This window comes from Eutrigla gurnardus (assembly GCF_963514095.1).
Source record: "Eutrigla gurnardus genome assembly, chromosome: 9".
Lineage (NCBI taxonomy): Eukaryota > Metazoa > Chordata > Actinopteri > Perciformes > Triglidae > Eutrigla > Eutrigla gurnardus.
This window is the reverse complement of record NC_139923.1, coordinates 20812117-20953754: the sequence shown is the minus strand read 5'-3', so window position 1 is coordinate 20953754 and position 141638 is coordinate 20812117. Positions and strand designations below refer to the sequence as shown.

Here is a 141638-nt window from a genome sequence, read left to right as displayed (position 1 = left end):
AGATTCCATGTATTGAGATATATAATGAGGATTTTGTCACTTTGCTCCAATCAGGCTCAACCTTTAAGGAATAATATGACAGTTTGGCAAATACACTTCTTTGCTTCTTTGCAGAGACCATAAGATCGATACCACTATCACGACGCTACGGTATGAAGCTGTGAAGGCAGCGGCCAGTTAGCTTAGCATAGCATGAAGACTGAAAACAAGAGGAAACAGCCAGCCTGGCTCAGTCCGGAGGTAAATCCACCTTCCAACACCTCACAAGCTCCATTTAATTAACACTATCACTGTTGTTTTATCATTCAGAATGCGAAGAGTATAAATAGTGAGAATATTTACTGGCCAAGGAAGAACCCCATAAAATGGGGAATTGTCTTCTTTTACTCTGGTTTATATACACATCTTAAAAAGTAGATAAAAGTGTTTCTCAGTGAGCCAGTGAGTTGCTGGTAGGTATTTTTGGATGCAGCAAGACCAGCTGTTTCCCCGTTTCCAGTCTTTATACTACACGGAACTAACTGGCTACTGGCTCAAGCTACATTACTGCAGAGACATTAGAGCAGTCACAGGCTCTTATTCTGAAAAGGAATAACATGTCCATAAATATCACACTATTCCTTTTTCATATTAAAAAAAAATATTAAGGCACAACAGATTTAAAGGGACATTCTTATTGTTGTAACTCTCCAATAGATTGAAGCAGAAATAAATGACACACACACACACACACACACACACACACACACACACACACACACACACACACACACACACACACACACACATGACCCTCACTGAGTGTAAAAGCACAGAGTTGTTTACAGCTAACAATGTGAGAAGCCTCATTGGACACTTGGTGATTAAATGAGCAGGTCAGGGCAACAGCACATTCCCCTGTCACTCAACTGATGGCAGATTAGTCGTTTGAGTGGCACCCATCAACTGCCATTTTTTTTGCAGGTGCACACACACACACACACACACACACACACACACACACACACACACACACACACACACACACACACAGATGTCAGCAGGTCTATGCTTGTTGACAGGTCTGGCCACAGGTCTGCCTGTCCGGTCCCGTACCTCCATCCATCTGTCTCCGTGTCCTATGTCAACCGCGTCACACACCAAATCCTGAATCCTGGTGGCCTGTGTTGCTATGGCTGCCGTGTACACACATCGGTTCTCCTCTTGCCTCAGACAGACAGATGGACAGACTGAATGACATTTGGACGGATCCATGCGAGTCCCCAAGGGCAGTTGTAGTCAGTCTGATTAGGCACACTCATAGCCCCATGCAGCCACACACACATTTACACATACGATCCTAAACACACACACACACACACACACACACACACACACACACACACACACACACACACACACACACACACACACACACACACACGCCTCTGTGCATTTCAGTGTCATATCTAAACATTGTTGACATTCAAGCCACATTTCATGCTAGTATTTATGATGAATACATTGAACGTATGTAAATAAATGTTCATAGAGTGACAATAGGATTAACTAAAGAACTATTATTTGGTGTCTTTTGTCTCTTCGTTTCATATTGTAAAAGCTTAAATGAGCAATTACCAGACAGTTAAGGTTACAAATTGCATATTTAATGTATAGTATTCAAGCCATGTGGATTAGAACAGATTAGGACATTAATACTTAATGCATTAGTATAGCCAGATCACAGTTTGTAGTCCAAGATCGTGTGTGTGAGCAAGTTCATACAGCGCAGCATCTTAACAATTATTTTGTTCTTATATCATCCATTCATAAATTGACCTGACATCATTTTACCCAGCAACCACTTACTACAGGAAAGCAAATAAATGAATAAAAAATCCACACATCCGACACGCTGTGACCTCAAACATGCAGTCTCCATTTTGTTAAAGCGGACTTCTCCATTATTAGAACATTTCAGGAGAAGGACCATTAGTGAGAATTGGCCTAGGAACAGTCTGGTGCCAGCCGTCACGTTATCTGTGTAAAATCACCCGATATTAGTTCAATGGGAGCTGTTACAGCCATCAAACTGTGCTTTTTTTGTTCTTGAATGTCCCCTTGTGCAGTTGATCTATGGTGAATGATATGAAGTTATATGAGGCAAAGGGATGGATTGGTCTTTATGTCTGGAGATGAGTCTTGTGAATGTTTATTGATTGACAGTTAACCCACGTTAGGGTTACTTCCTGCTCAAATCACTCATCTGATTGGCTCGATAACACGAGACAACAGAATGTGTGAGTGAGTTCAAAGATCCGTCTCAGTCAGTGGATTACTCCACCGGATGTGTTTTTACAAAGGTCACCATCAGGTAAGCAAAGTATACCAATTACCTTAATGAATACGTCTATTTTTAATCATTTGGGAGATGGCTTTAAAACGATGCATTCATGAGATTAGCCGATAGTGACGGACTGATTTTGATATGTAGTAATCAAGCCGTGTCTAGAAATGGATATGTGCACAGAAAAACTGCAACGGAGGCAAAAATGAGCATGAAAAAAAATGAAGAAACTGTCAGATGGCAGAAGACAGATTCATTCGGTTTGTAAACCTTAAATTGCAACTGCAAAGTGTCAGATATGTCATGAATGTGCAGCAGCAGTATGATACAGAACGTGACGTTTCACATCGCTTTGTTTTATGCTTGTACAGTAAAGTTGCAGTTTTTTAAAGCTATTTAACAATTTTTCACAACATTTTACAAATTTTAACATTCTTTAAATAAAAAATTATAGAACAGACCTATTATAGTTGTTTATGCAACAAAGGTGGAGTATCTGTGATGTGTGGTCAGGGAGTCGGGGTCAAATGTCAAGGTCTTTTATACATTTTGTTTGCTCATACACCTTTATGGACATCCGTATGCGTGTGTAAGCAGCAATATTGTTCCGATAATAAACATAGGCCTACTTTCTAGCTAAAAAAAAATCCCTCCTAGCTTGTTTCTAAATAAAAATGAAAAAACACACACATGGCAACCAGCAGAGAAACTTTCTCTGTGGTTGCATTCCCATGGTAGCGAGCACAACCCCACCCCCGGCGCAGCTTTATCCCCGAGCTAACATGCTGGAAAGCCTCTGAGTACCCCGATGATCAAAGTCGCCCATTTGTTTGAACACACGGAGACAGAGTCATTAGAAATGCATATTACACGACAGCTATTGCATATTAACACAGTCAGGCAGCCAATTAATCATTAGCTCATCAATATCTCATTTGCATGAAATTATTCTCTTTTAAGAGCCTGTGTCTGAGGTGACGGGGTGAGCTCATCGATAATGCTAATGTCCCTGTGGGCCTGGGAGAGGCGAGGAGGGAGAGATGGAGGAGACCTTGTTCAAGTGTTTGACTCCCACTTTAAATACCATATGAAGAGAATTAGCATGTACATCAGCGAGAAGAGTTTTATATCAATGAGTGCAGGAGAGTTTCTGCGGATATGCTTAAGTGAAATGAACATATGCAGACACACCCACACACACACACACACACACACACACACACACACACACACACACTTATGCTATTGGCAAGGCCAGAGTGAGTGGAGAGTCTCAAGGTCACCCGAGGCTCGGGGCTCTTATAGATTGCACCTATGGTACGTATGTGCCCTGGCCACACCTTTGTGTGTGTGGGTGTGTGCGCTGCCGGGCCGGTGGATCTAAACGGCAGCGCTGGGAGTGATTCTGTCACCCTTCCCTAAAGAGGAAGGTGAGGTGTGCCATGCCTGTTATCCGTCAAGACATCGATTCCTCAGATAGAATACAGGAATAGGGAGAGAGGTGGAAATGCAACAAGAGAAGACATCAAAATGACTGGTTAGCCGGTTTGTGTAACGATGAGGCATCTTCTTCACCATCGAGTCCGTCCTTGTAGTTGTGTGTTGTATTTTATTTGAAATATTTTGTGGCCGATGTATACCAGTGATTAAATTCCTCTTTCAAATAGGCATAAAAGTTCATTCATGTCCTTGGAAATGGTGGTAAGGTCACTTACTATCCACTGATAAAGGCCATATGATAAGTGCTTTTAGTTGGCTTCTTTTTTTTTTTTTTTGTCAAATTACAATTTCCAAGGTCAAGAATGAACTTTCATGCTTATCTTTTAAGCTGCGGATTAATAATAATAACATCTACTGAGTGTTCAATGACAACTTAGTCAAATCCATCTGCTGATGAAAACAGCTCCAGGAAAAGGAACTTTTTAAAAATGGGGGTACAATCAAAGCGTCAACAAGACCACACTTTTTGGGGCAATGAATCGAGTCAATTTGAGCAAATATTTAGACTTAATTTCTTTTAAATGTGACATGATTGTTCTGTGAAGTTAAAATGTTTCTTCATGTAAATCTCACCTCTTGTCCTCTTTAAGAGTCTCCACTTTTTTCGTCCTGGTTTCTCCTTTCCACCCCCTCGCTAGCCCGGCGAGGTGATGCAGGTACTTTCAGCTGATTACCAAACATGAAAAGCTTTTCCTAAGTTCAAGACTTTTCATTGATTGCCGACCCCCATCTCCTTCTGCTCACTCTCTGCCTCTCCTCTCCTCCTCATTGTCAATCCTCCCACCTCTCCCCGCCCTCTTCTCCTCTTCACCAGCACCAGGACCAGCCCACGTCACCATGATGAGTGTGTGTGTGTGTGTGTGTGTGTGTGTGTGTGAATAGACAGACAATCTCTCTGTTTGTCTATTCAAGTGTTTGTGTTTGAGGATACACTCGAGGCCTAATTAGATCCGTTATAGCAGCAAAGGGAGTGGTATAATGGCACATAATGAAAAATGACAAATTTCCTCTCCAATAAAACGCAAAATTGATTAATGAAAAGCACTTTGAGATAGAAGAGGTAAAGCGTTGTTGGATATAAAAGATGATGTATTAATCCTCTGCCGTTACAGATGGTTCAACCCTCCTGACAACTGCTATTCTGTCGAGACACTGTTAGCATGCATAATTATGCTAATTAAGACCTAATTAAGTGCTAATTCTTCAGAGAGTCTCTTTCTTTGGTTGTAATTTAACGCGACTCAGCATTTAACACTTCTTAAAGAATTTCACACCCCCTGTGATCCATTTGTAGTCTTCGTTCCGTTTGTTATGTCTTGTAGACACACGTAGGTGGTCAAACAATGATGTAAAAAAAGGCCACGGTTGAGAGAGAGAGAGAGAGAGAGAGAGAGAGAGAGAGGGAGAGAGAGGGAGAGAGAGATGGGCCTGGAGCGAGGAAGAACGAGGGTAAGAATTCAGCACACCGGCATGGACACACAGATCATGGAAAGATGATATATAATAGTTAGAAACAGATATATTAGGGTTGCAGAATGTTGACCATTATCACAGTCCATGTGATAAGTTGCGTCACACAGTATTTGTTTTCCAGATTGGGAAACGACAGGAGACGTCTGTTAACTGAGAGGTGTTTTCACTCCCCATCAGCGATCAGAGTGCGCGGCGGCCCCAAACTTGGTGTTTTCACTCGTTCGTGCAGGAACCGGCTCTCCAGCAGGCCGACGGGACATTGTTACGTTGAGTGACGGACGGATCACAAGTTGTTACAGTATATTGCGTCAGAGGAGAAGGAAAATTGCGTGACAGTGATCCAGTATATGTTCAACAGTGACCCTGTGTACGGGCGGTGACTCACTGTCATTAAAACAAACCCATTACAAAGCTGACATGACATCTGTCAGCCCAGTCATCATCACAGGTCAGGACTCTTGACCTCCCTGTCGTGGTGCGTGTAGCGATCAGACGTAACACAGCCCGCTGATTGGCTGCGGAGTCCAGGAGCGAAAGCTGTTTCGTAATGCTGCTGTTGTATCAGACAGGAGCGGCCTTTTCACTTTCGGCAAATTGCCGTGTGTGTTTTCCTTCAAGAAGAAACCTCAAGTCATGTTTTTGGAGCCCCGGTCTGCAATTTCAGCATGTCTCCTCTTGCTGAGAGTCACAAAAGAAAACTACGATATATTTCATCAGATGTAGTATCATATGTTTTTGACTTTATTCTCAAGTTAATATCAGATAAATCCCAGATTATATCTTCATGTTCAAACTCACTGAAACCAAACGTCATATACATTTCAGAAGTGTAGAAACAGATGCGATGCAGTGTGGAAATGTTCTACATTACCTTAAATCAACAATGAGCCTGTAGCTTTGGAGCAGGAGTGTGTGCAGATAATGAAGTGTGGCACTAAGTAACTGCAGAGTCCCTGCCAAAGCTTAATTAGAGATTCATCCACTGATATATATCACTGTTAGTGTGTGTCAACAGGGTGCCGTGCATCAGCCACTGGCAGAAAAGGGTTTATGGCTCAAACTGAGAGTGTGTGTGTGTGTGTGAGTGTGTGTGTGTGTGTGTGTGTGTGTGTGTGTGTGTGTGTGTGTGTGTGTGTGTGTGTGTGTGTGTGTGTGTGTGTGGCCACGTAGGCCTGTGAAATTAAAGGCCAATAATTAATGGAAGGTGGGAAGTTTAGCACCTGTTTCGGTCTATTGTTAATGGAGATGTCGCAGGAAATCCACGGCGTTGGGCCGGTGGGTGACTTTAAGATAAACAAGGGAACATTAACCTCTGTTGTTCTCTCTCTTTTTTTGTTTTTTTTGTTTATCGGTATTGTGTGGTCCTGCGTTGTCTGATTATTTCCACTGTGATCCCCTGTGAGAGAATACAAGTGAAATAAAACAATGTCAGTCGCTCAATTCAGCAGAATAAATTCCATTTGAAAAACTAAAACAAGGAATAGTAAATATACCTAATCAAGTCAGTATTTTATTTAATTAAATAAACCTTCCGAATGAAGACTGCAGATTTATTGATTTGAATTTAAACATATATTTCTTTGCACATTGAATGAGCACCATTTAGAGTTTGAGGCTGGCCAATTAGCATTTCCCTCTTCATTAATGACCAATCAATTTGACCTGTGAAGTTATATTGTGTTCGATTAAAAAACATGCATCCATTTATTATCACACTTCACATTTCCCCCTTATGATTTAAATTAAAACTCTGTTTGGAACAATTTTCAATGAGAGGTAAATGTGTGTGTGTGTGTGTGTGTGTGTGTGTGTGTGTGTGTGTGTGTGTGTGTGTGTGTGTGTGTGTGTGTGTGTGTGTGTGTACATGAGGAGAGGGCCCCTGAGGTTTGATTATGAGCCGGTGACAAAGGTAGCCAGAATATTTGGTGGAGAAGCACAGAGACGCCGGGCCGGTGACACAGTAACACAGCCCCTGGGACTCGAGCTTATACAGGCTCTGTGATGTTGCTGGCTGAGGCTGGGACACACACACACACACACACACACACACACACACTGGATAACGAAGGGGTCCCACTACAGACAGCGTGTGTGTGTGTGTGTGTGTGTGTGTGTGTGTGTGTGTGTGTGTCACTGTGCAGTGTGTGGCATTAAAGAGAGAACTTCCTATCTGTAGAGTGTAGAGGGCCTATGAGATGATTGACCTGCAATGCTCCTACCTTCTAAAATGTCCTGTTTTTGGTGGCACAGAAAGCAGGATGGAGGCAGGGAGGCGGAGACAGTTTATGAACTTTCAACTCTTCGTATTAGCAGCATGTTTCGGGGCCGTGTCATTTAATCTGGCTAATTGAAAGCTCTAATAATTCTAGAGAGATTATTGTCCGACAAAGTGTCACACCCGGGTCAGAGGTGTAGCAGGCCAATGATCTATTTGTGAAATACATCGGGCTCTCCTCTAATTTCCTTTGATTGAAATTGATCATTTTCTAAATGCACCGGCCAGATGGCTACGATTTATCCCCTTTGTGTTGGGGGAGGTTGAGCTAATATTATGTAGAGGAAGTGTGGATAACTCTGGATTAACTAAAGATCCACGTGAATAAAGCTGGTTTGAAAGCTCTATCTGACACAAGCTGGCGATTCCACGTAAAGCTATCGTGGTTTTATTTAAGCCTGTTCTGAACCTCTGTCTTTACTTTGTATTATCTAATTAGGGATCTTTCTTTGAATAATTCATATATTGCCTTGCCAAAAAAAACCATAATAATCATAAACCACCTGATAGCACAGAGCTGGTTCTGGTTACACACACACACACACACACACACACACACACACACACACACACACACAGGGAAAACAACGTTTCACTGATCCGGGGAGACAGAGATGGAGAGAAAGAGGAAGAGAGATGGCATTTTTTAACCACAGAAATTGTGAGATTGACCTGTCATTTCGGATGGTTTGTATACGACTCTATAGGGCAACTGAACTGCTGAGGTGCATTTCCTCTTCTGACATTCCACAAAATGAGGAGGAGGGTCCAGATTATTCCAAAGTCATTCCAAGTTTACCAAAGCAGTTTGTTTCTCCACTAAAAAGTCACAGTCTATGTTACTCAACGTGATCCCAACTCAGCATTTCGGAGAGTTTTCTGTCAGCCTTGCAAAATAAACAGCTCTCTATAATGCCCCCCCCCTCCCCAACCCCTTCTTTCGCCCCCTCCCCTCTTCCCTTTCTGTCTCCCTCTGTCTCTCTCTCTCCCTGTCACAGTTGCTCATTCGCAGGTTGACGGCAGGCATCAGAAGGGATGAGTGGGAGGCATTTGAGACAAGTGTGTGACACAGCGTGATATCGGTGGAGAGGGACGTCTCTCGCTGAGCTTGTCCGCGGTCATATCCACAAACCGGGAGACAACAGATGATGCAGAAGAAAGGATAACCCGGGCAATCAGCCAGGGGCAGGATGGCAACGTGGAGCGGTCTGCCGTGGAGTGAGGGGAGCCAGAGAAAGCAGAGGGGTCACCGGGCCGAGAGTGAGCTGGCTCTACCGCTCACGTCCCATCATTTGAGCTGTGTTTTTGTCTGCCTGATGCCGCCCCACCCCTCCACTCGCCATTCTCCTCCTCCCCAATCCTTCTCTACATGTAGAGCCTCGCCAACTATATCTGCACTGACAGGCCCTGGCTGCATGCTTACGCTCCCTGACCGACTGCTCTTTTTGACTTTGCTGTTTGTGTGCGCCTGCATGTGCAAAGAGAGGTGGGGGAGTAAGTCTCTCTTCCCGGCGTCTGAAGGGTCTGATTTTTGTGGCAGGGCTGTCAGATCTTTCTTCCCTCCACGCCAGATCAATGCCAGCACCAGGCAAGTGGCAGCGCCTGATGAGAGTCACCCGCCCTTCTGACGGGTGCCCACCACGACAGGGAATATGTTCTTCCAAACAGCACGCTGGTAGCAACTGAGTGACGCACACACAGAGTGGCAGTACAGAGGCAAACATTGGCTCCTTCACCGCACAGGAGCGCTTTTTGTTGAAAGTGGTGTCACACTAAAGACAACACGCATGGAGGCCTTGACGTCAGTATGTCGCCATGTCGACACAAATACACTTTTTTTCATCTTGTGTGTGCTTTTGGGGACGTGAATTATTAAAAAAAATTAAGTGATTTGATTCCTTAATCTGTATTAATTAAACTTACAAGGCTATTTATCATCTGTGTATCATTAGTAAGAAACAATTTCCTTCCAATCCATCAAATAAAATGTGCAGATAAACTTAACATTTGATCAAAGAAGCTTAATCACTTAAAATAAGTATCATCTAGCAGTATTTGCTTGGATTTATTGCTGCACTTCAGTTACAATTAATATCTTGCTTCCCAATATGTTAGTTGTGACTAAAATTATACAGTGTATTATTTCTTAATTCATAAAGTTCTCATTCATTGCAGCAATAAAACACTTTTCACATGTGAGGAACGTGATGAAGAGGAGGAAACTTTTGTTCAATGCACGCCTCACACATGAGCAGCACGTGAGATGCATTCGGTTTACTTTTCCATCGTTGTGATTAACACGAGAACATCTTCACGCCATCAACATAACAACATGTTGTCCTGAGAAGTATTTCGGCCTGCTGGAATGAACTCGATTCATTTCACTGAGCGCATTCTTCACCAAAAGCCAGATGCAGAAGACAGGGTAAAGGGCAGCAACAGAGCGAGGCATTAAATGCACGACACCGAAGCCATAATACTAAGTAGATGCTGCCCACTTAAATCTTTACATTCTTCATTCACTTTAGCTCACCAAACACGACAGTCCCCATAGGCGAGTAATGAATAATCATTAGCAAAAGGTCCACAAATTATTGATGTAAAATAAGCAATGATTCTTTTTTTTGTTTCGCAATTTATTGCCATTAACAAGTAACTTGCAATCCAATAAATGTCAGCATGGCTTTCAGTTAATTAAAGGGAAAGATATTATACAGTAATGCAGGGTGGCGTTTATATCTCGATTTCCACAGACTGCAATTTACTGCTGAGCCTTTATTTGAAGGGACCCACAAATAATGGCTATTAAGCCGTCAGAGGATGGACAGGGGATCACATTAATGAAATTAGATAAGGTGGAATGGTGATCTACGCAGCCTGGACTCAGGAGACACACACACGCAGACATGTATGCACACTGCACACACGCCTGGGACTGGGTGCTGTTTAGTGTCCTCTTTATATTCCCCTGACCTGCGAGGCTTGTGTTTCCATTTCCGTCTTTCTTGCCATCACCTCTTCTGCACTTTGTCCGAGAGCCAACCGGAGCCCAGTTAGGTGTTCAACATGAGGGCCTGTCAGCTCATCAGGGAAAGTTTCCCTGTTTGTCCCGAGCACTGTAGGCAGCCAGTCAGTCCATCAAACCCGCCATCAGCACTGCCAACACACACACACACACACACACACACACACACACACACACACACACACACACTGGCACACGTGTCCACATCTCCCCCACTAACAGGGAGGTGTCACTTGGGGAGGCAGCTGCAGTCGCTGGTGTGACTGCTCTCCTCAAATCAGAGACCCTCGTCCCTGTCAACAGCAACCTGGCCCTGAGGCTACCACTGTCACACAGCGTGCACCCTCCCGAACACACACACACACACACACACACACACACACACACACGGGGGAGGAAGAAGAGGAAATGGAGGAGGAGGCAGCTGTGTTCTATCTGGAGAGCTGATTTCCAGTGTATTCGGGATGATGGAGATGGGGAGAAGAGAGGGAAGGAGGAGAGGGAAGAATAAAGGGAGGGGTGAGAGACATGTGTGTTTTACTTAGAACAACGGGCCTGATTTCCTTCCTGACAGAGAGGCCCAATTATTAGCTGTGACAGTTTAGGGAAATTGGGGCGTGAGTGTGATGGGACAGATTGGAGCCGAACAGATAGGGGAACTGATGATTGTTCCACGGACGCCCAAGTTTGGAAGAAATCCAACTGCAGGATTCACCTCGCTCTCTTTCATTTTGACAGAAGCAAAAAAAAAAAAAAAAAAAAGAATTCACCGATAAGACATAATTTTACCTAGATATCTAACGCCGTAAAAAAGAAGTCTTTCTTTTTTCTGGCTTTGTTCTCATGCTCTTACTCTTTGTGTGCATGTGTGTTTATGAATGACTTGGCCTGTATTTGTGCTGGCAGCATACAGAAGAGGCCCTCTGTGCAATCGGACAAGGTGCCGATATCTCAGTCATGTGACAGTGACTTCCTGTCTGTATGTCACACAGCAGCTGAAGGCTTGTCAATACAAGCTCGTGCTCACATCCTTTCCCATCTCCTCAAACTCACGCGGCCAGTAGGGAACCGTGAAAAACACTTCCTTTCTTTTACTGTATGTCAGGCATTCCCAAGAAGGGAAATGTACACTGTGACAATTGTTATTTTATTCATGCAAAACTAGAAATGTTCAGGTGATACTATTTGAAAATCTCACAAAATTATTATTATTATTATTATTATTATTATTATTATTATTATTATTATTATTATTATTATTATTATTATTGTTATGCATCAGACTGGTTGCATTCAGTGTGACAAATTAGCCTACATTTGCTTTTCTCAACAACAAAAAAACATTTATCATGTGGATGTTTAAGAGAACAGGGCAGCTGTTCCCCTCAGTTCCTCTTCCACTTTTACCTTTTGACTGGCACGCTCTTAAACTCAGAGGCAGCCTGCAGGCTATTTCAAAGTGCAACACTGCCCTCCTATGGCGAGATGATGCTATTAAAGTAAGTCATTCAGTTTTTGGTTTTATTATTAACTGATTGAAACTGTGTTTCAATTTGGCAAAACTGAAGTAATCTAAAAAAGACATGCAATGTACCTCTTGATCAGTAGTATACACGCTAATATTCTTTACAAGTGGCTTATGGATTCATGTAGATTCTAATGCCACACACACACACACACACACACACACACAGAGGCTGATTAGTAATCCAGCTAAATCTCCGCCCATGCCTGTAGGATCAAATATTCCAGGGTAGACTTGTAGATGCCCATTGCTGTTACTACAACCCATTCACTCCCTGCTTAACATTTGTCATTGATCGCAGCCAGGCCCCCATTGGCAGGTCTAATTCATTTACGAACTTGTCATTCCACATCATTGATTAAGTTGTCCTTCAACCCGGCTTTAATTATATGCAAAGATAAAAGATTTTCTCATTATTGTGTTTAATCTAATGAAAGGCCTTGTGCTACAGCGGGAGCCGGTTCAGAGGTCCAGACTATTGACCTTGGAGGGCACAGCCAGCGGATGAATGTTTTTAATTAGACAGAAGCTGTCTGCTAGGCTAGAGAATGGGATCGGTTTGCTCAGAGGAAAAGATCGCAGCAGCAGGTCACCATCACTCACCTATGTGCAAGGCAAAAATATTTTTTAAAAACCATGTTCAATTTAGAATTCAATCTTTTTAAACCTTGATACGCAGCCAGTGATCTGTTTTCTGTGGTAGATACAATTGAGATACACTTCAGTAGAATGATTCAATTCCATTAGGTTTAATTTATTTACTTCCAGACGTTGGAAAATTAGTTTTCATTTAGGAGTTATGTGCCTGTCCTAGTTTGGGACTTTAAAAATTGGACGCGCATTTGAAAAATGAAGCTGGTTCAGTCACTCGGGTGACATTAATGACACCATTAATTAGCCATTTGGCAAGGCACTGGAGCTCAGAAGAATGCAGTGCGTGTGCGTATTTGCTGGGATAGAAAGTCCAAGTCCCCATCCCAAAATACTATCTGTAATCTTGACGAAATGTTCCTCTCTGAATTCTCACAGATCCATATGATACAACTGGTCAGTAACAAAAACATTCCCTATGTTGTTAAATGTCATATTTAAAGACAATTCTGTTGGTTTTTGAGAATGTGAATCCCTGATATAATCTCAGGGGACAGGTCATGGAGTAAAGTAGCCATTTTCTGCGTGTACTAAAGCAGAGGGTCATAGAGAACCCTAACCCCAACCCCATCACTAAACTCAACCCCAAACCTTACCCTAACCCCAACTCCCTTACCCTGTAGAACCAGTTGTCATGTTGAGTGGGTGTCTGCTGGCAGTTTTAAATGCTGGTCCGAGGCCTGTAGAACCATCAGGCATGGTGAGTGGGTGTCTGCTGGGTGTGTTAAACGCTGGTCCCAGGCCTGCAGAACCAGTTGGTACTGTGAGTGGGTGTCGGCTGGGTGTTTTAAACGCTGGTCCGAGGCCTGTAGAACCAGCGGGCACAGTGAGTGGGTGTCTGCTGGCAGTTTTCAACACTGGTCCAAGACCTAACCCTAATCCCAACCCTAGCCCCAACCCTAGCCCCAACCCCAAACCTAACCCCAACCCCAACCTCAACCCAAGCCCCAACCCCAACCCTTACCCTAACCCCAACTTTCACATTTCTGTTTATATCTCGTGAACGGAGGGTCGTAGAGACTCTGGAGTGCGTAGTGTCTGACCTAATTCGACCCTTCTGAACACACCAGTCTTCAGCACGTGCCTCAATGACTCACCATTCCGGAGATACAGCCAATCCAAAAAAAGGAAGTAACCCCAACCCATCCATCCATCCATCCATCCAGTTCCGCTTTATCCTGTAAAGCGGTAGAACCCTGTTCAGGGTCGCGGGTGGCTGGAGCCGATCCCAGCTGTCATTGGGGAAGGCAGGGTACACCCTGGACAGGACGCCAGTCTATCACAGGGCTAACATAGAGAGACAAACAACCCTTCACGCTCACATTCACACCTACGGGTAATTTAGAGTCATCAATTAACCTATTCCCATCCTGCATGTCTTTGGACTGTGGGAGGAAGCCGGAGAACCCGGAGAGAACCCACGCTTACCAGGGGAGAACATGCAAACTCCACACAGAAGGAACCCGAACTCGACCCAGGAATTGAACCCGGGACCCTCTTGCTGTGAGGCGACTGTGCTACCCACTACACCACCGTGCAGCCCCCCAACCCTAACCCCAACCCTGAAAACGTTAGTCAAATACAAATTATTATATTGAAATTGTATCTTTTTTTAAAAAACACTACACAAATCATCAATTATTATTAATTAACAGTATTATGTGAAGTGAAGTTTGAGGCTGAGAAGAGGCAACAACAGGCTTTACCACTAGATGGCAGTACTGGCTCATATCAGCCATTAATGGAAAATATGTAATACTGAACTGTCTGGATGCGGTTTTTACACAGCAGCTTGTAAAACTGTTACAAAAAAGAAAATTAAAAATGATAGAACAAAACAGATAAGTCTGTTTATGAGTCTATCATTATTTTTAATGTTAATTTACACAGACAATTTGATAAAGCCCTGAGTAGCATCATTTTTGTTGCTTTAATCTTTTTTAAATTGCATTGAATCTCTAATTAAACAAATGGTAGGGTCTCATGTAAAGACCATCAGCATCACTTTAGCCAAAACACAATCTTTATTGGCACTTCAACAGCAGCAGGACATTCTTATCAGCATGCTCCCCTTCATCTGAAATAACAGACTTCCAGGGGTGACGCTTGAGTCCTTTAAGATTACCTGGAGCAAAATATAAATAGGAAATTGAAAATGTGACGCCAGCAAAAAATGAATTTGTGATATTGAAATGTGGTTGCAGTACCCTTTTGATTTACACACAAACAAATGTTAATTTACAAGGCAGCACATTAAAAAAAGGCCACTGTATACGTCATCACCACAATTATCACCACATTGTCAAATAAAGAAAACGGTTTGATGAGAACACTTTGGGCTTCATCTGATTCTACACGGGTGTCCCTTTGTTTAAATCACAGACAATAACAGCTCTATACATTATTCAGTAAGCTGATGATGCCACGGCACAGTCCAACACATCATCCATGTCCAGAGAGCCAATCGGCTGGATTTTGACAAATCAGGTAAATTATTTTCCTAATAAAAGGAGACACTCTTTATCTCTTAATGCTGGAAAAACCTTCCTCTACATTCTCACACTTTATGGAACAACCAAATCCAAAGTGCAGTGCATAAATGTATATTGTTTCATTGCATCAGTAAAAGACTCAAAATCAGGACGGCTTCAAATGTTTTGTGCCAAATGTGGCCTTGACAGCTCTCACTCACGTTCATTATGAATAGATGCACTCCCAGTATGTCACAGAGACTTATGGTCACATATTTACATCTATCACCCATCAATCACTGCTCATGTGCTTCAGTATGTCACCATTAGTGGTCCATTTCAGCGTCAGATTCACGATTCATTGTTCACATTCATTGTAACACCCTCCACAAAAAAGATCCACCACCACTCTCCACTAGGTGGCACCAGCTGGTCGCCCCCGTGTCTCATTCATACATGGATTGAGGCAGGACTGTCTGCTTGAAGCTCTGGGCCACCTGTCTGGAGTGCTGCATCTTAGCCGACAGTGCCTCTAGGACATCGTTCTGGTCCACAGCGGTGGCTGTCCGGTAAATGAATGTCCCCATTGACTCCAGACCCCGCATGCCTAGATTCACGCCACAACCTGGAGGATAAGGAGAATAATGAAGTGGATGGGGGGGAGAAAATGGACAAAAATTAATCACAGACATCATACATGCATCACATAAAACCTAAAACACACATATCCCTGACAAGAAGCATACTGTTCCTCATTTTGCAGACAAATTCCAAACTGTATAGCCTTGACAGCGTAGTTATGGCTACAATGAAAAGAAAACATGAATAAAAAGAAGAGAGCCGATATGCATCAGCTGAAAGGCCACTGAGTGCGGGAATGAGTCACACACATACCGCACACATAAAAATAATTTATGCTGTCCTTGCATCTCTCTTTATTTCCGTCTTGTTCGTTCTCACTCACTCATTTATTTAAAGGACTCTGTGTTCGGCTTGATGTCATGTCTTCAGCAGGACATCGAGGAGAGAAAGGATGGCACATATTGGACTAGTGTGATTTAAGGTGAAGATCCCCTCCCACTCTCAAAGACATGTGTACCTGTGTCGAAGTTGAGGACGCGTGCCGCCTCCCCCTCCACAGTGACCGCCACGTTGTCCCCCTCGATGTAGGCGACGCTGATGCGTCTGTGTGACAGCTGGATCTCAAACAGGCGGCGGCTGCACTGCATGTGGTGGAGCGTCACGTCGTTGAGACGAGGCTCGATGTCCGTCTTGTAGACGTTGAAGGACTGGTGGAAAATGTTCTTCATGATCTGGGCAGCAAAGAGAGGCGGATCATCACATTTACACATGCATGAAGGTTATATGTAATATATCCTACTCTTCATCAAGCTGCCACAGTGGACCTACATGTGTTATTTGAAAAAAACTTCCATGGGATTAAGGAAATAACTGTAAGTGTAATCATTTAATGGTATAAGTCAGATGTCTTCAACGTCTTCAACCCGTTTATTTATATCTGCTTATTAAAGGTTGTATTCATGATAATGTGTATTTCTGAACATATTTTAATTTAGAAGAAGAAAAAAGGTTTGGTATCAAATCATTTCGGGGACCCCCTGCAGTAACTCTGAGGACCTCCTGTTGAAGATCTCTGGTATAAGTTATAAGATTTAATGTTATATTACTAATGCATGAGGTTACAAAGATAATTATGATTTTATGACACTGGATGCATGCTGATTATTGAGCCTTGATATCAATGAGTTTGTCACTTTGCAGATAAAATGTTGTAATCAATTTGATGATCGGCAAAACAATTCATCTGCAGATACTGTGATCATCAAATTAATTATATCCGTCATTTAACAACCAATGTGTGGTATTAAATAGCTTATCTTTTTATTTTTAACTGATTTTTTTTTAAATAACCAATCTGAAGACATAATTTTTAGTCTTTAAACTTTTTAAGTCAAGAGTATTGGTCAACACCAAGTCACATTTCTAAAGTAAGAGGTTGCATCGATTCTTCTATCCGTGACTCATACAAGCACTTCATCGGTTTTGCATGAAAAGAAGAAGAAAGCTTCGTGTGGCGACAGTCATTGTGGCTATTGAGCGACAAGCCCCTCCCTCTCTCTGTCTCTCTCTCTCCCTGCTAAACTCTGCTCTTCTTCGACCCATACTTGCACAGTCATCTGTTACCAAGTAACAGTGCATCTGAATGGCCACCCACATAGCAACAAGCGCACCAAGGATGGTCCTGTGACGTACCTGGTCTACTCCACGCTGCGGCTGCAGGCTATACGCAAAACCTACGTGGTTTAAATGAAACACTGACGGCCATCGGTTTAAATGGACCCAAACGCTGCTGTTTAGTACAGGAAGAAAAAATCCTGCCCTCTATTTATTCACTAATGTGTGACAGCAGCGCACAGATGGCCTCTAAACACACACACACACACACACACACACACACACACACACACACACACACACACACACACACACACACACACACACACACACACACACACACACACACACACACACACAAACACACACACACACACACGAGGTCTACTTTCTCTTCCCCATCTTTCCCCATTTCTTCATCTCATGCTCTCTTTTGCTCAGACACACACAGGCAAATAACACTCACACACAAACATCCACACACACACGCTAATGGACTACCACAATAGTGCAATCAAAGGCCATTTGCAGGATGAAAGGTGAGGATTAAGTAGCTCGTGCCCAGTTATTATGATCTGTTTTCCTTTGCATTACAATGGAAATTCAGCTGCGTATTCTAGTCTAGTCTTCATCGACAACAACATGTAGGAAACACAGCTCAGAAAAAGGTTTGATCCAAAGGGGAGAAGAGTCTTACAGAGGCGTTGGCCGTGTGCCTGAGGAAGCGGACCATCTTGGTGTCAGAGGCGGGGCAGACGAGGGCCATGTAGCGGTTTCTGAAGGTGCCGTAGATCTTCAGGTGGAAGCCCGGTTTGGCGGTGGGATTTCGGTGCTCTCGGAGGGCCTCCACTCCGTACGCAGACAGGTCGAAGTAGAGGCTGTGGGCACGGATCTCAGGAGTGGGTACCTAATGTCAAGAGACAGAGAAAGAATGAGGGCATTGAACATATACCGTGTCTGCCTGTGGGGCTGTTATTAAAAAAATAGCTTGATTTTTGTTCAGTGGTTCAATATGGCTGCAAAACCCATTTTCCCTCAAGGCAGAATTGATCAATTTTCTTTTCAATGACATAAACAAGCCAAGTGGGATGAAACAGCGTTCAGCGCAACCGAGGGAGATAGCAAGAGAGCAGAGACTGAGAGGAGGTGGAAGGGATGTGGGGAGGACCAGGTCATGTCCTGGGAGGTAAATTCAATCACTACAGGAAACAGCCCTGGAGAAAAGGGGCTAATAAAAAGGCAGCCACAGAGCCACTAAAGACAACGTGAGAGGAATGGTTATGGCGGCATAAAATTGCAAGGGAGACTATGATTGTGTTTGGATATTAGATAATATTGGCCTGGAAGCTTTTCACATCAACCAGTGCATTTGTTCCTGCAGAATAATCATCAACACATGTCGATCTCTATGACCGAAACGATTATCTAAAATGGCTAATGTCTGGTGATCTGCACAGCAAACTACTGCTGTAAATACCATTTTTTCCAGACATTTGCCCCATTGTCTCCACCTTTGGATGAGCAGGAATGTGACATTTGTTTATCTGTCTGACCGAGCAACACAAAGCTGCGTGTTTATTTCTTTATTTCTTTACAGTTAATTATTACATGTTCAAAGAAAGAAAGCACTTAATCAAGTCTACTCTGTGGGACTGGTTCCATGTGTTTCCTGGGCCGATTCAAGGAGCCATCTGCTTATATAATGTCAAGTGACCTTTGGCACCCTATACAAAAAAAACATGGCAGCTGATGCTTTGATATCTTGATTCACCTGACAGGGAACAGATGATGAGTCTGACCAGCGGTTATAATAAACCCATGCTTTATCATCGCTGATCTTATCAAATTCAATGAAGTGAATAAAAACAAAAGGGCCAGTGTTGATGCTGACAAGATCCAATGGTCTGCTGTAATCTGGCTGTTTATATGAGTCACATATTGGGTACAGCTGCTAGTGGCAGGTCCACGTCGCTGTTTGCTCAACTGAGCTTTATGAGGACAAATAAAGTCACCTTCACTATGTAATAACCTGCAATATCCTGTTTCTACTGTCTTCATCTTTTACACAAACAGCAACCTGTTGGTTATTGCCTCCGTGTGTCTACATGAGGGAATCCATTAGTGCAGTGGTTCTCTGACATACCCCCCCATTGGAGGAAGGCACTTTTTTTTTAAGAGGCCTGTCTCCTTCACATTAAGTCGTTATGGAAACAAACAGGAGCTGCATTAGCATGGGATGTTCGCCCCACAGAGCGTGGCAGGTCAAACTATAATATCTCTCTGCTGGCACCTTGCCAAAAATGAGAGGCGTTTTTGTACTTGGATTTCTCTGTATTGAGTGGATTGCAAAACTATAAAAATGTTTCTGCAAATTGTGTGATAAAAGTCCACTTCTGCACTGCTTTCTCCTTGTAATTTCCAGCCATTTGGGTCCAAAATGTGAATTTGCAATCGAGACGGCGAGAGAACGTGAGCCTCCCTGCTGCGGTGACCCCTGCTGAGTGTTCCCTGGTGGTGACACTGTCAAAACTGTTGCCATTGAAAAACAGCTCCCATGACTCATGAATATTTATGTTCTGTCTTATGTTCACCGTGTGTCCTCCTCCTCTCCCCAACGCCCATTCTGGACGCCACAGCCTTGAGGAGAGCAACACTACCTGCATACAATCAGACCATGCACATGCTGTACACACACACACACGTAGCCATGATGGATGGCCTTCCCCTCTCAGTAATGCACAAAAGCATTATCCGTCAACCAACAGTCCAGAGGAAAGAGATGCTCTTTTAAGATTGACACTCGCAAGGCAAGTCAGGCATGTCAGCCCGGCTGCAGAGGCAGGAAGGTAGACTCCTCCTTCTCCTCCTACTCCTCCTACTCCTCCTCCTAATCGTTCTTGGCTCGAGGATCATAGCCAGTTCATTTAATACTTCTCCCTTCATCCTCCATTATTCAAAGTTGTTAAGGATAAAGCACACCAGCGTGTGGTAACGATATGTGCATGTTGAGAATACTGTAAGTGTTGATGATGTGAATGTGCGTTACATGCTGGACTATAGGCAACATTACCCTGGATTGAGTCATTTTGGGTTATTTACATTATTATATTCCTTATCATATATCACACATCTTTATATTCACTGTTTTTGTCCACTTTATGCTCTTGCACATGCTGCATATTTTGCAACTTTACAATGCTTTTATGCATTTAATTGATGTTAAATCCTCTGTGTGCTCTTTTTTTACAATCTAATTAACAAATCCAATCAGTGTCACCTGGCAACGCTATGAAATGCTCCTCCTGTCTCCCTGCAGAAGAAATAGGAATAAACTGTCTAAAATTCAAGTGTTAAAAGAATATTTTTCTTGGCCCCTCAGAGAAAATCTATTTGTCGAGTGTGCCTGAACTGGAAAGCTGTAGGTGGTCCATTCACTCAAGTACCACAATGATTAAACCAGTTGAAAAGTGTGACTCTGGGCCAGATGTCTGAACCAAGAACTTGGCACACATTTTTATTTCCCGGGAAAGTCTGCATGTGATTTCAACCGTGGATTAACTCAGATAAGCACAGACATGCATAATGTAGGAGTGAGGGGGAAGCTGTGGCATGATTACTGATGTTAGACTGAATGTCACATAGCATCATACTCTCAAATGTCATCAAATAGCATTAGTGTATGTTGATGTGTGCATACAAATCATGTGTGTGTGTGTGTGTGTGTGTGTGTGTGTGTGTGTGTGTGTGTGTGTGTGTGTCCTGACCTGTCTCTGGTCTAGTCTCTCTATAGTTGCATTAGCTCCATAGGCATGGCAGGACTCCACAGTGTAGTCAGAGCTGATCCCGAGCACCGAACAGGAGTCGCCACACGACCCATCAGCCACCACAATCACACGGGGCCACTCATGCCGTGGGATCCGCCGCAGGTAGTCCTCTGTGAACTGTAACACACACACACACACACACACACACACACACACACACACACACACACACACAAAGTGTATTATTAGAATTGTATTTACAGTTTAATCACCATTATCATAGGTTCATATTCACCAACCTTCATTAAAAGATGAGAAAAGTAACACAGGAAGAATTACAATTAATACATTTATTAATTATTTCAGGGCACAGCTTCAATATTTTAACTTTTAATCTAATTTTAAATATATATGTAATGCTGATACCTCAAAAGTTTCAATTAGTCACAATTGAAATTATTAGAACTTGTACTTAACCAAATGATTTGATTCCCCCATCTTCCACAGTCTATATATTGAGTTGAGTTATATTGTGATATAACCGTACGAGCCATTGAAACGGGCTCCAGAGGTTGTGCTCGTCTTGGCAACAGTGCATCTCTCAGAGATATTTATTCGTATGCCCGTGAATGCATCGCTGCCCATCAGTAAACAGCAGACACTTGCCTTCGCAGAGGAGACAGAGCTGGACAAAGCGAGTTGGGGAAAGACTGAAAGCGAGAACAAAGGGGCCTCACAGGGTCTGTAATGGCTCAGAGCCGAAGAGACGCATGTTGAATCCATTCACACTGCAAATAAACAGGTCATTTAACAGACCCTTTCTGCCTGACCAGACAATTGAACCCCTGATAGGCTAGGAGGGTGAAAAAAGCATGAATCAAGAATATGTCTTGTCTAATCAAGAGGATATGGCAAACTTGGAAGTGACTCTAAACGATTATTCTAAATGTGATCAAAGACCCCGTTGACCTTGTCTAGCATCTTCCAAAGGTTGGTGAGTCACTGGCTAGCAGCAGTTATTAGGCAACTGAGCAATACAAAAGTAGTTGCACCGCTGTGTTGTGTGTTGTGTGTTGTGTACTGTCACAACATCCACAGTGTTGCATCGACACACTATCCCATCCTTAATGGAGCAATAAAGTCTTGTCTTTGGGTTCCAGCCATGACACAAATATTCACTGAACATTTCAGAATTGTTTGGCCACTCTGAAGTCTAATTCTAGGTTATTGTTCTCAGTGAATGTGTTATGAGACCCACAGTTCAAACATAACCTTTAAAAAAATGTATTTGTATCATAATGCATTAATACCAATTTGTGGCATGTTTTAGAAATCTGTCATTAAATCCGTTGCAATCCAAATAGGATTACATTTTAAAATCCATTTGGTTCTGATGATATAATATGCTTGGATTGGAATTTGTTTACTATATTCAGCGTGTTCCTCCCCACTGGCCTAAAAACTGAGACGAGGATTCTCCTCAGGTTTGAGGTCAGCTTACATAACAGGTTATTTCCACTGATGAGCCTACTTTCATTTGGCATTACACAATGTGTTATGATTCACTTTGGGAGAACTGTACAACAGCATATGGGCTACTGTATATGTCTGGAGTGAATGTACAGAAATGATGACGATGTCTGCTGCAACGTAAACCAACAATGATAAACATATAAACTGATGTTTGGTAAGAAAAATACAGGTCATTTTCAGGATGCTTTAAGGGCGAGCTGCCTTGTTCAGGGGCGTCTGACTGGACTCATCACACATCTGTATTCTGCTCTGCTGCCTGCTGCTGAAGTGAGGCACAAACCTGCCTCTTTTCTCTGCCTGCCACTGAGGGAAGATCAGGTTTTAACAGAATATGAAAGTCATTACAAAAATGGGGTAGTAGTCTCCTCTTATATAAAGTCACATTATTTCCAGATCAGTGTATTAGTGATTAAATGCATGAGAGAGGAAGTAATTACAATAAGTTGTATAACTGGTTGCCAGGGAGTATGGAGGTATAGCCGTCGGTGAGGAGGCTCTACCTTGGTTCCCAGCTGCACCTTGACGTCCACCGTCTGTTTCTTCTGCTCCAGGATGCTCAGCAGGTACTCCTGAAACACGCCGATCCTGGTGAAGAAATGCTCCTCGTGCCAACAGCCCTCCATGTTGTCAAAGTCCACTCCGAGTCCCAGCAGGAACTTCACGCTCCGCGGGTCCAGGGCGATCTGCTGGGGCCGGCAGAGCAACGCGGTCCGGTACCTCTCATCCAGCACGGTCAGTTTCAGCACCTTCCCGGAGTGGACAGCGACCAGCGCGGCCGTCAGCCCGACGGGACCCGAACCCACGACGAGCACCGAGATCCTGGCCCGCCACTGTCTGATGCCGTCCAGACTCACTTTGACCGCCACGTACACGGTCACCGCCACGAACGTGCTCAGAGCCGTGTCGTAGGCGAGGGCGCGATACCTGTCCTCCGCGGAGCCCCCGATGCCGCCGCCGCCGGCGTCCTCCGCACTCAAGCCGTCCATACCGCGTGCAGGAATGGGACTGTGACGTTGTTTTCCCTCCTTATCGGTTCTCCGAACAACGTCCCGTCAACATCCGTGCGTTCGCTCAAAGAGAGAGAAGCAGGTTTTACATCCACGCACGAACCGAAGACTTCAGCCTCTCCGCTGCAAGTTCAGCTGTGGCAGCACGCTGGATTTCAAGCCTCTCTCTCTCTCTCTCTCTCTCTCTCTCTCTCTCTCTCTCTCTCTCTCTCTCTCTCTCTCTCTCTCTGTGCGTGTCTGGAGAGCGTCGACACAGAATGAGCTGTTTAATGTTTCAGCAGCTACACGCAAGGGTTTAAGTCACATCTCTGAAAGTACCAGGACTTTATAGAGTCAAATGGAAAATCAGCTACAGGCATGTTCATCTCAAATCCGATAGATGCCAACAGGCGCTGGTTTGCTTTTATTCTGAGAAACTATTGATTTGCTGTCGCTAGAACAAGAGGAATTGGTTGATTCTCCCCCCCCCCCCTCTCTCTCTCTCTCTGACACACACACACACACACAAAGAGAAGCGCTGTAAAAAGAAGCCGAAGGTGACAAATCTGATTGGATGATGAGAGTCAACAGGCTTCATGTCCTCTCTGATCTAACCTTGTACCAATGTCATTCCACTATATCTCTTTCAGTGGCCCTGAGCACACTTCACCATATGGCTTCTCAGAGGACAAGGCCAAAATATATATATATATATATATATATATATATATATATATATATATATATATATATATAAAAATTTAAAAACTGCCTTGAACCCTTGACACATCTCTCAAAGCTGAAACTAATGAAGTTGAATGAATGAAGTGAATGACTCCAATGCGTCACATTTAGCAGACGGTTTAACATTTGAAATAAGGCTCCGACCTTTAAGCCCCACTGCTGCCCTGCTCATAAAACGAACACTTTGAAGGTGGTAATGACTCCTGATGTAAACCAAAGCCCTCACAGGAGACTGCCGGAGAGTTTCACGTTTGTCTGGAAAGTGAGAAAATGCATAAATCAAATCACCAGAGAGAAACTGAGGGGAGAAAGACAAACACACGCATACAGAGACAAAGGCACATTGGTGTGTGATACACCATGCCTCCAGTGATTGCTTTCCACCTCCGCAGGTGCCTGGCAACGATCATACTCTCCAGCCTGTCCAGATGAAGAGACCTGAAGCTCTGTTTAAGACCTGCAAACTGGCTCACATCCATAGACAAGACATCTCCCTGGAAATGGTCATATTCCATCACGGTGCGCCAACGTTACTTTCTAGAACTTAACTGCTGTTGATCTCAATGCAAAATGAGTTGAAACGCTTATTAAAGGCACAAGGTTCTAATAACTGTGCATGAAATATTTATAACCTGAGTAAATAAAACTTTAATAAACTACTTTTTTTGTGGATACATGTTTTTATCCAACCTAAACTGAGAATATTTTTGACGGGTCTCTCACCTACATCACCAGTACTCCTTCACGTGATGTAGCATGAAACGACACACTACAAAGCAATTAATCAGCAGCACATTTGCTTTGATTTCCATATTGCCATGCTAATGTATGCAGCTGCTCAGGGGCCATGGAGATAATCCTTCCACGAATCTCGGGGATTTGAATGTGATAATGAAGCTGAGTGGATCGCTCACACATCCTGCTCTGACACAATGATGCGCCTGAACAAAAGGAGCACAGAGAGCAGGTTTTTATCAGCTTGCACGTCTTACAGCCAATAATGGGGCCATGCATACATTTGAGGTCATTAGATGGGGGAAAAAAAACCTGTTAGGCCCCCCGACATAATGAATACATTTTTGTCAGGGAGTTCAGGCCGTATTAAATCAGCATATTCACATACAGGGTCACTGGTGAGAGAATGGGAAGAGGCCACCTATTAGTTTGCAGTCTTTATAAGCTATTTGAACAGTGTGGACAAGTTGATGACAGAGAATAAACACAAATTAGAGCATCATCTTTCAAATTCAAAACACCCAAAGCACCCAAAGCACAAAGTCAGTGAGCAGAAACACATCAGCTGCAACCACAAACATCCAAAAACTGCAGTGTGACCAAAATGCAATGCCTTTTTTAGTCCTGTTTACTTCTCAGGGAGTCGTTTCTCTAAACCAGACACATCCTTATCAGTCTGACATCTGCCTGAGAACCACAATGGGTTTCTCACGGCCCGCTTCACCAGACTTATAAGGATCGCAGAGTGAATCTCGGAGGTTTATTATGTTTAGAAAATCAATTTAGCTCCTTTTAAATCACCTGAAATGAAGTGTTTCCTTTCTGCATAGCACTGGTCTGGAAGATAACAGCGCTCACACAAACACCCAGGTATGATAACACACAGAGGTTTCGTGTTAATTTATAGTGAAGTGCAAATATTTTCCACTGGACCGTCGTTTCAAGGCCATGGCGAAGCAAACGTCACGGCTGACAGTGACACAACACATTTGAGTGGACTGAAGCCAAAATATTTAGCTTAGTTTATCTCAAGGACGGGCAGATAATCACCCCATGGGCAGACAAATAGTTACTAATTGCTGCAATTAGTTTAGACCGGGTTAGGTCATACATGTTGCTGCGCTGTAACTGTCAACATTATTTTCCTTTGCTGTGGTTTAGATGTGGATGCTTTCAGAGGAAATCACAGCACTAATTCACAGCACTTCCAACTGTCAACCTGTCCAGCTGGACCTCAAGCGCTGACGCTTCCAAAGACGACTGACTGAAACTGTGACGTGCTTCGGCAGCCAAGCACACGCTATGACCACAAGGAAAAGATCACATCGCCATGGTTACTCAGAGTGATAAGGTCAGTGTGTGACGCTGGATGCTACCATCTCAGCAAACTACTGGAAGGTTTCCATCAGCAATCAGTTGTTGCAAATCCAGGGTTTTTGTTGTTTTGGTTTCGTGCCTATTTTCATCTAACTATATATTCTTAATGAATCCTTAAGTCAGGCAGAGGCGATTCAGGATTTCACTTAAGTATGTGATGGTACGTTTAAAGAGTTCTTTATTCAAAATGGTTTACTTGTGGACACATTATCTAATGGCCAAAAATAAAACCCTACAGTGGCTAAAAATAGTCCCATTCAGCAGTCCAGCTGCAGAAGACAAGAGAGAGCAAATATGAGAGCAAAATCTAGAAGAAGGAAAATTTACTTCTCAAACTGCAGAAAACAAACAAACCAACAACTGGTAACAAACCAACAATTTATTTTCTTAATGATGGTACAGGGACACACTGATGGCTGTAAATGTTTGCTGAAAACTCAAACATGCACATAGAATTGAATCTGCATTGATTTCAGCATGTTAATAAAGAATAAACAACCGTCACCGCAGGTGTAATACAACTTACACCACTGGATCTGCCTGGGAAGCTTTGTTTACCAAATCATGAAAATACATTTTTGAAAATTCATTCCTGTTTATATGCTTTCAAAAGTTAAACCTTGCTCGTGTTTTACAATTCCTGCAGCAATAGTTTGGAACTCATCATAGCATTCATACACATGTTCTCAGGTAGGGCCAAAGACTTGTGACTATTAATGGTGCATTGGTTTCCCAAGTAGTTCAAGTCTAATAACACTCAAGGCTAGTTGAGTGTCCTCCACCGATATTTTAATTTTCACTTAAATGTTTGAACACAATTCTGACTGCATATAAGAGGATGCATTTTTCTCAGACACCCCACAAAATGAAGATGTACTTGAAGGCTCTCGATATACAACATTTAGAGAAAATGTCTGCCACAACACTTGAGTCATGCCAGAACCCATAATTGAGGTGCTGCCAAAATTCCCATTTTGGATTTTAGCAAAACTGACCTGACCGCCTCGGCACAAATAAAGCTGAAGTTAGAAATTAAAGAGCGTTGTACTCCACACACTTCGATGGAACAGTCGTGAAGTGTTTCTGACAGATAGTCATTAGCCTCTTCAGTCCCTGCAGAATGAAAAGAGGAGAGGGGGAAAACAAAGGTAATTAAGTTGGCAGTTAAAAGGATAAACATGGTTCAACTATATCCCACCTAGTTAATTCATTTCTCAAATTGCCTGGCAAAACGTGCATACACTACATGCAAATCAGTCAGTGTGCAGGTTTCAGCATAGTGCCCCTCATGAATACCAGTCAAACAATTATGTTATTGGATGTTGACATGAAAAGTGAATATGCATCTGATTTTAGTAATAGAACACTGGAGCACTTCTAAATGAAGAGCTTATTTCAGTTCTGGGTGATTTAGAGTTTCTATTTGAGTGAAAACAATAGAATTGTCCTTTGAGTTCAACACTCTGGAGTCTTTTGTCAATATATAAGCTCAACTTTTCAGAATTCTGTGTCCCGGGAAAGTCGCCTTAGACTTTGTAAAACTGCAAATATAAACATATTACAATTACTTCATCAGTGGATCAAAGGTTCAATCACCATTGTATTACCTCCTTTGGCGATAGCGACGAAATAGACATTTATTTAAGTCTAAATCTTTGAGACTGCCACTTAAAGTAATCAAAGTATCGATGTGAATGAAAATAATTATAATGTTTAGTGCAAAATAAGGTCTAAATATGGAATTACAGTTATCTGGGAAATGTTGTAATCAGACACTGTTTAACCTAGAAGAACCTCTACTGTGAGGGCAAAGCTCTTTATCATTAGATCATTATTAGCTTTTATATAATCTTGAGGGTCATGGCCTGAAATAAATACCAAACTGATAGATTTAGATTGTAGGGCATAATCTCTGGGTCTCACCTGGATGTATTTTCTCTGTGTCTCGTCGTTGAGAACGTGGGCCACATGCTTGGAGAAGATCTTTTCTCGGCCAGTACGAGCATGGATACCCACCATGGTCACACCGATAGGCCAGGGAGCATTTCCAATGGCCATCTGCAGGTAGGCATCATTTGCCTGGACAAAACGTTGAATGAAGTTAGTAAAGTAATAAAAGGGCCTTACATGGTCAGAACCACTGTCATACAGATAACAAACCTTGACATATTCTCTCTCCAACATAAATTTAATGATGTCTGTGATTGACTCTTTGATGTCAGCTGGTAAATTCTGAAAGAGATAATAGAGAAAAGTGATTAAATCCACAGCTAATAAACAACATCCTTGCAGTGCGTTTTCCTCTCTCTACGGATGTTACCTTCTTTCTGAGCTTCCTGAAGAGAGGTTTGAGGTAAGACTCGGTCTGTGAGTGCGTTGCACTTGCCAGCTTGCCCTGAACGCTTCGCTTCACGTGGTCCTCTCGGCTGTTCAGATCTTTGGCCCAAACACCAAGAAGAAACTAGAATACAACACAGAGGGGAGGAACGCACACCGGTGTTTGAGGTGCTGACCACGTTGAAAAATAATTCACCAATGTTTTGAAATGCAAGTCTTCAGGGTATGGGGACAAAACAGCTCCATAAACATTAAATAGTGGATAAGACATGGAGAGGAGTGACCTTGATTATATTAACATATTGTGGGAGGAGCCAAGTACATGACAACATGAACAGCAGCGACAGTAGTGTAAGAACATTGTTAATCCAACAGCTCCCTCTAGATCAAACGGTAGAGCATGATTTTCTTCCCTTACCCTCAAAAACTTGTCGATAAGATCCTGATCTCCGTAATCATCTCCTGTGCCGAGGCTGTCACCAAGAGCCTGAAAGAGAGTTTCAGTATCAGACACAAACTGAAACATAATCATACCTTACATAAGAACACGATTCATAAAAATGTGTTACTGGTAAAAATGTTGCAATTCCCAGTAGCCCATAGCTTGATCCAACAGAAATATCACGTAACCATGTCAACCACACAATGTCCACCATGCAACGTACCTCTAATTCTTCTATAGTGGTGTTTTCTTCATGCACTTTCAGGTCGTGCTGTTTGTCCACTTCTCCTGCCTCCGTCCCTCCAACAATCTCATTCAGGTACTGCTGGTCAATCTTGTCCATGGCTGCTTTAAGGTCATTCCTCAAGCCCTAGATGCAGAAGCAGTGTTAAAGATAGATAAAATGTAAAACACAACACAGATTCACTGCTTTATAGAACTTCGTTTCTTTCAGCTTTGTTGAAAGAAACAGTCAAATTTGCTTTCGTTGATGAAAAGTGATGGTTATGGTGCATGTGTATTTTGAAGGCTCGACATCAAAATATTAGAGACATGTAATTTTACAATGTAAAGGTTACTGTGAGTTTTTTTTCCTAGATAAGATGGACGTGAAACTGGATGATGTCCCACTCCAAAACACACCCAGTCCTACCTTGTTTACTTCCGGGGTCAGAATCTCAATCTTCCTGAGTCTCTGGAAGGCATCATAATCGGACTCTGCAAACAGTCGGACCGGCTCGCCTCGTTCTCTGAGCCGTCGAACTGCCTATACGAACACAGCGATGCAAAAAGAAGCATTAAGTTGATATAAAAGGAATAGTACATTGAAGGAAGTTATTATTTTATATTCACTCACTTCCTGTCGTGACAGTGTCATTGGTAGTTTCTCTTCTGTTAGTTCCATTTCTAACACTGGATTAGCTGAAGTGGATGGCTCCTCTTCTTCTTTGTTATCAATCTTATGGACAACATGGAGGGAACAGAAATATACTTATTAAAAGGGATTATAGAAGGTCTAATATTTGATCATATCAAAAAAGTGCTCTTTCTGTGCCAATGCAAATGAAACAAATATAACTTTTATGACATGAAAAAACAACAGCAATATCTTTATGAGATGGAAGGAAGAAGATGATATGTATCACAACGATTCTGGTTTGCACACTTTCACATCCCTATTTTACCTGCTGCTTCTCTATAGAGACAAGTCACCTAATAATTGACCAGTAAAAGCAAGCATTTTGAATATTACATGAATCTAATTTAATTGTGTGGCATTTGAATGCTGGTTGCACCAGCTAAAAGCCAAATCATAAGGCAAAAAAAAGGAAACTCAAAGTATGCTACCAGATCATGCTTTCAGGCACATGCATCACAGCACTCTTAGATTGTGGTATAATGAGCACAATCTAAAAGAACAAACAGAAACTGATTACAACCAGTAATGGCCATTGGTCAAATAAAAAAAAACAGTGTATTGCATGTGTGCAAAGAGCATAGCTTTGAAGCCTTGCACAAAGTAGAGCAGAAATGCACCAAAGAGCAACTGTTACAAGGCAATGCAAACTAGTGACAAAAAACCAGGGGAAACTTACAGTTGGTCAAATTATCAAAGCTGCTGTCACAGATTATGTGCAAAATAACAAGTGCAGCTTGGTAACAGAATTATCCTTTATTCTAGTTCAGTATCTCATGCTGAAATCCACACAGTGCCTGTGTCCCACTTTGTCTTTGTGGATTCCATTCCTTGTTCCCTTACTTTCTGACAAGCGATTGTTGCCGAGTTTGTAAGTAGTCTGTAAAACATAACTTGTCCAGCAGTCTAGTTGTCACGGTGGTTGCTGCATATAAAATAAATAGTTAAAAGCATCAATATCGACAATAGTACAATAGGATTGGAAGCACACGGTGGTGCAGCAAAGTCATCTAATGCAGGTGAATTTGAATGAATTCATATTTTCAAATGCTTTTCTGCAATAGGCTAAACTTCTGATTTATCATTCAGAAAAAGATGAAGGTTTACATTTTCTATTTCCTATGCCCGATATCAAATTAGTATACGTTTACTGATTGATTGAGTTTTCTGAGTTAATCTCATTATCTTGCACCGACACAACCAGCTCACATGTGGTTATTTCTAACAACACGCACTGAAAAATAATCTCCACCATTTCTGCTTTTTTATCCTCACTGGCTAGAGAATGAACTTTCAGGGTGCCAAGGAAGTGGAATCCATCGGGATACAGTGTGTTTGATCCTTTTATCATGCATCCTGTCAGATACTTCCACTGTGCAATCCCATACCTGGCTCTCGGGAGTCTCTCTCTGAACCTACAGATGCAGGCAGCAGAGGCAGGTTGGGGAAAAACAGCAAACACAAACACTCATGTACACCTGAGCATCAATGACTGACCTTATTTTGTTTCCTGGCAAAAAAAGTTTAACTTCAGTGTTAAGAAAGTAAGAAGAGAGGTAAGGCGGTGATATATGCATGTGTGTGTTTAAGACAGCAAGAAAAAGAGAGTGATGTTGAAATCAACCTTATATCCACATCTTCTGAAGTAATCTTCTTGTTCCTTGCGTGCAAGATCGGCCCTTTTGAAGAATTTTTTCGAGCCCTGGAAGCAGAAAGATATTTGGCTTGTTTTACAGTCCCAATCAAACTTAATGCGCGACGCAAAACATGGGCTCACAACAAAGATGCCTAAGGCTGACCCTTTCCTTCTCAAGACGAGGGGAAACGAGGCTTGTGACTGTGCGAGATGTTCACATTAAAGACGGATTTCAGCTGTAATGTTAGCTAACTCGGTGGAGTTAGGTGAGCTAGCAGTAGGGGAGAACTCTGGGCAACTAATCGAATTGTTTCTATCAGTTTGCCATGTCTATTATCAGTCAAGTGTCGGTCTTATCGTGTTTAACGTTAACTATATCTTGTTCTGTACATGGAGTTCAGCTTAGGTTCAACGCATCAATCGATACATGTAAATAATATCGATGATTCTGGAAAGGCAGCGTTGACTGAGCTAAGTTAACTAGCTAGTTTAGCAACAGGGCTATGCTACCAAGCTAACGAAAACAAGCAATTTCATCCGCTACTCACGTCAATAAGCTGTTGGTCTTCGACTAGTTTCCTTTTCCTAGCGATCTCAGCTTTCAGTATATCCATTTCAAGTAACTAAAGGCGGTCGCTTTTCGTTTATGTAAAAAAAAACAATAACACATGTAGAGGACGTTCGCAAATACGCTAGCGTCGCCGACGCTTCAACCGGAAGTTGACTTTAAAACCGACCTGAATTTCAGCATAAGAGTCCATTTACTTTGTATTGTTGATTGTGTTTCAAAATAAAGTAAAACATAAAATGTAGGTGAGTCCAGTACTGACCATTTAAGTAAGCATCTTAAATATTTAGAGTTTTCTAAGAGACTTTAACTAATAATAAAAAAACAAAAAGAGTGCTTTATGTGTTTAAGCACTGTTTGAATACATAACTAATATACTCAGATCATTTTAAGTTTGTCTGACTCACCTCATCAGGACTAAATGACATTACAACCAGACTGGTGATAACCCACTTCTTTCAGTGCATTGCAAGCTGGTACAAAATCGATTTTTGGAAATCATTTCAGGATGAGCATGGAGAATTGGGGAAGTTGTAGAAAAAGTAGGACCAACTTAGTCTGCCTGCACTTGTAAAATACTCACTCCTCTCCTCTGTCAGTTACTCAGAATTTATACAGTTGCCTGAAGCAAGGTCAAGACTGGAGAGAGGGAAAATCCATCCATTGATTTACAATTATACGCTTCAGTTGGAAATAGATAGCAAGTGTGCCAAAAAAAGAAGATTTATATAATATAAGTTATGGCTGCCATAAGGGATCAATGTAATTAACTAAACAACCACCTCACCAAAGTTTCAGTAATCTGCTACTCGGTTAAACCGTTGGTTGAATTATTATTATTTATTTTGTGTAATAATGACTCGCCCTAACACAAATAATATACTAATAAGACCGTTATTTTATTTTTTTAAATCATTTGAGAATCCAGAAAAAAAAGTTTATGATTCAGTGTGGTCTCATTGCCTATTGCTTTTGTTCAAATGTCAGTCAGCATTGTTTGGACATCACAGTGGCAAATGTGTGACTCGACCTTTTAGATGAGAACATACCATCAGGTGGCGCAAAGGGATATGTGACGAATTTTTAATATTAAAGTCATTAATTTATTTACATGGCGAAAGGGAAGAACCAGCATCCCTTTCGGGAACGGGAATAGACAGCATTTATCAGGTCTATTAAAGCTTAACGCGATGGAAACGTACCGATAAAAAAAGGATCTATAGAGCAGCCCGAGGAGAAATGTAACTGATTAATAAGGCAGACGGACATTGATTCCGCTGAATGTCTCATAGTGATTTCGGTTCTCTGAGGAGCGATTTTCGACAGCACGTCTTGCTGTAGATTAACGTTATATCCCCCCTGAAGATGGAGTTAGGGGAAAGGAAGAGGAGAAGGAAGTCACAGAGCTTTAAACTGGTCACGGATGAAGGTAGGCTGCTGAATGAATGCAAGACCTTGCAAGACGCGCGTCTGTGTCTGGGTGTTTGTCTGGCGCCGTGTGCCAGCTGAGGCGACTCTGTAAACAAAAGGAACGGCCACGACAATGCCCAGCCTGTGCCTGGGTTTTAACCAACAGCTAGCCCTACTCATTTAAGTCTCACATGTGAACCGGACACCAGTCGCATGGATTCAAGAATGAATGAATTGTCCAAAATGTATTTAAAAAAAAAAAACAAGTTGCGCATTCTGAACATACAACATGCAGATTGTTCACTTTCCGCTGAAGACGAGGCCACCTCTCTCGGCAACACTTCTTCATGCCACCTACAGGTGGTGGTTTCTGCATGGGATGGGAGGGGGATGGGATGGGATGGGGGTACTGCGTTGGTTGACATCACAGTCCCTGTCAGCGTTGCAATGCAAAAAGGCTGCAACATCATCCTGTAGGTCTCATCGTGACATTTTATTTTAAATTCATTTCAGAATTATTATTATTTAAAAAAAAAAAAAAAAGAATATTGCTTTTTTTTTCTTGCAGATTTGGCCCCCTCATATATGATGAATTCCTCCTGCAAAGATATCGATGGAGAGCCAAAAGATGCTGCTGTGCCTGACGGTATATGTGCTATTGAAGTTTCTACGACATGTCATGGCAGATCGCACTCATTAGAATGACCCCCTTCTTTCTCCACGTAGATTGGCTGGAGGACGAAGGCGTGGAGATCAAGAGGCAAATCACAGGAATGATGAGGCTTCTGAGTGATAAGAGCGGCAGGGTATATCAGCGTGTGGTGATGGAGCAGGACAGCTCAACGAAGGAGCCCCAGGATAGACATGTGACCTGGGTCCATCAGCCTGCACTTCCATCTCTGGAGGACCCCCAGACCAACAACTGGAGCTCTACAGGGGACCCAGGGCCTTCCCCTTCATCCATATCTCCCCCCATCCCCAACAGCCCGGGCTGTGGCCAGTACAGCACCCGCTCCAAAGCCCTGAGGCTCCTCAACAATACCAAGGGTGCGATCAAAGTGAACGAAGGTAATGGTAGGGTACCAAAGCAGGTTTAAAGACGAGAAATCCAGCTATAATTGAAAATAAAGTGTTTTAGAAGGTTTTTGTTGTAGAGGTATTTGAACAGAGGTACTTTTATGACAGTCGAACACTAATGCACTTTGTGACATTACAAGAAATGCATTGTGCCCCTATGAGTTTGCATGTTTAAGTATCACCTACACACTGCTGTCTTCCCAGCAGATGTTGTCCCTCCTGCTACGCCAGAAGCCCCCTGCTGTATGTGTAACTGTAAGGGCACCTTGCAGGCGATCTTGCAGGAACTGCGTGCCATGAGGAGGCTGATGCAGACTCAAAAAGGTCAGTAGATTAACACAAACATATCACATGCTGTGAAAAAACTAGGAAAGAGAAATTATAAGGTGTTACCATCTTTTTCTAGCATCCTTGGAAAGACAGGAAGAGGCTGCATCACCATGTCCAACCCGTCTCGGTCCGGGCCCCGCTCCTCGCTGTAGGCCCCGCAAGAGAAGGCCAATCTACAAAGTGGCACCGCTGACTGCGTCTAGTACTAGAAGGGCTTCTCTTGGCCCTCTGGAGGCATCGCCATTAATAGCTGCGCCTGCAGAATCTGGAACGAGGGAGGAATGTGACAAAGAGCAAGGCTCATCTACACCCAACAGTTATTCCGTCTCCTCTGAGCTTTCTGTGCTGCCACCTCAGACAAATCCAGGAGCTGTCAACAACAGACACAATCCTCTTCTGAGCCAGCTGAGGGAACCTCGGTCATTAGAGGTAATCTGCATGCTCAAATTCATGAATTTATTCCAAAGAATTTATTTTCAGAATGTTTATAAATATGTTTACTGTATTTACATTGAGAAAAAAATCCTAATGTGCATCTGAAAAATCCGATTGTAGAATTGTCAGGCGAAAAATACACGTTGAATTCATCCACCTATGAAGTTGCCTTTATTTTCTTCCAGATTTTTAATGGAAAAATGCAGAACTAAGGCAATTGATTTTTTTCTATGATAAAAAAAAAGTCTCTCTTCAGCATCTCTCTTAACAAGATTTTTTTAAATACATTTTATTTTAAAACCATTAACTTATGTGTATATATTTAAATCTCTTGTCAGTGACATGCTTTGTTGCTAAGGAGGACCTTTGTGTCCACTGACCTCTTTGGGTGTCGAATCATAAGAAGATATGAGATATTTCGTTTAATATGATAATCATCATGCTTTGTTTGACAGTTCACAGTATGTGTTATTTGATCTTTTTCAGTCTGAGGTGCGTCTGGCAGAGGATCATGATGTGTTTATCTCAAAGGCTCAGCTAGACTCCATCCTGGTCAACTATACGCGCTCCGGCAGCCTGCTGTTCCGCAAACTGGTGCGCATCAATAAGTTGTTGTTAATTCATTGGCCCTTTGATTACAGTTGACTTTACAGTCTCATGGCACCACTGGTTAAATACCTTTTATTAACAACACACGCTTCACATATAGACCGAAGGTCACAACAGACTCAACAGTGTTTTAACTATGTGTTAAGGTGTGTGCCTTCTTTGACGATACGACGCTGGCTAACTCCCTGCCGAATGGTAAAAGGAAGCGAGGGCTCAATGATAACCGTAAGGGCTTGGACCAGAACATTGTTGGCGCCATTAAAGGTGAGATGCAAACCAGTCAATCAGTCTGTTTGTACCTGAGTATAATAATAATGACACATGAATTAAGTTATTAATGAAGAATGACTATAGTCACATGAACTGTGTCCAGTTTTTACAGAGAAATACTGCACTGAACACCGGATAGAGAAGCTGCCCGGGCCACGAGACTGGGTTCAGATCCTCCAAGACCAGATCAAACTTGCCAGGAGGAGGCTGAAAAGAGGTACCACTGTAGAGTCTGCTGCTAAATGACCGCCTTTTATTGAAGAAGTATATGTTTACCCGCATCCTGTTTTAACCACTGAATCATGTTTTATTATGCAAGTCATATGCAGTTATAGTCAATTACAAAGTGACCAGTGTAAGAGGAGGACTTCTTTGAACCCGTCAGGTTAACATTGTTCTTCCTTTGACTCCTCAGATGCAGCAGAAGCAGAAGAGGTCTTAAATGGACCTTCCACAAGTATGAAACCTCTTATTTAAATGGCAACGTGCCATGACATTTGACATACTCACACAGCCTCCCAAAATGTCAGCTAATTATCTTCACACTATGCTCCTTATCCCCATCTTTCACCTCTCTTTCATGCCAAGATAGCATTTCTCTTTCTGCAGTCTCAGATTTGCTTTTGGTTATTTTATCAAGGAAGGCTATTTGACCCGTAAAACATCCATCAAATGTCTGAGCCTAGTGGTTTGTACATAAACACAGGGTTGCACCAAGGCTTTTATGGTGGTGATATTTTATGTTTGAAAATGATTTTCTTTCTCCATTTATAGGTTGTGACTACAAAAAGCCTGCAGGTGTGAGGGGGGCAGTGGTGAACATGACTGGTTGATTCAAGGGGCTGCCACACGGGACTTACACTAGATTTGTTGATTGTCCTAATTAGTTCTCTAACTTGGTGCATTTTGACACTTGAAGTAATTCCTTTGCAGCTGTAATCTGCTCTGTGTTATGTTATAGATGTAAAGGGAAAAAAACTCTCTCTCTCTCTCTCTCTCTCTCTCTCTCTCTCTCTCTCTCTCTCTCTCTCTCTCTCTCTCTCTCTCTCGCTCTCTCTCACACATGCAAAACATTGTTTTTTCTTCAGGCAGATATTGGGACCTGGGATTTTATGCCAACAGACACTGACCTATACACAGTGGTAAAGAAATGGCAGATCATCGTGTTCAAAAGTGACTTAGTTTACATTATAGGCTGCTTGCCTAGTTATCATGTCATTACTAGTCTAAAGTCTAAAACAAGACGATGTAGGATACTGTAACAGTAAAGCATTCATATATTTTGCACAAATTACTTTTTACAGGAAGATTGTGCCTTTTAAGTGACCAGTAAGTCAGTTCTTCAATGGGTGTAATGTGTTGTGCAACGTTGACCTTAATTACAAACATAACATCTCCATGTAAATAGCTGATGTATTTTTTGGACAATTTTGCAAATTAAAAAATATGTTGATAGCCTACAACTGGTTGCAAATATAAGATGTACAGTATTCTATGAAACATTTTTCTTGTCATTATTTAAATCTCTAGGCTGTGCATATCTATTGTACTATTGTTAATATTGTGATGGAATTACATTTTTCTTTCATTTTTCACTCACAGTGCATATGACATCAACAGTTGTTTCCTTGATTAAATATGGTTTCCTGTCCATTTTGTCTCTGTGTATATTTTTTATATGCTAGACAGTAAAATTGACAACAAAGGAAATGATCAAACAACTTCATATTGCTGGATTTCTTTCTGAAATATATTTAGGACTAAATAAACATGAGCATAGCTTTGATCTAATTTGTTAAAAACTATCTGATGCAACATTAACATAAGTCTATCAAAAGATAAGTTCACAAATGTAAGTTTATAAACCTGAGCCTAGGTTAGGTGCCTTTGCAAAGCTATCTTATGTTGTTGTGGGTGCAATTGGAGGGAAAACGGTAAATTAAAGGTACACTCCATTGTAGAGATTTTGTTGCCAGACTTCACAGCTCATTAAAGGGGATGTTAAAGCCGCCACTGTACAGGCAGAGGACCCTTTGAGATCTCGTCAGTTTCCTCTTTGTATTGTAAACCATATGTTGTTTAATGAAGACGACGCGTGGTCGGATACTTATGTTCGTTAAATTGTATTAGATTATACGCGACGGCTCTATTTTTGCGTCGTCTTGTTTCGAGTTAGACGACAACTATGTTTCACTTTTCGTCAGGCGTTCTCGGAGGACGCCCGATTCTGGCCCCAATGCATTCTGGTGCCGTCCCCGCTCTTCTGTCGGGATCCACCGCTAACGTGAAGCTGGTAAGGATAAACTGGACAGAGCAATTAAAGGGGAAATGTTGCAAGAATATAACTCCGCTTTGGTCCTAAAATCGCATTTAGGGCAATTGTTAACACTTCTATTGCACCATATCATTACAAACTTTGCACAAGTAGCATGTTGAGTGCTCTTTTATTGATACGTACTCTGATGTTGCACACATCGCATGGCGACGGACAGGAAAGGGTTAATTTTTTCCGCCGCCGACATTTTTATTCGGCGCTCTACGGCAACTTTTTTTTTTTTTTTTTTTTAACTTACATGTGCAACGAGCTGGCTCTGTATTCCCCAACTAACGTCACGTATCACATTAAGGCTGTGGCCTGTACAGTGTGTGTTTTTAAACGTAGTACAGCCAACACATTCGGGTTCTTTGTTGCACAGAGCTGCTCACGCTCATCAGCTCATGCATTGATCGGCGTTTTCAAGCGAGAGCTAGCGTACAAACGGAAACCGCATTTTCAGCTAAACAAACACGGAAAATGCAGCTGTCACTATGGGCACCGTTGATCACAGTAGTTTTTAACGTGGCGTACAGTACAGCGCATAGTTCATCTCTGGGCAGGGCTGGTGTAGTTAGCAGCGCCTCAGGGTTGAATGAACTTCGCAGCGTTGTGTCTCTTGAACACTCCCACTGTGTACGAACCGAGGCCCCTTCAGCAACTTGCATCAGTTTAAACAACAAACGGGAGGGTTGCGAGTAAATAAAAAAAGTCTGGCTTCTCTGTCAGTTGGCCAAGTCTTTCACATGTCCGATGTGTTGCATTTGATTTCAAATATATGACAATCGATCAGCACGCACCAGCTGATTGTAAAGTTTGTGGTGTGCGCGCGCGTGTGTGTGTGTTGCACGTACGTTATTGAGTCTTGGATGTTTGTCATGTGTAATAGTGTATGAGTGATCACTTTAGAATCCTACTGATCCTAACGTGCGTTTTCTGACATAACCAACAGAATTTAATACATTTTATGCACTTGCAATAATTAATTTGAATAATGTCGATGTAATTTTACCCCCTCACATGTCTGTATAATCAAATTCAGTCCAGTACAACGAAGCTACAAATATCCTACATGTATGAATTGTTAAGATTTAATGTTAAGATGCGTTAATGTTGTTTTTTATGTAACTGTAAACTGGTCAAATGATGAATATTTGTTTTGGTTTTGGACCATTTTTCAGACAAAACAAGCATTAAAGACATTAGCTTTCTGACATTGTATAGCCTCATATAAATCAAGAATATAATTGGCAGATACATTGATGATTTGTTGATTGTTCCTCCATGCTTATTGTTTAGAAGCCCTGAAGATGAGTGCAGAATTAAATCAACAGCTCTCTCTAAAATATACACAATCACAAGTACTTTGTTTCAGCCCATTGGGATATTGAAATGCTGTTTATAATCACCATTTTTTTATGGTCCTGTCCTGATGTGCTTCCAGTGGTGAAGACCCAGAGTTTGTTCAGACATGTCCGTGCGGGAGTCCTTTAACCCCGAAAGCTATGAGCTGGACAAGAACTTCAGGCTCACACGCTTTGCGGAGCTCAAGGGCACCGGATGCAAGGTTAGCTCTCATGAAAATCTGCCTCGGATGCATAATTTTCTTTGTATAGCTATACATATTAACTAATTCTCCAGATCATAAAACAGTTTTAATGGTGGTTATTGTCTTTGGACACAGGTGCCCCAAGATGTGTTACAGAAACTGTTAGAAACCCTACAGGAGAACCACTATCAGGAGGATGAACAGTTCCTGGGGGCGGTTATGCCCCGATTAGGTAATTATGATATTCATATAGCACTGTAATAACAAATAACTTAACCTCGTCAAAATATCACATACAGAGCTCTTTTATTTTTGAAGGCATAGGAATGGACACTTGTGTGATCCCCCTCAGACACGGAGGCCTTTCTCTGGTCCAGACAACAGATTACATCTACCCCATTGTGGATGACCCCTACATGATGGTATGGATCTCCTCTGTTATGGGTATTCCTTTTTTCTCTGTTGTGGTCTTATTAATTATACATGCATGTGACAAATGGAAGGAGGCCACTGTTTTAAATCTTTGTCTGTAGTATTATACTTTTTGCACCGACCAACCCTTGAAGCGCTTCATTATCAGTACCTCTATTTTCTAGGGAAGAATTGCTTGTGCCAATGTTCTAAGTGACCTGTACGCCATGGGAGTGACAGAGTGTGACAACATGTTGATGCTTCTGGGAGTCAGCAACAAGATGTCAGAGAAGGTAAGAGGCACGCCAGTTGATGCGCAAAGTTTTAGATCTGGTTTAAGGCATTAACTGTGAAGAATCAATTGTGTTAATTGCACAACAAATCAAATACCACACATATTATTGTTTAGCTTTTCTGTTGTGCTGCCGGTCTCTGCTCTGAATCTTCTGGGTCTTTACAGGAGAGAGACAAAGTCATGCCACTGGTCATCCAGGGATTTAAGGATGCATCAGAGGAGGCGGGTACATCGGTAACAGGAGGACAGACGGTGCTCAACCCCTGGGTGGTGATGGGAGGAGTGGCTACAACAGTCTGCCAACCCAACGAATTTATCATGTACGAGTGAATTCCATATATTCTTACTAATGTATAATTTATATATTTTCTTGTTATTCAAACAACCTTGATGATGCCACGTTTGATATGTCACAGGCCAGACAATGCAGTGCCAGGAGACGTGTTGGTGTTGACCAAACCGCTGGGAACACAAGTTGCCGTTGCAGTACACCAGTGGCTGGATATTGTAAGTCTGCCTGCGCACTCATTTCACACTCGTTATTTTGTATGCACTTCTTCTTCTTTTTTAGGATACGCACTAACACCATTGTTTTTGTGTTGTTTTGTTTTAGCCTGAGAAGTGGAACAAGATCAAGCTGGTAGTAACCCAGGAGGATGTAGAGCTTGCCTACCATGAAGCCATGATGAACATGGCTCGGCTCAACAGGACAGGTAAAACCTTTATGAATCTAAATAATTGATCTGCAGTCATAATTGCCTTTTAAAATATTTATATTAAAAAGTCTTAAATTTTTTGTATCTGTAGACAACCCGTAACAGCAAATCCAACATATATTTTTAAATACATGGTTATTTATTGTTTTAGATGACACAACATTGCCTGTAATGAGTGAATAATCCATATTTGTTCATAGCACTAAGTAGTCTTTAACCATGAAAACAGAATCATCTCTCTCTCTCTTTCTCTCTCAGCGGCTGGTCTCATGCACACCTTCAACGCTCACGCCGCTACCGACATCACAGGGTTTGGCATCCTCGGCCACGCTCAGACGTTGGCACGGCAACAACGAAGCGAGGTGTCCTTTGTCATCCACAACCTCCCAGTGCTCGCCAAGATGGCCGCCGTGTCCAAGGCCTGCGGGAACATGTTTGGACTAATGCACGGCACCTGCCCTGAAACATCAGGTGTGTGTGTAGACATGGCTGGTCAATAAAATGCCCAACATACAAATTTAACGTTAATGCATGATATGGAGGCCATAACAACAAAGATACAGTCGGCTTACCTTTACATTATTGACACTGAGCGGTTGTCGATCCCCGCCTCCTAGTGTCTGCAAGTGTCAGAAAAACACTGAACCCCAAGTTGCTCCCCGGCTGCCTGTCAGCAGCCAACTGCTCCTAAAATTTTTAGCACGGACTAAATACAGAGATCAGATTTGCATGTATTTATGTATATATGATGCATGTTTTATGTGACAATTTAAATAAATTGAGTGAAATTTGAGTTCAACATGAAGAGAGACAACATAAATAAAAATAAATATAATATTTTAAGTTGGAAACAGTAAAAATCTCATTGGTAGTCATTAGAAATCCTCTGAGTATGACCTATGAGTAAAGGTTGAATTTGGAACAACTCATCTGTTAAACAATACTGAGAACAAAAAAACTCCTAAGTGGAAACAAGTAAAACAGGAACTAGACCGGAAGATGAAACTCGCTGTGCCAAAGCGCCATCCAATGCCAATCGGGCTCTTTGCCCCAGGACTACAATGTGATCAGTATCAGAGGCAGCATTTAGATCAAGCAGCGAGACAACAGAGCACTCCTCAGCATCACTGCACATTAAAAAACTGAATTTTAGACCCTTGTGACTGACGGATTCTCCTTTTCTTCGCAGGAGGACTTCTCATCTGTCTGCCTCGGGAGCAGGCCGCCCGCTTCTGTGCCGAGATCAAGTCCCCAAAATACGGCGAGGGCCACCAAGCGTGGATCATCGGAATTGTAGAGAAAGGAAACCGCACTGCTCGCATCATCGACAAACCCCGGATCATAGAGGTTGCGCCACAAGCAGCCACGCAGAATGTCAACCCAACTCCTGGTGCTACTTCTTAATCCTCCGTCGCTGCATCATAGACCGGAACCCTAAAGCTCTGCTGAGTGTTTTTAGACACATAAACTACAAAACCATCCTAGAGTGTTGAAATATATACACATAATAGTATGTACACAGAAAAGACTGGGTTGGCGTGCATCTACATGAAAAAAAGCCCCGCACCGTGGCCCAAGGGGCATGGCGCCACCCAGTGGACTCAATCTGATGATGGTCATCCCGATGATAACAATTGGTAAGAATTAGAGCATACTTAAAATCCATTTGCCTTTCGTGTCTGTCGTGTTCTGTTAAATGTGTGTGATTGGCAGGCAGCTTCTGATAAGCGAGTGATGATGATGACAATAATGTGATACTGTTGATTCATTTTGAATCTGAGGAAGTCGGGTGTCCGTTGCCTCTAAAAAAAAAAGTTGCTCTCATCAAGCAAGCTGACCGCATGATGGTGTTTTTGTTTGTCCATTCACTTTGTACAGTTATAAACGCCTAGTTTTAGTTCATTGCTGTAACTGATGCCTTGAAAGAAACTGTGTGACCAGAATGGTTTGTTTTCTATTACTTTTACTTTTTGTATCGTCCCCAACTAAACTAATAAATATTCAAATAGAAGGTGGTTTGTTTTGCCCGCTCTTTGGGAGCTGTAATCAAAAATCAAATCTGACAATGTCTACTTACGCAACAAAAAAGCAGATTTTTAAAAAAAATTTTTTTTACATCAAACAACAATTGATTGTTCATTGTGCATAGACTTCGTCATAGATGAGAAGAAATCTGCATACTCCTCAGGAGTTGAACCTTCTATCATCTGCATTGCAAATATGTCATCATACTGAAGGTAATGTGTAGAGTTTGCATAATACTGTGAAAAGCAGTCTGGGTTGTTTTCCGACAAGCCCTCGGTGAGTTTGTTGCCTTTGTTTAAGATCTGGTGCATTTAGATTAGCTCTCAACGTTGCCCCGAGCAACTGTTATGAAGCTTCCAGCTGAAGTCCAGATGGTTTGGTTTATCCTAATAGTCTGGATGAATGACGGATATCAGGAACAGGATATGACTTCCACTTCTTAAAATAAACATCTCTTACAATAATTGTTTTTCTGTGTCTGTTCTTTGGTTATAAAAGACATTTATATGATTGCTTAATTGTGTAATGAAATATTTGGAAATATGAATATATATATTTTTTAAATCCATAAAAGCTGCTGAGGCTGCTTTTTTCAAACAAATTTTCATTTTAATCAAAATTGACAACAGCAATTCATAAATACTGACATGTCTATATTTACAAGTTTCAAATGCACAAATCATAGGTCATATATAAAGATTATATTTAGACTTATTATATTAGCTTTATATACAGTCTATGCATAAACACAATTCCCCGTTATTAAAGCTAACGTGTATTTCCCTCAGCGCCAAAGCAACACAGCTCTGGATGACAGAATATAAATAGAAATAAATTAGCGGAGTAACAACTATTCCTTTAGAATGGCTGAGTGGAATGGCCAGCTCTTACATTACAAGTGCAACCTGTCACCAGAGCTTTGTTTTTGTTTTCATGAATGAAGCACGCCTCACATTGTATGTGAGCCAAATCCAGCCTACACTCCTCCACAGTGTCCATCAAATGTGCTTTTTCCCATTTTCCATCGGTGCATGCAGCTTCGCATTCTCCACCATCTTCTTATCATTTTCAGGTGTGAAAAGGGCTCGGATATCAAGCATGGCCTTACAAATGTGCTGACCAAACCGGCATGAATCCTGAAGGTCACACAAAAAGCAATAACAGAGAGAAGGAGAGGGAGAGAGGGTGTTGAGTTGTGAATGGTTGCATACAGCAGTATGGACAACGGATGGATCGATAATATGCATTACTCTCATTTTGTGCCCTTACCGTGTCGGGGCTGGAGAACTTGCTGGAGATGTGGAATGTGACCAGGTTCTCCCCAACAATGATATAAGACACACCGTAACCATCATCAGCCACCTGGTGGTAGACAAGAGACGGCATCACATTTCTGTCAACGGGTGAAAACATTATAATTGGTGTGTAAGCCAACACAAAACAATCTAACTCACCGGGCCAAATCCGCCTCCAGCACTCACATATTTAGGGAATTTGTTGATGTCAACTAAGTTGAGTTGCTGCTGTGGAGTCTGGCTGGTTGACAACTTCCAGGGTTCTGAAAGCACCTTGAAGCAAAGACATTGAATGTCAGTGGAGATAAGAAAGGTTGTGATATGTATGTAAAGAGGAAAATGATAGAGAGAGGGTAGACGATCATTTTAAACCTTTTTAAGGAATGGAGAGTCGACACCGAGGTACTTGGACACAATGTAGAGGCAGAAGAGGTGGCGGTCGATACCAGAACCAGTCATGGCCAGACGATACATGTTCTGATGCTTATCTGCTGCCTTCCGAAACAGGGCGAGTCTCTGAGCATTCTGATCACAAAAACAACCAGCACAAACATGTAGCATCCAGACGAGTACATATGACACTAATATCACGTGGAAATCACCTTATTTCTGTTCATGCATGCGCTGATTTAACCCTGCCAGAACATTAAACAGTCCAGGGTCCAGGGGTCACTGACATACAAAGACACACAGGTCTCGGTGACCAAGTCCTGGTCAGCAGCACAATGTGACCTTTCATAAAGGTTTGTCAATACACACAAAGTCACTGTTGGGAAAATTTGTGAGACTGATAATGTGACACCAGATATGTCCAAAGTCTAATTATTTTGCACGTAATATATTTACTCCATTAAAAGTTGTTTTTTTTAACTGGCATTATTCTAAGTACTGTGTGTGTTGGTGCCCTGCTTACTGTTGCACCTGCGTCCTCCATGGCTCGGACAAATGCAACAGCCTCGGAGGTGCAGGAGCGTACCGTTTCTGTCCGACCGTCTCTGAACATACGGGTCATCGAGGACTCGTACGTCAGACAGAACACACCCTGGTCCTAAGAAACAGACGGATTAAAGTCATTTAATGATGGTGGATGATATAATCAAACAGTGGAGCGATGTGAGTTAAGTCTTTACCCTGAACTGTGCCAGCTGCAGGGCCATCTGAATGAAGGCGTCGGGGCTGCACCTGCACTTCTTGATCAGGCCTTTCCCAAACTCGGCAAACAGATGGCCGTGGAAGTCCACGTCATCAGCGATCTGCTTGGCTGACAGGTATGAACTCTCAATGACATCTTTGCACTAAGAGAGGGGAAATAGCTCATAGCCTACAGCAAATACCAATACATGCAAATCAAATAGGTCAATGGCAATCAATGATTGCAGGCCCTGCTGTACCTCCTTTGGAATCTGCCACTGTAGTCGAGTGGGATAAGGCAGGCCTTTGTTCACATCCCCTTTACAGTGTCCCTCCTCTGTGTAGCCGAGATGGAAGCAGTCCGTTGCAAGGACGTACTACAGTATACGGGCAGAAAAATGCCGGCTGAAGATTTCTGCAAACTTTAAATCATTGTTTCGTAAAAACAACATCATATTTTATATACCTCCCACATATGTCCTACAATTGGTGCATCAGCCCAAGAATGTTCAGCATTTACACCCATTTTTCCATTTGGATAAGAGACCAGGGTGAAAGACTTATCAAACCACCTGTGAAAAAAGAAAGAACAGTTTGTTTGTTTTTTTTCGGAAATTGAACCACTAAAAGTTGAATCAGTACTGCAGCAGAGACCTTCCGTTGACTTCTCTGCCTACCTGTCGTAACATTTCCCATGAAGAAGGGATTTGGCGTAACTGTCAAGCGAGTTGGTCTTTGCAGGGTCGTAACCCTGCGGCTCGTCATCTAGTGTCAGGAAGAAAGCAGCGGACTCGATGGAGTCCAGGGACACTTTGTTTCCTCCCAGGCTGAAATATTTGATCCGAGCCCGAGCCCATGGAACTCTAGAAGGGGATGTGACAGTAAGACCATTTTTTATCGCATTTTGTGTGCGTGCATATGATTGTGCTGATCGTGTGTGTGTGTGTGTGCTTGTAAACACCTGTTTCCTGCAGTCAGGGCAGCTAATTTGAGTTCTCCCGGCTGAGGTTCTGATGTATCATTGAGGATCCTTTGAAACTGCGTCTCAAGTTCGCTGGGTAAGAGGTGGCGCCCTCCAGTGTACAGCCAAACTTGGAAGAATCGGCCCTTGTGGTAGACAACCAGGTGCTTGCGGTCAGTCAGGTGCTGCACAATATCTGCGAGGAAGGGCCAACAAGAGTGTGAACACATGGACAGGATTAATAAGAAACTTGCAGATGACTAATCTCAAAGATAAAGAACCTGACGTGCTTGTACAAACAGATTGATGAATGCTCCCTTTATTCCATATACATGCAGTTGTTAGAGGGTAAAATCAGCACTGAAGCACATTGGAATGGGAGCTGAAACTTTCAAGCCAGGTGCACTTCTGTTCACACCTCAATTAGTGATGTCACAGCAGGTATTTAACCTTCAACTGCTGATGGAAAACATGTGCTGTGACATCAACCCAAGTCTATGCGTTTGAGCGCTGATTAAGTTGCATACCTGTTTCAATCCCAGGGATGCGACTGGTGTTAAATATTCTCTCCATCTGAGTGGAACACATAGGGACCGTCCCCAAAGCCCTCAGCTGAGAAGAAAAAACAAATGCAATCATCAGTAAATCAGTAAATGAGGAAGTATGTATGGTTTTGCGGTGGCTGATTAGGTCACATTGATGGCAGAGTTGTAGTGAAGTCATGGCAACGGTTACCGGTGCGTGTTCTCCACGTTCCAGTTTGCGGCGGTACTGCAGCATGGCGTGGACCACGTTCCCTGCTCGGGCAGCCTGGCGGTGCGTCGGGGTCACGTACAACAGGTCCTAATACACCCACCACAAAATACAGTCTTTAGTCAACACAAACGGACAGAAAGCAGAGGACAAATATAAATCACAAAAAGAGACATTTAATACACATTTGACTTATTATTCCTAACAACAACAATTATCATGTTGGTCACTGGCATTTAGGTGAAGTTTCAGGACTTATAGGTATTTTTTTGTTACTTCTTCTTGTTTAAAAAAGTACATTTTATGTACTCTTTCCCCACTTGTTGTAAAATCTCTGTATTGATATGAAAAGAAAAAACACACAAGTGACAGTCTACTGTGTCCTACCATTATATAGAAGTTACTGTTCACCATGATAGGACTCCTGCCCCTGAGGTAGATGTACTCCTCCCACCAGTCACTTACCTAGAGAAGATAACACATTATTATTGTATATTATAATCATTTTCCCATTGCATATGACTTCCACTGTCTCACTTTTGATCACTACTCACATAATTAGTCCCCAACCAGGATTTTAGGATTAGGTATCTCTGTAGCTGGGCTGCTTTGGATTCTTTAAAGTCATTGGCCAACGTCTCCATTTGGTTGTACTGTTCACTGTCCAGCAGAGGACGGACTGACTCCAGGTACTGTGGAGAAAACATTGTGTGTGTTTGTCGTCGGGACAAAGGAGCAGCGTGATATAGAGCAGCATGAGCTCCACAAACAGAAAACCTGGAAGTGCAGCGAATGGCACATGACAGATTTGTATCCACTGAAGAGAGCAGGCAAACTCTGTCTGTATGCTCTAACACGATGCATGTATCAGATTGTTGGAAAAGGCTTCATAGGTTTAGTTAATGTGCTCGATTTAGGTAAAATTGTATTTTAGAAATGTTGTAATAGTTATGAACTATAATGTTTCCATGTCATTCATTAAAGATGCCACATGTGTGTTGTGGTCATGGGAGGTGAGTATCGTGTCATTTCCTACCCCGTGAATTGTATCGTCCACACTGGGCACAGGGAGTCTGGGTAAGGAGGCCTGGAAACTGTAGAGCAGCGGCCTGCGTCCAGAGAACATCTTCACCAGACTCTGGTAACAAACAAACAACCCACAGCACATCATACACATTTATAGATGAAATGCCCCTTTATGGCAGATTGTAACAGGAAGTTAATAGATGATGTACTGCTAGGCAGAAGATTTTGAATACATGCATTCAGTACATTATTAATGTAATGAACAATTAAGGGGGACAAATGTACCAGCCACAGTTTGGTAGATGTGCTCATTTTCCCATGGGATTCAAAAATCCATCCATGGTAGGAGAGCAGAGCTTTGAGGGTGTATCTCAGGAGGTAGATGAGGAACAGCCACAGTCCCGTGGCAAACAGGATGGCACTCAGCACGGCTCGGGTCTGCACCGATAAACAGTCTCTGCACAGAAAAGGCAATGAGGTATGAAACAAAATAAATAAATAACAATTACAGCGTAGCTCATCTAAACTGACCTAAATGATGAGTAAACACTGAACACAACAAGTGATTCTGACCTCTGTGGCAGGTTTTCCTTGATGGTGTCAATCATTCCCAGAGAGGGGTCTACACGGACATACAAGGAACTCATCATGATGATCACAACGATCAGCCAACTGGACGGACTGGCAGGGTAGACTCCAGCCAAGACACCATTCTGTGAATGGCGAGCAAGAAGATCCCATATTAACACAAGATTAAGATGAATAAATGAAAATGCACAACTATTGGAAATCATGCTAGATACTAGGAAGCGGGTTTGTCATCTTATCGAGTGAACACTGACAACGCTGATGAAGCTACCTTGAATTGAATGGCTCGCTTCTTCCATGCGGTCACTCCAGAAAGGTAGATGTTTTTGATGACCTCTTGGCTCAGTTTCAGGTCCACACCATCCGGGCGCACCGTGAACTGGAAGCCCACCGCCTGATGCGCCTCAGCCATCTCTGAACAGGAGCTACCAACACAGAAATCAAAGGGACATCTTTTAAGTCATCAGGTTTCTGAAGGGAAATAACTACTGGAATAATGAAAAAAACAATAGAAATATGGTTGTTTACCTTCTCTGTACATTTCAATATGAAGTTTGTATCATTAATACGTTGTTCAGAATTTTAGATTGTATTAAAATAAAAATAAATGAAACATCACAATGTACTCCATATTCCTTATCTCCTAGTATTTAAAAGGTGCTAAATTCCATATTCAGAGCATTAAAGCAAACAACTGCCTGCTCTAGAGATAAAGTGTTAGTGGCTAAACGTCTACCTGAGCAGAGAATAAAGTCGCTCTCAATCGGTGTAAACAGAGTGTCTCTGTGCTTTGTTTACATATCCTGGCTTGCTGTGGGTCCTTTAATGTGTTTCCAAATTTCCACTGAGCCATGCATCACATTTTAAATCATTTGTTATCCCAATCCTGTTATCCTATCTTTAAAGATAATGTTTAACATGAAGAGTAACAACAAACTGAGTTCACAGATCTGACTCACAGTGTGTTATTTGGAAAGGAAAAGTGCACTATTTGTTGTGTTTGTGCATAATGTGATAGGGATATCAGATTTCAGAATGAGGGAAAAAAATATTCGGAGTTCATATACCACTCCATGTAATTTGTAGGGTGACGGGTGTAGGATTTCTTTTTCCATGTCATATGACTGGGCAGTCACCAAGTGGGACAAAGTTCAATGGCCAGATATAGCAGTACACCGGGTGAGCATACGCCAGACCTCAGCTGGGCAGGAAAATATAAACACACTTACAAGCAGCAAATGAATGCTTAACCCTTTGGTATTACACAACGCTGTCAGAATCTAGCAGCATTTATGTTTTAACTGGATAACTGATAAAGAGTCAACATGTATTGATCAGCACCTGACTTGTCATTTTGATTTTTCACCAGATTTCTTTTCCCACACATGGCTAAAAATAACACAACCCATACACAAGATGACACTAATTCAGCATTTTGATGTAATACTCTTGCATACATAGTTTACACAACAATTATCACGTGGAAAAATCTCCACAGCAAACACACTGAATAAACCTTCTAAATAAAAGAGGGAGCCGTACGTTACCTATGTCAGAACAGTCAGTATGATCCAGTCGGGCAGAGGAACGCCGTGACTTTGTGTTGCGTCAGTGAGCCGGTGACATTCCTCTGTACTCCGGCTTGTGTGATCTGTGTGACTCCAGTGCCCTTCGTGGTTTTCCTCAGGTAGTGAGATCAGAGCCCGTGCTTTCCAGCCCTCCCTCTCTTCTCCTTCCCAAACACCACTCTCTCTCTCTCTCTCTCTCTCTCTCTCTCTCTCTCTCTCTCTCTCTCTCTCTCTCTCTCTCTCTCTCTCTCTCTTCTTGTTCCTCTCTCACCCGTGACATGCTTCTTTTTGTAACAAGACACCAAACATAGACAGGACCCAACCTCACACGCCTTGAGGTTTCTGCTATGCAACTGAATCTGCTGCAGTGCTGTGTTGGGATGAGAGCGACGTTTAACGTCTCAATCACTGAGAGGGCAAATCTGATGGCGTGATGGGAAAAGCAGCACGCATGTCAGATTATTATCAGCAGATTCAATTGTTGTGACCTTGGTTGACCTAATGTTTTTGTTTTTATTAAGAGAAGATAAAAATTGGGTGACATTTTCCAAACCACTGAGTTTAGGCTCATAACATCACAACTTTAAAATAATGTCATGTAATAATGTCAATAGCAACAAAATCTCTAATGTGAACGCTGAAATTTAAGATTCAAGACCAATCCACGTATTTAATCTCACATACCAGCGGGGCAGAGAATACTGTGTGTATGGTTAAAAGCAGTTTTACAATGAAGTTGAGTTCTGAACTCAATATTCTTCATAAATCTAACGATAATCTGCCTTTACATGTTCATTTTAAACTGAGAGAGTTCAGAGATGTTAAGATATAATGATGAATAATCCACTTAAGTAGTTTATCTGCTTATGTTTGAGAAAGACTTAAGCACTATTACATTCAGCCACAAAAACAACGAAACAAAAAAACAATATGGGATTAAAAGTGAAGATAAAAGACAGCTTCGTAGCAGGTGGAGATGGGTAGAGGAGGGAGAACTCTGAGGGAGAGAGTTTGGAGATCCAGCTCTACAACAGTGTTGTGCTCTATACTCGGCATCAGGACCTGGTCCCCCACGACTACCCCCTGTCCTGCAAATGCCACTTTCTCAGCCCTGTGCACCTAAAAAGGATCAGAACTGCACTTTAGATACACAGAACTTGGCTTAATGGTTTTTTTTTTTATCAATACATCGGTTTCACACCTGTCCCCATTTCTGTGACTGCACACAGAATGATGTGGCCACAGTCTCCGAGTTGTTCCCACCAATCACAAGCAGCCTGTCAGTGGCGCCCAGGAAGTAAAGAGTGGGGAGGTCTGTGTCGGCTCTGGTCAGGGTGGGAAGCAGTTCAGACCAGGAGTCTAAAGAATACAGGAGCTCTGTTTGTCACACATCCCAATAGGCGAACTAGAAAACAACGCTCTGCTTTTCTGCCTTACCTCGACACGTGTTGTACTGCAGCAGCAGTTTCTCTCCGGTCCTCTGGATGCTCCCCAACACATAGAGACATTGTCCGAGGCTAGTGGCAAGGGGCACATCATGGGACAGGGACACGGTGAACTGGAAGTCAGTGAGTGGCAGTGAAGAGACAAACCTGAGGCAGAGATCACAGTCAAACCTAATACGCCAACACATACTTGAAGGATGCTTTTCTGAAAGGAAGACACCAGTGCCAAAACCCTCCCAGCTGAACGACACAGACCTCCATGTGTCCTCCCATGGGTCATAGCGTTCTACAGCTGTATACAGAGCTGTGCTGGAGTCTGGGCTCACCAGGGAGTCCAAGTACCAGCCTCCCACAGCATAAATGCAACCTTCACAGGCCACTGCACTGAAGTGCCTTCTGTGCTGTGGACGCAACAGATGGTGACAGGTTTCGTTAGTGTGATAGTTGTGACCGTGGAAGGCGAGGCAAGTTTTATTTTGGGTAACAGACTGGCCATCAGCTTGATTCACAAGCCAGAAGACTGCCTCACCTTAATGAGAGGCGCTGTGTCGGCCCACGTTTGAGTAAAGGGATTATACCTTAAGGAAGCCATCTTGAACTCCCAGCCTCTCTTCACAGGCTGCCGGTAGCCTCCTATTATGAACAGGTAGTTGTACAGGACCACTGTCGTGAAACACCACTTATCAGCCTTGAAGGGAAGCTCCGTAACCGGATTCCAATCTCCGCCGTCCTCCGAGTCTTTCAGGGCGAAGACGTGTCTGGCACGTTCCGTTTCTGGGTCGCTCCAGGAAGTCAGGTTCTCTTTCCTCAGGCTGCAGAGACGTCTGTCTCCTTGCATCCTCAGACCGATGACTTTGTCCTTGTCGGCATCGTTCAGAGACCTGAGAGAAAACATGCAGTCAACGGTGCTAAGAATTCATGCCATGTATACCGTAAGCATTGCATACTTGATGAGGTGAGGCAGCTCCAACAGGTTTCTACTCAGGTAGACGAACACAGTCTTCTTCAGCTCCACACAGCAGATCTCCTGAGCCAGACTCAGGTACGCACAACAGTTGGCTGGGCTGAGGTCATCTGCGAGGACTGAGAGGCACTTGGAGAGGAAGGCCTCAGCCAGCAGGTAGCTGCTGACCTCCAGAGGGAGAAAACGAGACACGGGATGTTGATTTTGGGGTGAATTATAGAGAGAGAGAGGTCGGATGGCGAGACATGGAGATATGAAGTCTGCATACCTGGATGTGTGTGCCCAACTCCTTCTGAGGGACTTTGAACTTATTATGGAAGGAGAACTCAAGGAGATTGTGAAAGACGGAGGAGGACACATGGTCCAGGTGGATGAGGCCCTCTGAGGTCTCTCTCATTCTGGACTGGGACAAGGCTCGGAAGTACTCGCTGCACACTGAGAGTCTTCCAAGGTCCACCTTCAAAGTGAATTATTAAACTAAAAGAATTCCTCGGCCTCCACTTAGTTTCTGATTGACCTGCATGTTTGGGAGAGGTTTTGTTTTTATACTTACGTGAAATGCACAGGTGCTGGTTTGGACTGTAACCATGGTTTCTTCCCCGTCTCCAGGGTGATATATGCGAAGCTCCTCATTGGTTTTCCACTCCTCTGAGTCTGCTTTACGTGATCCTGTATTTGTGCTACCGTGGGATGCAATCTGACGTTTGACTGCTGGAAAAGCTCCCAAAAGCCCTCTAAGAACATGTTTCAGCCAAAAGCATATCCACCCTAAAAGTCTCATAACATGTTGCCTGAGAGGATTCATCTCACATTATACCAGTTTTAATAACGCCTGTGCCATGTTATTTGATAAAACTACAAGGGTCTAAAAATGCAATGCTCACTCAACCAATGCTGCAATCACACATGCAGAACGGCCAGAGCTCCAAATAAGGGAACACAAGTCCCCTGAAGGTATACAAGCAGCGACTGCAATGGAAAAATAAGAGTACAGAACAATCCGTTTAGTCCACGTTTCCACTGGCTCGTCTCCCTTTTTCCAAATGCCGTTCTCACAGTCACGTGCTCCTCGACAGCCTGACCGTAGAACAGCTGAGAGCAAAGATTTAGACCACATGCCGAAAGAAACGGCTTGTTCAAGGAAATCGTGCAGCGCCCATGAGGCTACATCTTCAACTTCAGGACTTGTGTTGGTTCTGCTAGAGATCCGGTGGATTCAAAAGTTTCACTCGATCTTTGAGCAGCCTTGTTTCTTTCTGTGCGGTCTATTCTTGGTACATGAAGGCGGGACAACTGTCGACCCTCTGGAAGGAAACCTGGTCTCCTTCCCTCTGCTCTCAACGTCATCAAGGGCCAATCGTGTTACTGAGCAGTTATGATGACTGATGATGATTACGATAACTGTAATTATGTAAAAAATACAACTGTTAATAAATAACAACAACAATAATAAATAGTAAAATGTGAGAAAAAAACAGGAACACTGACACAGGTTCTAAGCTCATACATTTATTAGCTTTTAATAATAATACCAAAATAATACAGACATTATTTAACAGGATGAACTGGACGGATGTTTAAAAAAAAAAGAAAAAATCTAAAAAAAACAACAGCTATAGGTAGTTAATGAGTTATGTTTCTTCTCAGAAGTAAACTTAGGTAGCTATGTGTAAAACAAGAATATCATGATGTTAATTGAGGTTAGTAAACTCAGTCTTAATAAATAAAATAAAAATATCAGAATTGTAAAAAAGCTTCCAGTAAATATCAAAACCCCACTTGTAATTATACAGATTGAAATGTTTACATATTTTAAGTTATGATTCTTGGCAAAGACAAAACCTAAAATAAAAGCTGAATTAAACAGACAACAGTTAAACGTGCAGAAGAAATGTACAGTTAACAGATCCAATATTAGGGATTTAACTGCCTTCAGCAGTATTGTTGAGTACAGTGAGACGGATGAAATAGCCCTTGTGCAATAATTTGCTGAATGTGTGTAAGCTTTTAATTGATCATAACTGGACCATAAAAGAATAATCATGAATGCAGCAGAATGAACACCAGATGAAGGAAGTGTTGTAGAATGACTAAAAACTAAAGAAAATGCTGAATATTAATAGTTTAGTAAACCAAAATGACTATAAATCTAAAAACATTCATTCTCTGCCAACCAGGATAACAATAACCGACCATGCGATTGACTGAGCTTCTCAAGAGATGATCAGCGACATTCGATGCTATTGATGCTTCACCCAACATTGCTTGTCATAAGCAGAGCGCCATAGTACTGGAGCTTCAATAACATCACATTGTTGAAAAAAAAGAGACATTACATTCTGATCAACACGGTGCAACTCAGGAGAAGAGCTTTTTTTGCTTGGCGTAGGCATCAAACCGACACAGGGCATAGTCCTGCAAAACAATATGGTTTATTTCATAGGGCTTACTCAAATCATTGTGTGTTTTTTAAATAAATATATGAAGCTAATGTTTGCATACGACTGTAAAAGAAAAAACATTTACTTACCATGTATCCAAACTCAATCTTGGATATTTTTGCTTGAATGATGGACCAAAGTCCCCAGAGGAAATGTGATGCTAACGCATACCTGCAAATCAAGACAAAAACGATGGTGACATAAGAAACCAGGTGATATAACTTTAAAAGACAAACATGATGCTGTAAATGATTAAGAATGTCTTACCTGTTAGCCTCGAGTAGCATGTCCTCTTCAAGCTGCGTCTGGTTCAGGTTCATGGGAATGTCAGAGTATCTTCTCTGTTCTGCCAAATAACTTCTGATAAAAAGAAGCTGAAATAAAAAAGCAAAATTATTTGTGACACATTTAATACAAGCAGACAATAGATTTTTAGTGTGACGTAGTTAATCCTAGTGGTCCTCCAAAATGGAAAAAGTAGATCCATGTTCTGATTAATTTGATATCGCCCTCTCTAGAACTCAAGTTTTACCACACGATGGCGCTGTGTGATCAGAGCACTTGTCACATATATTCCCTTGGAAGTTTTCTGGGTCTGTGCTCCACATGACCAGTGATGGCTTTCACAAAAGGCCCAAACACGAATCACTAAAATCTTAGATTTCAAAATTAGCAATGCAAATTTAATGTTTCATCAAGAAATAGAAAATCTAGAACTTTTGAGTCTGCGTGTGAGTAACCATAGTGAAACCTGGTCCTGTAGTGGGAAGTACCACAGAGGTGCTTTTTGCCAGATGTTTATATTTCTGCCTGTGGACACATTTTGTCACAGAGATAACGGTCGCGTTGTCAAAGCCAAGGGGGCAAAGGGGACATTGCTTGAGTTAATAATGACAAAGGATTATTTGACCCATTCTGTTTAACTGTGTTTTATTAATTAAGAGCAAGGGTTTAAAAAAAAGGTAGATTGCCTTTTTAATAGCTGTACGGGGTTCAGACTAACCTGCTGTTCTCTGGTGGGATAGTTCTCCGGTATGGCTTTGTAGAAGGGCCACTGGTTATAAGTGTAGTCATACATCCACTCAACGAAATGGTTCCCAAAGTCAAAACCCCTACAAAACAGAACATATGTTATTTCCATTAATAAGAGCACAGTCTACCATTTCTAAACAAAAGCTATCAACACGGTTGATGTAAAACTCCTTTACCTATAATTGTAACTGCTATACTCAAAGTCAATCAGCATGAGTGTATCTGTTGAGTTGTGGTCCTTTTCGTGCAGCATCAGAACGTTACCTGCAGCGACAAAACGAGGAGGAGAGAAAACCAACATTATCAACATGTTCCGATTACTTCAGCTACGCTGAGGTTTAGACCAGTGTTTCTGTGATTAGTGTCTAAAATATAAGTCATGCAAGTATGTGCATATGTACAAACATATGCTATATTGAGAAGTTTTGTCTCATAAATACACCGAATGGCCAACATTATGTGCACGTGTCCAAAATCCACTTTTCTTGCCCCTTAGTTCCAATTATGCTAAATCACAAGGCCACAGCATACAATGATATATGATACATAGACTGTGCTTAAAACTTTGTGGCAACACTTTGACGAAGGCCCTTTTCCATTTCACCAATGTCTTCATGCACAAAGCCCCCAGTTTCCCAGTTAAGTGTGGGAGAACTTGACCACCTGTAAAGTGGACAACCTGTCAGAGGACTGGAGACTGTTACAGGAGCATCATACTGCACATGATTCTGGAATAAGATGTATTGGTCGTATACATCACAATCACACAAGGGTATGATGTTGGGTGGCAGGTTCTTTGAGTCCCATTCATTAAAAAACACTAAATCTCTGACTGCCACCTCCTCTACTTCAGAGGCTCATTTCCAATCACAGGGTGATGCATATGAATGTGCACCTTTCCTATTAATAACTACACCCCAGCCCGACTAATGTGATACGCTGCTCTCCGCAGCAGGGTGACAGCTAAACCAGAGCGTTGATCAATCAGACCAAATTAGATGTGTGAGGAAACGTAAGGATACATAAAAGAGCAGCGAGAGGACAGTTTAAGTTGTACCTTCCTGGACGTCATTGTGGCAGAACACCACTGGCGATGGAGTCGCTGCCAGCAACGCACTGGAGTGGAGACAAGCAAATGAACAGAGTTAAGTGAGGATGGAAAAAGTGTCCAAAATACAAGTGAAGATGTCCTAGAGCCAAGGACATCTGTACTTTATAACAGTGTAGTTACTACGGCCAGAGGCCAAGAGCAAAGTTACGACATGGAGGCAACGACACGCAGACACTCATGTTATCTACAACTCTCACTATTTGACTGCAGACTTTGCTTCAGTGTCAGAGTGTTACATCTCTACGAGATAACAAATGTGCTCATAGATTAACACCGACAATAAACAGTGGGCTGATTTTCTATTGGCTGCCGAGGTCAGACTGCCCCAAGGACTCTGCAGTGACGTTGTGGAGGCACTGGGACAAAGGTCAGACATTTAGACTATAAACAATTGTGTAGCAAGATTCATTATATTCTTCCTGTTCGTTGTTTCTTTATTAGTATAATGTATCCTCTAAATTTAATTTCTCAAGTATCAGTAGGGGTCTAACTGAGGCACATATGTCCAAGGTCATGTGTTGCGGTCTCGCTGATCCTACTAAGTGATATGTCATCTGTTATTGGTGTGAATGCTGGAATCAAGTTCTTCTAAATCTTTGTTATTATTCTTTTGACTGTTTTCATCCTATAACTCATTACATATTTAAACATCATTCAAACATCAAAATGTGCAGCTCAGTCAGGGCATGTGTGTTATTACTTTTCTCTTTCATACTTCTAATAAGATCAGAAATATTCAATGTTTTGCACAAGATATTTCTCATTCAAATGAATGGATGAAATTCATGCATTTGTGTCCCATTAACACCGTGTAAGATATGCAACTTTCTTTGAAGCTTAGTAAAAGTGCCTTTCACATCGGTGAGGACTGGATGGAACTCAGAGCTGGAGTTGGGGGAGCCATGTAATTTCCCACCATTTTGATCCTTTATACACTTTTAGTCAAAAACAAATCTAGTCGCGACGCAGACATACAACTATGTCATCTAACACACTCATACATTTAGCCATATTTTAGCCAGACATTTAGTCTGAGAGGGAAAGAGCGACTGCCCCATCGGCATCTATGTTAAATTCAGACTCTGAAAATCTGAAATGGAGCAAACCGTACCAGTTACGGTAAACCTTATCTCACTAAACAGGTGCCATCACCACGGTAACCTTTGATCATGGTAGAAAGAGACGGGTGATTGAGGTGAGCTTATTAGTGCAGTTTGACACACGCAGGCCCAATTCCAACATCCACACCAGCAGTGTTTATTCAACCCATCAAGTTGCTGCACTTCTGCAGACTGTGTCTGAACGGATTACCCACAATTCCTTGTGTTGTGATGTAAACAGGGTTACCCGGTGAAGCCCGTATGCCTTATTCAAACTTTCAAGGGCATCCATACAAAATAAAGCCCTTCCCAATTATTCAACTTTTCCATCTACCCTACCTGCCAAAGTTTTAAGGCTTCATGTATAAACAGTATACAGAATTTACCGTAGGCTCTTCAGCTCAGCAGGCAGGTCCAACTTCATCAGCTTCTTGTACTTCTTCACATGTGCCTCACGCACAAATTCAAGCTTCATCACTTGATCCAAGTATCTAAAAGGAAAAAAAACACATTTAAATATTAAAAAACACACAGTTCTAGTAAAAGAAAGAGTGATATCAAGGTGTCCTTACTTGTCAATGGTGGCGAAGAGCCACTTGGGCTCTTTGTTAAAGGGCATGCTCATTTCATGGAAACGTGCCACCTTGGTGGCAATCTCAGCTGATATGACTGGATCTGAAAGTTGATCTGTGCGCATGCGGGTATTCTGGGAAAACAGAGGAATACAGATGATACAAATGATTTCTCTGCACTAAAGAACTAGAGCCCTACCGATTTATAACCACTTTATATTCTCCACACACACACAAGATATGATTGATGCTATGGCTGAAGCAGGAGATACACACAGTGCGTGCGTGCAGTTAAGTGTGCATAATACCGGAAGGTACTGTTCCAAGCGTCCTTCGGGAAAGATGCCGTAAAGCTTTGGTCCTAGAGTTCGTTCGGCCAGGATGGCAAACATCACGCTCTCCGACACCAGGGAGTCCACGCCCTGCATCACAGCAAGACAGACAGTTAGAGTTGGTTAAAACGACACTGCTACAGCAGGGATAAGTTAACGTGTCCAGCCATACAACTTCATGGACAAAATGACTTGAAATAACCAACACACCAACCTGTAAGATGGCACCATAGATTCTGAGGAGCACCTGGCGAGGTTCCTCTTCCACACTGTGCACATGGTTGGGCAAACTGCACAGGTACAGCAGATTACTCAGCCCACCACTGCCAAACAAAAACACCAACATTACCACATTAGAGCAATGTTTACGTCACATATGTTGTCAGATAACACCAGTGCATCTTTCTTAGAATGGTTGTATGTTTAAAGCATTTCAACATCATTCAACTTCAGACCATACAAATACAGGTTCAGGGTCACAAACAAAACCATTCGCGTTTAAGAAACAAGTAACGTTAAATCCCTCTATGACTGTGGGAGGGACATGATTCTCAGCTGTGTTGTCTCTTTACCTGACGATGCTGATTTGAAATTCATCCTCTTTGATCGTCTTCCACGACTCTGACAGGAAGTCTCGGCACCAAGCAAACGCCCTCGCCCTGGTGTCCCGGTCGACCTCCTCGGTCCTCCCGTCTCTGAAAGCCTCCGCCTCAGAGTCGTCATCCCCTTCGGCCCCAAACAGGGGGCTCGGGGTCTTCAAGTGTCTCTCGTTAACTTTAAGCGTGCTTACCACGCGTGTCTTGCCCACATCTTCCGTCGTGACAGTGGGAATGCTGCTGAAAAGCTCCGGCCCCGCCTTGTCGGCTCCGTCCATGTCCTCTTTCTGGCAACCGTTGCCGCTGCTCACATTCCGGCTCGACTGCATCGTGAGTTTGCGGGCGAAGAGTAACGGGGGGCCGGTACGAAGTGCCGGTGTGAAACGGCACTTCGATGGCAAACGAACGTCACTGGTCAGGCTACGTAACCGGAAGAGCCAAACATAGTGGGGTGCTATGAACCGCATGGGGGTGGATTATAGCGACCATTAATCCACAATCACACGAACTGATTCCTTCCTCGGACGCGGAAAAAAATTGTGATTGGAAACCTGGCGTATTAAGCGTCCAATCAGAGTTCGCTTCCGCGTTCTTAGCCTCGAGCTCATTGGTCGTTGGTATGTGGCGGCTTTCTGCGTCAGCTTCCCGTGTGTAGAAGGTTTCTGGGAAATGAAGTGTTTATGTTCAACTACGTTGAATTACATGGGTAAATCTCAATCTAAAACATACTACATAATCTAAAACTAACGCAGGTTTATCTGGATTAAACAGAAAAAGTTTGATAAAACTAAACATGCTGCTTGTGGAATTGCCTTTATTATTGTGTTATAATGCCAATTAGTGCAAACCAAATTTTATTTTTTCAGTGAAGCTATTAGTTGTTAAGATATATATACCACAATTATCTAAAAATGTATAATGGACCAGATACATAAAAAATGTTTTCTCTTAATTAGTATGCTCCTATTATTCCATATTAGGACTATGTGTGCGGTACAGTTGTATTTGTGTACCAGTTTCCAATATTGGAGGACTTCTTGATGAAAAGCAGAAAACCAGAAATTCTACATCTGAGGATCTCAGGGTGCGGGAAGGGACATAAGGTAATAATAGGTAACTTAGATAGATAACTTTCATGGGGCCAGGCTTCTCAGGGTCCTCTAAGTAATCGATATAATATTAAATCAATTCTAAAAGCAACAGTTAGCCAGCGTAAGGAAGCAAGGATTGGTGTAATGTGGTCGTGTTTCCTGGCCTGAGTCAAGATCCTGGCTGCAGAGCTTTGGATAAACGTTGTAGTAATCAAAACGACTGAGGCATGAATGGTCTAATCCTTGAAATATTTGATGAAAGTTGATGATAGTTGATGAAAGCCGGTTTGAACTATTGATTTAACGTATTTGTCTAAGGTGAGGTCTTGTTCAAAAATAACAGCAAGAAAGTGTGAGCGACTGAATGGGAACGTGGACTGAGACTGTTGGAAATATGGATGTCAGCACATGACCTGATTCGTATTTCTGCTGCAGGAAAATCTGCTTGCGGATGTCATGAAGGCAATTCAGCAGGTAGACTGTTTTGATAATTGTTTGCAGGGTCACAGCTCAGATAGAACTTCACTTCTCCTCATATAATGATACTTAGTCTCTCAGAAGCCAACTATTAGGAATATTTATATTTTCTATATTATGTTACTTAAATAGGGGATAGGTTAATTGGTGACTCTAAATTGCCCGTAGGTGTGAATGTGAGCGTGAATGGTTGTTTGTCTCTACATGTCGGCCCTGTGATAGACTGGCGTCCTGTCCAGGCTGTACCCTGCCTTCGCCCAATGACAGCTGGGATCGGCTCCAGCCCCCCCGCGACCCTGAATACAGGATAAGCGGTAGAAAATGGATGGATGGATGGATGGATGTTACTTAAATATTAAAAAAGTATGCTTCTATAAGGACCATGTATGGGGTACACTTGTATTTGTATACCAGTTTACAATATTGGAGGACAGAAATTTTGCACGCTGAGGGTCTCAGGGTGCAGGAAGGGACATAAGGTAATAATAGGTTGGATAGATAACTTGGGGCAAGGCTTCTCAGGGCCCTCTAATTAATCAATATAATATTAAATAAATTCTAAAAGCAACAGGTAGCCAGTGTAAGGAAGCAAGGATAGTTATGCAGCGTCTCATTACAGAAGGCTGTTATGTAAAGAAACATTAAAAACATGTTGGTTTTATTAGTAGTAGTTGTAGAACTGGTGAAATAAACAACAACAAAAAAGTAGAATTATATACCTAAAAATACCCATAATCTCATTTGGAACACTTTGTTCCAGATGCAGCTCCGTCTGACATTGCCCTACAACACTGCACTTGCAAAGCTCATTTTTGGGTGTCTTTTTATCTACTTTCTACCAGTTGTTGGTCAGGCTTGTGGCTGTGGCTTCATTCAACTTTTAGGCCTATCTATAACAGCCACAGCGAACTTGTTTCATTCAAAAAGAAAAATAATTTAGGCGAGGCAAAAAAAATGCAATTTCCACTATGTTTGAGCTGCAGTAACTCAGTGTCAGTAACACTTAGAGTAAATCTGACACCTGCAGAAGAAAATTCAAAGGGTTATCTTCCAGGAATGCTCAGCTTTGTGCCTGTAGTCATAAGGGTTCAAAAACAGTAACCATTTTACTTTGGGTATGTCGTTTTCAGCCTTTTCTTCAAAAATAGGACGGCCTTGCAAGAGGTGTGGTCAAAAAGCTTTGGATAAAGATATTTTTTAACTTATACCAGAGGACAGGGAGTGGCAGTAATCAAATGAAAGTAATCAATATAATCTTAAAATCAATCGACATTCAGGCACCAAATGTTTCTTTATTCCCCTCCTATTATCAAAACGCAGGCTACTAGATCACAGATTAAATAATGTATGGTGAATGACATGATAAAACCAGACTAGATTATTCAGCAACTGCAAGATTTATTTGAAACTCAATCACTTTTCAGTAAGCATCTGTTACAGAGGTTAGATGATAATCCTGTCTGCATGTTTTTACTGAATTGGCATTCCTCCGTCAACGAAGATAACTTCCTTACTGCTAGCTACCACCGTCTCCATTCTGTTGCCCTTCTTGTCCGCAGCAACAATGTCTCTCCCTGTGTATGATAAATGGCAATGAATCAGTCGGCATTAGACTTCAGACATCATATCAGACATAATTTACTCTACTCCACTACTTAACAACTTTTTGCTAAAAATATGTTTCATTAAAAGCTTAATTGTTTCTGTGTAACACTTGAAAAGCCTGATCTATTTATCTGTATCCATTTCAGCTGGAAACAAAGGAAACAGACTTCAGATATATCATTACAAATAATACTGTGCTACTTACTCTTTCTGAAGCACCTAGGTTCACAATTATTTCCAAGAGAGGGATGGCACACTGCTGTGTCGCAGTGGATATACACCTGTTCAAAAACAAAAGTATTGTTTGAAATTATGTAGATAAGTGGTTATTAAAAATAATATACAAACAAAATCTTGCAAAATCTTATACCTTTTCCTGCAGAGGAGTCATAGCCCCTGGATCTGACGCCCCTCCCTTGGCTAAACCCTTGGCTGAACCCTTGGCTGAATTGCCAGATCCTTGAGCTACAAATGTGAACATCTTGAAAATAAACCGCCTGTGGTGGCTTGGGTAAGGGAGTCCCGATGAGGCATCCATGGGGACCAGGGCAGTCAGGTAGTTGTCATCACGGTACGGACAGCTATGGCAAGAAGTGTAGCATCAAGGAATATGTTAAAATGTCCTATTCCCGAGTCAAACCAACACTTACACTTACCCATCAATAAGTAAGTCCCACTGAGGAAGACTATTGGAATAGGGGGTAGTAGTTGCCCAGCATCTTCCAAGAGTCAAGACCAGGTTGGGATCAGTCCTCTCCAGGATTCGGATGTCAACGTACACAGGATCCCTGAGCGCCTTAACGATGGGGTAGTGGGACTCGTCGTAAAAGGAGTGGTAGGCCACATCCTCTGCTCAAGCAGAAAGATTGGTTAGTGACACAGTCGCTGCAAAATCAGACTAGCTGCACAAAATATCTCCTTTGTACTAACCTTCCACACAACCCTTGGCGAGACATATTCCATTGCCCAACCTCAGCTCCACGCGCAGTGGTCCAGGAGCTGCAACCGGTGGTGGCGGAGGAACCAGACCAACCTCAATGACCAGAGCCTCAATACTGGTGCCAATATATTTACACTGGCAAATCACACTGAGGCAAGAAATAAGGTCTATGTTAGTCAGTCTTGAAAAATACCACAATGAACTAACCCAAACCCATTGTAGGGACTTCAAGGTCAGTACTTTTACTTTAAGCCGTACCCCAGCAGTACTCATAGTAGCAATATTTTATGTTGTGACCACTCAGTGTTAAAGAAAGAAAGACATACTCAAAGTGGCTGTCCCTGGTGATGATTCCATAGGGTCCAACAGCAACTTCATATAAGGAGGTCATCCTGTTCTCATAGGTTATAAGCCCGGGCTCCTCCTACAGTAAGATTGGAAATAATTAAATCTACACTATCCAACAAAAAAAAGAAAAAAAGAACACAAATCAAGTTGAACAGTCAAATGAGTCACGACCCTTACCGTCACGACAGTGCCACAGGCAGTGGCAGGGAACTGGTAGACGGCGAAGGCAGAAGAGGTGGCAACAGGTTCGCAGTTTGGATCATTTCCAAGGAAAGCAACTGATTCCAGGTCAATGTTGGGCAGGGTGGCATCTCTGGCCACCACCAAGATGAATTGGGCGTCTTTGGTGCACTGAAGAGTCACTTAGAATAAACATTTCGAAAGAAAGACAGGTGTTCATGTTATATCCTCTTTGAACACATTGTTGTATAAAGATACAGAATAAATGAAGAATACTTACCATATTTGCCATAGAAGCACTGACGTCCATCGAAGCAGCAGTTTATAGCCTCACAATCTTTACCAGAGATGTCCGGAGCACCACACTGTATCTTCTGGTGGTCACTCACTTCACAAACATGAAACGGTTCTACCTGCTGGTTCTGCTGGTTCAGCTTGGCTTGCGTAGACTGCTGAGTAACGTACTTGGAACCCTGCTGCACCTGTGAGGTCTGATGCACCTGTGAGGTCTGTTGCACCTGTGGGGTCTGATACAGCGGTGAGGTCTGATGCACCTGTTGCCTATGAGAAACCTGTTGGGTCTGAGGCTTCTGAGACACCTGGGGCTTGGAATATTGAGCATCAGCCAGGCAGCCAAGCAGGGCAACTGCCAGAAGACAAGCGCAACTCAACTTCATTGCCATGGCTTCACAGCACAGTGATTCACAAAGAACACTAGGTGCTGTGAAACATTTGAGGCAAACAGTCCGACTTTTATAAGGTATTGACCATGTTGACCTGTTGATGACTCGCATCCTATTTGCTGCCCACAACTGCCAATCAAAAGCTCCAGTTAGGCTACTGGTTGATCTGTGGTGATGCACTGAAGAGATGAGAAGCAATGCCAAAAACAGGAAAGTCAGGGTACAAATTGTAGGAATGTCAGAAATATCACTTAAGGGGATACTACCAGTAAAAGCATTGTGCAAACATGACTATTTAGTGACTGGAGTCTAATTAATTTTTCCTACAGAGAGCTCACTGATTGTTATTGATCCAGAAAGGAAGAAATATCAGCTTGTTTGGACAATTTCAAAACAAGAACCTTCATTGGGTCTGTATGACCTACAATGTGCAGGTCATGCTGTATTTGTGGAGCAGGGCAGGACAAAACAAACACATCTTGTTATCTCTAGGCATATTTGACATTTTATTCAAATAAAGTGGTTCTAAGCAGATGGTCTGTGGGTACAGCACATCTTTCATTATTTAATAGCTTGACTGGATCCACATTGCACTTTTGAGAAAGACATTTATTCAGTATCACAAAGAATGTAGTTTTGACTAACCATGATATTAATCAAAGATACCTTTCATGCTTTTCAAGGTATCTTAATAATCCTTTATGGATGTTAAATTAGATTGGCGACATACACATTTGGACTTTGAATTTAATTTGAATTTAAATCATTCTTGTTTAATTTGGACAAGTTATATATTGAATTTGCAATTGCAATTTTTGAGTGTCTTCATTTTTAAAAAGACAATTGAAATATATTGATTGCAAGAAATTAAAGAAGAATTTGAAATGAGATATCAAAGATAGCTAGTTTTGTAAATTATGAAAGTTCCTGATACAACTAAGAGGTTAGGTCTCTTTTAATTGTTTAACATTAGAATAAACAAATTGAATTTCGTATAACTCTTAATTGTTTTGTTGAAAAAATAAAATAAAAAGATAGAACAGCAAACAAAATAAAAAACTTGGAGTTGTTAACATTTTCATTTCTCTATTTTTAGAGAAACATTAACATTATAGTTAAAGGGTTCTCCCTTAGAATGGGGCAGACAAATATTAGTGGACACTTGGGAATTTCAGATCGGTTGATTGATATAATTTGAGATAATAGTTGTATTTATGAAGGATTGCCAAATGGGTGCCAGAAATATAATTTCAGACATTAAAATCGCATTTTTGGCCTGTCCCCAGCCACTGACTCTACACTTTACCATGCAATATAATCATTCAAATCCTTCAGAAATCTTATATATCCCATCTCTGCTTTGCATGCATTTAATTCCAAAAAGTCTATAATAATTTAATTAAAATAAACATTTTAGTCGTGTCCCCAGGTTTTCACTCAGTCCTGTTAACCTGACACATGACAAAAATGTAACATTCCCCAGGTCACATGTTCAACAGGAAGTTGGATCATTTCAATCTTCTGAAGGCCATGGGAAGACCAAAAGCAACTTCTCTCATTTACTTTTCTGTATATTTAATAATATTTTAGCACTGACTGAGGGTGCCATTAATGGTGTACACTCCTGTTACCTAAATTATTTTTTAGATATTATTTGTTTATTTCAAAAATAGTGTTTTTTGGTCAACTACATTGTGCTCTGTGTCCACATGCTGTTAGCATAGATGCTATGTGGCTATTTTTTGTGAATTTGTCCACTGGGTTCTTCTATGTGCACACATCCTTCTGCAGTGTTTGTTCTGTTGCAAAAGACAGATTTGGAGATGCCCAAAGATGTGCCACCAGTTCCATCCACTATGAGATTGAGAAAAAAATCTGTGCTCAACTAGAAAGTGCCTCTTAGAAAAGGTCAGGAAAGTTTGTTTCCATGAAGTTGGTTGTAGGAAGTTGACTTACATATCTTAAGCTTTTTGTCTTTGTTGTCTTATTTTCTTACGTCCATTTAGTAGAAAATGGAGAGAACCCATGCTGCACAGGTGCCAGCAACTCCAACCCATGGTGTGGTCCTCTAGCTTTACCACTCTCCCTCTTTCGCCATCTACCTGTTTCACTGGGGAGAGGCACATATGTCATTTTTGGTTCTGTTATAATTTTGTCCAGAATTCCTTGACTGTCCAGATTGTACATTTACATTTACCTTTAGGTCATTTAGCAGACGCTTTTGTCCAAAGTTGAACAACTAATCAGTCAGCTGGGGATAGCTGGACCCCCCTGAAGGACCACTGATGGTACCAGAGCCCCACATTGAGAACAACTGGCATAGCACATGACTTCGATAGAGAAATCTCACACCCACCTGCACACATACACTCATTACTGTTACCGAATGTGCATTCCTGTTACTGAAATGTTTTTTTACTAAAAAAAAATACATATAAACCACATTCAGATTTAGTGTTTAAAAAAAAAAAAAAAATCTGATTAATTTGGAAGAGTTACAACTAGCAAATGGCATAGAATCCCTCTTATGCAAGACCTTTAACTGAAGCAGAGGAGAGATTAATCTATTTTTGTAAAAGTCTCCATGAGTTCACTGATTTCTAAACAGAAGAAGAAAGAGTTGAACCGAGCTGTCCTGCATTCCAGATTTGAGTGAAGTCTCATGGACGTTATGGTTTCTGATATCCCACTGAAAACGAATGTGGACATGGAGGTCATACAGCGGCAGCCCATCATCCACACATTGGCTCTCTGCCGTGCCGTAATTTTGCTTGATGAAACCGATAATGCCACTACGTGATTCGTGTGTAGTTTTCAAATAATTTATCATGATATCACTTGGCCGGAAACATCCGGTCAGGTGGTTTATAACAGAGAAAAGAAAATGTTCTCTGGGCTCTCTCTAGCAGAGCAAACTACATAGGACCTCATCAAGATCAGACCTGTTTGTATTTTCAACCAATAAAACAACATACAAAAATAAAAATTCTCCTTATCTCTCTTTTCTTCATTCACCTTTTTTTCATCTGAAAGTTTTCTGGACTGAAACTGGAAGTTAGACAATATATATACATACATATATATTTTAAATGTGCTGGTTATTGGGAGTTGATATTGTTTGGAGCCAAATATAAATGTGTAGCCTTTCACAAAATGAACCTTGGCAGAATGCTGAGTACGACATGTCATGCTGAGGGCAGGTAAACCTAACCCAGAGTCAACATAACTTTTGTGACTGATAACTTTCTGTGTGAGTGCATGTTTGCCAAATCTTTACATAACAATTCTCACTTGAAGAAAAAGTAATAGTAACTTTCAAATGGCCCTCATGACAATTATTCATTCCACTTGATACATTTACCATCACAATGAATAGTATCTGCACATGGATGGTTTAGTGTTTAAAGTGATGCACCCTAGGTAATTTCCACCATGACATCCAGCCAAATACCCGCTCAGAAGCATTTTTAGTGATGGTCAACATTGATCAAGATAAACAGGTTGTGTTTTCTTGGCAAGGTAACACGCTTTCAAAGGATGAATGATATTAACCCAGCCAGATGATGCCTCGCCATGTGGTGCTTTCGGTCAACAAACATTGGCTAAGAGGACAATGGGGAATGGCCAACAGAAGGGGCGGGAATGCAATGGAAGTAAACATGCTCACTGTATATAAAAGTGGGCGCACATTTCCATCTTCCTTACAGCACCTAGTGAACTGTGGAGATCACTTGTTGTTGTGAAACCATGGTGATGAAGTGTACCGCTGTGTGCCTTGTGGCTTTGGCCCTGCTTGGCAGCCTCTGTGATGCTCAATATTACAAGCCCTCAAAACCGACATACCAGCAACCAGACGCGATCAAACAGATTCCTCAAGAACCCCAACAAGTAAAGCAGAAATTTGAAAAGCCTATCACCTGGTTATACCCTGCACCTCCCCAACCTGATCCCGTTGTCGAGGTGCCTTTCGAGCTGAGACATCCCGTTCCTGCTGCAACTGTTGCTGTAGAGTGCAGAGAGGCAATTGCTCATGTGGAAGTCAAGAAAGACATGTTTGGGATTGGCCAGTTCGTCAATCCTGCTGACCTTACTCTGGGAAACTGTGCTCCTGTCGCAGAGGACAATGCTGCTGGAGTGTTGATTTTTCAGGCGGAACTGCATGATTGTCTCAGCACGTTAACGGTAAGCCCAACGAAAACTACTGAAGTTACTAAATTGTAAGGAATATTGATTACAAATTTGGTCAAATGTGTTCATGTGTGTGTTCATGTGCTTTCTCACGTAGTTGACAGAAAATGCCCTCATCTACACCTACGTTCTGAACTATAATCCCCGACCTCTGGGCGATTCTCTCGTGGTGAGGACCAACGGCGCTGCAGTAATTGTGGAATGCCATTACCCAAGGTAAGCAGACTATCTTTTAGAGGCGTGGCAATATTCAGACAAACAAATTACATAAATAGCACGACGTGGCATAACATCTCAAACTGATGTGTAATCACTGAAAAAACATTGGACCACCACATCTGATAAGCTTATTCCAACAGCAGACGTTGTTCACTAACGTGAGTGATGCATTCTATTAAAATGTAATCCTGTAGGAAGCACAATGTGAGCAGCCTTCCTATCGACCCCCTCTGGATTCCATTCTCTGCAGTTAAGGTGGCAGAAGAATTCTTATACTTCACCCTGAAGCTCATGACCGGTGAGTTAAAGAACAATTCATCTGCATGTTTGAACTTTTATGGAACTGTGATTTAAAATACACATTCGTAAACAATGCTTAAACAATCTCATTTCTACAGATGACTGGCAATATGAGAGGCCAAGCTACCAGTATTTCCTGGGAGACGTCATCAATGTTGAGGCTGTCGTCAAGCAGTACTTCCACGTGCCCCTCCGTGTTTTTGTGGACCACTGCGTAGCTACTCTTGCACCTGACACATCCTCCAGCCCCAGATATGCCTTCATTGACAACCATGGGTAAGTTAGTATGATGCGTCGCTTCTGTGCAGTGAGAACAGATTATAACACGTTCTTTTTTGCTTTTTCCGCATGCAGGTGCATGCTCGATGGCAGGATCACCGGCTCTGAATCTAAGTTCATGGCTCGCGGTGCAGATAACAAGCTTCAGTTCCAGTTGGAGGCCTTCAGGTTCCAGGGCGCTGAAAGTGGACTGGTAAGCATCTCCAAGACCGATTTTGATATTTTCTGTTGTACATCAAATGCATCAAATAATACATGTGATAAACCCCAAAACCCTTTATCATCCCAACAGCTGTACATAACCTGCCACTTGAAAGCAACATCTATATCCTATGCCTATGACGGTGCACATAGAGCTTGTTCCTACATCAATGGGTGAGTCTGCATTCGTGCATATGTGAGAAAAAGGGTGTTTGGAAGATAGACACAGTTATTTACTGCTTGCGTCTCTCTTCCACCCTAGGTGGAGGGAGGCCAGTGGAGCTGATACAGCTTGTGGCAGCTGTGAAACTTCTGGATTGGGACCTGTACCTAACCTCGCATATCCTGGAGTCGTCAGCAGCGGCAGCAGCATCGGCATCGGCAGCGGCAGCGGCATCGGCATCGGCACCGCAACCGGCATCGGCAGCGGCGGCAGCGGCAGCAGCGGCGGCGGCGGCGGCATCGGCAACACCGCCGGCAAGGGCCGCATCGGCGGCCAATCTCCGTTTAATCCTTCAAGGAAGATGCGTGACGTGAAACAAGAGTGTATGTCAATAAAAATGAATTGTCTCAAAAGATTATATGAGGACGGTTCAACAGTCAAGATGTGTTTACACCATTGTTGATATAATTTTACTCACATCATGATAACTTACTTACTAACTCCCTGTGTACTTGCATGTGTTGTGAGGCAAAACTGTGACACATGTCTTTTGTCTTTCTTTCTAGATGTCGAATGGGAAGGTGAGGTCACCCTGGGTCCCATCCCCATTATGGAGAAGGAATAATAACTCAATTCCCTGTCATGGCTCTAGCCATCGCAACACACAGTCTCATTGGTTCATAACTGTCTGTATGTTATTCACTTGCTTCTTGTTAATAGTGCAACTGAAACAAATAAAGTAACTACATTTACTCTATTAAATGTAATCAATATTTGACAAATCAAAAACATAATAAAAGTGTAAGAACCAGAAGAAGGTGAAAGTGTAATTTGCTTTACATTGCCCTTTTTTTAATGCTCAGTATTGGGCTACATATGGACCTCGTTTGCTCATAGACTGTAAATCCTTTTCCATTTGATGGAAATAAAAATGCAATTGTTGGAGAGGCTTGTTTCATTCATTGGATAGAATCATCGCAGAAAAGGCAAACTTTTCGCTTTTTCATTTTAAGCTGGACACCGACCGTACAGAAAATAACTACAGGAATAAAATTATTGCTGATTTCTTATTAGTAAACATCATAAAGTTAACAACCGGCCGTACACATATACCCTAGTTATAATAACAATAACGAACAGTAATAGATCATTAATTAAATAAGACACACATGGATCAAATGTACAATAATTATCACCACGATCACATCTTGTTTGCCAGTAAGAGGTTCTTTCTCTGTACTGATTATGTGGCTATTGGACATGGCGTGAACTTTACTCCCCATTTCGCCACATATTTCTCAGTCCTGTCCTTGGTTCGTCTCTGTCGGTTGGATAAGTTAACACATGACAACAATACAAATGCACTTGTTCCTTTAAAAGCCTATCAGCTCTTTATTGAGTGAGTGAACATTTACCGCCCCCACGTGGCAGTGATAGTAAACTGCACCTTAGCAATATACAATACACCTTCAGCACCGCAGGCAGTGAACAGCTCCACACTGCGCCTGCGCATGTATACAGCATGACACCTCTTAAGATCTGAGGTGTGATTCAGTGATTGCGTGTTCATTTACAATCTGTGGCAACTTTGTTTGTAATCTTTTTTTCCGCCTGAGAAATTCAACAGATCTTCGTTTAAATGTGTGTAAATCCTGCCTTTGCCTTTCGGTTGTTTGCTTCTCGTTCATTCTCTGTTGCTCAGTGCTCTCCTGCTAGCGGCACCTTTTCGTTCCTGTCTTTTTGCCCTTTTGTTGATGGACAACAGGATCAAGTTGACTGACATAAAACAGGATGTGGTCCAGATAAACAAAAGACATCCATTCTAACGCAGGGGCGTGGGGAGTAATATCAAAACGAATGTCTTAAGGGGAACTCCTTCATCCCAAACTTCACGTTGTGTTGGTTCGCTCTGTCTGCTCTTTAATGTCATCATACACACTTTGTTTTCTACGCCACTGTTTGCTGCTTCCTGCTGCATCCACTCAGGACGGCCTGCTCACACGGTAACGGCACTGACGTTATACCGTTATTGCTCCACACCCCTCCTCCTCCTCCTCCTCCCCCTCCCCATCCTCCCCATCCTCCTCTGTCTTTGGCTGTCTCCGCACTGCTGGCCCGGATCCGTCGTGTGTCACAGGCAGCAGCAGCCGCTCGCCAGAGGGAAAAAACGCGGACTGCGCTCGCACACTGCGCGCTGAACGCTCCGCGCGGTCGTATCGTGGAGGGGACGCCGGATTGCGCTTGAATTTCTGTCTCCGAAGATCCTTTCTGCCTTGCCTCCCCCCCCACCCCGTCCTCCCCCTTATAGCCCGCTTGTGTGGATGGTCGACTGCAGATTTGATGGTGCTGAGCAGGCTCGTCTGATTGAAGGCTTGCGGCCAGGGGGGACATCTGGGGCCGCGGAGAGACTAACGGCCGCGTCTGTGTCCTCTGCCCTGCGATTGTGAATGGACTGCGCTCCCTCCCGTGATTTTCTGCAGTCGCTGTGAGTCATTTGTGGAAGAAGATGGCGGACAGGGCTGAGATGTTTTCCCTATCCACTTTCCATTCCCTTTCTCCCCCCGGTTGCAGGTAAGAGCTTAATACGCGTAGAGCGACAGTGGAGGGATGATGGGTGGTGGGAGGGGGGGGGGGGGGGGGTGATGCGCACGGTTGATGGATGGACGCACACACACAAAGATAAACATGTCCATCCGTTTTGTTTTGGTGACTGCAATAATCGGCTCCCACACTGATAGGTATTTTGAATACGCTTGCAGGCCTGCTGCTGCCTCCCTGCACCCCGATAGCTGCTGATCAGCCAACGGTTGTGTGTGTTTGGGAGCTGCACATTCATTCCTTACAAATAAGACGTGTCTTTTCTCTTCTTTTTTTTTTCTCTCTCTTAAAGACAACTTTTATCATCCCCGTGTGAATTGGGGGAGACGAGTAAATGGTAAAGATGACAAATGATGGATCTTAGGCTGTGGCGACAGGCAGCCGCCTTGCGCATTCTCTGTGTGAGGCCCACGCCCTGTTGAGTCCAACCAGACCACAAGGGCATGTTGCCGAACAATGATGTACGGAAGTGCTGCTCGTATAGTCTCTCAAACGCATCTAACGTGACCTCCGCGAGGTGCAAGAGGACAAATGTGCTCGTGTTTTCATCTGTGAATGGGATTCTCCTGGCTGTACCAGAGGTCCATAATAATGAGTGCATATCCACTCCAAGGTTGTCTATTTTAGGTAAGATGTGGAGCATTGCAACACGTTGGTGCGATTTGGATGGAACTGTGTAAAGGCTGCTGTAATAGACCAGATCAGGAATGTGTTGCAGAAACATTTGATTGTATTTCTAATCTGAATAATCATATGTCTAGGTTAGTGCCGGTGGAAGGCCTTCCTCTCTGTTACTGAAATCCTCATTTGCTGCTTCACAACAAAAAACAATTCATTTGTAATTGTCTTGCTACACTTTATTGTGACAGTCATTTTCCGAACTCGTCCCCACGAGTGGCACAAAGAGGAGAAGTCGAGCAAATGATGTTGCTCAGAGCACCAGGAAGCTCAAATACAGCACACTTACTGCAGTAATTCTGCTACAGCATATCATTGTGCCTGTCTGCCTCCATATGTCCAATGTCCTCACAGAATGCAATCACATTAGCTAGCCTGGTCCCGAAGGACTCTATATCCACAACGTGCACTCATGTGGGGGATTTAGTTCCATACTGTAGCTTCGTCTCATGGACAGATGATATCAGATCAATAGACCTGGTGTTCTGCATGACTACCAGTGACCTTACTTCAGAGCACAGAGCCAAACATCAATATTTAAATGTGCAGCATTGGCAAACGGCTGGAGCAAGCACATCTTTATTTATCTCTCGTTTATCAAAGGGATTATGGGAACAACTCTTGTCTCTTTGCAGTCTTTTGAGCCTTTTGTATTCTATCGCTGACTCCAAATCTGCCCGTTTCTGTTTGCTTGTCAAAAATAAAGCATCACTCTTTTAACTGCATGAAACAACCAAAAGTGTCGTTGTTTACAATTAAGTATAGTCGTTTATTCTGGTTCAACTCATCCATATCAGCTTGTGAAGTACCAATAATTCACTTTGATGAAATATTAGTATTCAGAACATGATGTAGAGTGCATTGGTCATGTGATAATGTGTGTGTTTTCCTTTCAGTATGTGTGTGTGTGTTGTTGTGTCTGAGTGATGCGTGGATGAAACCACCGCTGGTGTGATGGTGTGGTACAGTAATCTGTTTTACGTAACCCCTAACTCTGTTTCCAATGGGCGACATAATCCGTAAGGGAGCCCGTCTTTCTCTCCTGAGCTCCAGAAATGTATGACAGACTAGGATTTCTCCTGCACCGAGGGATCACTCTCTCCACTGGAAATACAAACATTTAAGGATCAACCCGTGTAAAAATAATGTTTTTCAATTCAAGCAACATTTCCTATAGTTCAGAGAATATGTGAGTGAGTATTTCCCTTCCAATATAAAGCAAGAGACACAAGCATTCCTTTAATCTACTGCTAAGAGAATAGAGGAGAGAAGTCAACATCCAAATGGTGCTCAGGTGTGCCGAATGATGAATCCCACCTGATCATAACATTGGAGGTGTGTTCCTGATTTTTTTATTATGAGCATAAGTAATGTCCCCTAAACTGTACACAAAAAAAGGCTACTAGAAGAAGAAGAACCTCAGCAGTACAGACATTCTGGTTTTGGTTCTGTCACTACTTGTGTTTTATAGATATTAAGTTATTTCTTAGCCTGTATTTATTCAACTTAACCATATATGATGAGTCAATTAACCAATTCATTGACATCAATCAAACAAAACAAAGACATGTGAAGGACATTTTTCTCTTCTTGTTGCGTAACTAATGAATGAATCTGCAGATTGCTGTAATCGTGAGGAAAATAATCTTTAGTTGCAGTGATCTGAAAAGTTTAAGATTGGATATAATAATAGTTGTTTCCCATCACACTACAGTGGTATTTATAAAACTGGACGTTTCCCCCTCCATCCCTCTCCCTGCCAATCTCACATGTTTAGCAGTCGATGTTCCACTTTTGCCTTCACTCTGAAGGCTGTTTCAGGAGGGTTATGGTTACCATGGGCTAAGAAGCTTAAATCCAATACATTCATTCATTTTAGCTTAAGCCCCCCTGCTGTCTTTCCATCTCTCTTTATATTTTTGTATTCCATCTCTCTCTCTCTGTGTACAACCGACACTTGCCATGTGTTCGCGTGTCAATCTGTGCAGCTGCTGTTGCCATAGCTTTGTTCTTCCGATTCAACAATCACTATACGAGTCATATCTACGCCGTCCACCAGATTTTGTTTTCCATCAACACGAAACCTGTGAATGTTTCCCGTCTATCAGAGGCATTTCTTTTTACATGCGATTGGCTCCATTAATCCGAGTCCAGCCGAATGGACATGAAGTCATCGGCTATGAAGCAAACGTCTGCCTTTGGTTCAAAGATAGCGTAATCGTCGGGTTTGGATCTGACACAGACAACAGAGAGCTCCCCATTAGGTTAAATGTATGACTCATGCACGCGTGTGTGTGTGTGTGTGTGTGTGTGTGTGTGAGAGTGTGTGTGTGTCTCTACTCTACGAAAGAGCTGGGAAATTGATCTTGTTAATGAGTCAGTAGCAACCGCATCCAAGATGGCTTTTACAGATGATGACGTTAGTGGGAAGCAGGTGTTGATTCTTGAAAGGCAGCTTAATTACAGCTGACACCGCTGTATTCTTTATATATTGTGTATATTGTTATATTGAGTGTCTTCCTCCATTTCTTACTTAACATTACCTAGCTGTGCAACCAATGGTGATTTTCCTATTTTAGAAAAGTGAAAATGTCACTCATTTGTGTCTCATGTAAGCCGATGCCAAGGAAAAACAGCCAATTCTCACATATCAGAAACTCAAACGATCAAAAGTTGGGCTTTATTGTTCGAAAAAACGACTTAACTGCTCATTTGAATAAACAAACTGTAAAGTGTTCAGAAGAACTCTTAATAAAACATCCATACAATTAAAAGTAAAAGGCAGCTTAAACCAGCGAGAGTGTTGAGCTAATATTTTCAGACAGGAAAGGACGTGTCAGCATGCAGTCAGGGTATATTCGGAATCGGACGAGCAAAGATGACAGTGTGCTGGTTTGACTATTTCTGGTCCCGACGTGACAGTATCAGAGATGGCTGAGAATAACCGCTGCTACAGATGTGGGCTGGTTTGTTTGAGGGCGGGGGAGGAAATGACAAGAGGGAGCCTGAACACACACAGAGGTGGCAGCAAAGCAGTGCCAGTGAATCTGGGTGTGCCATTGCAGCAACATGACCGGCACCAGTGAATGGTAATTTTATGCTGACATGGTTCTCCTGTGGTGGGAGTCTGATTTGGCTCAGAATATCACCGTGATGATGTGATGCCTTTTTTTTTATGAAAGTATAAGAGTGCCGTGATCCAGAGTATGAGTGGTACACCTCAGCTGTAAATCCTGATTATGCAGAATGATCACAAACAGACCTGGGCTCAATGTCTGCAAGCGGTGAAACGACCAAGCAAGTGTGTGTATGTTGCATATGAGGCGTACCTGTGTGTTAGTGTGTTTCAGGTCGGCACCGAGGCCTTCACTCTGGGCATCATTCTGCAGCTTTTCTCATGACACACATTCCGAGGTCTTGCAGTTGAGGGGAAATGGGGCCACACTCTGTTGCGACGTGCATTGCAGAGCTACAGGAAAACTCCAACACGAAGATGAGCACACAAACAAAATGGAGCCTGGAAACACAGCAGAATAGAGGGCAATGGGGGAGACCAGGAAAGGGATAAGAGAAAAGGCAAATGTCGGACAATAAATAAAGGCCGTTTCATCCATTTAGATTACCTTAAGTGGTGTGTTGCCGCGCAGATAGTGGTTAGTCAGTGTTTCTTTGTAATTTGGCTGAACTGAACATTTGTAAATCATCATCACATCCGTTTTGGGACGTTATTAGTTTTAAAAAAAGAGACCTTCAAAAACAGCATTAGAATCCTTTACAGCAGTGTTCCCAAAACTTTCTTTTTAAAAATGAAAAACAACTTTCACATCACTTTATATTATCTAGAATAACTAAACTGGACATTTAGAAGAGATTTGATAAATCACGACTTGGTTTTATGCATGTTTTATTGAAAACATACTGTATACACATGTTGTAAATTAAACCCAATAAATGCATTTAGGCTAGTCTTTCATATGACTTATATATGTTATAAGTAGACCACAATAATCGGGTACCTTACAAACATTCAGGTTCCCCCAAATATATTTGACGACCCAGATAAACCCTCCTGCGTCCCACCTGCGGGTCCCGACCCACGCTTTGGGAATCGTGTCATCATGAAAAATTGGTTTGTGCCATGATGACCAGTGCATTTACCCTTTGGATTCAACACCCTCTGTTTCTCCATCACTCTCCAAGCCTTCATCCAGGAACAGAACACGGGACTTTGCTCCACTACTGGTGGTCCGCCTTGGATACAGCTGCACCAATGTGGTGTTCCTGCTTTGTGAATCACACACCCACATACACACATCTACACGTACAAACACGGCTTCCCCGAAGGCTTGGGTGGCTGACGGGCTTCGTAATGACCTCATTTCTCCAGGTGGTTAAAACAGATAGGAAATGAGTTTTTGGAAATCTACGTTTAGTTTTGAATGGCTGTGATGCTCTTAGTCATAAACCTACAAACCAGGATTTACACCATTTTCATGCTGTTGTGAATATAAATTAATAATGTGTTGTCGAGCACGAGTAGTGACGCTGAAATGGCACCAGTGTCATATGGCGAATGAATAAAAATGAGAACAATGATGTCAAAAATGTCATTCCCCATAATGTTGCAAATCATATCACAATTGCAATATCAGGCAAAAATAAAATTGTTTTATGTCATTATGAGTCCAGCGATGTTTGGACATTTTTAAAAACTTTTAGTTGTGGGACACACATAAGCTCAAGGATAATTATAAAGGGGAAACCCCCTTTGATGACCCTCGGACCAGGAACTGTGCTGTCAAGATACTAAATGCTCAATTTGAAAAAATAAGGATAAAAACAATTGTAGTGAGCTTTTTAATCTTTATTCTGCTCGAGAATTAGGCATCACAAATTCAACTAAATCTCTACATACCAATTTGAAGATGTACAATAAAATACATGTAGAAGAATATTATATAACATCACATCCCAGAGCAGATTTCTGAGATGAATTAAAGCCTCTTGGCAGCGACAGATTCAATCATAATTATCTGATCCGGTTTGGTTAGGTTACACTGATCACACTTAGGCAGCTGTAGCAAAGCCCACGCGGTTGTTGGTGCGGTCGTAGACGGAGTAGTACTCTCTGAGGAACACGTCTCCAAAGATCCACAGGGGCCGGCCGTCACGAGAGGGCAGGTAGGTGGGGGCGATGTTCACGGAGCAGAACTGGTATCCATTCTGGTAGAGCTGCAGGTGGAGACAGGAGATGTTCATAGCATTGCTCTCACGGCAACAAATTAAAAAAAACATGGCGTGCACATGAGGGGACGCACAGAAATCCATGCTTATGCATGCATGTAGTAACTTACCTGTTTGATGTAAGCGGAAGGAGGGAGGGGGAAAGTAACGCCGCTGATAACGAAGCTGAGAGTTGGCAGGTTGTTGATCTGGCTGCAGTCCACCATGTACTGGAGATCAAGACCACAAAGAGATTGAAACAAACTGCCCTGTTTCATTACATTCCTGCTTGTCGACTTTTGTTTCATCCCCTGACCTCCACGGCTCAGAATGACATCTAAAGGGTGCAGCCTACAGACAGAGCCTGATCTTTATGAGGAATAATACTGGTGACGTCCAGCTGCTTCAGTGTGAGAGAGTGTCCATTTGTCTTACCATTCCATACTGGCTCTGTCGAGCTCCGATGGCCTGCATGATATAACCCAGAAGTTGGCTGGGGGCTGTCAGCGTGGAGGTTCCAGTGTCCACGATGGACTGGCAGCCCTGAGAGCACCAGCCGGTCTCTCTGCCGTTGATCTGGAATCTGTAAGGCCCCACACATGCCACAAGTTGTTTTTTTCTTTTCTTGCAATCATATTAAACCGTTAATACTTGAGTAAGCAGAAGATTATTTGACGTTTCATGTTGATAAAATGCTAAAAAGCACAGACCCATCGACGCCAATCTGCCAGTAGGACTCTGAGGTGACGGGGGTCCACTGGATCTGGCCCTGGTACATGGAGTTGTCCACTCCTCCGAAAGAGAGCACACTACCCTGCTGTTCTCCCCTAAACCAGATGACAAACCAAAACATGTCTGCAAGTTCTCCATTGGGATATACAGTCAAATCTGAGGCAGTATGTCCAATATGCTGCATGTTTCATAGTACGTATTAAGAATCTTGTGTATACCTCGACAGGTAGAAAGCAAATATGTTGGCACCCAGCAGGTTTTGACTGATCATGTTGTCGAAGACGGGGGTCTCTCCTCCAGCTGAGATGCTTGGGTAGGACAGGCCGAGGATGCCGTCAAACTTGGCCACCACAAAGTTCTGACCAGGCTCGTTTGTGCTCAGACCGATCTCCTGGTTATTGATCACAATGCCGCCAACCTATGGGTCCGAAAACAACCAATACCATCAACTCTTGATAGAGACTGCTGTGTTCTTTGTGTATTGACGCATTCTCTGGTCACACCTAGTGTGTGTTTGGTGGGTTTGACTCACAGAGACAGTGTCGTATCCAAAGATACCATAGAGGCTTCCAGCTCCGTAGGGCAGGTAGAAGGACTGTCCGTTACGAGAGTAGGTAGAGGACTGCTGGGGGTTGAACTTTGTGTGTGCGTCTGTGAATGGGCATAGATCAGGATTATCTTTGGAGCAACTTCCACAAACATGTCATGCCTTGCAGAGCTTTCTGACATACTGATAACACACTTGATTATCGAAATCCTGAGCTGGGTTTTCATTTTAACCCACTAAGAGTTGCAAATGTTTCCCCAAAGACCGAAAAATGCTTTGTGGCATGCCTGTAATTACACCAGAACTCTAAATCCCATGTTTGTATATAATCTATGATGACTAGCTCTGCACACTTGGCCTATATCAGCTTTAAGTCCACTAGAGAAGTTCTTAACATGCAAATATGTTGTGAAGCGTGTGACAGATGAGGGGTTTTCTAGTGTAGGAGCCGGTTGGTTTGTACTCACTGCAGGCCTGAGTGTTACAGTAGATGGAGTCCACCCACAGGTTGGCAGAGCCAGTGTCAAACAGCACCTGGAAGGACTGGGGGGGTGTTCCAATACTGATGGCGCCGTAGTAGGTGGTCTGGAGAACACATTGGTTCGAGGTAAAGAAAGAGAGGAACGAAAATATCAGAAAATACAAAGCCATCAGTCAGTTAATGCTTTCATCACAATGCAGTGTACAGTGTGACCTATGATTTCTTACATCGGCGTAGTTATTGATGTACATGTTGGCAGAGCTGGCAAGCTCCTGATACTTGAGAGCCGGATCCTGGTAAGGCAGCTCGATCCCTTTCTCTCTCAGGGCCTCTCGCATGGACTTGTGCTTCCGCAGAGGGATCCTGAAGAAGGAGGAAGCAAAAACACAATTCATACCCCATCGTGAAACAGGCACAGAATGGCAAAAATGCCAAGAGACATCTTCCTTACTTGACGATTCCCTCCGCGAGCACCACACACACCAAAAGGGCAACGAGACACTTCATGATCCCTCCTGTACTCACAGCACTGCTGGATGGGTACAACTCTGCTTGGATCGGGACTGGCTTTATATACACATGTTTGGACCCCATATCAGCCAGTGTTATCAAAACGTCAGTCATATCACCTCAGGCAGGGTGACCCTTAGAGCCTTTCTCTTAGAAGCTACATAAATCTAACAATAATATACACCAACACCTGTGATAGCCACACTCCACAAACACAGCCAAAGACCTTGTAATTGAACACAATAAGGCCATAATAGTATGTAATTTATTTGTGTATAGACATAGTGTTGACGTTGAATAATGTATCTAGCTATTTCAATTTTGCACTTTCAAGTATTTACTTAAGTTTTATTTGATGTACTATGATCGTATTATATACAACACTAAAAATCGAAGTCTAAAAAATATCTAAATCTAAAAATGACAAACGAAAGTAGTAGTTTAATATAATAAAGAAACTGATGTTAAGTACCGAGCTATGACTTTGAGTTTAGATTTGATTTAGTTTATTTGATTTTCCCCCCAAAATTTGTCAACATGCTGTTGGAAATCTCCGAGTTGCTACAATTGTATCCATTAAGATAATACATATCAACAGCAAGGTCAAGCTTAATAGTTTGCTTAGAACTGTGATTTTCCACAAATGGAAAATAAATGGGTTTTATCAAGACTTCGGTATCAGTAGCAGCTTAACCAAACAGTTTTATCGAAAACATTCGTGCCATTCAGCTAATCATAACTTTTATTATGGTTAAATACCTTTTTTTTCCTTTGATAAGCTTAAGGACATGCGGTTGAAATGAAGTGTTCATGCAGATGAATGGATCTTATTAACTATAGTAATGGACAGACAACGTTTGATACATACATCTATGATCAGCTTGGTATTTCCCTGTATTTTGTGCAGCACCTTGGACATGAAAGCAGACCAGCAGGACTCTGATTACACTGACTGTTTCATGACCCCCCCTTGTTATACTTTCGGATGCATCAGCACGTCCTCATTTTCTCCATGGCACCGATGACATTGTGTAGACAGGACCCTATATGATTGTGTGATGTAATCCCGCATCCATACATAGATACGGAGCGTCCTTTTCTCTGTAGCAAAGCTGCAATGCAGCATTTCCTCCGACACATAGCAGGCAAACTGCTGTCGAACTGAGAGCCTGCTGAGACTAATGGGGCAAAGATGAGATGGAGACTAATCAAGAAAACGTGCACAACCTCACAGCTCATTAAAGTGACATATACACTTCCCTGCTGTTGGGTGCTGAATTTCAGAAACTCTGGTGTTCGAGACAACTGCCAGTAATTCACTATTTATAGCATTCACAGCTCAGATGATAAACTTAAGCCAACTTTTTTTTCAATATATATAATTGCAGCACTTTGTTGCTGTTGTCATGTGTCACACCTTGTTAGTGTGGGTTCTAAAGGGAGAGACGATCGAGGATGGGTGTGTGGCGGCCCAGTAGACAGTGACAGAGCTACGGCAGGTCTCAGTGTGGGGGCATAACTCAATGAGAAATTCCCTGCAGCCATAAGAGTCCCTCACATTTGGTGAATCTACTTCCTGTCATGTGTTTCCAGGCCAGCCCATGACATCAGCCTGGAGGAGTTTGACGATGAAGATCTCTCTGAAATCACAGACGACTGTGGGATTGGACTCAACTACGACTCCGATCCGTATGAGAAGGTGGGTCCCTTCTTTCAAATTCAACCTTTCCTCCATTCTTCGTGCTTTGTCTCTCTCGCGTTATGTTAAAATGCAAACTGGACATTTTGTACAGCGCGCGTTTCACTGTTTGCGAGCTGTGGATATTGTAAATATCTGCCTCGCTCCTCTACAGTCGCTTTGGGTGAATTCTTATCATCTAGTTGCTCATTAATGCATCAGCCTGCAGTTAGCACAGGCAGAAAATGGCAAGTGACAGGAGAATGAGCTGACATATTTAAGGTGACAGAAAAAAACCGAGACTGAAGCTGTTTAGTGTTGAGAACTGCATATTTGCATATAGCTGTCTTATGTAAGCATCTCTGTCGCTCTGGATTTTTTTTTTATCAGCACTGCAGTCATCACAGTAATGAACGTAAGCCTCGGATGTCCATATTATAATACCAGGGACAAAATGAGGAACGTGGCTTTGATGAGTGAAGCATTCTCCTTGTGCTCTGATAATCACACAGATCATCGTCTTGCATCCTGGATCCGAGGCACGCCGCATCCATTCACTAAATTCCTCTGCATATCATAGAAATTCTAAGTGGGCCTTCCTATCATATTCAAGTGAATGTGTCATGACGTGTATGCAAATAATTGAGTCATTAGCTGTATCATCCCACATGTCCAAGCAGCTTTAATTACACAATTTCAAAGAACTATTATCAACTCATATCCTCTCTCTCTCTCTCTCTCCCTCTCTCTCTCTCTCTCTCTCTCTCTCTCTCTGTGGGATGTAAATGTTTTATGCTGGTGGCGTGGAGCCACAGCTGCAGCAGAGGGTGGGTGACCCAGTGCAGTTTGCTGCTATGCAGAGACAACCTCCCTCCCTCCCATGTGTCTTCCCTCCCTGCGATGCACAGCGCTGCTCAGAGAGACAGAGATCAGAACACTCTCTTTGCCCCTTAAAGCTTTGCTTCGTTTACCTTCTCCCGCTCTCCCTCTGTTTCTGCCGAGGTGACCGGGAATGGAGAATTAGCTCAGGGATGGTTGGTTCCGAGAGTTAAGCTCTGTGCTAGATATTATGCTTCCTCCACGTTAATCCGCCAACAAAACACATTAGAGATAGCGAGCAAAGCCCTTCTGCAACAAAGCTGCGTATGCGCAGCATGTGAGGAGACCTCCAGAGAAAGAGAGATTTTAAAGAGTCTCCTCTTGCCAGAGAGGTCATGCGGTGGTAAACCATGCACCAGCGGCCTCTTCGCCCTCCCTCCCACATGCACACAGCACATCAGACACACATCGGCAGGGGCCTTGACTGCTCACTTCACAAACAAGAAAGCACTGAGCAGAGATAGTGTCGGTCCATGTTACATTACATCATCGCCCAGAGGAAGTCATCTCGCTGACGTGGGATGGATGGGACACACACCCAGTTGCCTCTGAGTGTGTGTGCAGGGTGTTTCACATGGCATCAGTTGGGGGGAAGGGGGGTGGGGTGACACTGTCAGCTCATCAGCTGCAGCCGTCCCTCCCTTTTGCTCCGCACTCTGCTGATGTGGAGAGATGCTTCTAGTTTTTTTTATGATTCAGCCATATCTGGCAGGGTGTCTTTGATGTTTAGGAAGAACAGCCAAACTAAACAGTGAGATTATCCTCTGGCCCCAATCCCCAGCTCTGATTAATTCCAATTCGTTATGGGGTCCAGGTCTTAATCTGCATAACCCCTTTAGATCGGTACTTAACCTTTGTGACCGGAGCACACACGCATAGATGCGAACAAACACACACACACACACGATTTTTATTCTGTCATCTGGAGCTGAAGCAATTAAAGATCACTCACATGGATTTGTTATCAATGTCTGATATAATATCTCTGAGTAAATGGTAATTGCTGGCCAAATGTCAGTAAGCTATAGCATTTCTGGCTTAGCCTGTCCTTTCCTACTCTCCGTGATGTCAGAGGGGATTTGGTTTGACAGTGTGTTTTCAACCATGTGGTATGTTTGTTTTCCCTGACCTTTACATTTTTTTTAAACCTAGCCTATCAACATAACAAGCAGAGAGACCACACTCTTTCACGCACACACACACACACACACACACACACACACACACCCTGCTGCTTTCTGCCGCGTCCCATCTCTGATTCTCCACTTCCTCTCTCTCCATCTACATCCGTCTCTCCAGAGCTCTGATTGAACACCATGACTGCATGCATAATTCAGCTTGCGACAGAGCAATGGTGTCTGTGTCTCGGCTGTGTTGTCGGTTTGAAAATGGGGAAATTGAGAGACACACTGATAGATGTAGGTCATCACTCAATAGGTGGTCTCCATTAAAGGGAGGCTAATCAACATCTGTCATACACTCCTGCATTAAATTTCACACAGATTACGAGCCACATCAAATGGGCCATAAGTGTCCCGTGCATCTACACACAGACGCAATTTATACTTAAAAAAAGAAATGTAAGAGATACATTTGCAGTGATAATGATTATGGACCTTACCTCCATTTCCCCATTATTTTTAACAGCACTACCAAAGTGATTCTAATGGTTTTGCAGGTGTGTCTGGAGCCAACCATGCAAAAGACCCACTCCAAGAATCCAACACCAAACAACATGAGCTCAGCCAACACATAACTCACACTCATCTCTTAGTGATTGGGCAGCATTGCAATCACAGTCAGTCAACGGTTGTATATCTGTCTCTGCGGGGATGTTCTGGACCGGTTTGTTAGATCTCACAGTGGAAGACCACTTCATTCTGAGCCTTCATTTTTTTTCCCCTCCTGAGATTTACGAGTCCCTGGCGTCCACTTCATTCAGCAAAGCGTCAGGTCATTTTGTTTCTCTCATTTCTTTTCCTGTCAGCTGGTCGACCTAGTAAGCAAGACGGCCCTTCAGTTCAACCCCGAAGTCCCTCCTCCCCTCTGCTGAGGACAGTGCTGCGTAGTGGAGCAGAGGCAGGAAGTAGTATAGAATTACCTGCTCTGCCTTCATCTTTTTTTTTTGTTACAGTGATATCTCATTGCCAGCTGTTCAGCATCCTGAGACACTGACCTATTGAGCTGCTGTTGAAGAGCATGTTGATGTGTGTATGTGACTGTAGAGCTGTATATTTTCTATGTTTGGGAAAGTGTACGACACGAGGAATAGCATTTTAAATTTAGACCAATATCATCACCCAGTGCTTCTCTGACAGAAGGCTGATTCGCAGCAGCAGGATCTGCTGCTGCTGCTGCTGCTGTGACAGAGGAGGGCAGTCACAGGGCTGGATGGGATGTCCTTGGGAACTGGAGACCATGAGGATTCATTCTCACCAGCACACAACTCTTATTTATGGGTCTCTCCTGTTCTTTAAGTCCGCCTGCCGTCTGTCAGGTGGCCGCGGCTGACAACGTCTCCTGCCAGCGCAGATTATTCTCCCTGGCATTTTCACAACCTCGCTGATGGATCCCTGGATTTTTACGCTGTCATAGACTTATAGGTCACATATCCCCGGTGATGGATTATAATAGGTCAGCGTGAGGAAAGAGCATTGTGAATCTTGGCGGGAGATTGTGAAGCCAGAATGCATATAATGATCGACTGAAACTCACACAGATTCCTTTTAAAAAAGCATCTTAACCGCTAAATCTAAAAATCTAACTATAGTCACGTCTTTTCTCCCGGTAATAGACTGAGTGTTGATTTCTGTTGCTGTGGCCTAAAGTAGATTCACCAGGCGTCAGCAGAATGTTGGATGGGCAAGAGGATGAGCTTTGATTCCTCCATCAAAGAGAGAGATAGAGGAACTGCTGTGCTGTTCAAAAACAGGACAAATCAATCATTGTGTTTGCATCGTCAATTTCAAATTAAGGGAAGAGATTATCAGAAAACAAATAAGCAGTTTTTATTCATGTTAAGAGAGAGCAGACTGGGGGTCCCTCCACCGTGTCACTACAAGCCTCGGGGTCCTTGGCCTGAAAAACGTCAAAGACCTCTGGGCTACGCCTTGTATCTGGCAAACATAATCGATCACACCACTACGTGTGTGTGTGTGTGTGTGTGTGTGTGTGTGTGTGTGTGTGTGTGTGTGTGTGTGTGTGTTAAAACTCAAAATAATTTAGTGTACTGCTTTCCGGTAAACAGGCTGAAACCTGAGAGACTTGTGATTGATCCACTCTCGTCTCATTGCCCCTCCCATGTGTTTTGTTTGTCTTAGTCTCTCTCTCTCTCTCTCTCTCTCTCTCTCTCTCTCTCTCTCTCTCTCTCTCTCTCTCTCTCTCTCTCTCTCACAGACACACACACACACACACACACACACACACACACACACACACACTATCTTTCCCACCTTTCTCTTCTGAACAGTCCATCCCCAAGATTGCGCCATCGTACTGTTCTCTGCAGAGAGCCTCTGTATTTAGTGACTTAATTGGTTCAACCTTTTCACCTCCATCTTTTCACAGGGAGGTGGTAACACTGCTCATGCTGTATGCTGCACTGACTTTCTCTGTCTTATGTGCACACACACACACACACACACACACACACACACACACACACACACACACACACACACACACACACACGCATAAATGTGTCAGAGGCACTAACATTCACAGAAGGGCAAAGGCTGCAGGCAAAACGTATCAGCAAAATGAACTGAGGCTGTTTATGAGTTGCCCACTACAGTGTTTTTATGTGTGTTTCATGAATGCCCTCTGTGTAATCAAAGAACATTGTACTGCTCGTTGTCCGTCTGCGATCTCCTTGTTCTATTCTTCTCTCAGGCGGGCCTGTCCTTGGCAATGCTTTTAAATTAAAAGGGAAGTAATATGTAGTGGATGGAAGGGAGCATCTTTTTTTTCCTTTGTGTTGGCTCACTCCATAACACATTCTCCTCTGCTGTCAGAACAATAGATGCTTTAATTCGTCTGCAAACATAGAACAGCCTTTGTTTTATCCTCTGTACCTCCTTATAAATCTCTTTCTCCCCCTTTCTGTTCCCGCCTCAGGACTCCCTCATTCTGGAGAAGAGCGACCTGCACCACCCGGTCTGCTCCTTCCAGGATGACTTCCAAGAGTTTGAGATGATTGACGATGAAGACGATGAGGAGGAAGAGGAAGAGGAGGACGATGAAGATGCACCCCCGTCCCCCTCTGCCTCCCCGCCTCTCTCTCCTACCCTCGGCACTCTAAAGAGCAGACCCACCACACTGAACCTCACCACTGCTGTGTCACAGGTAAGCAGCCTGGAACTCCGGTCCTAAACACACAAAAAAACACAGATCTGTTACAACTTTGTTGAATATCTCCTTCTTTCTCTCTCATTAGGATTCACTGAACAACAACAGCAGTCTGTCCCCAAAGAAAGGAAGCTGGCAAGATTCTTTACGCAAGACCTCACAGGGTAAATGCATGATTCATGATGCATAATGGATATGACACCTCATCAAAAAATGCTCCTTATCGTCCTGGTGAGATGTTGGTGAATCTTTGGAGCGGTCTGCAATTCATTCAAATTAATTGCATTATGCAGTTTGGTAGTATGGAAGACACACACACACACACACGACCGATATTACTGATATTATAACTTGCCAACAATCAATCCACATTATATTAATCTTTAAAGTTTCTTGATTCGTTGAAGTTTTGGATTTGTGAAAGGATTTGCCAAGATGGGCAGGTTTATCGTATCGTTATAAATGGATCCTTTACACGTCAGAGGCATTACATCGAGACATTTATTTCTTCTCTACTTCCAGGTCGTCTGTCTCCAACCCATTCATGTCTGGAGGACGGTAGCCATGTGACAGGCCAGTGCCCAGCCTCTCCGGTTTCCCAGGCACCAGGGTCTCAGAGCAAAGGTACTCCACCAAAACAGGCAGGGGAGGGTGGGAACCCCCAATCCCCTCACAGGCCCCTCCTCTGCGACATGGAGGGCAACAGGCGGGAGAGGCCCGAATACGGTAACAAAAAGGCCAGCCCGGCAAGCTTAGAGCTCATTCCTACATCATCAGTGTTGTGTAGTGCCGTGATGTGAACTGAAGTGATGTGATGTGAAACTTGACTTGTTTAGTAGTGTATATATCCAACAAAACACTGTCATGTGGATATTTACGAACCCATTTGCGATACTGAGGGAAACAAATGACTTCTACTGAAAAAGAGCCGTCCTCTTTTTCTTTACTGATTATGACAAGAAAAAGGTCTCAGTATTCTTTATGCTCATTCTTTTTGTCTTTATTATTTAATTGCCCCAATTATCAACTTTCTCCTTTTGCCTAAACTTCATTATCCTCTATGTCAACCTGTGTTTTCATTCTATCATGGCCTTTCTTGTTTCTCCACACCTTTTTTTAATCCAGGCTCATTTGGTCAACACAAGTCCCACCCTTGCTCTGGTGATGTCACTGAGCCAAAGGCAGACCCTCCAATCCAGACAACCAGAGTACCTTCCGTAGACGAACACTCCCAGTGTTCGGACACAGAGGTGGACCACGACCTCAACAGTGACCACAACCACAAACACTCAAACCGCCGCGCCACCGACACTTACACGATCACCAGTGAGTCAGGCGTGGAGCCGGAGAATGACCTTGACCCCGATGGAACCAGTCGCTGCTTGTCATCCACTGCACCCATGGGAGCCAACGACGGTGCCGATACACCCTTGTCTGATGAGGAGCTGGAGAAGGACTTTGAGGTGGAGTTCATGTGTAAGGAGACCTACGACATGGTGTGTAAGGAGAACCGGTCGGCATATGTGGAATTCCCCTCCATTGAACCCGCCTCCTTCTCCAGCTACGTGTCCTCCAGCCGCTCAGATGCTCTCCATTCCAGCAGTTCAGATGCAGCCGTTTCTGCCATGGAGGCAGCAGCGAACGACTCCACCTCGCCATCCTCAGACCCAGGCATAGCAGACATGAACCAGCAGGGTTACATGACTTCGGACCAGGACAAGGACCTCAGCTCACCTGGCTCTGACTCTGACATCGAAGGGGAGCTGGAAGCAGCATTTACCTGCGGTGGTCCCGTGGTCTCCAACATGATCTCATCCATCTCAGAGACAGAGCTGGACCTGACCAGTGATGAGAGCAGCAGTGGACGCTCGTCTCATCTCACCAATTCCATTGAGGAGGCAAGCTCGCCTACATCAGACCAGGAATTGGACCTGGATACAGAGTTAGAGCAGGATAGTGGCATTGTGGGACTAAAAGCTACTCTACTTCTGGGCCAACCTGACCCAATCAAAGAAGGGTCTACTCTTCCCTCCCCTTCGCCTCTACCGTCACCCACTATTGCTACGCCCTCCCCTGTTGACTCACCTATCTTACCCCCTGAGCCCTACGATGACGGTCAAGCTTTGATGGGGCTGCAGAATGTGGATGATGAGCTGTCCTTCGAGCACCAGGCTGACCCAGATGAGACTCTGCCTCCAGCCCAACAATGTGAAGACAGCCTGTCCAGACAGATGGTGCTGCAGATAGAACCAGACCACAGTCTAGAGAGCTTCAAACGCTCCTTCTACCTGCCAGTAGGACCCCGGTTAATGCCCAGTGCCGATGAATACGATGGAACAAGTGAGGGAGACTCCGAATCCGAAAGTGAAGACGATTTGAGCGAGAACTCGGACTCGCCGTGGCTGCTCAGCAACCTGGTCAACCGGATGATCTCAGAGGGATCCTACCCAATCAGCTGTCCCGAGGACTGCTTCAAGAGGAAGGTGTCTGTGTCCGACACCATCTCACCATCCTCAGACATCGGAGAGGGAGATGTTTTCAATGATGAGGACCAAGAGAAGAAATCAGAGATGGGGGGATCAGAGGACGAAGAGAAGGAAGACGAAGGGTACAGAAAGGAGCCGGGAGAGAGGTGGAAGGGTGTGGAGTCGTCAAAAGAAGGAACAGTGATAAGTCCACGTCTGTATGTGAACAACCCTACTGGTGACGCCATAAACCCTCTGATCTTGGAGCACTGTGCAAACAATGGGAGGGGAATCACAGATTGTAACTCCAAGTATCCCACTAAAGACTCTGAGAAGAACTTCACAGACAAACCATCCAAGAACGCCAGGAGACAGGAGGAAGATGAAGAGCCCAATAATGACTTGACGATGCTGGAGGGGAGGAGGGATCTGGACTCACCAAGCCTCAGTGAGAGTGTGGTCAGCGACAAGGACGAAGGGCGAGAGACTGAGCCCAGGCCAACGAGCCGTTCCTCAGCCTCTCTTGAGCGCATCACCGAGGTCAAACACAGCCTGACACTGGACATACCCACCTCCCAGACTAACCGCTGCTTCAGCCTCACCTATTCCACAGACAACGATGAAGAGGAGGATGACGGAGACTCGTACCCATTCCTGGGTGGCATGGGGAAGCAGTCCTACCGGGGTAGTGACTTAGAGCTCGACAGCTCACCACCCATTGATTCCAGTGTGCAAGACCATCCCTTATCTGACAATGACCTCCCACTGTGTGAGAAAGAAATGGCTCTGAGGCAGCAGAATGAAGATGATGGACTGGCCTATGACTCCATGAAGTACACGCTAGTGGTGGATGAGAATACTACGCTGGAGCTAGTCAGCCTCAGAAGGTATGCTCTGGCAATGAGTGAGTGGAAGCTGTGAATAAAATTGAAAACGTGTGTAACAATTCTCCTACTCGCAATAATATTATGTAGAATATCTTTAAAATGTTGTTATTGAACCCTATTCTCTGGTAAGGTGGGCCTTCCAGTAGTAAATGAAGCACTCTCATCTCGTCCTCTCAGGTGCACCTCGGTTCTCAGTGATGACAGTGAGCTGTCCACGCTATGTGACGAGGAGCCTTTGGAGACGGGAGAACGCGGCTATGGTTGCGATGATGATGAGGTGGGGCCAGAACTTCTCAGTTCCTCCGAGAACTCCTCCCCTGAGACCGACCTCCCGTTCTCCAAGAAGTTCCTCAATGTTTTCGTCAACAGCACCTCCCGCTCCTCCAGTAAGTTGGGCACACAGCGTCGCATCCTTTTGGAAAACTCTCAGATATATAGTGGCAATCAAAGATGTCAGAATTCTGGATAAAAGGAATAGTTGGAATTTTGTGATCTTCAAAGGTGCTGGTCGGTTTAAATCTTTATGCTAAACTAAACCAACCATCTCCTGGCTGTATTTTCACATCGGAAAATTAATGAAAGTGTATCTACATTTTGATTTAATTTCAGCCAATGTAAATTATATACACTACACATTATGCCCCTGCAGCATTATTGCTAAAATTGTCCACTCAGGGTCCTTAGAATTAATATACTGCATTAGCTTTTAGCTCATCACTGTCAGCATGATACATTAACATGTGATCTAAATTTGGCAAGGAGCCCACACAAGACCCATGGCAGGGCTCCTCTTCCCAGTACATCCATCATCAATCAGGGCTCTCGCTTATTGATTTATGTCCCTTATGAATCATTCTAACTGATTTTTGTTTGCCATGTAGGCACAGAGTCCTTTGGACTTTTCTCCTGTACGATCAATGGAGAGGAGAGGGACCAGACACACAGGGCAGTCTACAGGTAAGACACCCTACAGTTCACTCACTTTTAATAATCAAAGATTCATAATAAACTAGACACCCTCAGAATGACTTTTTCTGTCCTCCCTCTCTCTGCTGCTCTCTGCAGGTTCATTCCCAGACATGCAGATGAGCTGGAGCTGGATGTGGATGATCCTTTGTATGTGGAGGAGGAAGAGGATGACTACTGGTACCGAGGTTATAACATGCGGACAGGGGAGAGGGGCATCTTTCCTGCCTTCTATGCCCATGAGGTCATAGGCCAGTCTAAGGAGCTGTTGGGTGAGTTCAGAGATACGTTGACTGTCGCTTCCTGTCTCGCTGCGGAGGTCAAAAGAGTCACATGTTCTGTATGTCTGTGTCCATGTCACCCCCCGTAGGAATGAAAAGAAATCCAGCATGGATTGAGACCTTCAACGTTCAGTTTTTGGGGTCTGTTGAAGTACCTTATCACCAAGGCAACGGCATTCTCTGTGCCGCCATGCAGAAGGTGAGCTGAGAGGGAAAAAAGCAAAAGCACAATAACACAAAACAGACATGAGGATGTTCTGCTGTATGCACCATTAAAGCATGTTTTGACATGAAAATATGTTCTCGGATAGATTGCGATATCGAGGAAACGCACAGTACACGTGCGACCTCCTTCTCTGTGTGAGCTGGAGATTAGCTTGCAAGGAGTGAAACTGATCATGAGCCTGGAGGATGAATATGACGCCCTCGATGAGGTATGGACGAATTAATCAAAACATCACTCAGAGAATTCATTTAAAGTCAATCATCCCTTTAATACTGAATAAAATGTAAATGTAATGTTGCACTTTTTAGGTTTATTCTTGTCTGTCTCTCTCTCCTTCTGCAGTACGACAGATGTAGTCACTTCTTCCAGATGAAGAACATTTCGTTCTGTGGATGCCATCCGAGGAACAACTGGTAAACGAACATGGCTGATGGTGGAGGGTCCTCGGCTCACATGGACCTTCCCACCTAGTGTTTGCTTTTGCACCTTCAACACCTCCACAGCACACATGACACACATCCACGCATGGCTTTTATTACTGCTAATCTGCACACCCAGTTGTTCATTTGAGTTGAGTTATTTGGACTCCATTTTTGTCACATTTCATGAGCCAGTTAATGAAACAGCAGGTGTGACTCTAGGAACAGAGCTTTATGGGTGCTAAGCACCCAATGATCCCCAAAAATGTTCCTCCTTTAAAAAAAAAAAAAAACTGTACATTTTAACGTTATTTTGGTCTATCATTCCCACATTTGTGAATGAAGAACATCAGACTTTTGGGGTAGGGGAAATCACTGTGACTGGAAATCCTACTTTAATGCTACAAGAAATTAAATTGCATTAAAATTCAAAGATAATATGGTATAACAGGGGTGAATGGGGAAGGTGGGAGAGAGAGAAAGTGGATCATACCATACCATGATGAGGTTGGGGGGGGTCTGTTATTTTTATATTGCAGGCATCTATGCTGAGGCACCCCTAAAAAAAGGCTAGATACACCTATGTGAAACAGCATATCAGCTGACTGATTGCATCATTTTGTTTTCTTCTCTTTGCAGCTACTTTGGCTTCATCACTAAGCACCCGATGCTGAACAGATTTGCTTGCCACGTGTTTGTATCCCAGGAGTCTATGCGACCTGTAGCAGAGTGTGTTGGGTGAGTCAATCAATTATCAGTTCCTCGAAATTAAACGTATACTAAAGGCACGGTAATGTCTTCTACATCTTTTTATGTTCCAGTGCCTTTGTTAGTAGGTACACATCAGTTGTGATTTTTTTTCTGTAGAAAACAAAAGAAATATACCTTATTTTATCACCATACACTCCATTTAATGCATAAGTAGCAAATAACTGGTAACTCTATAACTGGTAAGAATTAACACAATGTGAATAACTTAATAAATGACTCAAGCATCAGTTCTGCAAACGAACCAAGAGCAAGAACACTAAAATGTCCCCTTAGACCAGTTGCTGCCAGTTACCCACATTTCTGCTGCAAGCAAACCCAACGAGGCTCACACCTGAACTCAATCTCATATATGAACTCTGCTGAAACCAGACCCCTCCCACCTCCTGCTCCCCCTCAGCCAGCTCTGACTCCAGACCAGCTCTACTACGGCTAACATCCCTTAAAAGACATCGGAAACATTAACTACTTAGCTGTACATCATATTCCAAAGTCTTGATTGGAGTTACTACCAGTCCCACTCGTCTGTAGCTGGATAAGTGATCCAGGTTTATTTTGCAGAGTGGCCCTTTATGTGTGAACATGAAGCTTAGTCATGTTGGATTAAGTCCTACTGGATGTGACGGATTAAAGATACAGTTTTCCGCTGTCTGTGAGGGTAGTCAGCAGACCCTGGGTCAGACAGAACGGCTTCATCCATCAGCTTCACATCCTGCCCTGTCTGTGGAATAGACCCAACAACAAGGGCAGACTTATGGAAAAAACAATTAGCCCACTTTGAGAGTGGTTCTGTATTTGCACTATAGGCACCAGCCACTTCTTAATAGTCATGACGGGTAAAACTGTAAAAGCTGGCAGGTTGATCCGGAGTCTGTTCCCCCCACAGACGAGCCTTCCAGGAGTACTACCAGGAACATCTGGAATACGCCTGCCCCACCGAGGACATCTACCTGGAGTAAGAAGTGTTGCCACGACGACCGCCTTCTTTCTCTGCAGCTTGTGTATGTTCATTGGGTTTGCCACCAGAGGGCGCTCAGTGGGGTCTTCTTCTCCATTGTAAAATACACTTCTGTGTCCCTCTAACACTGGGATCTTCATTTCTACAACTACGCTAGGCATTTGACTGATTTAACTCATCCCTCCTGTTTATTTCCGTCATCTCGATGGATTGATTGCCTGTTTTCTTTTATCTTTTTCTATGATATAAAAACTAAGACGCCGAGCACCAGTTTATTTAAAGGTTCCTCTTTTGAAATGAAAAAACAAATATACCTACTACTGCTGTTTCACTTTTCAATGCATGGCTAGTAGGGTTACCGCACACAAGACACACATATCCAAGTAACGGCAAGCAGCTCAACAATCAGTACGGGAACGGTGTAGAATCAAGAGGTTGGCGTTTAATTAACTGTAAATATGTATTTGTTCAATATTGACAAACTGCTCATTTGATTTCTACCGATAGTGACATTGGAGCAAAGTAGAGAGTGCAGTGAACTGTCCTTGGTCCGAGCTTACCCCCCCGTGTCGCGTACAAGACGTAGTGTGTTGTAAATACATGTATAGAAAGTAGACATACAGGCGCCTCATCCAGACTAATTAAGAAACCCAGCTGAGACCGATGGAGGGGATTGTGTTTTGTTGTGTGACTCTCTGACAAGGAGAGCATGCAGGTGTAAGAGATTTCAGTGTCATGACTCGTGATGAACTTTGAATGTCAGTAGCTCCGCAGATATTTTATTCAGCTTGGATTTAGGCGCAGTGAGCGTCGTATTAGGAAGATATGACAGAATCATTTTTACTTTTTTTTTTTTGTCCAGTCCTCAAAGTTGCACTGCTTGCTGACCTTCACCACGGGGAGCTTTCATGAGAAATCCTTCAACTGTTACAATGTGCAAATCATAAATCACTGTACGCTTTGCTACCATTGCTGTGACTTTCAGGTCAAAGAAAGCTCTGAAAAGCCATATTCTTACACACCTCTGACTGTTTCACTCTTGAGTGACGTCCTAGTCTCGGTTTTCTTTTTGACTCAGCGGTTTCAATGAGGGGGAAAGGAAAGACTGAGCGGTAGCCATGAGTCAGCAATGCATGTGTTGCATTGTGCCTACTGTACAGGGAGAGTGTCCTGCTAATACCTGGTTCTGGTATCACAACACAACCAACCTTTAATAACGCATTAAAAAGGGAGATTTTTCTAGTTACGTAAATGGTTAGACTTTGATCTTGTTTTTATAAGTATGATGGATTAAATGGATGGCCACGTGTTCCAAAAGTAATTTATTGCTCTTTAGCCTGGCTCAAAGGTGGAAGCATCATACGCACATTACACTAATAACCTACTCTGAGGTAGCATCCCATCGCTTAGTCTCGCACCTTTTATATAGGGGAGGAGGTATATTTAAAAAACGGTGTTGCACTCACTGCAATCATCAGAAGTTTCAGGCTTTACCAACCCCGACCGTCCTCATTGTTCTTACAGACACCGTTTAGTATCTTGTTGCCGCTTTCAGTCACAGTTCATGAGAACAAACACCTCAGTTCACTGTTGATATGGCAGGAGGGAGGTAGGGTGTTACCTACACACGTATCGCTGTCAGTTACATCATGTATATAGAATAGCCAATCTAAGATAGTGCTGTGTCCTTTATGTTGAGTATGTTATCAAATGAATATGTACATGAAGTAAAAACAAATTTAAAAAAAGATCACAACCAGACAACCCCCCCCCCCCACAAAAAAAAAAAAAAACATTAATATCTGTGATCTGCAATAACTTTATGTCAGTGTTTCTCAGCATCTGTCACACAGGTGGCGTTTGGGTTCCTGCTGACTCCATAACTCCTCACAGACAGGCTTCTGCAGCACATTTAGGGCACGTTTGTGAGATGTGACATCATTAGTGTGCGACACACACCCACCCCACTACTGACCAATCTGCTGTTTAGGCTGAATAGTGACTGAGTCAGCTGCCGCAGGGAAACTATTATTGTGTCTCGCCTTTGAGCTCCAACAGTGTGACCCATCTCTGATCTGTATCTATTTGCTTCTGATTCCGTTTTCCTATCCTGTCACAGCCTCGTTCAAACCCTTCTCTCCACACAGCTACACAAAAACAACCTCTGAGGATGACCGAGTCCCATATAGCCGCTGAGACATACACTAACAGTTAAACCAAACTTTTGACTTGACATTAACGAGATTCTTCACTGTATACCTAGAGCAAAACATTACGTGACAGAACAAACATATCCTATCTTGTATCTTTAAAAACAAGGACTTGTAAAATTAATTAAAATTCCAAGGAAAAACTAAGAAAAAAATTACAAAAAAAAAAAAAAAAAATCACTCTGCCTTGTCATGGGTTTGGTCTTATGAATAAAATATATGCTTGATGTCTGAAACTTTTATTGTTGTCTTTATTGTATGGATCTACTTGTGTTTGATTGTGTGTCCCAAAGCATTTTCACATAAAATACATCCATTCAAAATGTTACAATTATAAAGAGAGTTGAGGTGAAAGTTATATTAATAAAATTGATGAATAACACATGTATTCAAATAGTCTGCAAACATACAGTACATTGTTATACATTAGTTATTAATGTAGCTGATCTTAAAATTTTTTAAAAATCCTCTCCTCACTGAGGAAACAGACTGTTTGCAAATGTCACTTTTCAGTACGAATGGTAACTCAATTATACCGTTGCTGTCCAGTAGCGATGCATTAAACCAGCTGTCACAGCACAATCTTGAAGCAAAAATCAGTGCAGTACCTCCACTCACCATCACCTTTAGCAGTTGTGTGAATTTTCCCATCAACACTTGCAGCACTTAGGCTTGGGGCTGCACTGAGGATTGCAGCAAGGCTCCAGGTCCGGGTCGATTCCTTTTGATATCTGGCTCTCTCCAAACACCATGGAGGCTTCAAACTGCTGCTTGACCTTCATGATCCTCTCCAGCAGGTCTTGGAGGTCCGGTTTTCCCACCAGGTAGAGAGGGTAGTGCTCCGAGGGGTCAGCCTCCAGGTCGAAAATAAGAGGGGGGTCGTGGGCCTTGAGGACTGCAAATACTGGGCAGTCTTGGTCTGGGGTAGTACCACTGTGGGTAGCACCTGAACGCACAAACATGGACAAACGGGAGTCAAAAACACCTCAGTTGTGTGTGATTATGCTTCCTGAAGCCTGCTTTACCTCGTGTATAGAAGTGGGCCTTGTACTTCCCTAGCCTGAGAGCAAACAGGCCAAACATCTCACTGGGGTCTGTTGGGTAGAATATCATCACCTCCCTTTTACTCTGCAAGAAAGAAGAATTATGCTGCATTCACACAGAATCAGAGAGATGGTAGACGACAAACCAGATATCATGTTGGTGGACGAGAGCAGGTTAGTAAAATTCACGGTTAAAATAAAAGTGCGTCCCTACCTTTCCTTGGTTGATGAGGATGTCTGTCATATCGATCCCGTCCAGCATCACATTAGGTAGTTTGGCTCCTGCCAGACTTGCAACAGTGGGGAGGATGTCTAGAGTACTGGCCATCTCATGAGTCACGCCTTAAACAGATGAATACAGAAGCAGCAATCACTAAAAGGTCGTGTATAATGGGTTTGCTTTCATTTTATCATGGTATTTATGTACTGGAACAACTGGAATGCATTAAATCAGTGTAAGAACTGCGTGAATGCCTTTGAAAATGGTTGGCATTAAAGCTTGCGTGACTGAAATAAGCAAAAAACACTAGTCTTTGAAAGGGAAAAAATACACCAAGTGGTCTGTGTAGAAAATTCCCGTTTTGTTTCATGTATTTTGTCTTTGGTAGCGACACTTAGCCTAGAGGACTAAGAGGTCCAGACCTGGTCTGATGGTCCCTGGCCAGAAGGCGATAGCTGGCTCTCTCATGCCCCCCTCATAGGTGGTGCCTTTTCCACACTTCAGAGGGCCGGAGTTTCCTCCACGTGACATGCGCATCAGTTCGGGCCTGCACACATTTAATAAAAGACAATAAATATATGATCATAAAATAATAAATCAAATATAAATGAGACCTTTGAACAGAGGAGAAACACGGCCAAGGTGGAGAGAGATTAAAAGTACAAATACCATACAAGCACAGATCAACTGGCATACACAAACCAACCCGTTGTCTGCAGTGAAGAAGACCAGCGTGTTGTTGATCACTCCTGTCGTCTCCAGGGTTGTCAGTAGGTTTCCTATTGTGTTGTCAAACTCCAACAGAGCATCTCCAAAACGGCCCCTTAAAGAGCGCCCGGCTGCCCCTGGACCTGCATACTGGGGGTAGTGGGTGTGCTGTCGGAGGAGAAGTAGACGTGTTCAATGACTCGCTGCACTACTTTGAGCCTTTTCAAGAGTTTCACAGACCAGAGAGCTCTGGTAAACCATCACTGTTTCGGTCGCTTACATGGGAAGGATAGTAGAGGAAGAACGGTTGTTTTTCCTTGGCTGATGTGGTAATGAAATTGGTTGCAAAATCACTGTAAGCCCTTTCCAGATCGAGGAAGTTGACTGGCTGCTGCTTGATGACCTCGTTGTGCATTAGTGGGACAGTAACAGTGCCGACATCACACAATCCGAAACACTTAACATCCGGAGGGAAACAAGTCAGGTTCCAACAGGGGCCCTGGGAGAGAAACGGGGAGACGGAAGAGCAAATATTTACATATACATTGCAAAAAAAAATAGAAATTTACATTTTAATAAATACAAGCACGGATTACTTTTCAAAACGTGAGTTAAATTGATTCACACTCACCATGTCGTGGGAGTAGGGGATCCCCAAGTAGTGGTCGAACCCCTGCCTGGTTGGAAGAAACGTCCCATTGGCCCCAAATCCTAAGTGCCACTTCCCTATAGCAGCAGTAGCGTAGCCCACAGGTTTCAACACTTCAGCGATGGTGGTCTCGTTGAGAGGAAGACCACCTCTAGAGCCCGGGTATAACACTCCTGGGTAGATGCCAGAGCGGGTCTGATAGCGCCCCGTCAACAATGATGCCCTGGAAAGCCGAAACAAAGCAGCTGAGAAAATGGATGGATGCTTCTGCTTTTTAGTCATGTTACTTAATTCCTCAAAAAACAACAGGATGTGTTTTCAGTTCCTTTCACAAGCTTGATAAACTGGAGAAGTCATATTATATATTTTTCACAGAGTGGGTATCCAATGAGCAGTTTTTGTATTGTTATTGTTATTATAATGATTATAATTATAATAATACATCTAAATAGTTGTCTGTTTTTTCATGGATACACACACACGCACAGTAACGCAAATTTACAGTGTCTGCTAATCAGCAGTGAGTTTATATTAACCACTTTGTATCCTCACCTCTTATCTCCTATTGCATAATATTCTCCATGAGACTCAGCTTGGGTGACATGTTTTCATCCTTCAAAATATTTAAGTATAAATACATGCAAGGGAGCAGATTCCATTCATTACATCATCATTATTATTCATAATGTTATTATTATTATATTTATTATTCTTTTTCTGTCATTTTTAACTTGTTGCTGTTTGATTTTTAACTCTGATATTTGTGCTGTTATGCTGCCTTCGTGGTCAGGACTCCCTCAGAAAAGAGATTCAAAAGGTTTATGGGACTGTCAAATAACAAGAATGACAGAAAAAAAGCATAAAGTAATCCTTGCAGGTGAAAAGAAAATCAAATAGCCCTACTGACTGTTATTGTTACCCCAGAGGAGGAGTAAAAGTTACTCAATGTATCTGCATAGACAGGTAAATGAGTATTTGTGCAGTAGTGATACGTGATTCCACCGACAGACAGGTAATCTACCTGGACGGGCTGCAGACGGGGCTGGTGCAGTAGAAGTCTGTGAAGCGGAGTCCTCCCGCTGCCAGGCGGTCCAGGTTCGGGGTGAGTGAACTGGGGTGTCCGTAACAGCCCAAGTCCCCGAAGCCTAAATCATCGGCAAAAAGCAGCACGACGTTCGGCGTCGAAGCCAGACAGCCGCGACACAGAGCCGCGTAGAGGAGGACGAGGACGCGGGAGCCGTCCATTCTGCGTCGTCCTGCATCTGACGGAAGAACAAGCGGCTCCGTCGGATCCACACCAAAACAAAACGTCACGTGTTCACTCGCGGAAACAGTCGCGCACAAATGACGTCACGCGCGGCTAGGAAATGTAGTTTGGAGCGGTCTACGCACGACGCAAGCTAGACTAATGTTCTTTAACAAGAAAGACGGTCGTCTCTCCTTCTCCGTAAGGCTGGTAGGTATTAACACTGTTTAATTTAATCTTTTTTTATTTATTTAATTTAATTACATTTTATTTCATTTCTACCTTATTTTATGTCTTACCAACTCATCGTTTCTCCTGCTCTGTTGATGTGTATATATGTATATGCATGGACCCGTATGTACCTTGCATTGCTCTGTCAAAAGCACTTTGTAAACTGCTGTTTTTAAAGGTGCTAGATAATTAAAGTTATTATTATTGTTATTACTGTTAAAGCACTTTGCAATGTGAAGACATGTCTGTCTACTGTAGCAGGACAGTAGGCAGACTGTCCTCAATGGCCTGTTTGTTTGTTTGCCTCCTGCACGTCTGGCGTTTTGTCTACCTCTTGACTTACAGAAGTTAGTCCGAGGGCCCGCGGCTCAGTTTCTGCCCTCTGTGGCAACCTTGCTTTCTGCCTCTGATTTGACGTGACGCGTGGCCAATTTACACAAACACGATGAGAAATAAATCACCGGCTGCAGTGCTGCTGCAGGAGTCCCCGGTTTGAGGGGAAATGGAAGTCATAGCTGATTTTGTATCAGACCACAGTCCGCATCTGGGCCAGTTTATTTATTCTCAGCGCCGTGCTTCAATGAGGTGGACAGGGACAGCACAGGGTGCTACTTGCATTCAAATGAGCATACATTTTTGAGAGGAAGTAATGGGACGAATGAGTGAGAATACATAAAAATCCCTGCACATTTGAAGCACCAGAACACTTTTCATGCCAGTGTGTGTGTGTGTGTGTGTGTGTGTGTGCAGGTATGGTTGGATTGTTTGCTGTCCAGCACCGCTGTTTAGCCTCAGGGAAGAGTTGTTGTTACTTCGGGCATAGTTTTGATTTACGATTCGTTTTCACATTTCTCTACAGGACTGACCTACATTCATAAGCTACTGTGTGTGTGTGTGTGTGTGTGTGTGTGTGTGTGTGTGTGTGCGCGTGTGTGTGCGCAAGTGAGAGAAAGATAAAAGATATAATGAGGGAGATGATCCAACTATTGCTGCAATTTTATCAGCTTTTTCCCCTTCATTTTCTGCTGTTTGGCTCCCTTCTTATTGATGCTGTGGGAATATGAAACCCCCTAGCCGTACTCCTGTACATTCTCTAGTGCTTCTCACACAAACGCACACTTAAACATGCATACATGCAAAGATAGAAGATGAGTTAGAATGAACAGTTGTGTGCAGGAAAGTCAAAGAATCCAAGCTGATCACTGTGAGCTCTTGAAGAACTACCTCCCTGCAGGAGCTCCCTTCATCTAATCATCTGAAACCCTGAGCTCATGGAAACACCTCAGCAGGGAACAACGCGGTGAGACGGGCCTGCAGGGGAGCCAGTGACATCCCTCCTTTTCTATCAATTCAAGAACAACACATCCACTGAATGATTCATGCTCCGTTAGGGAAACGGACGAATCGATCATTGTTACCGAAAACCTTGAAGGAGCATCATTAGGAACATTTTCACCAGACGGCCTCTCTGGTGGACAAACAAGAGAGCCGTTGTGGATAGATGACAGACCGAGTGCTACACAGCCGCCACTGTGATTCAGGGAAAGATGACTGCTCTGACCTTTTTGATGTGGGTGAATGAAAACGTCTGTCAGTGACAAACGCAGAGCAGAACATGAAGCTTGACGCAAGTGAGGCTACAGAAAGGTCCTCACCCCTGGCCGTGTTTGTGCGGTTGACTGTGTGTTTCCATACGTCTGAGCTGAGAGAGAGAGAGTGCATGCATGAGTGCGTGCATGTGTGAGCACGTGATGTCATCGCTTCAGGCAGATGGAGGTTTGGTACAAAACAACTCAGAAGAGCTGAATGAGAAAAATGAATCCCACCATCTACGCTCATCCCTCAGTCCCGAAATAAGGGGAGAAGGGAAGCCACTCTCTCACCTGCAAGTAGTCTCTCTCCCCCGCCCTCCTCGTCTCCCCCCACCTCACCTTCTTCTCCCCCTTCTTAAGAATAAGATATCACGCTCACAGTCCTGTGCAAATGCTGCTAGGCCTCCCAAGGAGCACAGCGGGTGACAAGTGGTCCGCGAGCCGACGGTAAACAAGCATCAACGGGTCGCCTTTCTCGTCTTCTCCTTGTTTGTCATTTCCCCCCAAATTAAGAGTCTGGACCCGTGCGTTTAACAGTGAAGGATAATGCGGCAGTGCTTTTGGACCACAAGCCTCTGTTACCCAAATGAGCTCCATGGAGGTGCATGTAATTTGCCTTGGCACTAGTGGGCGCCATCGCATCACAGTTCCCCCCTCGCTTCCGTGCACGTGCAGGTCTTTAAAGTGTCAATGAAGGGGAAAAAGAACCTCAATTCAGTCCATTTTTTACCATTAGTTCCACAGACAATCTCCGTTACATCTTCCAGACCGTGTTACACAATACGCTGAGCAGTAATGGGGCCATTGAGGGCTGATATGTATCTGCAGCACATGCTAAATTGCAGTTCAGCTTTCTGACATTTCTGGGTATAGCTGCTCTTTCATCATGTCTTCATGTAGTTTCCTCATGCCGGCCTCAGCTCTGCCTCTTCTTGACATTTCTCTTGTTGAAACTCATTTCATGCCCTCTCACCTCTTTGTGGCGACTTTTGCAAATTATTTGCCGACAGTTAAAGAGAAGGTTACACCATATGAGGACTGCTGAGAGGCATAGGAAAAAGAGATTGGATGGATGGCTAGATGGATGGATGGATGTAGGGAGAGAGAAAAAGAGGTGGAGGTGAGGCAGGGGGATAAATCAGTTGATCATTCAGAACCATGGACAGCTCTTAACACTTTGATTTCGCTCTGCCTCGGCAGCAGAACGTTTCAGAATGAGCGTGCCTGCTATTATCTTGTTGTCATGCTAATGCTTTTTGAGCAGCATGCACCACAACATCTTTGAAGCTGCTCCCTAGAGAAGATACAGTGATAAATAAGGGCAAATTTGGAACTAACGCAAAGTGTTTTCATTACAAACTTCACAGACAAACTGCACTTCATCGTTTTAACAACATGATCACACTGAAGATACCATGAAGACCGCCCGAGGTATTTTGCTCAAGGCAGCTGTCCGAGCGACACATTTTTTTCAACGATCTTCTGTATGAGCAGGGATCAACCAGTCCTTTCGATGATGAAAAGTCATTGTTATTCCGGCTTGTGAGCTGAGGGAACGGTGATAGAGAACATCCTGGCAAATAAACAGAGGTTCATTGGCACAATAGAGGCAGGAACAGAGCACAAAAATTATGCAATGAAATCTAACAGGCCTCTGCGGAGCAACACGAGCTGAAGAACTCATAAATGTTTGAGGATGTGCTGGGGTAATGTGCGCTCCTTCTCGACGTTCTCGGCTCGCACACTGACGCTCCTGTTGTACTAAACTTAGAGCAAATGTTCTCTTGAGCTACAAGATACTGAAACGCACTGACAGTCGGATGAAAACAACACGCCTCGTGATGTGTGATGTTATGATGGACTACGGGTGGTGAGAATAACCTGCGTATTTGAGTGTATTTTAAAGAAAGGCAGTCTGTGTGACACTAATGCCCGCTGCCATCCTCCAACTACCCTCCAGCTGTCATCTGCTGCCACACTGCAAAGCTCCACAAGTGATTTATCCTTTTTTTCAGGCTGACTCCTGCATTACCGCAACAAGAGAGGGGAAATCAGTGTGAGATGACGTATTCTCAAATTTCACCAGCAGTTTTTGGGCTGTGAAATAAATAATGCATGCTCCAGACTGATCTCATTAGTTGGCGTATGTATGACACGTCAACTCGTATGCCATTATGGCGTGTTATCACTACGCACAATCGCCTTTTCGCGTGTTTATCAACGCCGAACCCTTACCCTAACCCTAAAGGGCGTTTACATACACACGGATGTGATGGGTCGTTTCGCTAGAGGGCGCTGACAAACACGCGGATGTGATGGGTCGTTTCGATAGAGGGCGCTGACAAACACGCGGATGCGATGGGTCGTTTCGCTAGAGGGCGCTGACAAACACGCGGATGTGATGGGTCGTTTCGCTAGAGGGCGCTGACAAACACGCGGATGCGATGGGTCGTTTCGCTAGAGGGCGCTGACAAACACGCAGATGTGATGGGTAGTTTCGCTAGAGGGCGCTGACAAACACGCGGATGTGATGGGTCGTTTCGCTAGAGGGCGCTGACAAACACGCGGATGTGATGGGTCGTTTCGCTAGAGGGCGCTGACAAACACGCGGATGTGATGGGTCGTTTCGCTAGAGGGCGCTGACAAACACGCGGATGTGATGGGTCGTTTCGCTCAGAACGTACACATACGCGCGGATAGCTCGAATTGCGTACAGATAACAAGCCACAGGAAGTGGCGTGTATATTTACGAAAAGTCATGATGCCACGTTGCATGCTCAGAGCTTAGCTGAAAAAAAAAATGTGTTGAGAGAAATGCCTATCAACGTGTACAGGTGTAGAGATTTCCTCCTTCATCTACTGTCTGCTCACCTTGAGATTCGGCTTTGATTGTAAACCGATACCTGTCTGAGTTCATTATTATTACCACAAGTGTATAATCATCAAGACCAAGTTCCTGCATGTCTACAGTTCCATTTCCATGCGGATACTGTTGTTGAATGCATTTGTAATTGGAAAAGACACAGCTTCATGGTACTTCTCCTCTAGCTTCCTGTGATTGACTACAAAGAGTGACACAGAGCAATGTGTGGTGGATGTAATAGATTGTGACAACAGTGCTCAGGTTGACGGTTTCCTTCCCTGTAGTTGTCGCAACAGAAATTAGCAACAGAGACTTTTACTCCCCTAAGCATTCATATCACCATAGAAATAGTCTTTAAATCGTTTCACTTAAGACCCATCGTTCATCACACAGGACAAACTGCTGTCAAACAACAGTAAATGCAACCAGAATAGATTTCACAGTGATGTTAACAAGCTTGTTAGGCCCATCATGAGCAGCTTCGGTGCTTTGCTTCATTGCAGTATGTGACTAAATCACTCCTAATGACTTTGGAGCCACAAACACTATGAATAAATAAGAATACGCATGAGCTGACTTAATGATTATTTACCCTTTAAGGGTTGATGTTGATCAGCTGTTGGTAGGTGTGACTTCCTCTGCAGCTCGTCCTGGATATGCGGACAAAAGGTGTTTGTACGTGTTAATAGCAGGAGGCAGACACACTCTATGTCTTATTATCATGTTTTATTGAGCATTTCCTTTATAAAAGGCACATTGTGTAGGCTTTAGTGCCATCTAGCAGTGTGGTTAGAAACCAACTGAATCCAGTTTGGTTTGTCCTTTCTGAGCTACTGTAGAAACATGGCTGACTCCGTGAAGAAGACCTGCTCCCTGTTTTCGATACGAAGGGCTGGTAACACCTAAATGTGACTCCCTTATTGAAGCAAAATGTATTTTTATAACACACTGTATTGACATCTTCGAGTGCTTCTTATAAACGTTCCTATGAAGCATCTGTAACTGGTATGAACTGTTATTAATGATTGATAACACAGTGAAACATAGCTCCAATCCTTAATTTATCATTATTAATATGCTCACATACTTTCAGATGCACTGGCTGTTTATGCATTACATATAATTCACAATTCACATTCATTGTTTATAACTTTGTATGTGTTGAAAATTCATGAAGCATGTTGATTTTAAGGGCCCAAGTTTCGTAGACCAGGCGCAGTCAGCTTTCAGCGCACCTGCGCCGCGCCGACGGGGTGTGTCCGCCTGGACTTTGCAAGTTTCGTGCACCGCGCAGGCTCGCGCAGGCACACCTCCCGTCTCGCCCACCCGCGCAAGTGGGAAAGAGGGAGGAGAAGAAGGCGTGAGTGGGAGACGAGGAGGAGACGAGGCGTGGACTGGGATTAATACAGCCGATTCAGATCTTCACCAATCAAATGAGCTCCTCTCCTCACCTTTAATGCGTTAGGGGAGGTTCAGTGCAAGATCCGTCACTTGACAACCCGATGACAGAAGCAGCGCCGCCGCTCCCACCACGCGCATCACGCGCTGTGCGCGCGTATCATAATAATAACAATGCCCATATTATAAAAAACAGGAGAGAGAGAGAGGGAGATGTTTTGGTCCGAGAGGCTGAGTTTCCGTTACGCGTGCCATCCGCCTTTGATCTGACGTCAGATGTAACGGGACAATCTATATAGATATAAATTCACGTGTTGATTCAATGAGTTGCATTAAATAGTGTTTGTTGTGATTATTTATTGCATTTAAATGTGCCTGGAACTGTGGAAACCTGCCTGTGAGGTCTCGGTGACGTGTGCGCACTGCGCGCCGTCAGCCAAACTTCCACTCCGCCAGCTGTGATTCGCATTGAATGAATGGACTTTATTTACGCCTTGCGCCGAAAGTAGACTAGGTTGGAGCTGGCGAGCTTTCAGCGCAGTCTCGGCGAGGCTTTTTGCCACGAAACTTCCGCTACGCCAAGCTGAATCTGACGCCTCCCCCTGCTGCGCCGCCACACCCATCTTGGCGCAGGCGATCCACCAAACTGCCAAACTGACGGTGCGCAAGGCTGCGCGGGTCGAAACTTGCATTGCGCCGGCTCCGCCACCCTGCGCCGCCCTGCGCTGCGCCACGAAACTAGGGCCCTAAAGGTCTATAGTTGACCTTGGAAATTATCTTTTTTTTGTTGTTGTCCCCTGTGTGTTTTCAGACACATTTCATAGCTTTCTTCTCCAGATGTATTTTACTCAGTTGTAATATTTCACATGAATATAAAAAACATGTTGATATATTTCAGTATTATTGTGTTCTTTTACTGCCAATCATTCATGATCTGTTTATATACCAGTTACATTTTACAGGAGTTATAGTTGTTGACAAAATCTTTTTATATCTACTCACAAATTAAGTATTGTGTGTTATAAACCATTTGCTGATTTGAATAAAGTGGTGCCATTTCTGCATTGGTATTTCTCAACTTCATAACGAGGCTCGGTGTCTGACTTAATAACGCTCATCATCCTCGTTTCTGTTTCCAGGGTCAGATTGCTTTAATCACATGGAATTCGTATGGCGATAAAGAAGGGCTGTTAGTGAATTAATAAGCATAGCAACACAAATGTATCTAATCTAATTACAATTTGGACTCTGAATTAGCATGGCAAGCTATTAGCCACATCAGTTTGAAGAGTGACTCTTCAGAGAGCTGAAACTCACAACAATGTTCCCGGGGTTAGCCTCCGAGCAGATCTAGATCCTTAAATCAATTACCACTCCAATGCCCACAAACCCAGATCCCATTTCTCCATGTCACGCTCAATAAAAGCTATTCCCTTGTCTTTCTGTGCTGTCCGTCTCACCAGCGCTGAAGCTCTTTCTCATTTGTCTCATCTGATCTTTAAAGCGTCTGCAATTTCGCATTTTGTGAAGTGACTCAGAGCTCCCACTGGAGTCGGAAAACTCCCAAATGTCATAGTCGAGTTTTGACTTTACCTGCCATCACGTTCACAAGATTGACTCACATTTTTTTCCCTCTCTGCAAAAAAACAACAGCAGATAAATAAGGTAGTGATGCCAAAAAGGACGTTTTTCTGTTCTTTCCTGGTCACACTATGTTCACTGTCAACTTGAATTTCCATTTCAACACTCGCCAGATATCTCTTTGGTAATTCACCACTTACAAGCTAAGAGTTAAGAGGGTTAAAGTGCTATCTGATACCTTGTTTTTTCCCTCGCCATGCTCATAATTGTGGAGAAATCTAGCTTCGTCTCTCCATTGTCATAGATGATGAGTGAGTGACTCGTAACCTTTGCTCACAGTAAGTCTGAAAATGCCCTTTTAGTGCTTTCCTACGCTTGAAATAAATTGCCTTTCATTTATGTACAAAAACCCTGTCTGTTTAAATATGCTGATGTTCAACAACTTCAAGCAAGAATCCAATTCAAGTGATCAGTAGCTGTCATCACACACACACACACACACACACACACACAGATAGACACACACATCTTCCTTTGTGTTGGGTACAGAGGCTATGGCCGTGTTTTCCTTGCATCTGTTTTCCTCAGAAAGTCTTACGTGGTCCCTGGTGAAACAGATGGGTATGTACATCAAGTCCTTGCTGTCAACAAAATAAAATAAAGAATGTAAAAATAACATTGTTAATAAAAGAGAGTTGCACGTGGGGACTGTGTTGTGATAGTATAAAAACCACATAAAAACGCCATAAAAACGATTCAAAGAAGTCTTTTGGGAGTCATGTCAGGTGTGTTAGTTTAAAGTGGATTATAGACCCAAAAAAAGGGAATAGAATAGAAAAAAAAAATTAAATTTTAGATTTATTTGAGAGGGTTTTAGTGATTTCATCAATGCTTGAACATTTGAATATTTCAAAGAAGCAAATAATAAAGCAGCCAGCATAAAAATGCTGGCTGTGCATTGACATCCGCTTAACTGTTCTGCCTTTGCCTCCCTCTGTCTATAAACTCACCACTGATCAGTTGAAATCAGCTCCAGCTTCCCTTGAAGGTGACCCTCATCGGATTTACTCAGCATTTTTTTCCCTTTCACCATGAATATGTAAATTGTCTCTTTTGGCTCCGTTTGAGATGAGATCAATTTGAGGCTGACGAGGATCGACTCGTAGACTGTTAAATACCTGGAAATCTCATTGACATGAGTGACAGCCACTGCCCTTCTCAGGAGAGTGCGAGGAATATTAGGAGAGTTGAGCAAACGTGTGTGTGTGTGTGTGTGTGTGTGTGTGTGTGTGTGTGTGTGTGTGTGTGTGTGTGTGTGTGTGTGTGTGTGTGTGTGTGTGTGTGTGTGTGTGTGTGAAGTATAACTACTGATAAAAGATGCCACAGTTCGGGAGTGGTAATTATAAGAAGTGGATTCTTCTCCCCGTATTCAGATCTGGTAAATTGCCAACCAGAGAAATACTGACTTTCAATCCAGAAAGAAAAATACAGGGTGCAGATATTTACCGCACAGCACAGATGAACAACGGCTGATTTCCTCTCAGGCACACACACAGACACGACGAGCATTCCTCAATTATTTATGCAGGCATGGATTACCTCTGCAGAGAGGGAGAGTTTACTCATTGGGAGAAAAAAAAAGAGCCCCATTTCCTCTTCCCGCTTTCATCTCCATCAGACCCCCTCAGCCATATCATCCCTCCTTTAACTCCCCAATACAACCTTTGAGCCTGCCTCATGATGAAACACACAAACACACATTGATACGTAATGAATGACTGGCCAGTTGCTGAAAGACTTGCCCCCCCCAATCCCCCCCAGCTCTGTCTGGTCTGATCTGACCTAGCCTCGGATCGGCTCAGTGTGACTCAGTCCTGCCCGTTCATCTCCGTTTGAATGGCCAGGTATTGTTTGACTAGCCAGGATCCTCTTACCATGGACAACAAAGAGAGGCCAACATGCTGTCGTGGAGGCAGGAGCAGCCAGAGTAGTTGAGGCGACAGCCTGAGAGCAGCAGTCACATTTTTCCCAGGCGTCCTCTCGGAGGAGTAGATACAGTATCTTCATGGTGGCTGGACTTTTTCATTCTGTGCTGGATCTTGTTTACTGAGGTCCATTCGCTGGTGGAAGTCAGCAGTGTTTTCCTGCTCTCATCTTTTCAGGTAGGACTCAAATAGTAGAATGAATGAGTATTGAAGTTGTTAAAGTGTCTCTTTTTCATGTCCAATTGATGATCTTTATCAAGTTGTTTTTGTTCTCATACCTTCATATTTGTTAATGAAGTACGGACACATTGCTTGGATGTATTCAATTGATTTATAATGATTGGACCTATTGTTATTCTGTCGTTGTTATAATGTGGTTATTTGAGTAATTGTTGCATTTCCATTAAATTAACAGTTTGGTTCACTGTTCCAATTGTGGTCTAAGATACTGAAATGACAAAATCTCTTTTTCAATTTCCTCTTGAAGGTTTAATCTATTTGTTCCTCGTGTCCAAGGAGTTTATTTTTTTTCTTTTCTCAGAAAGGGTGAAATTGGTCAAAAATGCTTGCTGTTATGGGCCTGTAAGCCCATTGACACATTGTATTAAGGTATATTATAGATATCCATTATTATATCATTATTTATATATTATATTATGATGATATATCTATATATATACAGTATATATCTCATTCCTGGAGCATTACCAACACCAGCACACATATCAAGGACTGAAAGAACTAACACAACAATGTCAAGGTAGCTGGATACATGTACATTTTCCCACAAGGCTGCAATATTCAAGTAGCTTCACTAAAGCAGCAGAATAATTAACTATCACTATAAGATTAGATGTAAACAACTTCCCATTGGAAATAAAAGAACTAACAACAATATCCAAGAGTCGCTATTTAATCAAGGACACCAAAACCAAACAGGGTGAGGATCCGAATGAGAACCAAGGGTTGTTGTATTCTTTAAGTCCTCAGAATCAGGAAGAAGTGCAATAGATAACAAAGCTTGAACGGAGGAAGAATGCTTCCCCAAGACCTTCCCCTCCATAAATTTCCCAAGTGTCTCTGAGAACTTGAACTTGGAGCTTCCATATATTTAATAAGGGACTTTATTCACCTTTTAATAACTTTGGGACAAATTAAAACAACTTATATTAAAAAAAAAGACGTCGTAGCTCAGTGGATTTGATGGTGCAATTTGATGAGCTTTCTTTCCCAAATATGTTCCTCGCTGTTGCATGTGTCACGACTTCAGGATTGCTCATTAAGAAGCCTCCGTTGATCAATTATGTTTGTTTACGTACAGTGGAGAAGGGAGTCAGCGGGGCTCTCGGCTTCCTCTCCTGATGGCCTCGACCTGCTCCATGCCTCTTTTCTCCTTTCATCGCTGCTGCCCTTGGGGCTCCGCTTCAACCCCCCCCCCCCCCCAACTACTCCATCTGTTTCAATTAGCCGGAGTGCTGGGTGGAGCGCCGAGGTCGCTCACACAAGCACAGAGTTGCAGGTGCGCCAACAGTAGAGAACACAGCTGACGGACAAGAGCCTCTCTGTGCCGGTTAGGGGTTACGCCGTCACAGGTGAGAGTGCGAGGCTGTCATTGCTACGATACGAGGGCGTTGCATCGGTGTCAATCAGAGCAGAGATACAGACACGGGCATGCAATCACATGCATGCATTTCCCACAGACCCTCCCGCTTATCTCTAACAACCGTTACCCAGCTCCCTCTCACACACATTCAGTGTGTTCGTGCTACTATTCACCTTGGAGGAGCACTGAATGTTCCTCTCTGAGTTTGGATCTGGTACCAAGTACCGCCGAGCACTGTGACCCCACCTGATAAGAACTACTGGAGGATTTTTATTTCAAACTTTACAATCTACATTTTTGGTGAGTGAGCCAACCTTGTTTTGCTGAACAGCGTGTGCATCTGCTCGTACCTTGACCTGTATATTGCATCAACACACAAGTGTGGTTTATCCAGAAGGAGAAACATTTAATTTGGTGAGTTTGCATCGAGTGGAGTGGAGAGGACATCTGGTATGTGGGCCTTTTCTGTCGTGCTTTCTACAAATGAAGTGCTTTGTTTGTAAGGAGGGAGGCTGCTGCCGTGGGAATCGCTGGCTGCAGTATTTGAATGTTGTGAGAATTGTGCTGAAAGAGTTAGGAAGACTAAAAAGTCCTCAAGTGAAATGAAGACGTCTGTATATAATGCTAACACTTTGACCACTAGAGACAAACAATCAACTTTTTTATATAATTTATAACAGTTCTTTTGAACAGTCAAAAATTGGATTGGCATTACTTTCAGAAATGTGTCAAACTTAGGGCCAAAATTGAGCTGTGAGCGGTTTCATAATTGTACATACAGTACAGATCCAGATGTGTGCCAGTCTGTTCTGGTTCCTGCACCTGAGTCATTTCAGGCCCTGAATCCACATCTCTGTTCTCAGCAAAAAGGCTCGCAGGCGGCTGGTAATGTAGTCATGAAGGTGATCAAAAGCCTTTAGATCTGTACGCCTGTGTGCCCTGCAAATACAGCAAGTGTTACAGCCTCCTACAAAGAGCTCTCTTTGACCCAAACGCTCCACCGCTGAAATAAAATGGAGGACCTCCACGTTTGTGATCGGCCTAACGAATGGCAGTCAGGTCAGCCGATAGCACAGCAGCCTTGAGGGACGAGTGAGAGAGGATGTGATACCAGCAGAACAGAGGCAGATGCTCCTTTGACTCCCTGTCAGACAGGGAGAGATGTTAATGACATTCTCCCTCCAGCAGTTAGGAGATACACAGAGAGAAACACTAATGACTCGATCTCTCCTGGTCACTAGCATGCTCTGCAGACAGCTTGTTAAATATCAGGGCAGAGCAACAAGATAACTACACGCAGAAAAGATCCGGCAATTAAAACATATGTGCAATTAACAAAGTCTGTGAGTTGATTTAGATTTATTTTTTCTACAGCAACGTCCTCAACTTGCTTTGTTGTCGAGAATTAGATGAGAAGACTAGCTTAGCTTAGCATAAAGACTGGGAACAGGGAGGCAGCTGAGCCACAGCCACCCCTGTCTGTGATGTCACAGGGTGCCAGACTGTGACCAGGGACTTCCTGGTGTCTCTACTGAATAAAAGCATGTTTCCCAAGTACTAGTCCAACCTTTGAAGTTAAAGGAATAAGAACGTTCACACCACAGCGTCTTCTGCAATTCAAAAAGGAGGATGTCTTTCCAAATGTTTTTTTGTTTTTTTGCCGCACTACTCATACTCAGTTTTCTTTTGCTTACAGAGGCTCCATACTTTGGAATTCCCATCTTCATGTTGTTAAATTATCTTCATCCCTCAATACTTTTAAGTTAAGACTGAAAGCTTACCTGTTAAATCAAAGTTCCTAATAGTTTCTTTTCCAGTATATTTGTCATTGGATCATTATCTCTTTACATGCTCATACACTCAGTTAAATACAATTATTTTATATTTATACATACCCATGTTTTTATTTCTGACTTCTTTGAGTGTGTGCTATAAAATGGCACTTGTATTGCTTCCTTTTTTGTTGTTATTTGTTGTTGCTTTCTCCTATTGTTGTTGTTGATTTATCCTCTGAATGTGTATATTTCTTGGGGAGGTGCTTCTTATAAGCCCATGTAGGGTTTTTTAACCTCTCCTGCACTTACTATTCTTCTTTCATTTCTGTTTTTTGTAATTGTCGTTTTTTATGGTGCAAATAAAAAAGTTAAAAAAAAAAAAAAAAGTAAAAAATGTTGCTACCTCCCAAACTAATATCTATCAATGGTGGAAGGCAGAGCAATTGGCTATATTACAGTCTCTTCCTCTGAGAATCCTTCCATGATTAAGGAAGAGATCATGCCCCAGTGTGTGATACAGATACCAAATATCTATGTGCACGCTCTCTCTCTCTCATACACACACACACACACACACACACACACAACAATGTATTCACACACGACTTCCTGGAACTTAAGTCATCAGAGGTTATAGAAAACAGAAAACACACAAAGCCATTCTTCAATCTGCGTCTTTGGGACTTTGTGCGGTTTACACAACATTATTATTCTCAGTTGTAAAGCAGTTACAAGGACTTAAATAACAAGTTAGTAAAACAATAAAAAAGAAGGTACATACAAAAAAACAAACAAATATTGTTGCTGAGCAATATTACAAACCCCCTCCTCTCTGGAGAAGATTTCAGTGTCATAAAGAAATACAGGCTTTATTTGATATATTCCCAGGTTTTATCTAATTTTTTTTTTCTCAGCTCAACAATAAGCATTTAGACGTCACAAAGAAGAATTCCTCTCCCTATCCCATATGGCGTTTCTCTCCCTAGACATGTAGCTTGAGGTGAATTCTGAAGCTCTGCCTCTCCGTCACAAATGCCTACAAGGGGAGCCACCGTAAAGGATGATTGACTGTTTGTCTCTAAACCCCTATCAAGGATAAGACGAGCACTTTGGGGCGAGAGTCAGACTCATCTGTCACTTTCAGATCCCCCCTCACTCCCTCATACACACCGCTCCCTTCCCTGCAGTTACAATTTCACAAACGTGCAGTGGGGAACTGCAAAAACAGCAAGACTGGGGTCAATGAACGGATGGGCTGCCACTCTTGGTCTGTGTGTGTGTGTGCGTGTGTGTGTGTGTGTGTGTGTGTGTGTGTGTGTTACTTTATCTTGACCTACTTGCAACCCTGTCTCCTAAAAATTGATTTTTTGGATACAAGGCTAAATAATGTATTTCTTGCAATGCTTTCTATAAACTGTCCGATGATGTAATCCGTGGTGGGAGACCTTAAGTAAAAGTAGTAACACAACAATATAAAAAGACTCAATAATAAGCAACAGTTCTGCATTCAATCCCCTTACTTAAGTAAAAGTACAGAAAGAGACTTAATCAAAAGTATCAAAAGTACTTACTAAGCTGCAGGTTGTGTAATTTTGTTATTTTTACTGATAACATTGACATGCAAGCAGGACATGATGTAGCTACTCATAAGGGAGATCATTTTAATACATATACTCTGTATACATTCTCTATTTGTCTTGCATTGCATCACATATTGCAGAATCGTCAGTATAGAGATACCACCGCTATTAGAGTTTATGCATCATAATACTATGTGTTGGCTACCGTCTTATTCTGTGATACTGATCATGGAGCGATGGTTTATGTGTTGTTTTGCAGGGTCATGTGGGTGCTGAGTCCCAGCAGCAGTAGTGGTTAATTCATTAAGGTCATGTCGGATCCTTTCAGCTGAGTTCTGAGGTGTTTAGTGTCTCTGCTCCCTGGTTCACCCCTCCTGCTGATCTAATCGTCACTGTAATGACAGCGGTAACTTTGCCGCCGGCTTCGCTGTGTCTCTCACTTTCACTGTCATTTCGTCTCGCCATCTCTTTCTCTTACTTGTTGTGGTTGCCCTCTATCCCTCCATCTTCTTCAGTTTCTTTTTCTCTCTCTGCAGCCACATACATATATATATATATATATATATATATTCTCTGGTCACTATGGACAAGATCTGTGTGTGCAGTGTTACAGCTGATCGACCATGCAATATTTCCCATAAATAGTGGTAGATGAGAAGTTAGATTACATCCAATAACTGCGAACGTAGATCAATAAAACAAGAGGCTTAATAAAGCCATTGATTATTTTGAAGTGTAATTGTATTGCAACCACCACGCCATTACATTTCACCCAGATCACCATACAGGAATGTGCGTTGCCTGTTATTGTGTAACTCAAGGTTGTTGTCATGGCAAACACTCAAACTGTAATTGAATGCAATGTTCCCCATCAGAGCACCCTTGCATGGATGGTGTCGTTGTGTGGTGGAGCAGATACATGTGCATGAGTCACACGTCATTCTAGATTTCTAGTTAAAGCATGTTTACATGTCTTAATATGAAACAAATCATTTATTTTCCCATCCTGACTGTGCTGCAGCAGCTCATCTCAGCTCCTCTGAAACGCTCTGTTTGGGCTCCTGCTCCTCCCTCCCAAAAAACTCAATCTGCTCTGATTGGTCAGCTGGCTCACCCTGTTGTGAATGGTCGTTTAGTGCATTTGTCAGAAATGTCATGCACCGTACCATAACATGATGACAGGAGTTGTACTGCTGTGGAATAGTGATACAAATTAATTTTAGACATATGGTCTTCGGCTCCTCTTCCTTTGGAAATCCATACAAATGTTCCATTGCAGAGCAGAAAACAGCAACTTCTCAACATGGCAACTCTGTGCTCAGCTCTGCTCTTACCTGGGCAGATATTATGCAAATGTGTTTAGAAGAAAAGGCAACATTTTCAAATGAGGCGTTTCAAGCAGTTCTCGAGTTTGCCTGCTTTTTTCATGCAGGTTTGACCCCTTTAACGGGCTCTATGGGCTTAAGAGAGTGAAGTCAGATGCTTACACTCCCTGCTGTGACACACAAGGTCAAACCTTGCATTATGAAAATAGGCTTTGCAGTATGCACTGCCTCTGTGCCAGTGGAATGTAGAGTTGCAACATAATCCTGTTCTATTTACATGTTTGCTTTATGTGTTTGAGTCCCTCTGAAGGTCCATAGTTAGCACCGAGACAAGTGATGGGTGAGTGGCATGCTGTCAGCTGTTGGCTGTTGCTCGCCCCGCTTGTGCACAGAAGGCAGGTGAGGAGAGGATGACTGTCCCTGACTGCTTTGTCAAGTCCAAATTAATCCATTCACTCAGGCTTCTTCGGTTCAGGATTTGGATTAGCAGGACATCTTCAACTCTGCAGCTTCAATTTAGTGGATAATTTCATTTGTGACAGATTATGTTCTATGTGTTCATTATGATCACTTACAGGCCTTAGATGGAAGAGACTTTTGCCGTCACATGTTACAGTGATGGCACTCTGCCCTTGTGTCAGTTTTGATTTTGTGACTATATTGCGCCGTGGTCTGTACTGAACACCTATGCTCACCCATCTAAGGCCACAATAAGGAACCACTTTTGTTCGTAGATGATTAACTTTTTCATCAATCCATTGTGTTCTTATTGAGCAGCACTCAGCAATGGTTCACTCAATTAAGTAGCTCCATTATAATCAGTGAGGGCTGGAATGGCTGGGCTATCGGGAAGCTGATAGAGGACTCAGTCGATGCCACGGCCTGCTGTTTACATGCAAAACAAACTCACTGGCCTCTATGTGGTCGGGCAGGGATGTGGGGGAGAAAAAGGCACAGTTGGACATTGATTGAGGAGCTGCAATTTACATGCTGCAGAAATGTGGAACAAGGTCTCTGTGCTTCTGCTCCTGGGAATTCTGCCCACAGAAATAGGATACAGTGTGTTTGTCCACTAGGCTGCAACAGACATTAGTAAACGGGCCGGATCAGATCTGTTGGATGGAGAAGATACACAGACAGGTGCACATAAACAGACAGACAGACAGACAGACAGACGTCATGCACAGATATTCACACAAAGTGAATTGGAGTGAATGCAATTACAGAGAACCATAGGGGAGCACATAAAACAATGTGGCCGTCACACTTCCCATTATCGGCAATGTCAGCAATGCTTAGCCATTACAAATGGGGGAAAATTACAATAATAATGTGAATTTGATGATAGCAATCCCTTTCTGAATTTGTTTTATTTCTGATAGGATCATTGTGTTTTGTTTTCATATTAACCGGCCTAACCTAATTAACAGTGTTGAAACGGAGTTCTGAGGGTTCGTCTTGCCCTCAGCATACAGCTAGAAAAATGTGTCTCAAATGTGGAGCAGTTTCTTCTCTCCGCTCTGTGCTCTCGGTAGCACAGTCACTGTGATCACGATTCAGCTGTTGGCCAAAAACAAAGAAAACACAGAAACTCATTACTGCTGCTCTGGCCTTCCAGTTGTTGATTTCTTTTTGTGTTTTTTTCAATGGGATGTCTGCGAAACATTCTGGAAATAAATATAGCATGTGTGTTTCTGTTTTTGTGTGTGCCTGTATGTATGAACCTTAATAGGACCTCATGAATCTGACACAGTTATGGGTCTTTGGCTTCGCCAAAATATGGATTTCCCTCAATTTATTTGTCTGTTTTAAATATGAATATCTGCCTCTGTGTTGGTCGTGAATCCATTGAATTCTACAAATATTGTCATAACAGGCTGATGCATTCATTCAAATTGCTAAGCTTTAGATCCTGAAATCCATATTTAGGTACGGTTAACACAGTCCTCCCATCCTGATTAATATCTCTCTGTCACATCTCTCCATTGGATTTTAGTCTATCAGATCTGGGCCCAAGTTGTGCCCTCATTGTCTCTCTCTCTCTGCTTTGCCAGAAGTGGCTGCTGGACAGGCATAGCCGGGCAGAGGTCCAGACAATCCCATTAGAGGTGGCAGATCTCTGCCTTCTCTTCTTCTAACGCTCAGTGGCCCAACACCACCAAACTATCAGCCAATATGAGGCCAGAGTGGAATGAGGGGAAGGCCGATAGGAGTAATTAGTGCACAACACCACGCTTTGGTGGAATGGTGTATGCCTGTGTGTGTGTGTGTGTGTGTGTGTGTGTGTGTGTGTGTGTGTGTGTGTGTGTGTGTGTGTGTGTGTGTGTGTGTGTGTGTGTGTGTGTGAGTGAGAGGGAGAGAGAGAGAGCACTAAAGCGAAAAACCAAGAAAAGTGATTGCATATAAGGGTGGTTTCTAGACCTCATTATCAAATTGGCTCCCATTGGGGTAAAGGTCGCAAATTAAATTTAGAGGATGTGTGTATGGGTATAGGTAACACACACATGCAGTCAGGATGGTGGTTTCAGGGTAAGGGCTTTGAAAGTGAACGTATATGAAGAGGATCCTCTTGTGCATAAATGAGCGTGAGCTGTCAGTGAGTCTTCTTATTGACCTCAGTATGTGGTTTGCTTTCAGAACAGATGCTCCTTTGAAACTTTCGCTGTGTGTATAGGTCAGTGCTCGCTGTGTCGTTTATTAAGTGCGTCCCTCGGTCTGTTTCTGTCCTCTGAATGTCCTGTACAGCATTTATTGCTAAGTGACAGCACTGGACGATGAGGTCAGAGCATAAACTCCACTGAAAACTCACTGCTGGTATATGCATTCAAAAGTTGTATAGGATTAATTATACTTGTTAATGGGAGAGTTTCAGAGATCTCTGGCGATTTTAATCCCATGGAAATGTGTACGTTTCCATAATAAACATTCCGACACTCACTATAATTTTCATCTCTTTCATTTTCTTCTGTTTACAGTCAAGAACAATTGTAATAACAGTTGTTTTGAGAAAATAAATGCAAGTTCTCCCTTGCTAAATTACAAATAACAAATATATGGTCAGACAGGAACGCAGTGATTTTATTATTTTTTTCTTTTTGTACAGAGTCTGCTTGTCATTTGCAGGTCTTGCTGTTCAGGTCATGTGACCTCCTACCTGCTCACACTGAGCAGCTGTCTGCAATTACCTACTTAACTGTGAACTGAGACTGACAAACATTTCACTTTTGTCCTGACGAAGGCCAGTTTGGCTGAAACGCGTTGACTCGCTTTTAATAGATTAGCCATGTACCAATAAAGGCATTTTAATTGGTCGTACCCTCACGAGTGCCTCGGTTTTCTGTCTGCAACCCAACAAATATATGGTCTTGACCTACTCCCCCAGTAAATTTGTCATTTGCAAATGTGTTCCACAAAAAAAGCAGAGAGTGTATCAGCAACGCAACTGGGAAGAAAAAGCCAGAGACGGAGAACCAAAAAGACAGCAATTTCAGCTGCATTGTGTCTGCTCCAGCTTTTCAACCTCAATCTGGTCATGCTAAAACAATTTCTCTCTACACATTAACAACAGCTGCTGCAAAGACATACAATGCTTCCTCATTACTGTTGTAATAGGGAAGCATTGTTTTGTGTACATCGCTGTGTCAGAAGGACACAAAGTAAGAACCACGCTGACTGGCCACACACAATCAAAAAGAGCCCGCTTCCAATACTTTTGACTTCAAATAAACTGAACTCGGTAAATAGAAGTCATTGTACTTTTGCCCAACAGAGTTCAGTGACATAACGGTCGCTTGGTTTCGAGGGAGGCTAGGCAACCAGGAGTGTGATTTCCCTGTTGGAGCGGAGACCCTCGAGAATCCTTCACCCTGAAAAACCAGTGAAGAGAAACACCGCCATAATCAAACTTTGACTGGAGCTCTAATCCCAAAACATCTGACACAATTACACCCATTAACACAGGTAATTAGACTCCGAAAAGGACACACACACTCACACACACGCACACACGCACTCCTGTGTATTGTGCAAGATGAGAGAAAGAAATGTTGAGGCCCGTTCGTAATGGTTTGCCAGGCTTTTCTCTCAATACGGTTAATTATCAGTTACTTAAGCTGTTTTTTTTTCAAATACCTTTATATTTTATAATGTGCAGGATGCTGCAGAAATTACCATAGAGGGGATTTGTGTGTTCATATTTTGCTGAGAAACCATGTAATTATTGAAAAAAATATATATCTCAGCACCACAACAAAGAGTCAACATACAAACAAAACATTTGTGAGATAGGTAGAGGGTTGAGAAAGATGAGCACTGAGCGCCATCGGAGCTCAACGGATGTTTAAAGTGGATTACTGAAACGCCCCTCGACAAGCGGGCGATCAACAGAGAGGTGAGAACAGGAGGGGAAGACAGACTGACGGACAGAGAGGGAAAGGAGGAGAAGGAGAAAGGAGGAATGTCAAATCTGGTGCATTGGAAGTGATTTTGGCAGGAAACCTAAGTTACCATAGCGACCTAGTGAAAGCTCTGCAGCAAGTAAGAGGTGAGAGAGAGAGCGAGAGAGAGATGGAGAGAAAGAGAGCAGACCTTGAGTCATTGTGTCTCTCACTGTCTTTCATGGCCATATTTCTGACATAGATTTTTAATCAACGTGTATCATTCTCTGGCACGAGTGCACAACCGCTTCTGTCAATACTGAACGCTTATTAATGACATAAATCACGTATTGTTTAAGTTGGTGATCAGGTTAACACCAATTTCTGCTACTACTTTGTCTATTTCATTATTAAAGCCCAGTCAGGTTAATCAAAGCCCTGTTCCACCGTCTGACAATCCCTGGTTGAGAGGATATGAAGCAGAACTGCACATCCATTTACATCAGCGCGGTCTTTGTAATGTGGATGGTAATTGGTAGTCTTTGATGCACTGGACTACTGGGACCGTTGACTTTAATAAGCTTATTCACCAGCATGAAGATTCAGATAGGGTTTCTAGCATAGACAATCAAGGGGGATAAATGAACACGCACACATCTTTTTTTTTTTTTTAAACGGCACCCATGCATGACAGCTCATGGCAATGCAAATACATGATCGCTACGAGAGCAAATAGCACTATGCAGCATCGCCGGCCCACCGGCACATGCACGGATACACTGGGGAGTTGTCAGAGGCATATCTGTTTATGTAACAGGACCTGCTGGGATTTTTCAGCGCTCGATATCAATCTCCCCAAAGATGCAACAAAAGATGGACACTTTGCAGAACATTGTATCACCAAAGCTGTTACAGCTACCCCCGAGAATCTTCCTGACACTAATCCTCTGTCTCTCTTCATCTTCATCTTCGTCTCCACGCTGCATGATGTCTCCATGGCAATGGCAGACCAGTGCAGGTATTGCTTTGTCCTTTTTTTTTTTTTTTACCAGGATATGTCTCTTAACTCACAGTTTTTTCTTCTTTATCTATGATTGCTATGCAACAAAGGTCTGTGGTATGCATCTAAACCACGAGGCCACCAGGACGCGCTTTCACCGAACGGCTCTCTTACTTTTTAGGCAGACGAGCCTTTGAGAAACCCATTTATCGACAGTGTGTTTAGAAGACACTGAGGCAGGAATGGGACTCATCGATCTCCTCTATTACATCCTGGTTATCCAGACTCATTCCTGGTCTCTCTCTCTCTCTCTCTCTCTCTCTCTCTCTCTCTCTCACTCTCTCTGTGAATCCTCTACAAACGTCAAAGACATTCCTTGGCCAGTCTCACACTCTCCTTATCACTGGGGATTTGTGTGTGTGTGTGTGTGTGTGTGTCTGTGTTTGCATGTGTGTCCTTGGCTGTGTATGTCTTTGTCGACATTGCTGAAGGGTTGCTTTGTTTGTATGTTCTGGAGAGGCTTAGTAAATGCCACTCAAACTCAAGATAGTACGATGTGACTCGCTACCCTCCCTTTTTAGTTCTGCCTGCTTACATGAAGTCACTGTTTTACCCAAGCAAGGGTGGATGGGTAATAAATCATTCCATGTTCAATCACTGCAGGTTTTGTCCCATTTGGAGACATTGTCACTGTTCACACCCATCATGTGTGTGTGTGTGTGTCTGTTTGTCTTCGTGCAGAGTCATCTGGCACCATGTGTGAAAGAGATTAAATATCTCCCACAGAAATCTCATTTCTCTCAACTGCCCTTTTCCTATGCATTTGTCACCATCCCAACAACTCAAACACTGCTGTTAGACGTCCCAGGGAAGGTATGCAGCCTGTGTGTGTGTGTGTGTGTGTGTGTGTGTATGTGTGTGCAGTCAAAGGTGAACAGCTTACTTCCACAAGGTTTCATGTTTTGCTGTGTTTGTGTTTATGTGTGTGTGTGAGTGAATGGTCTTACAAAAGACTTTTCTGTGTCGCTCTCATAAACGCCGTGTCGTCACCATGGTTACCAGCAGGTATACATCTCTTGCTTACGTTGTGGGTATATCATTAAAAAATCACCATTTGTTATACTGACCTGTAACATATACAGTATAACTGTGTTTTTACAACACTAGAATCCTTTTTTTGTTCACTTTTTTACTGTCTGGGGCTTTTGCCATCATGGAGTCTCGTCCAATCAGGTACCTTCATCAAGTATTATTTCACTCACTGCTGGCAACTGTCATGTTGATACAAAATACCAACCTTTTATAGGCTTTACCATCCCAAAACTGCCAGAGATACTTTGATTCTTTCCTGAAATCATGAGAAAATGCCTTTTGTGCACAATTAATTCATTACTAAATAAAAACCTTTTTAATTGAAATTGCGAAAAAAGAGAAACTATAAGTTGTCAACAATTAAATGAATTATTCATTTTTTGGGCCTGATTCACAACACACACACACACACACACACACACACACACACACACACACACACACACACACACACACACACACACACACACACACACACACACACAGCAGGACAAAGAAAACATGGGGAGGGGACAGCTGATAATTGGCAGCTTCTCTTTCATGAGTGTTTGTTTTCATGTCAATTAACAAAACAAGGGTTCAGCTTAATGAGGCTAATGAGGAAGCACCTCATTTGGCTCTGCTGGTTTAACGATGTGTCAGTGGAGGAACACAACACCAACGAACATTTTCCACTCAAAAACACATAAAAAGTAATGGTGTCTTAAAAAACAGTGAGCAGAAACGTTGATCTGCATTTGAACTGAAATCATTTTTGTAATTTGTGTTAGTGCCTGAAAAATATATAGAATATTGAAACTCCAAATTGACAATCCAAATATTTGAATTATTATATGGAGCAAACAGTTCTTTTAAGCCAAATAAAATATATTTAATAAGCATTGCACTCCACCTTGTTAAAATGATTAACTTGATTGTTTAAATTATTAATCAGGCCGAGTCATCATAACTAATAATGACTGTAATCACAGTCTGTTTCATGGCTGATGATGAGTACTCTCCATTTCCATTATCATCATCATGGGTATGGTTGTCAGTGCAATCTACCCCATAGTGATGCGTTGAAGTTTCGTGATGCTGATAAGGCTAATCAGCAATTAGTACTGTGGCGAGAGATGGAGAGGGCGAGAGAGCGAGTCCATGTCTGTATGTGAGCATATGTAAGTGAATTTAAATGTGCTGTTGAGGACGTGTTAGCATGTGATTAGCCTTGTGTTTTGGCTCCGGTGTCAGCCGTGTCAGAGCTAGTTCCGCTCAGCTCTTCGGATTTGTTGTGCAACAGTAAACATCGTCGGAGTAAATGCTCCAGTGAGATCTGTAAGCACCTCCAAAAAGAGTTCAACTCAGAACATAATGCATAATCATCACTATTAGCCCTAATCCAAATTCAATTCAGGTATGGACTCCGAGGGGTTGGTGCTCATCTGTATCTGCTTGGGGGAGGTCTCTCTTCATTTCCATGTTGCCCTTTTAACCGGCGATGTGCCCCGAAGCTATGTGTAAAGAATATGTGGACTGTTCATCTGGAGGAAACAAAAAAAAGATTTAACACCTGAGAATTAAGTTGATTTGAATTCGAAATTTCACTTTATGTTCCATCGACTTTCATTCCCGTAGTTCCCATTTTAACAAAGCGACGTGAAACTTAATCTCTTTCCTTCACGAAGCGACACGTTTAAACAATGGCCTGATTCCATCCCTCATAACTCAATTATGTACTTTTGAAGCGGCGAGCCGATAGACGTTCATAATATAATACACTTTTTTCCCCCCAACTTTCTATTTTTGTGGATTTTTAATTAACTAAAGCAGACAGAGGAGCACACACCGTAATGCTGTCTGCCTCTTATCTGTCATATAGCTCTGTGGTATTTGCTAAACCCACGACCTCCTAAATGGGTGCCCTTCACTAATGGCTAAACGTATTCCCAGGTTGCTGCAGCTATTTGCAAAGCAAATCCTTGACGGCGGGCTGGAGACAAACGTGTGATAGCAGGTGTTCCAGGTTGTAGTCATGGTGGCTTGTTTTTGTCTTTCTGTTTGATTACTGTTTGTGTGTTCTGCATGGCCGAACACTGAGCCGAACACAGCAGCGCGGGCTATCTATCTTTCCATACAACACGCACACATGCAACAAAGTAGAGTCCCATTTATTTAAACCACCAGCTGTTCATTCGCATCGACGCTGGGCCGGAGACGAGGTGGACACACAATAGAACCTCTTTTACATTCATTAATTCAAACGACTGACATATAAATATGAACTAAACTGACACCACAGATGGGACAAAAGGTGGCTGTTTAAACATTGACATGCACCCCTGGTTAGTAAATGGTTTACCTGGTCTCCGTGGCCCCGCAGCAACAGTTCTGAGAGTGGGCACTTTGTCTCGCCCTGACCTTCATTTATCATGTTGTTTATTCACCCGTTCACACAGTCCAGCCTGGCAGCGGCGATGTGGGAACAGCTGATGATGGATGAACAGAGGAAGACACTAGGATTGGTTGAAAGCCAGGAGATGAACTGTGTGATTTGGTGCTCTGTGCTTCCCTCCCAAAAAAACCTCACTCCTTCTTCTGCTCCCTCTCTCATCCGCTCACACTCGTTCCTCGAGACCGACTGTTATTTTGTCACATCATTTTTATATATATTCCTCAACATTTTATCAAACAGCGTATCCAAGAGTGCTATCAGCCTTGTGATGATTTTATCTCTTTCGCTCTCTTTTTCATTCCTATGTTTCCTTTCTATTATCTGTTAAATTGTCTCCTTCTTCACAAACAGTGAATCAATATCCCCCTGCCAGATGCAAGTAATCTTATCTCTCTCTCCTCCTCCCTCCTCTTGCTCATCTGCATGCCGGTCTCTGTTTTCGCTCTCTTTCTTTTTCTCTATTCATTAATTCTTTCTCTCTGTTTGTCTCTTTACCGGCTGTGTGGAATAACTGCAGAGATAGAGAGAGGATTTCATGTCATATCGTGTTTCCCCTATTCACTGTGATCAATGCCTCTTGTTAACTTGCATATGCTTGTTTCTATTGAGCCTAGCAAACGTCTGATGAGTATCCTTAGTCACTCATCACTGTCTGCATCCTTCTCAGGATGTACGTGCTCACAGATCAATGACACTGATCCCGCTTCATTTACACCTCAAGGCCATTGACAAAACAATTTTGAGGACAGAGTATAATCCTCAATAATCCAGATGTAAATCTGCCATAAATGAACATCGCAGCTGAAGTAACACAGTCTAAATGCTATTATTTGGTAAAGCCACAATCTATAATTCAAATGTTAATGGAAACGGCAGAACCTCGTCATACAGGACTGAAACCTGCAAAAAAAAAAGAAAATTAAATGTTTGTGTAGCGCCTGTAGTCTTTCTGGCTAATAACAATAATAACACTACATTCTCTAGGTTCGTAAGAGCTGGTAATAGTGAACAATTTATTGTCACAATTATTGAATTGCAATGAATGAAAATAAAAAAATAAAATAAAATACAGAAAAATAGAGCTCTTTAATTTGTCAAAATAAAAAAATAAAAAAGTTCAAAGAAAATTGTCCATCCTTCTCTTTTTCGAAGGTCAGAGTTCCGGGTTCAATTGCGTTTATGTTCTGTGTAATGTTCAGTCCAATGTTCAATTACTACCCGGGTAGATTTGTGTATGGGTTCTTATCTGTGTGAAGTGAATCGATGTCGGGCTCCTCGGATTGGGTTCACAGCTGGCCAGGCTGGGACCCGCTCCGTCTGAATCTTTCTCTCGCTGGATTGGCTCGCCACCGAACCCTTGGCTCGGAATTCTGGATCCGAAGTCTTAATCCGTCGAACAAAAAAACCAGTCTACACAGAGAGTGTAGAACAAATAATCATTACTTTCTATTCAATTGACATCTTTCTACTTTCACTTTTCACTCTAATTCTTTCACATAAATACCCAAATAAAGGATACTCTGCATTTAAATGCTTTAAATGAGACTGCATATTTTTTACAGTACAGTATAAGTACTTTTACCATGACTATTATTTACCATGAACTTATAATTCAACATAAATCACCTTATTTATTTCAATAAAGCTCTATTTATATTTATAAACAGCTCAATAAATCAGAATTTACATTTTTAACACAATATTTATCTTTTAACCATAGCTTTTTATCTGTTTTTAACCATAAAGTTACAGTATAAACTCTGAACAGGATAAATTCTTTTTAACAGAATACATATTAAACCATCACTAGTGCAAAAACACCGAATACACTCATCTCAATGACCGGAAAAATAATTAGCATGACCCGGTATCATTTAACCACATTTCTGTACCATAGCTGTCTCCATTTCTCATCTCAAGTCACAGTAAAGGCTCATTAGCTTAACCAGCTAGCACACATTAGCTTAGATAGCTTCACAATTAGCATTCATATCACCTTTAGCAGGTAACACCCAGAATTAGCATAGCGGCAACTAGCATTAGCTTCGCGCTAGGTTGTTAGCGATCTTTTTACAGCTCGTTTTCAATATACACAATGATACAGCAGGTACCAGAGTAGGTTTAAAACATTAACGAAACATAGCATGAACTTAGCATGGACTCCGACTGGTTTTTATGAACATATTTCAGTCACAGGAACTTTATCTTATCATGCTAATAGCAACAACTAGCCTGAGGCTTGCTCAGCAACTTAGCATTTTCTTACCGGAGTTCTCAGGGACACTTAACACGGTAAACTCAGCCTCCCGCTCCTTCACACACGCTCGTAACGACTCTGCCTGATAAACAGAAGACTTATGAAGGTTTTGCTCGAGAGTTACTGATGTTTTAGCGTGGTTTTGTTCACTTAACATACCCCGTTTCTTCAGCTCGGTTCATGCGCGACCGCTCTGCTCGGTGTCTCAGCTTGATCTAAGATGGCGGACGGTGCACACTGTGATCATGCACAGGTCACGTTCGGGGGCACGTTCAATGCGTCGGCGATTACTCGCAGGGGTGCTGTGCCACCAAGTGGGGAAACGGGGGTACTACATCTAAACTACAAAAATGGGTTTAGTAACCATGTGGGTTACACCCTCCCCTCTTGAATCTGTATGAGTCCCTTCATGCTCAGTTCCCTGGACTGCATGGTAACTATCATCTCCTATAGTATCAAGGGCTCTGTTGAAACTCTCCAAGAGACTTTTGGCAAAGGAGATTAAAGGTTTCCCTAGCTCATCATAATGAAAGCGTTTGGGGGGTCGTCTGAACCTTTCAGACCTCCGTGTGGTCAAGTCTGGGTCGTCAGTGTCTATGTCAGTCAACTGTCCATTTTTCTCGTTTTTGTCTTGATTAGTGATATCTGTGTTGGTCTGTTGTCGATCTTTGTCATTCTGGTCTTGGGCAACAATGTTTGTCTCAACAACATCTGTGTCAGCTACATCTCTGTCGACTACATGTGTGTCAACTACATCTCTGTCGACTACATGTGTGTCAACTACATCTCCGGTTGGTTTTGATTGACTTTCGCTCATGGCTATGCTTTCTCTGTTCAGGTCTGGTTCAATGGCTTGCTCAACCGCAACCTCTGGTTCCACCAAAGCCAAGTTGGGAAGTACTCCACCTGTCTCTGCAGGTGAGAAAGGTAAGTTGCTGGCAGCAAGTACATCTGGAGGTTCGGAATGTGTGGAATGAGCTGACGAACAATCAGCCTCTGGAGCTGGATTCACAGGGGGATTCTGCCCCGTAGGAAGCTCAAGGACCTGAACGAACCTTTTCTCAGGAATGACAGACAAAGAAACTGGACAATCGCATGAATCATCTTCAGACTCTGAATGATTCTCTTGGGAGTGAAACTGAGACTGTTGGCTCCTCGTTCTGGGACGGCGTACCTTTGGAGCGACCTGCTCAGGCTCCTCGTCGTCTACCAGATTACTACAAGGAAGCAAGTGATCCCGATGCAGCGTTCGCTTGGGACCGTCTTCATCAGTGGGCTGCACTGTATAAACTGGTAAGTCTCCCTTTCTGTGCAAGACTTTGTACACAGTTGACTCCCACTTATCTGCAAGTTTGTGTTTGTTCCTTAACCGCAGGTTCCGTACAAGCACATGATCACCTTCCTGGAGTGTTGATTCCCTTACTACCCTGTCAAACCTTTTTTTGTTCCTTTCTGCGACCTTTGCAGAATTTTTGACAACAATCTGGTAGCTTTCTTCAAGATGCGCTTTCAGATTCTTCACGTATTGAGAATGACTTTTGGGAGCTCCACTCTGGACAGGTAAACCAAATGCAATGTCTACCGGTAACCTGGGCCGGCGCCCAAACATCAACTCATACGGGCTAAAACCCGTCACATCGTTTTTCGTACAGTTGTACGCATGAGTCAACGGTTTCACGTAATCACGCCAGTGATTCTTCTCTTTTTCTCTCAGCGTTCCCAACATACTCAAGAGAGTTCTGTTGAACCTTTCAACTGGATTTCCGCGGGGATGGTACGGACTGGTGCGTACTTTCTTGATACCCGCGAGAGCACAGAGTTCGTGGATCAGCTGTGACTCAAAGTCTCTGCCCTGGTCACTTAAGATTCGCTCTGGAAACCCGTAATGTATCAGAAACTGCTCCCAAAGACTCTTAGCCACGGTTGTTGCTTTCTGATCCTTCGTTGGAAGCGCAACAGCGTATTTCGTGAAGTGATCAGTTATAACTAAGATGTCTTTGGTGTTTTTGCTGTCGGGTTCCAAGGACAAATAGTCTATGCAGACTAGTTCCATGGGACGCGTTGTTTGAATGTTTACAAGAGGTGCGGATTTCTCAGGTGGTGTTTTCCTCCTTACACAACGTCCACAAGATTTGATTTTGTTCTCTACGTCCTTAGCCATCTTTGGCCAATAGAACCTCGAACGAATGAGGTCAAGAGTTCTGTCAAAGCCAAGATGTCCCATATCTTCGTGGAGCCAAGAAAGAATGGGGAACCGAAGAGACATAGGAACCACAAACTGGTAAGTGATGTCACCATCTGATTGTCGGACTCGATAAAGGAGGTTACTCTTGAACTCAAACCGCTTCCACTCTTTAAGCATTAGCTTAAGTTCCAATGAATCAGGAATGGATTTGGGATTTGTCCCATTTCCAGATTCCAGCATGTCGATGATCTTCCCAAGGACTGGATCGGACCTCTGGTGATGTTGGAGATCTGCTTCGCTAAATGTAGGTATGATGGAACACCCTAATGCTTCAACCTCTCCGTACGCATCTGGCACTGCATCAGCATGCAAAGCCAATGACTCCACAAGGGCGACAGAAGGTAAGTTACCATCAGCCTCAACAAGATGACGGCTGCACAAGGCGGTAACTGTGTCAGGCGGTAAGTCAAGATGTTCGGGAGAAGAAGAAAGGTGATGCGAAGCGAACTGTCTGATTCGTTCTCTTTCCTCCAGGGACACGTCATCATCTGGCAGATCGTCATGAGGACGTCTGGAAAGACCGTCTGCATCTTGGTTGCTCTTGCCAGCTCTATACTTGATGTGAAAGTCAAAAGTGGAAAGAGCGGCCAGCCAACGATAGCTAGCGGCGTCAAGCTTGGCAGACTTCAAGATATATGTCAACGGGTTGTTGTCTGTTACAACCGTGAACACATTTCCATAAAGATAGTCGTGAAATTTTTCTACCACAGACCACTTTAAAGCCAAGAACTCTAATTTGTGAGCTGGGTAGCGTTTCTCGCTGGAAGAGAGCCCTCTACTAGCGTAAGCGATAACGCGTAGTTCACCATCTTGCTCTTGGTAAAGAGCGGCACCAAGCCCAGAGGTACTCGCGTCGGTGTGAAGGAAATAAGGAAGTTTTGGATTTGCAAATCCGAGGACTGGTGCAGAAGTAAGCTTTTCTATGATGGTTTGAAAAGCTTCTTGACAAGCTGGCGTCCAGCGGTCGGCGAAGGGCTCTTTGACGCTCAAGTACCCAGCGGAGGAAGGGGTTGCCCTTTTACCCTTCCTGCATGGTGGGTAACCACCAGTAAGGTCGTTCAAGGGTTTTACTATCCGGGAGTAGTCCTTGACAAACCGGCGGTAATATCCCGCAAAACCAAGAAATGACTTGAGCTCGGTAAGTGTGTTTGGCTGTGGCCATGTGCGAAGGGCACTCACCTTCTCAGGGTCGGTCTCAACACCCTTGTTCGAGACAATGTGCCCCAAGTAGCGCACAGAGCTCTGGAAGAAACGACACTTCGACGGCGACAACTTCAAGCCATATTCCCGCAATTGCTGGAGAACATGTAAAAGCCGTCTTTCATGTTCCTCTTTGGTGTCTGAAAACACAATGACATCATCCAAGAAAACCAGCACTTCTTTCAGGTTAAGGCTACCCATGCAACGCTCCATTAAGCGCTGAAAGGTGCTGGGAGCATTAGTGATGCCCTGGGGCATACGATTAAACTCGTAAAAACCCAGGGGGCACACAAAAGCAGTTTTAGGTTTGTCACATTCTTTCATTGCTATCTGGTAATACCCAGATTTCAAGTCCATTACCGAGAACCATTTGGAACCGGCAAGCGCTGAGAAAGACTCTTCAAGATGTGGAAGTGCATAAGCATCTCGGATGGTCAAAGAGTTTAACTTTCGATAGTCGATGCAAAGCCGGACATCGCCGTTTTTTTTCCGAACCACAACGATTGGCGAAGAGTAGGGCGATTCTGATTCGCGAATCACTCCTGCCGCCAGAAGCGTTTGTAGATGTTTCCTTACAGCTTCATAATCGTTAGGGTGGATTGGTCTAGACTTCTGTTTGAAAGGTGTTTCGTCTCTTAAGTGAATGTGATGTTCGACCTTGGATGTGTGTCCGAAATCTAGATCATGCTGAGCGAAAACATCAGCATAAGTGCTCAAGCTTTGCGTTATCCTCTCCTTCCACTCTTCTGAAAGGGGGGGGAATTCATTGAAGTCAAAGACAAGACCTGACTCAGTGGATTCAGACGCTGACTGAGGAGAAACTGAACAACACCGGACAGTGTTGGTGTCCTCATGAGAAGCAGGCAAGTTGTCATGAACTGATGCAGGAGCATGAAGTTCAGCTATAACACAACTACTAGGAAGTGTTACGTCATGTTCACTCTCGTTTCTTACCCATACAGGTAACTTGAAAGGATGTTCCTTGGGCATGCTCACAAGACAACACTCCACAAAGATACCACCAGGTAATGTGGACATGCTAGGCTGTTCAATGATGACACATTCATCTGAAGTGTTTACCTTAGCAAATCCCTCGAGAAGCATTCTCCCTTGTGCAGGTATCACTCTCTGTTCTCTGCCTTTCAGGGTCATCAGGCCGATTTTCCCAGTGGAACTTACCTCTTTCCTGAGCTTCAGGGTGTGAAGGATTTGTCGAAAGCCATAAACAGGTGAGAGGTCATTTGGAGTTTTTTCATGACAATGCTCGTCATACATGACATCGAGAGCGTTTGTACCTATTAGTACAGGAAGCTCGCAGTTGGTGCGTATATCTGGAACGACCAATGCCAAAGTAGCGACTTCAGGTTCAGATTCGACAAAGTCCTTTGGAAACTTCAGGACAAGAGGGATATAACCCAAGTAAGGAACTATGGCACCACTGGCACCTTCAACATCAAGACCATTGAGTGGTTGAATGGGATGTTCTGTCAGATGGCTGTTGTAGAAAGAAGTGGACACTGTGGTTACCTGAGAACCAGTGTCAAGAAGACAACTACACTCCACTCCTGCCACTTTGATGTTAGCAGTACACTTGTTCCCTACAAGTCCTCTTGGAAGCTTGATGTGATGTTCCAGGTTTTGAGAGTGAACACATGCTTGATTGGATGAATCAGTTTTGGGACATGCATGCTTAGTTTCAGTTCCTGTGAGTCCCTCAACAGGAACTGAGGTTAGTTTAAATGATGTTTGTTTTGCTGTTCCCATGCTTGTTGTTTCCGCCTGAACTCTTTTCGTTTTAGTTCAACTAGTTCAGGGTCAGGCTCGTTGCTGCAAGAGGGCGCGATATGGCCGTCCTGCCCGCACTTGAAGCAGTAGCCTGGTCTGGGTCTTTTTTCAGGAGTACATTCACTTGGAAGTGAGGGTTTTGGTTCAGTTGGGGTCTTTGGTTTTGTTTTCTTGTTCGACTTAGGAAAAGACTGAGCTGAGTTGCTGCTCAAAGATGTTTTGAGTGAAGCTACCTGTGCTTGTAGTTTAGCAATTTGCTGTTCGAGTTTACTGGTCTCAAGAGAAGAAGTCACAGATGCTGCAGCTGCCATGTCAGAACCATCAAGGGTACAGTCGTTGACAGAAAGAGGGTTCGACTGGACTTTGGCTTTAGAAAACCCTAAGTGCTGTTTCATTCTGTTTGACTTTGCAGCTTGGCGGTCTTCATCTGTGCGTAAAAGAAGGAGCAACTCGGAGAATGAGGGGGGGTTGGGCTTCCTCTGCTCCAACTGTAAACTTGTGATGAGACTGTTGTTCCAACAACCCCTGCAAAATTGCTTAAGGAGCTGGCGCTCTGAGTCAGCAGTGACAATGCCACCTCGCTTAACCACTTTATTCAAAGCTGCCTGCAGTCGCTGCAGGTAGCTGGAAGGTTTCTCACCTGAGTTCTGATTTGTGTTCAGAAATTTAGCAAAAAGCTCGTCTCCATCATCCACGATGCCGTATGCCGAATCAAGAAGATTGAGATAGTCGTTGGGACTGGAGTTCGGTCCAAGATGTTGAACGACATTGGCTGCGGGTGGAAGAAGGCTTTCTACTATTCTCCTGACAGTGAGTTTGTCAGACATGGAAGGATCAGCAAGAAAGAAGTCAACAGTATTGCGCCATGCATCATAGTCAGACTCTAAGCTGGGACAGGGAGTTTTCCCAGAAAAGGACCTTAGCCTGGTGTGACCATGGTATTGGGAAGCCACATCACCACTCCTAATGACATGTTCTACCACTACCTTTTGGACGTCAGAGGTGGTGAGATGTTCAGAGGGTAAGTACAACCCTGGTTTCTTAGGTGAGGGGAAAGCCTCTGCACCTACAAGGGGTGAAAAAGAGTCATGTTTATGTGAGTGAGTTTCGTCAGTAACCCTTTTAACAGGAGTTTGGGTCGGGTTTGTCACTAGCTGTGTTGAGGTCGAGTCACTGGTCAACGGAGATTCGTGATCGGTTTCAGACGTACCTGGTTCAGCTGTCTGGGGTTTCGTAGACCCACGGATTCTGGTCAACTCATCAAGCAAAACTTTCTCAAAGTCAGCACCACTTAGCTTAGCAACATCTTTCAGTTCAGCTAAATAAGTGTGTGTCAGGGTTGAACTTCTGGCAGCTGCATATAAGTCAGAGAGAGACTGAATGCTGTTAACGACGCTTGGGTTACTTGTGGGTCTCTTGCAGGGCAAGCTGCTCTGCAGAAAGTGAATGGGTTCACCTGACTTGAACTCTACGATAGCTTCTGAACTGCTCGTTTTGATTATCCTTTCAATAGGACCGCACTTCCCTAGGTAATCAATGACCTCGTTGTCTATCACTTCGCCAGTTAGACCGCCAACTAAGACTGAGTTTGGCACTTTAACGTTTTCAGCCTTGATAACATCCATAATGTCACATCAACACAATTTCTTATTTTTTTTTTTTTTTTAGAGTTCACTTTTTTTTTCAATGAAAGCAAAAGAAAATATCAACTGTTCAATCACCAGCTCCTGGCTGGCTCGCCAAGTTTTATGTAGCGCCTGTAGTCTTTCTGGCTAATAACAATAATAACACTACATTCTCTAGGTTCGTAAGAGCTGGTAATAGTGAACAATTTATTGTCACAATTATTGAATTGCAATGAATGAAAATAAAAAAATAAAATAAAATACAGAAAAATAGAGCTCTTTAATTTGTCAAAATAAAAAAATAAAAAAGTTCAAAGAAAATTGTCCATCCTTCTCTTTTTCGAAGGTCAGAGTTCCGGGTTCAATTGCGTTTATGTTCTGTGTAATGTTCAGTCCAATGTTCAATTACTACCCGGGTAGATTTGTGTATGGGTTCTTATCTGTGTGAAGTGAATCGATGTCGGGCTCCTCGGATTGGGTTCACAGCTGGCCAGGCTGGGACCCGCTCCGTCTGAATCTTTCTCTCGCTGGATTGGCTCGCCACCGAACCCTTGGCTCGGAATTCTGGATCCGAAGTCTTAATCCGTCGAACAAAAAAACCAGTCTACACAGAGAGTGTAGAACAAATAATCATTACTTTCTATTCAATTGACATCTTTCTACTTTCACTTTTCACTCTAATTCTTTCACATAAATACCCAAATAAAGGATACTCTGCATTTAAATGCTTTAAATGAGACTGCATATTTTTTACAGTACAGTATAAGTACTTTTACCATGACTATTATTTACCATGAACTTATAATTCAACATAAATCACCTTATTTATTTCAATAAAGCTCTATTTATATTTATAAACAGCTCAATAAATCAGAATTTACATTTTTAACACAATATTTATCTTTTAACCATAGCTTTTTATCTGTTTTTAACCATAAAGTTACAGTATAAACTCTGAACAGGATAAATTCTTTTTAACAGAATACATATTAAACCATCACTAGTGCAAAAACACCGAATACACTCATCTCAATGACCGGAAAAATAATTAGCATGACCCGGTATCATTTAACCACATTTCTGTACCATAGCTGTCTCCATTTCTCATCTCAAGTCACAGTAAAGGCTCATTAGCTTAACCAGCTAGCACACATTAGCTTAGATAGCTTCACAATTAGCATTCATATCACCTTTAGCAGGTAACACCCAGAATTAGCATAGCGGCAACTAGCATTAGCTTCGCGCTAGGTTGTTAGCGATCTTTTTACAGCTCGTTTGCAATATACACAATGATACAGCAGGTACCAGAGTAGGTTTAAAACATTAACGAAACATAGCATGAACTTAGCATGGACTCCGACTGGTTTTTATGAACATATTTCAGTCACAGGAACTTTATCTTATCATGCTAATAGCAACAACTAGCCTGAGGCTTGCTCAGCAACTTAGCATTTTCTTACCGGAGTTCTCAGGGACACTTAACACGGTAAACTCAGCCTCCCGCTCCTTCACACACGCTCGTAACGACTCTGCCTGATAAACAGAAGACTTATGAAGGTTTTGCTCGAGAGTTACGGATGTTTTAGCGTGGTTTTGTTCACTTAACATACCCCGTTTCTTCAGCTCGGTTCATGCGCGACCGCTCTGCTCGGTGTCTCAGCTTGATCTAAGATGGCGGACGGTGCACACTGTGATCATGCACAGGTCACGTTCGGGGGCACGTTCAATGCGTCGGCGATTACTCGCAGGGGTGCTGTGCCACCAAGTGGGGAAACGGGGGTACTACATCTAAACTACAAAAATGGGTTTAGTAACCATGTGGGTTACACCTGCTTATATTTAATTTATGTTTGCCTAAGAAACAGTAAGCACTCTTTGCAATTATGTTAATACTGGGTATGATCAACGGAGGTCTTCTGATTATGGCTTGTCTTTTAGGGAAAGGCAAGTGTTATTCATCCTGTGTTGCTCTGTAGAACTCACTACAACTGAAGGGGCCTGTCCATACTGGCCCTCCATACTTAGTCAACCCTGAACACTCCTCTAATCAGAAAGATGGATTGAGTTTCTCTCCGCTTTTGTTTAACTCAGTAAAATCGTATTGGATCAGGTTCAGGTGTGTGGGTCTGTTAAAAAAATAAAGAAAGATCCAAATTACAAATATATCCTAACACACTTTGTTTTTTGTGAAAGTGACAAATATTACTGGCAGGACATTAATAATGCCAGATATTCTGCTGTCTCAACTCATATTAACTAGCAAAGTGTTGCATGTTATGTCGGATAATTCATTTATTGGGTTGCTGCGTTTTAATTCAGTCCCTTCTCTTTACTTCATCCATCTTGCCCTCAGGGTGTGTTTTGAGCATTTCATTTGGGCTACTCCATCAACTCCCTTCTCAGGACTTTGTTTTCTGCTGCAGCCATCTAACCTCCTCCTCATACTGCCTCCACTACTTTTCTGTCTTTTACTATTACTGTAAAAGGGCTTTTCCCTGCTCACTGGGCAACAGTCCAGCAGAGATCTTCAGAGATGGAGAGAGAGACAGGGCAGAGAAGAGAGAATGGGAGTGGAGGTTTGGGGTGGAAGTGGACTGAGGGACTGCTCCTGCCAAGGAGGCATGGAGGAGGGTTTGCCAAATCCCAGATATATTGTTGAGAATCTGCCACCAAGGCTAACAGTGGGGCCACACAGTCATCCGCCTCCATCCACTCAGAGAGCCAACCTTTCCCCTTTAAGAGCCAGAGTTCAACTGAGCATAAAGGCATGACACGCTTATATCGAGTGTGTTTGAATAATTTCAATAGCTATGAGCCATTTGCGATTCTTTGCGGTTGAGTTTCTTGTCATTATAGTGTTTAACGGCATCGTACTCTCTTATAGGCCACCTCATTACAAGTTGGCATCAGTTCAAGGAGAATTATAATCAAGGCAGAATAAAGCCCATCCTTTATACGTGACCCTCCAATAACCCCCCGGTCCACATCTCTGAGTTAAGGTCAGTCGTGCTCATTGTTCTGCTGTGGTAGGCAGGAAGTACGGGAGTGGCATGGTTTTCCTTCTGGGTGTAGGCCAGGGTGCATTGTTTTGTACAGGGTGGTACTGTTGATGATATCAATACTTATCACTGTTTGGGAGTTCATTGTTCATGATGGGAGGACTTTGATGGCACAGAAATAACACAATATTGTAAAAGAAAACAAAAAACTATTAAAAAACATTGTCATATACGGAATTTCAGGTTTGATATCATTCCTGGCTGATTTAGATTATTCAATTATTATTATGTCAGAAGAATAGTTGAAGTTTGTTCATTCTGTGAAAGCGTGAAAGATGGTTGCTGTTATCATCAGCAGATCGTCCTCTTCCTTGTTTTTGAGATGTCTTTTAAAAGACACGGATACACAAAACTATTCACGGGTGACACCTGGGACTTGTTGACTTTGGCATCAAATTAAAATGCAAAAATGCATCCTCTGCCCAGCATGTGTCCTCTTGCTTTAGTTTGTTGCTCTCAGACACCCAACACACTGTTAAACACACACACACACACACACACACACACACACACACACACACACACACACACACACACACACACACACACACACACACACACACATAAACACTTTCACACACAGAAACATTCATACACAGTAGCCTATGATTTGCAATTTCAGAAGTGTCACGGCTAATTTTTCATAAAGACAGCTTGACAGTGCTTGAAAGTAGGACCAGATGAATTGTCAGCCCCTTTCCTTCTTTTTTCATTAACACTTTAAATCTTTTCTGTTTTCCCCTCTGGCACTTGACAATGATGCAACACAATCACGATTATTCTTAAGGGGATAGTACTTTTGTGTTTTTAGTCTCTTTCATCTGACAGAAGTTTGAAGGAGGAGGCGATAAATGAGTTGAGCTGTTGGGTAAATATTATATTTATTAGTGTCTTATAGCAGGCATACAACCTGACACGGACACAGGGGAAGACACAGACTAAATACACAAGAAGCAAATCAAACAATAAGGCACAGGTTGGCAGACATGAGGGCAGGCTGGCTGACTGGTCAAACTCACTGGTGCTGCAACATTCTAGATTTGGGAATCTTAAATGTTGCCATAGATAACCTGATGGGCACATGCCACCAGGATAAGAATAGTCTGCCATATGAATGAGAAGATATTTGATATAGAAGATATTTGGCACTATATTTAGGCAAGTGAGATGGAAGAAACACACAATATTGGAATAGATATGGTTATACATTATTTAACTGAGGCATTTGTAAGCAAATTTGAAAATGTTTAAAGTTTAAATTGCACTACAATTTAAACTTTTAAAAGAAAATCCATTCTACAGTGGATTTCAGCAAGATTTTGGAAATCAGACAGCAGGGATTTGCTCCTAGTTACATGAGCTTCAGTTGGACCAGCCACTGATGTTGGGCAATAAATCCTGGCACACAGAGCAGTTTAAAAAAAAATCATCCCAAAGGCTTTCTGCTTTGAAGTCAAGGCTCTGATCGGGTCAAACCTATTTCTTTTCTGGCCTTGCTTTGTGCACAGGAGCAGGACGGTTTCCATAACGTTGGATTCACATTATTGTTTAAAATATTATGGTGTAGGACTACCATATGTGTATGTTTACAGCCAAGGTAGTGTTGCTTTTTTTCCTTATGTTGTTTTTTGTTGACAGCCTTAGCGTGTGTTGTGTGTGTTTGGGAATAACTAAATCTTAAAAGAAAAATCTTTATCAATATATCAAGAGCATGTGTGTGAGATAAATCTCACCAAGTGAGGTAGAGGAGAGGGAGCCTCAAAAAGGTTTTGCTGCTTTTTGAAGAGCCCCAGTGCAGTTTTAATCTTACTATATAACATGTTTGATTATGAATGTAATATACAACAATAATAAAATACAGACAACTATGCAATCTATGGTAGTCACTGAGCAGTTTTTCAAAATAAATGTCACATCCATCATTAATAGATGGTTTCAGTGAAAATCACATGCTTTTATTTTGACAGTCTTGAGTTAAACAGTGTAGCTAGCTCACCTCGTTGACGAGCAGCGATTTCTGTCCGTCTCCACTGCTACAGGCCAGAGGCCACTCCTACATGCTCACACAGGTAAAGATAATATTACGTTATTAATGTAATTTTCCGAAAAACATAGTTAATATCAACCTTCATGCAATAATTAACTTTATAATATTATTACAATACAACTACAAACAACGGCTAACGGTTAACCACTTTAGCTCAGTAAGCGACATTAAGCTAGCGTTAACTTTAAGCTACGTTGACACTGAACACGAAGCAATTTTTTTTTGCGTGACGAAATTTCATATACCGGTAAGTCAAAAGCTCGTCCGAGGTGACAGGCAACAGGAGGCGGAGACATAAACGCTGCGGTCCAGTCGGACGGTTTCCAGCAGCCTTCAAAGAATTTACAGAAAGTTCT

General features: G+C 42.9%; 12 protein-coding genes across 20 annotated transcripts; 4 read left to right on the top strand and 8 right to left on the bottom strand.

Moving 5' to 3' along the window:
* Positions 1-14685: 14685 nt before the first annotated feature.
* Positions 14686-23861, bottom strand: LOC311018534 (uncharacterized protein). The gene is made up of 5 exons (XM_084017539.1): positions 23240-23861; positions 21207-21383; positions 18140-18349; positions 16346-16559; positions 14686-15871 (listed from the first exon to the last, which is right to left on the bottom strand). Exons 1-5 carry the CDS (start codon positions 23723-23725, stop codon positions 15693-15695), a joined length of 1266 nt encoding a protein of 421 aa, XP_083873665.1. The 5' UTR covers positions 23726-23861; the 3' UTR covers positions 14686-15692.
* Positions 23862-26942: 3081 nt separating this feature from the next.
* prpf18 (PRP18 pre-mRNA processing factor 18 homolog (yeast)) lies at positions 26943-32617 on the bottom strand. 5 transcript variants are annotated; one of them, XM_084017963.1, is made up of 11 exons: positions 32461-32617; positions 31901-31978; positions 31665-31691; positions 30213-30318; positions 30013-30122; positions 29584-29730; positions 29337-29405; positions 28902-29042; positions 28742-28813; positions 28505-28660; positions 26943-27694 (listed from the first exon to the last, which is right to left on the bottom strand). In XM_084017963.1, the coding sequence occupies exons 1-11, from the start codon at positions 32524-32526 to the stop codon at positions 27614-27616; spliced, it is 1053 nt and encodes a 350-aa protein (XP_083874089.1). In that variant the 5' UTR covers positions 32527-32617; the 3' UTR covers positions 26943-27613. The 5 variants fall into 5 exon arrangements, with proteins under 5 accessions (XP_083874089.1, XP_083874088.1, XP_083874091.1 ...); XM_084017962.1 differs by having other exon boundaries at positions 30013-30126; positions 30217-30318; XM_084017965.1 differs by lacking the exon at positions 31665-31691.
* A 1047-nt stretch (positions 32618-33664) lies between these two features.
* bend7 (BEN domain containing 7) lies at positions 33665-37584 on the top strand. 3 transcript variants are annotated; one of them, XM_084017639.1, is made up of 10 exons: positions 33665-33909; positions 34459-34536; positions 34617-34937; positions 35175-35291; positions 35374-35726; positions 36219-36326; positions 36488-36605; positions 36715-36828; positions 37027-37068; positions 37386-37584. In XM_084017639.1, exons 1-10 carry the CDS (start codon positions 33846-33848, stop codon positions 37442-37444), a joined length of 1374 nt encoding a protein of 457 aa, XP_083873765.1. In that variant the 5' UTR covers positions 33665-33845; the 3' UTR covers positions 37445-37584. The 3 variants fall into 3 exon arrangements, with proteins under 3 accessions (XP_083873765.1, XP_083873764.1, XP_083873763.1); XM_084017638.1 differs by having other exon boundaries at positions 34617-34958; XM_084017637.1 differs by having other exon boundaries at positions 34617-34958; positions 35172-35291.
* Positions 37585-38831: 1247 nt separating this feature from the next.
* Positions 38832-43905, top strand: sephs1 (selenophosphate synthetase 1). Its single transcript, XM_084017961.1, has 10 exons — positions 38832-38904; positions 40370-40492; positions 40610-40706; positions 40793-40896; positions 41071-41178; positions 41346-41500; positions 41597-41687; positions 41794-41893; positions 42155-42367; positions 43086-43905. Exons 2-10 carry the CDS (start codon positions 40397-40399, stop codon positions 43298-43300), a joined length of 1179 nt encoding a protein of 392 aa, XP_083874087.1. The 5' UTR covers positions 38832-38904; positions 40370-40396; the 3' UTR covers positions 43301-43905.
* A 661-nt stretch (positions 43906-44566) lies between these two features.
* cpt1b (carnitine palmitoyltransferase 1B (muscle)) lies at positions 44567-51451 on the bottom strand. 2 transcript variants are annotated; one of them, XM_084018008.1, is made up of 19 exons: positions 51223-51448; positions 49947-50100; positions 49661-49800; positions 49373-49544; positions 49098-49199; positions 48616-48753; positions 48449-48526; positions 48044-48151; positions 47836-47920; positions 47309-47504; positions 47025-47210; positions 46814-46919; positions 46608-46724; positions 46347-46511; positions 46130-46264; positions 45589-45741; positions 45376-45489; positions 45191-45283; positions 44567-45057 (listed from the first exon to the last, which is right to left on the bottom strand). In XM_084018008.1, the coding sequence occupies exons 2-19, from the start codon at positions 50085-50087 to the stop codon at positions 44920-44922; spliced, it is 2367 nt and encodes a 788-aa protein (XP_083874134.1). In that variant the 5' UTR covers positions 50088-50100; positions 51223-51448; the 3' UTR covers positions 44567-44919. The 2 variants fall into 2 exon arrangements, 1 of the variants encoding a protein (XP_083874134.1); XR_014597764.1 differs by lacking the exons at positions 44567-45057; positions 45191-45283 and having other exon boundaries at positions 46138-46264; positions 51223-51451.
* A 507-nt stretch (positions 51452-51958) lies between these two features.
* LOC311018901 (kelch repeat and BTB domain-containing protein 13) lies at positions 51959-54974 on the bottom strand. Its single transcript, XM_084018009.1, has 8 exons — positions 54206-54974; positions 53921-54109; positions 53636-53820; positions 53218-53569; positions 52944-53089; positions 52681-52835; positions 52445-52602; positions 51959-52362 (listed from the first exon to the last, which is right to left on the bottom strand). Exons 1-8 carry the CDS (start codon positions 54455-54457, stop codon positions 52180-52182), a joined length of 1620 nt encoding a protein of 539 aa, XP_083874135.1. The 5' UTR covers positions 54458-54974; the 3' UTR covers positions 51959-52179.
* A 263-nt stretch (positions 54975-55237) lies between these two features.
* On the bottom strand, positions 55238-61317 carry chkb (choline kinase beta). The gene is made up of 11 exons (XM_084018377.1): positions 60813-61317; positions 60455-60563; positions 60217-60330; positions 59909-60042; positions 59723-59827; positions 58183-58241; positions 57302-57389; positions 57097-57205; positions 56361-56467; positions 56183-56264; positions 55238-56067 (listed from the first exon to the last, which is right to left on the bottom strand). The coding sequence occupies exons 1-11, from the start codon at positions 61301-61303 to the stop codon at positions 56011-56013; spliced, it is 1455 nt and encodes a 484-aa protein (XP_083874503.1). The 5' UTR covers positions 61304-61317; the 3' UTR covers positions 55238-56010.
* Positions 61318-63874: 2557 nt separating this feature from the next.
* Positions 63875-66160, bottom strand: LOC311018862 (zona pellucida sperm-binding protein 4-like; the record flags this gene model as incomplete). The annotated part of the gene is made up of 8 exons (XM_084017929.1): positions 63875-63978; positions 64215-64290; positions 64380-64590; positions 64666-64858; positions 64940-65097; positions 65276-65373; positions 65475-65659; positions 65758-66160. 8 exons carry the CDS (start codon positions 66158-66160, stop codon positions 63875-63877), a joined length of 1428 nt encoding a protein of 475 aa, XP_083874055.1.
* A 3727-nt stretch (positions 66161-69887) lies between these two features.
* On the top strand, positions 69888-72135 carry LOC311018860 (zona pellucida sperm-binding protein 3-like; the record flags this gene model as incomplete). The annotated part of the gene is made up of 8 exons (XM_084017927.1): positions 69888-70342; positions 70446-70564; positions 70762-70865; positions 70966-71143; positions 71222-71339; positions 71439-71521; positions 71610-71893; positions 72077-72135. The coding sequence occupies exons 1-8, from the start codon at positions 69908-69910 to the stop codon at positions 72133-72135; spliced, it is 1380 nt and encodes a 459-aa protein (XP_083874053.1). The 5' UTR covers positions 69888-69907.
* Positions 72136-73899: 1764 nt separating this feature from the next.
* mapk8ip2 (mitogen-activated protein kinase 8 interacting protein 2) lies at positions 73900-98493 on the top strand. Of its 2 annotated transcripts, none has more exons than XM_084016675.1 (14): positions 73900-74081; positions 83873-83978; positions 88953-89180; positions 89272-89347; positions 89706-89807; positions 90309-92535; positions 92713-92921; positions 93417-93492; positions 93601-93773; positions 93872-93981; positions 94094-94216; positions 94351-94421; positions 95067-95165; positions 96082-98493. In XM_084016675.1, exons 1-14 carry the CDS (start codon positions 74017-74019, stop codon positions 96152-96154), a joined length of 3738 nt encoding a protein of 1245 aa, XP_083872801.1. In that variant the 5' UTR covers positions 73900-74016; the 3' UTR covers positions 96155-98493. The 2 variants fall into 2 exon arrangements, with proteins under 2 accessions (XP_083872801.1, XP_083872800.1); XM_084016674.1 differs by having other exon boundaries at positions 73902-74081; positions 89706-89909.
* On the bottom strand, positions 79645-82401 carry LOC311018510 (gastricsin-like). Its single transcript, XM_084017511.1, has 9 exons — positions 82221-82401; positions 81997-82132; positions 81756-81873; positions 81274-81392; positions 80960-81159; positions 80720-80836; positions 80445-80592; positions 80141-80239; positions 79645-80018 (listed from the first exon to the last, which is right to left on the bottom strand). The coding sequence occupies exons 1-9, from the start codon at positions 82391-82393 to the stop codon at positions 79854-79856; spliced, it is 1275 nt and encodes a 424-aa protein (XP_083873637.1). The 5' UTR covers positions 82394-82401; the 3' UTR covers positions 79645-79853.
* On the bottom strand, positions 96076-102279 carry arsa (arylsulfatase A). Its single transcript, XM_084016677.1, has 8 exons — positions 102005-102279; positions 100966-101206; positions 100615-100833; positions 100333-100502; positions 100049-100173; positions 99621-99748; positions 99389-99491; positions 96076-99309 (listed from the first exon to the last, which is right to left on the bottom strand). Exons 1-8 carry the CDS (start codon positions 102226-102228, stop codon positions 99014-99016), a joined length of 1506 nt encoding a protein of 501 aa, XP_083872803.1. The 5' UTR covers positions 102229-102279; the 3' UTR covers positions 96076-99013.
* Between the last annotated feature and the right edge of the window lie 39359 nt (positions 102280-141638).

Coding starts and splice junctions, on each gene's coding strand:
- LOC311018510 (XM_084017511.1), bottom strand. CDS start 82,393: ATGACTGACGTTTTGATAACACTGGCTGATATGGGGTCCAAACATGTG. Junction 82,133..82,220: donor CTCGCGGAGGGAATCGTCAA/GTAAGGAAGATG, acceptor CTCCTTCTTCAG/GATCCCTCTGCGGAAGCACA. Junction 81,874..81,996: donor ACATCAATAACTACGCCGAT/GTAAGAAATCAT, acceptor TGTGTTCTCCAG/ACCACCTACTACGGCGCCAT.
- arsa (XM_084016677.1), bottom strand. CDS start 102,228: ATGGACGGCTCCCGCGTCCTCGTCCTCCTCTACGCGGCTCTGTGTCGC. Junction 100,174..100,332: donor TTCTTCACTGCAGACAACGG/GTTGGTTTGTGT, acceptor AAATGTGTGCAG/GCCCGAACTGATGCGCATGT. Junction 99,492..99,620: donor TCCTCATCAACCAAGGAAAG/GTAGGGACGCAC, acceptor TCTTTCTTGCAG/AGTAAAAGGGAGGTGATGAT.
- bend7 (XM_084017637.1), top strand. CDS start 33,846: ATGGAGTTAGGGGAAAGGAAGAGGAGAAGGAAGTCACAGAGCTTTAAA. Junction 34,537..34,616: donor AGATGCTGCTGTGCCTGACG/GTATATGTGCTA, acceptor TTCTCCACGTAG/ATTGGCTGGAGGACGAAGGC. Junction 36,829..37,026: donor CAGGAGGAGGCTGAAAAGAG/GTACCACTGTAG, acceptor TTGACTCCTCAG/ATGCAGCAGAAGCAGAAGAG.
- mapk8ip2 (XM_084016674.1), top strand. CDS start 74,017: ATGGCGGACAGGGCTGAGATGTTTTCCCTATCCACTTTCCATTCCCTT. Junction 74,082..83,872: donor CTTTCTCCCCCCGGTTGCAG/GTAAGAGCTTAA, acceptor ATGTGTTTCCAG/GCCAGCCCATGACATCAGCC. Junction 92,922..93,416: donor CAGCACCTCCCGCTCCTCCA/GTAAGTTGGGCA, acceptor TTTGCCATGTAG/GCACAGAGTCCTTTGGACTT.
- prpf18 (XM_084017963.1), bottom strand. CDS start 32,526: ATGGATATACTGAAAGCTGAGATCGCTAGGAAAAGGAAACTAGTCGAA. Junction 29,731..30,012: donor TGACCCCGGAAGTAAACAAG/GTAGGACTGGGT, acceptor TTCTGCATCTAG/GGCTTGAGGAATGACCTTAA. Junction 28,814..28,901: donor TCAGGAAGCTCAGAAAGAAG/GTAACATCCGTA, acceptor TATCTCTTTCAG/AATTTACCAGCTGACATCAA.
- chkb (XM_084018377.1), bottom strand. CDS start 61,303: ATGCGGTTCATAGCACCCCACTATGTTTGGCTCTTCCGGTTACGTAGC. Junction 57,206..57,301: donor TATAGCAGTTACAATTATAG/GTAAAGGAGTTT, acceptor TCTGTTTTGTAG/GGGTTTTGACTTTGGGAACC. Junction 56,265..56,360: donor ATGCTACTCGAGGCTAACAG/GTAAGACATTCT, acceptor CTTGATTTGCAG/GTATGCGTTAGCATCACATT.
- LOC311018534 (XM_084017539.1), bottom strand. CDS start 23,725: ATGGACGGCTTGAGTGCGGAGGACGCCGGCGGCGGCGGCATCGGGGGC. Junction 16,560..18,139: donor GGCACACGGCCAACGCCTCT/GTAAGACTCTTC, acceptor TTTGCTGCCCAG/ATCATGAAGAACATTTTCCA. Junction 15,872..16,345: donor CGTCCTCAACTTCGACACAG/GTACACATGTCT, acceptor CTTATCCTCCAG/GTTGTGGCGTGAATCTAGGC.
- LOC311018901 (XM_084018009.1), bottom strand. CDS start 54,457: ATGAATCCTCTCAGGCAACATGTTATGAGACTTTTAGGGTGGATATGC. Junction 53,570..53,635: donor GAGCTGCCTCACCTCATCAA/GTATGCAATGCT, acceptor GTTTTCTCTCAG/GTCTCTGAACGATGCCGACA. Junction 52,603..52,680: donor GCAGTACAACACGTGTCGAG/GTAAGGCAGAAA, acceptor TGTATTCTTTAG/ACTCCTGGTCTGAACTGCTT.
- sephs1 (XM_084017961.1), top strand. CDS start 40,397: ATGTCCGTGCGGGAGTCCTTTAACCCCGAAAGCTATGAGCTGGACAAG. Junction 41,179..41,345: donor GCAACAAGATGTCAGAGAAG/GTAAGAGGCACG, acceptor GGGTCTTTACAG/GAGAGAGACAAAGTCATGCC. Junction 41,501..41,596: donor CAACCCAACGAATTTATCAT/GTACGAGTGAAT, acceptor GATATGTCACAG/GCCAGACAATGCAGTGCCAG.
- cpt1b (XM_084018008.1), bottom strand. CDS start 50,087: ATGGCTGAGGCGCATCAGGCGGTGGGCTTCCAGTTCACGGTGCGCCCG. Junction 48,152..48,448: donor ACAGTAACTTCTATATAATG/GTAGGACACAGT, acceptor TGGGTGTATTAG/GACCTGTTGTACGTGACCCC. Junction 46,725..46,813: donor TTGTAGGACATATGTGGGAG/GTATATAAAATA, acceptor CGTATACTGTAG/TACGTCCTTGCAACGGACTG.